The sequence below is a fragment of the Onychomys torridus genome, chromosome 19 (genome assembly GCF_903995425.1).
Source record: "Onychomys torridus chromosome 19, mOncTor1.1, whole genome shotgun sequence".
NCBI classification, from domain to species: Eukaryota; Metazoa; Chordata; class Mammalia; order Rodentia; family Cricetidae; genus Onychomys; species Onychomys torridus.
Window position 1 is genome coordinate 21,830,886 of NC_050461.1, and position 133,504 is coordinate 21,964,389.

The 133,504-nt window shown below is 39.7% G+C and overlaps 1 protein-coding gene across 4 annotated transcripts; it reads left to right on the forward strand.

Annotated features, from left to right (window-relative positions):
• The first annotated feature begins 7,607 nt into the window (after positions 1 to 7,607).
• Pkib (cAMP-dependent protein kinase inhibitor beta) lies at positions 7,608 to 103,871 on the forward strand. Of its 4 annotated transcripts, XM_036168960.1 has the most exons (6): positions 7,608 to 8,117; positions 27,715 to 27,811; positions 60,046 to 60,113; positions 78,901 to 79,012; positions 93,283 to 93,459; positions 103,167 to 103,871. In XM_036168960.1, exons 4-6 carry the CDS (start codon positions 78,928 to 78,930, stop codon positions 103,232 to 103,234), a joined length of 330 nt encoding a protein of 109 aa, XP_036024853.1. In that variant the 5' UTR covers positions 7,608 to 8,117; positions 27,715 to 27,811; positions 60,046 to 60,113; positions 78,901 to 78,927; the 3' UTR covers positions 103,235 to 103,871. The 4 variants fall into 4 exon arrangements, 2 of the variants coding, with proteins under 2 accessions (XP_036024853.1, XP_036024854.1); XR_004943193.1 differs by lacking the exons at positions 78,901 to 79,012; positions 103,167 to 103,871 and adding an exon at positions 63,123 to 63,305 and having other exon boundaries at positions 93,283 to 93,339; XM_036168961.1 differs by lacking the exon at positions 7,608 to 8,117 and having other exon boundaries at positions 27,734 to 27,807.
• The last annotated feature ends 29,633 nt before the right edge of the window (positions 103,872 to 133,504 follow it).

Consider the following 133,504-nt stretch of genomic DNA (forward strand, 5'->3'; position numbering starts at 1 on the left):
TTCCCGAGACACTTCAATTTTACTGCTTCGGGGAGTGCTTAGGGAACCACACTGCACACCACTCTAACACGTAGGGACAGTTATACTCTTAATTTGAAATCATGTGTGCCTGGAAACCATTTTCTCTATGGATCTTTTGTAGACTAGAGCATTGTTGGCAAAAGTGTGTGCGCTAAGCCGATGTGTATATGTGCAATTTGCTCACCATGTATGTTAAGATCTTTTCATTATTGAGAATTTCTGTACCATAAATTTTGCCATGTTCACTCTGCTTCCCCTAACCCTTTCTAGATTCACCCCCACCTTCCCTTCCCTCCCAATTTTGTGTGCCCACCCCTACTCCAATCAAGGCCAATTTGTGCTGCTCAAGTATTCTTGGAGGTGTGTTCTTCCACTGGAGCGTGGTTGACTTGTCCGAGGCTGCACTTCAGAGAAAAATGGCCCTTTCCCAGCAGCTAACAATTGCCAATAATTCCTCAGCCAGGTGTGCAACTTCATGCTTAGCAACCCTCTCTGTGCTGGAAATGTGTCTGGCTTGGGCTTGACAAGGCTTGTTTATGCTGTCCCAACTGACAGGAGTTCATATGTGCAGCTACCCTTCTGTGTCTGGATGATAGCATCTCATTGTAGCCACTCACCTGCCTCTGGCTCTTGCAGATTTTCTGCTCCTTCTTCTGCAATGATCCCTGAGCCTTTAAGGGAAAAGGATGTGATATATATATATATTCCAACTAAGGATGTCTGAAGACTCTTATTCTCTGTATGTGGGCTAGTTGGGGGTCTCTATGTTGATCATCATTTAGTGTAAATGAACAGATGTCTTAATCTATGAGTATCGTGATGTCATTAGGAGTTTGTTTAATGTCTATTTAGTAGATTAATAGTAGTAGATTCTCACTGAGGGCCTATGACCTGTCTAGCTATTTGTTCTTGACTAATGATAGTTCTAGGCATGGGTTTTGTCTATTGAATTGAGCATTAAATCCAATCAGAAAGTAGTTGGTTACTCACATGATGTTCATATTACTGTTGTACCAATGCCATGTATTGTTAGGCCATTCATTACTATGATTCTTAGAGCTCACAGATGAGTATGGATGGTGTTTTTTTTCTCTCTTCCAATGGCATGCATAGCACCTTCCAGCACTAGTAAAGCTGAGCAGTAAGAATGAAGTTTTCAGGTCAGTACCAGCTTGATTTGTCTATGTTCTATGACTCAAGTATGTAGTCAGCTATACAGTCTTACTATCGAGTTCTGGAAGATTACCAAGAGGGGGTGTTGGCAATAGCTTCTAATGATTGGGGGTCATTGGAAACTCACTGGCTAACACCTTCAGAAGATGTAACCCATTCCCAGGAGTGGGCTTTTTAATGGTTAGTCTGTGGTATCTACTAGGGACACTGTTGCCTCTTTGTAGGATAACTGCGCTTTCTATTTCTTATGTCTGTGAAAAGATGTACTTTAGAAATACTCTACAGTAGTAGATTTCCATATGAGTTTTTGGGAAAATACTTAGTGTTATGTATCCCTCTCAGTTTTTCTTTTCTACACTGCCCTCCCCTTCCTGACCCTGGTTTATCCTTTCCTGTTTCATAATTCCCTTTGAGGCTTTTATCAAAGTGCATTCTGTCTTCCTCTGCCCAGATAACTGTATATAAACCAAGGGAAGAGTGAAGAAAGAATTGGCTGCAGTAGGTTCATAGACTTTCATTTTTAAACAACATCAATATGTATAGTTTGGACGAGTAAATATTATAAAAATACTTCGTGAGATTGGGGGTATTCATTAATAAAGGTCTGCTGATCATCAGTTTAACGAAGAAGCTGAGAAGATTACCAACTCTGAACTGAGAAATCTTTTGTATTCCTTCCTTTCCTTAACTTCAATGTAGCTCTTCATAGTGACTCTACCAGCTGTGGTGCAGATTACAGCTAGAAATTAGCCCTGTACTGATAATGAGTAATTTATAAATAGATACTACTACTACTACTATTACTACTACTACTACTAATATCCGTAAGTGCTAAGTATTTTAAAGAAAATATACTTAGAATTTAAAAGTAATCCTAGTTGAAACTTCATTTGTTCATATTTAGTATGAAAGTGTTACATAATTTTAATAGAATGTCAATATCAATTGCCATTTTATATAAAAATCTAGACATAAAAAGCTAAGGCCACAAAAGTTGCCACAAAGTTAAGAATAGAACTGGTTATCTCAGAATTATATCATCCACAAAATTCTCCAGATTAATTTCCTCTGCAAAAATGCAACTAAATTCTTTTTCTGCTTTAAGATTTATTTCACTGAGTCTAAATTATTTCTTGAGTGCACTGTATGTGATGAGTTGTTACTAAATGTTTTGTTGCAAAATATTTTATATAAAAACCCAAAAACTATAAAAAACAAACATCTAAAAAGACTATGGGACATTTGCTCTGCTGAAATGTAGTAACCTGCACCACATTTACCCTTTGGACTGGGAAAGTTACCAAAGTGGGTAATTGGTATGTTTCTTAGATGTTGCATGCCAGGCAGCTCCGGATAGTTAACTGTGAGAAAGAAGGAACAAGGGAGACCCACACTGGGGTCTCAGAGCACTATCTAAAGAGAACGTCCAAGCCACAGTGCAGAAAGGAGAACTCAAGCCAAGTTCAGTTACCTTCCAGAGTTGACTATATGGAGTTGGTCCTTTGCACAGTGCAGAGTTCTCTAGCGATGGGATCTGAATTGAAAAGAACTGGAAATCTTTAGATCTTCACAAATCTTCAGTTCAGTACAATCTTTGCTTTCCTGTGAGAAAACTACTTAAGACTGGGAATTAGTCACTTGATTAGTCATACCCAAGGAGTGAGCAGCCAGAGTGGAAATAGTTCACTTTCCTTCCAGCAAAAATGGAAAACATCTTATTTTAAGAGACAGGTATGCTTATAACGCCAGTGCTGGGAGGCTGAGGGGGGGGGGATGAAGGTGAGTCTGAGGCCTCCCTGAGCCACAGAGTGAATAGATTGATCCTGTACCAAAAGAAGGGGGTGGAGGAGAACAAGAAGGAATGGGAAGGGGCAGACAGGTAGAAATTTATTACCTCAGAATGGGAGAAAAGTAAGCCCTAGATTAATATGACTTCTTTCTAACCTCACACAACTCAATACAAAGCTTCAAAACACCAAACTCTTGCCAGATATTATAACAAAATATGAATGGTCAAGAATACTAATACTTGAAAATAAATATACTCTTAATCTACCCAGTGAGAGAAAGTCACAAAATCTGGCTTTCCATAAAAATTGTCAGGCTTGTCAGAAGGCTAGAAAATCTGATCAAGATTCTGAAGAGAAGCTGGGAGTGGTGGTGCACACCTTTAATATCAGCATTTGGGAGGCAGAGGCAAGTGGGTCTTTGTGAGTTTGAGGCCAGCCTGGTCTACAAAGCCAGTTCCAGGACAGTCAGGGCTACACAGAGAAACCTTGCCTTCAAAAAACGAGAGAGAGAGAGAGAGAGAGAGAGAGAGAGAGAGAGAGAGAGAGAGAGAGAGAGATGAGAAAAGCCAACAGCAGCAGATCTGGCTTGACACAGACATCAGAGCAGTTATTGTAGCCACATCCTCTATGGTAGTGAAAAAGGAGGGGAAAGCAAGGATATTAAGTAGACATAATTGAGATATGAAAGAAAAAAAGGCCACAGATGATGCTTCTAGAGCTGGAAAGTGCAGGATCTGAGATTAGAAATGCAATGTACAGAATTAGCAGTGGGTTAAGTGCTGCACAGTAAAAATACCAGTGAGTTTAAAAGCATGGCCATAGAAGTATGGAAAATAAAACACACAGAGAAAAAGAAACAAACAAATGAATGTGACCTCTGGGATCTGCTTCAGCTGTCCAAGTCCAGTGTCACAAGCATGGCCGTATTCTGCAATTACAAAGTTGGAATCATTCAAGAAGGGAAGGAAAACTATACCAAGACATGACTGAAAGGTTGCCAGTCCAAGAAGGTCAATGAGTATTATGGTTTAGCACTTGTATGTCCCTAAAGGCATGAGTACTAAAGGTTTGCTCACCAGCCTGTGGTGCTATCTGGAAAGGCTGCAGCCATTAGGGAATGGAAACTAGGTCACTGGGACATGTCATTGAAGAGTTTACTGAGACAGAGGTGCTCTCTCTGTCTCTCATTGTTCCCCAGCTGGTTGAGGTGAGCAGACCACCATGCTTTCCTGCCATGAGGTACCTATGCCACTGTAGGCCCAAAGCACAGAGCCAAGAAATGTTCGCTAAGACTTGGGAAACCATGAGTTGAAACTAACCATTCCTCCTTCCAAACCTTTTATCTTAACTGTTTGGATAGTTGCAGGAAATTGACTTGTAGCACAAATCCTAATTGGTATTAATAATTAAAAACCTGGAGCTAGATATCAGGGTAAATGCTGAGAGATCAGAGAGACAAAGGAACAAGCCACAGCCACACTCTTACTTAGCCAACTCCTCAGCTGAAAAAGCTGAGCTCCTGTCTCCACCCTGCCTTACCACTTCCTCTCTCCTCCCAGCCATAACACTTCCTGTTTCCTCCTCTCAAGTGCTGGGCTCAGAGGCATGTGTCTCTCAAATCCTGGGATCCAAGGCATGAGATACCAAGTGCTGGGATTAAAGGTGTGTGCCACCATTGCCTGGCCTCTAGTGGCTAGCTCCACACTCTGGTCTCCAGGCAAGCTTTATTCGTTAGAGCACAAACAAAATATCACCACACTGACTCAGGCAAGGGTCGGTCCTCAAACGCACAAAGCATGAAAATACCTATGCCAAAGACTTAACACCACCAGTAAAGAGAAAGTCTTAAAATCTGTTAACAACAACAACAACAACAATACACTTTGGAAATTGAATAAAGTATAGAAACTTCTTTGAAGTATTGAGAAAATGATGTATTTTCTAACACGTCCATGAACACTTCTCTTACAATCAAATTTTAAAATGAAGGGGTCACTATCAAGAACTCTTGGTGCAGTCAGAAAGGCCTGGAACTTGCCTGACGCATCTTCAAGTGGTTGATTATAGTCACCCTCCTCTCCTCCTGTTCCAAATGTTTCCTTCCTTTCTTCACTTCTACATGATTGAGAGAAAAGGTTATCTTATGCATGCCTATTAATTGGTGATTCCAAGGTCCAATTTGTAGACATAGAGCTTAAACTCATTGTTGGAAAGAAAATTCCTCCTCAGACATCATCTCCCTAAAGTTCTATTCTGTAATATAAATTACTCTTCTTCACTTCCCTATAACTGACCCCAAAGAATTCATGTGGTTAAAAAACCACTTGTGACTCACGGGGGTGGGAGATATTTTGGATTGCCGGTAGAAGACAACAAAGATTGAATAAGAGGATCTGCTTTGACAGATTTAGAGTTAAGGATAAGATACTCCTTGGTCTAGTAAGATGGCTCAGTGAGTAAAGGCCTTGTTGCCAAGCCTGGCACCTCAAGTGTGATCCGGAGCCTGAGTTACCCCCCAGAGTGCTGACGGGGGTGAGGGACTTCGATTTCATGCTTCAGTTCCCAAGCTATGAGAGAACAAATACAAACACGCTGGTTTAAATCACCTAGGTTGTGACAATTGTTTTGTGTTTTGTTTTTTGTTTTTTCGAGACAGGGTTTCTCTATGTAGCTTTGCGCCTTTCCTGGAACTCGCTTTGGAGACCAGGCTGGCCTCGAACTCACAAAGATCCGCCTGCCTCTGCCTCCTGAGCGCTGGGATTAAAGGCGTGCAACCACCAATGCCCGGCTGGTTGTGACAATTGTCACATACTAACATACTCTCCAATAGAACCACAGAGTAGGTTGTTAGTGACTGTTCCCAACTCCCACTCAAAGCTCGGCCAGAACTGCCCTGAACAGAACAGAACTCGGATTGCCTTTGAGACCTTGCATGGCCCTTCTCCCTGAAAATCTTGGTGGTCTGTTAAAATGCAATCTCCTGTATGAAGGAGAGAACCGAATTCCTCTGGCCTCTACACATGTGCTGTGGCACTGTGTCATTTACAATAAATAAACAAATAATGCAGTACAGAATTTAAAAAACAAAACAAAACAACCCTTCTCTTTAAGCATCTGTTTTGTGTGGATGCTTTAGGTATTGAGGACACAGTCTCGTGAGTTCAGACAGTTTGAAGTATGCAGTACTTTAAAAGCACATCATTGAGGACTAGTTTTTAAAATCATATTTGTCCCCAAATGTAGTTTTTTTTAAATAAAACAAATTGTAAGTGTAAGGACTCCATTTGAACAATCATTAACCTTTGGTCACTGACATATAATAACTTATTTAGTTTACCCTCAGACCCCATCGTAGATCCCTAACAGGAACTAGCTTCAGAATAACTGGGCTTAGATAACACATACTGTATTACATTATAGACTAGTATTAGGATGTAGAAATGCACCGACATTTAGAGGACTCACATCACATTACCAGGATGTAATTTAAACACGCCATTAATTCTGATGGAGGAAAGACACGAGTTTTAAAATCAGCTTAGATCTTTTAAAATAAGATTTATTTATTTTTATGTTTGTGTTTGGTCTGCAAGTATGTTTATACATCACGTGCATGCAATGCCTATGGCGGCCAGAAGAGGGCGACAAAACCTTCGGGACTGGAGCTGCAGTCAGTTGCCATACACAACAAAGGTGCTGGGAATGCAATGCTGGTCCTGCAAAAGCAGCAAGAACTCTTTACCATGGAGCCATCTCCCCAGCTCTCTCTTACATTTTAAAATCAAATTTATATATGTGTATTGGTGAGGCACATGTGTAAGCCAGAGCACAATGTATGGGAGTCGGTTTTCTCCTTCTACCATTCGGGTCCTGGAAATCAACAAGTCACGGGGTTCGGCAGTCAGCACCTTTACCCTCTGGGCCATCTCACAGTTTGGATTTCCCAGTTTCATCTTTTGCAAATGATCTAACTATGCTGAGTTCCAGTTTATTGCTCGGAAGTAGAGAATTATTAGCACACCACGGGGTTACAGATATTGAATAACTTAAACAGTCTAACCATCATACACTTCATAGACACTTTAAATGAGGATTCTTACCTGATTGTATTTTCATGTGTCACAGTCTTTTCATGAGAAGGCCATTTGGAAATCGTCAGTGGGGAAGGTGTCAGAGACCTGGGATTCCTGGAAGCCAGATGCAGGATAACTGAGCAGCCCAGTGCTGTGAAGACTTGATATTCTGGTTACTATCATGACATCAGAGGTCACCTCCTCCAGAAGCAAAGAGGAGTCCTCATAATTTTGTTAGCAGCATCATCTTCAATTTGCTACATTTCTTTAAAAAGGGCATTAACAACAGCTTAATAGCAAGAACTTAATTTTCCTTAGTGAGAGTCTGAAAGTGAAGCTTGATACGCATTGATTTCTGCTGTTTATTGCACACGCACACACACACACACACACACACACACACACACACGAACGCACGCAAAGTGTTCTGCATGGCGCGAGACTCCAATGTGCTAAAAAGAATCCTTGTAAATAAATTCGAACACCCGGATTCCAGGTGCAGAGAGATCTGCCTTCTCCAAACATCCCTTGTTAGAGAGCAATGTCTAGACGCCGCCAGGAGCCCTGGGAACAGGGAACGCACCCGGACCTCAGGGAAGCATAACAGCGCCCGACAGGCAGCGGAGGAGGTGCGAACTTCCCGCAGTTGTCTTCAGCAAATTCCTAACCGAACCCCGGGGAACTGACTCAGGTTCTCTGTGAACGTGCGGAGAAGAGAGCTTTGCCCTTAGGACGCGGCCGGGAAGGAAGAGTCACTGCTGCACTTGCCCCCTGGGGCTCGGCGGTGGCGGGCTCCGCTTCTTGCAGGGCAGGTCTTGCCGAGCCGAGCTCAGCTCCCGGGGGGCGGGACCGAGCCGCTCCCTCCGCCCCACAAATTGCTGCCACTGCCTCCGCCGGCCGCTCAGACGCCGCCGCCGCCGCCGCCGCCGCCGCCGCCGCATCCCACGGCAGAGGCGGCAGCGAGCTCCAGCCGCGTCGCAGCTCCGTGCCGCAGAGAGGCCGGCAGGCGGCACCGCGAGGGACCCGGCCCGGCGCCGCTCGCATCCCTGGCGCGCAGCTGGTACGTACCGGGCGGACTGCGAGCGGGTGTCCTTCGAGCGGGGATGCAGGGAAAGGACTCGGGGAGTTGGGAGAGACTGAGCGTGCAAACGTGTAAGCGCAACTTTGCTATTTTTCCGTCCGGTTGGCGCACGCCGAGCCGGGGGGAGGGATATTTAGAGCAGATCCCATCCTTCCACCTGAAGCTGGAGGACTGTGGGAGCGAAAGCAGGTGCGCCCCGGAGGTCTGCTCATCGGCTTGTACCCGCTGGGCACTGAAAGTGGACTCTGGGGACCGCTGGTTGTAAGTTGCTGAGCCCTTTTTCTCCTGTCGCGCCATCAACGCCACGTCGTTTTCCTCCTGCTTCGTTTCCCTGGTGCCCGGCGGCGGTGAGCGTCCAGCAGCGCGGGAGAGGTCTGAGTTCCAAGCCGCTCTAAGCGTCCAGGAGCGGTGGTGTTAGCCAAGTCAACCTCACCTTACCGGTTTTCCCCCATTCCTCCATAAACTATGCCTGGGAGGAAACCGGTGACCTCAGGGGTGTCCCGCGTATCAGACTCTCCCCGCTGCGAAGACCCTAGCCGGTAAAGCAGGAGGCACTCCAGTGGCAGGTGGTCGCAGAGGCTGAGAGGCAGAGAGGCAGAGGGCGCCCCAGCCCAGGCTGGTCCTGGCTGCTGTGACTGCAGCCTTGGGGAGTTTTCTGAAGGCACCTTCTGGGAAGGGTGACCCCGTCTTATGGACCTCCCGGATTCCATAAGTCCATTTCCTTCTTTAGTGAGGCTGAGATGATAAAGTCAGCTCTGATGGTATCAGAGCGCATTCCTGATTTAGAAAAGCATCGCGAACAGCAGGTGCTGGGCCAGGAGAGAAGCCCTGAAGGCAAGCAGTGGGGTTAGCAGCTGGACTCCGCTGGATCAGCAGGTGGATATTGGGCGCTGATGATCGCTTTAGACATAGGTGCAGTCAGGAAAGACAAACCCAAGCGAAGCGCTCTAATCAGAGGTTTGATACTGGAGCAATATTGGATTAGCCTTACTCTTGACAGATGCGTTTCTCTTTGTAAACAGTAACCTTTAAAATCCATTATCCACTTCACGGGTTTTTTTCTTCTTGACATGTTAAAAAAAAAAAAAAACTTCCTTGAATTTAATATTTATAAAGCTCAGAGTCTGGCTTATTAAAATGAAAACTGGTGACCATAACTCTAATGCCAAAGGTCACATCTTTGAAACCCTTGTGTCCTGCCTGTGACTGAGAGACACTAGTCGGTTCCCCTCAACTGACACTGTCTCCAGAAAGCTTATTTTTTTTAAAAAAAGTGTTTATCAAGTTCAATTGATTCAATTTTAAACAAAATCTAGTAAAAAAAAAAAAAAAGCTCAGGGAAAAGTGTTAGTAATCAACTAAATTTTTTTGTCTATGATTTTCTTTACAAAATAACACAGACTGGGGGATTACTCAACCTAGAATATTTTAAGAAGTGTCAAATTTCATTCCTGTTAAAGATTTTTTTCCTTCTTCTTTAGTCAATTTAAGCATATGTTTGAGTTCATGATTGGATCAATTTGTTTTTCTAATAGTAATGCAATTATTTAAATTCCTATGCAGTTTGCTTTTACAGATTTAAACAATAAATGTATTGAGATATAGATTGTACATTTACACATCATAACATTTACCCTCTTGAGAGGCAAGCAATTTTTAGAAATTCACCCCCTGTTAATGATTTTTAGAACTTTCACCAAGATGCATAATAATTATTATGGTCTAGTTTTAATCTTCACTTCCTAAGATCCATCCTTCCTATTTGTAGTCTTCTAGTCCCGTCCCAACTCCAGGAAATTCTGCATCCCCTTTTCAGTTCCTATAAGCTTATTTTCTCTAAACATTTCAGACAAATAATATACTATATGTTTTTTGGTTTCTGGCTTCATTTGCAGCATGATTTATGGAATATCTTAATTTGGTAGGCATCAATATTTTATTCCTTTTTAACTGCTGAGTAATTTCTCATTGTGTGGTCGTATCATATTTTGTCCATTTTTCAGTTGATGTGCATCTGGACATTTTGTTTTTAAATATTTATCTGTATATGTGAGATTTTCATGAGTGCATATACTGTGGTTTGATTGAGTCCAGCCCCTTATTCCTTCACCTCCAATTTCTTTCCTTCTTCCCACAATTCCCTCTTAATTTCAGGTGTCCTTTCTTCAAACCCATGAGTCAACAGTGCTACCTGCATGTGCCTGGCTGTGAGACCATGTGTTGGAACATGGGTAGCCTCCTCCGGGGGCTCACATCTCTTAAGAAAACTGACTCTCCTTCACCCATCATCAGTTGCCAATAGCTTCATCATTAGGGGTAGGGCTTTATGACCATCTCCCCATTCACGTGGGGTTTTGCCAGGTTTAATCTTGGAGAGGTCTTGCGCATTCAGTCAGAGCTACTATGAGTTTATGTGCAACTACCCTGTTGTACCCAGAAGGCATGGCTTCAATATAGTCATCTCTGCCTCTGGCTCTTACAATCTTTTTAATCCCTCTTTAGTGATTATCTCTGAGCCTTGACAGGAGAATATGTGACACATATGTCCCATTAAGTACTCGGGACTCCATGTCTCTTTTTCTCTCTGTGTGGATGAGTTGTGGGGGGCTGGTTGCCTTCTACTGCACAAAGAAACTTCTCTGAGGAGGGATGAGAAACAGACACACTTAGCTATGGGAATACATCTTTAGATGTTGCTTTAGTACTTGGTTCTTTTAGCAGAATAATAGTAGTGGGTTCTCTCCTAGGGCCTATGACCTACCCAGCTTCAGGTTCTTGGCTCCATTTATGGTGGTAGGCATGCTTTTAACGATATATTTAGTGTGTGTGTGTGTGTGTGTGTGTGTGTGTGTGTGTGTGTGTGTGTGTCCCCATCCAAGCATGCACTTGAAGGTTAGAGGACAACTTGGGGAAGTAAGTTCATGTCTTCTACCATTGGGTCCTAGGACCAAACTCTGATCTGCAGGCTTGGTGAGAAATGTTTTTATCCCCTGAGCCATCTTTTGGGCTCTGTGTTGTTGTCAATTGGGCTACTATGAACCCCAGTGCTAAGGACATTCACATGTAAGTCTTTGTAAGCTCATGTTTTCATTTCTTTTGGGTAGATAGTAAACTAAGAAATTACTTGCTTATGTATTGAAATTATGACCCTCTTTTAAAGAACATAGTAGAATGAGTTTTAGGAAAAGTTTTATATGTATAAAATGTAGAAAGTTCTAGTGGAGTAAGGTAGGTGTGTGTGTATGTGTGTGCATGTGTACGTGTGTGTGTGTGTGTGTGTGTGTGTGTGTGTGTGTGTGTGTGTGTGTCTGCCTGTCTGCCTGTCTGTGTCTTAGTTAGGGTTTCTATTGCTGCAGCATGCACCATGATCAAAAAGCAAGTTGGGGAGGAAATGGGTTATTTGGCTTATACTTCCACATTGCTGTTCATCATTGAAGGAAGCCAGGACAGGAACTCAAGCAGGGCAGAAGCCTGGAGGCAGGAGCTGAAGCAGAGGCCATGGAGGGGAGCTGCTCACTGGCTTGCTTCCCATGGCTTACTCAGCCCACATTCTTCTAGAACCCAGGACCACCAGCCTAGGTATGGCACCACCCACCATGGGCTGGGCCCTTCCCCCATGGATGACTAAATGAGAAAATGCCTAACAGCTGGATCTCATGGAGACATTTCCTCAACTGAGGCTGCTTCTTCCTCTGATGACTCCAGCTTGTGTCACATTGACACACAAAACCACCTAGTACAGTGTGTGTGTGATAGATGACTGACAGACACAGACAGACAGACAGACTTAAAGTTCAAGTACAGCAAACGACTCCTAAAAAACGCTACAACGTTTTTCGCTAATATTCCTTGCTTAATGGTTTATTTTATGCAAATGGAAGCAAACCAGGCTTAATCAAGACTGAATCTGAATTTAAAATAAGAAAGAAATCCATTTGAAATGTGTATTTCCAGATGTTTTCTACCACTCAGCTTTGTGTGGCCTGACTGTAATTTGGTTGTTTCCTATTCCTTTAGTGTGTAAGTTTAACCTAAAGGGAAGAAGAAAAAAGGATTCCTTTCTGAATGTCAAATACAATTGATAAAGTCTATGATGAAAGAAGCCTCCTTAGCTAAAATGCCATGCAAATAATACTTAAGCATCTCCTAATGCAGGTGGAAATCTAAGGCCCTAGATTTAGTAATTACATCTCTAAAAGTCACATATTATAGGTAAAATCAAGACTGAAGCCTTCCTTTCAAAACTCCTCCCATTGGTACACACTTTTCTAAAGGCTGTTGTTCTCACATATTATCATATACTTTGTATATAGCTCTTCTGTGCCATTGTGAGTGGATGATATTTCACAGGAAAAGTTCTAGGTCACACTCCTGTGCATACCTGCAAAACTAAAAGTGGTTATTATTTTTCTTCTTACTAGAAGTAGAAGGGAGAAGTGAGTTTGAGAAATGAAACAGAAGTTCTACTTTTTACTCAAATTAGAGAAGCCTTTTTTCCCCCCACCTCTCAATGGCAAATGGCTGTTCTGTGCATTTACCCAGGTAGGGTTCCTGCTGTGGACTTTACATAAAACGATGATTTGTGTCCCTCAGTCACTCAGAGTCTTAATGCAACAGTGACCAGGAGCTGTTTGTTTTTGGTGATGTATTGTGCTGGTTTGGTCAGAAGGGGGTTCAGAGATGCTGAGATGAGAATGAAGTGGATTCAGGTTTGTGTTTGTTCTGAATAGGAGACAGCCACCTCACCTAGAAGCTTGGATTAATTAGAAACAGGATTTCTCAGGCAGGAAGGAGGGACAGAGATGCTTTAGAACAAGCAGTGTGGAGCCGAGACATCATTGACAATGACACGCTGGAGCAGCAGCTGAAGTATCTGAGCACAGGACAGACAGACAGACAGACAGACAGGAAGTCCTTCTAGGATCCTCCCCACACACTCCCCACTTCCTTATAAGACCTAACATTTGCTCTGCTGATGAAAGGACACATCATATCTCTGTCTGTCTGTCTGTCTGTCTGTCTCTCTCTCTCTCTCTCTCTCTCGTGTGTGTGTGTGTGTGTGTGTGTGTGTGTGTGTGTGTGTGTGTTTGTGTTCAGCATAGGCTAGTGAAGGTGTTCATTTGGGGAATGAAATAAAAGGAGAAACCAAGGCCCAGTTTGACAGCATCAGAAATAAAACCACAGAAGAAAAGAAAGGGTCCTACCATACATTCTTCCTGCACATGTCTGTATTCTAAGCATCACAAAATTGCTTATTTCTAGATTAATTTTTATGCACTGAACTAAAATGTTTCAGGGAGAAAATAAAGCAATCCTCCCTCTCTCCCTCCCTCCGGCCCCTCTCTCTTTCTGTCTCTCTCGTTTCTCTGTCTCTCTGTTTCTATGCACACACATCTGTAAATAGGATGGCTTATAGCTGAAGCAATTGCATTACCTTATTATGTTATTTATTTATTTATTTATTTATTTATTTATTTTTAATGAAAATAAGCGGAGCCTCTGGAGCAGGGTGTAATAGTAAACTCAAAAAGTAAGACCTGTTTGCCTTCCTTTCCCAAAGAGGTCTTTCAAATATAATAAAACAGTCGTATTACAGCCATGATGTATTTTTGTTGCACTCTAAAGGTTTGTAAAATGTCTATCAAACCCAAAGAAGAAGTTACAGAAGGCGGCACTTCCTCAGAAACCGCTGTGCCTCTCGGTTCCTCTGTCCTTGAAGAAGTTGTCTGTCACCGTTCTGTGTATGGAGGGACAGAAGCAGAACTCTGAACAGGAGGAAAAAGTTAGACAGAAAATAAAAACCAACTCACTACGTCCTTCACACATTCTAGGAAGCAGGAAGTTATAGACATTTTCCACTCTTACAAGTTGAGGTGGGTAGATAGACTACTGTGGTGGTCCAAGCCAATATTTCTAACTATTAATTAAGTCACCCAAAAGAGGAAGGACAGATAATATTCTGATTCCAGAAATATTAGAGCCTGGTGATAGCTGAGTTATATAAGTACAGAATGCTGAACGTGTCTCTGGTTCTTGGTGTGAGGTTGCAAGGTGGCACTGTGGATGAATGTGGCAATTTGAGAATGGAAGCAGATTGGGTGGGTGTTCTGGATTACATGTCCTCATTTTGTTTTTGTCTTTTTGTTTTTTGTTGTTTTTGTCCTTAGAACCTTAGGATGTGTCCTTATATGAAAACAAGAGCCGACTTTACGTGTAAAAGATAGCTCAGAGGTGAGGTGAGACGTAAGAGGCCACTGTATAGAGCTCAGGAGATAAGCCTTTAGCCGGTGTTGGTATGCAGGACAGAGTGTGATGAGACCTCCCATAGTAAGAATGCAGTAACAGAAGAGTGTGGGGAATGCCTCAGGGGGGGACAGGAAAAGTGGAAAAGAGAATTGCTATAGCAATGAGTGTGGGTAGAATTCCAGGACATACACGTAATCACAGGTCATCCGTGTAAGAGTGACAGCAGTTCAAAGAGCTTTTGATTTGACGAGAAGAAAGTTAAAATGAACGGCCTGGTGACTGTGAGGAAGAACCCAAGAGGAGGCAGGGAAGCATGTCGCTGTGGAACACTCATCTGAGGGTGACAAGGGAAAGGCAGTGGGGAAAGGGGGTGTCTTGGGACACAGATTCATTTTTATTTAATGTTGAAGGAACTCATTTGTGGGAGAGGCCGCGAGTCTAGAAAAGATAAGTCATGGGACTGTTTCCCGAAGGAGGGGGTGTAGATTAAGGGCAGTCGAGGGAGTCACGAACTTATGGTTTGCCCTTTGACCTGTGATGGGAGCTTAAGGGAGAGTAGTTAATATACACTCCATGGCTATGTTAAGGGAAGGAAAACTCTCCTTTGCTGAGTGATATGCCAGGCCGCAGACTAGATGTGTTCAGGTATCTCATGTTTTTCAACCTATGGAATTGGTATTATGGCTGTATTTTCTAGATGAGTAAGTAAGGAGAGTATTTGTTTAGCCATTTATTTTATTTACACATGTGGTGTATGTGTGTGTACACGTATGTGTGGGTATATGTGTGTGTGTGTGCATGTAAGCATGGGTATGTACACTTATCCACTCATGTGCATCATCAGAGGTTGATGTCGGTGACTGCCTTTATTGCTTTCTACTTTGTCTTTGAGGCAGGGTCCTTGGAGATTGCCATTTCAGCTGGGCTAGCTCGCCTGGGGCCACTGGGTTAACCTGTGTCTGCCCTACCTTCTGCTGGGGTTAGAGACTGGCACACCTCCCAGATTTTATGTGAGTGCTGAGGATTTTAACGTCGGTCCTTTCTCAGCAAACAATTTTCCACTAAGGCATCTCCCTAGCCCTCCTGTCCAGTCACTTGATAAAAATGTATCAGAGCCCATTTTGATTGGGGCATAAATCCAAATCCTTGGTCCACTGGAAGTTGAGCTGAATTGAAAAGGACAGCTCATCTCTCATACTGGGCATTTTAAAAAGTCGAAGTATGGTTCACACTCAGCTCTCATTCTTAGCATCAATTATAAACATGGATGCCAAAAGATGGTATGATAATGTGGGCAGTCCATCTACTGCAGCTGACCTGGTTACTGTCCTAGAGCATTGCCGTAAACCAATCAATCCCAGAGTGGACTCAACGGTAGGGAAATTAGATATGTCCTTGCCAGTTGGAGGGTGAGCCTTGGTTTTTATTCATCTGCATTGGGAAGGATGAGAGAAGGTTTCAGGAAAAGTGAAGAACAGTTTCCCCTCAGAGTAGATCCTGGGCAGCTCTCTGAGACAGGGTAGATGGCAGCTGAAGAATGTTAAGCATCTCATAAAGCTCAGCAGAGCTTTTTTCACCTTTAGCAGCCCATGCTTGGGGTTCCAGATTGACTTAGGGACCCTCTGCTTTTGAAAGTGGAAATTTATTTTTTAACCCACTTGTCTTCATTTTTCCTTTAAAGCTGAGCACAGTCACTTGACCATAAAAAGTATATGACATTTCTGTTTCACCTCTTTGCAGATAACCCTTCACATCTGCTGTGAATAGAGATGCTTCGATAATTAAGCATATTTTAAGGATTATAACAACAATTTTCCACAATAGAAAATCAATGTCAGGCTAACATAAATGGACAAGAGGTGTTTGTGAGGTTTATGAAACTTAAACACTCAGCTTTTAGTCACAGCTTGATGCAGAATGCAAATTATTTTGAAGGGAACCAGCTCCTAAACCCCGCTTGATTTAACTTCATTATCAGGGTTTACTCAGAGAGGAAAGAAAGCTGCCAGTATTTCCATAACTAATTTGGAAAGCATAAACTCAAAGGAACTAATGTGTCTGTACCTAGGGTTTTAGTACCCGGGTCATGTTCAATCGGCTCCTAGCATAAGCCCATGTTGGAAACAACTGCTGTGCTTGGGAGAACTGTATCACGCTTCCTGGGCAGGCATGAGTCAAACCACATCTGAACAAACTGCTGAGATCAGGGGCTTGTGAGCCTTGGATTTGTCAGACTTGGGTCTCAGCGTCATTGCTGGAAACAGGTGAATCCGGCAGTGTGTAGAGAAGGGAAGGGAGACTAAAAACAGAGATGTTGAGCAGGGATAACACTTAATGCCATCCTCCAACCTGAGGACAAATGGGTTAAAATGAAACCTGAGGTGTCACACAGGGTCTGGTTCCAAAGACTGTTTTATGTGTGAAAACTGTGAATGTTATTAGCATGTAGGTTTTGGGTGACATTTGTTTGGACAGAATAGCAGTATGTTTTTTTTTAATAGCTTGACTTTTGTTGTATTATTTGTGTTTTAGGTTGCAAAGGAAGTAAGCTCTGCAGAAATAAACCTTGTGCAGTTTAATTCTCTTTAAATCACCATCAATGGATTTCATTATATATATTCTGTATTCAAACAATAATCTGAAAAGAAATGATGAATATGAAAGAGAATATTTCTCCTTTAAATGACTATATATCTGTAGCTAACACCTGAGAGAACATGGACAAAGATTTTGAAGATAAGAACTCAAAAATCATTATGCTAGAAATTAAAAGCCTTGTTATATAGCCACCTTGGCTTTTAGTTCATATGACCATAGACAAATCTCTCTCTCTCTCTCTCTCTCTCTCTCTCTCTCTCTCTCTCTCTCTCTATTTCAGTCTTTTTCTCAACACAATTATATCAATATTAAGAAGTTGAGTTCAATTGTTCATCATAAAATCAGTACATAAAACTATTTATATTATTGTAAAAAGAACCCGTAATTCCATGTTTTAATGTTGCCTATATATATCCATTTTCATGCTCATGTATGAGAGTGATCATAAATGCATATTTAGGGCTGGAAAGATGGCTCAGTTGTTAAGAACATTTGCTGCTCTTCCAGAGGACCTGAGTTTGAATCTCAGTGCCTACATGGCAGCTTACAATCATCTATAATGCCAGTTTCAGGGGATCCAATGTCATCTTCTAACTCCCGTGGGCACTAGGCATGCATATGGTACATAGACATATACGTAAGGCGAAATATCCAGACAAATAAAATACAAATAAAGAACATTTAAAAGTGCTTATTTAAAATTTTAATGAACTTTGAACTCAGTACACCTGTCTTTTGAGGTAAAAAGCTAACTAAACTTGAACAAATGCCCATGTAAAAGCATCCTCTTGTATACAATCATTTCTGTTTATTTATTAATGATATATGAGAGTAGGAATGAGTGAGACTCCATCTTCTCTATAGGATGCTTAGGATTCTCACTGCTCATAGCAGGTATTGGAAGATAATAAACCCACCTATCTATCTAAGTGGAACACATAGCTTCTGAGGAACAGAAAGTGTTGGGTTGCTTCAGAGGCTTCAAAGAAGAGAAAGATAAAATTTAGGTGGAATCAGAAGGACTGAATAGAAGATGTCATAACTGGGGTGGTCCTTTAGGCACAGAAGGAAATTCCATGACTGAGGGAAAGACATCCATGAATTAGAAGGTAGCAGGGACAAAAGGACAAATGTAGAAAAGAATAAGGGAGTGCTGTGATGAATATTCAGGACCCAGAGAAGGTAAGATGAAAGCAGAAACTAGGGATGTTGTGGGGGGCTTTAACTATCAGATGGAAAACTTTGTATTTCTGTTTGTGGTCAGTGCTAATGAATACTGAATTTTGTGAACCTGAATCCATTTTAACTGGTTGTTTATATGTGAACAAATCTGAAAGCAAAATATCATATAAGCATGTGTGTGTGTATATATGTATACACATATATATACACATATGGTAGAAGGGATATTATATATATATATATATATATATAATATTTATATTCAGATATGACAGAAGGTAAATAGCCATCAGTAGAATCTGTAAAATAATAGAGGTTTCCGGTTTATTGCTGATCAGGTAAAGATTAACAATATCAAGTGGCTGTTCAACAAAGGTCATGTCTAGAGAGTAAGCTTTAGTTAGATCTGAACTCAAAGCTTAGCTCTGCCACTTACTTGTTCTTTTATTTTCTGGAAATTTCTAACCTTTGCTCCTTCCATGTATATGCATCATAGAAATAACAGTAGTTGTTTATCATCAGTATCTTCAGCATCAAATACATCGGCACTGTTTGTGGCTGTTACTTGAATGGGAAGGGCTGCTCTATGCACATGAGGGTATAGACTGTGTCTATGAGTACATGCGTATTTAGGACTAATAGCGGGGAAAGAAAAGTATTTACCTCAGAAATTTAAAAAGATATTCTCAAGGTTAACCTGAAATTCCAAATGTAAGGGAATATCTAAGGTAGAGTGCTTTTTGTATTTAAACATGGTGACTGTAGGTTTATACCAAGGAGGAGTAGGAAGGGTGTGTGTGTGTGTGTGTGTGTGTGTGTGTGTGTGTGTGTGTGTGTGTGTGTGTGTGTGTGTATAAGTGAATAAAGTCCTATCTTAACATAATCTAGGAGTGAGTTCCAAAGACAAAGTCTTCTTATTTTTCTCCACTAAAGACCCAGAAATCTAGAGGCATACCTAAATCTAGAGTCAAGGACGGTTTTTTTTCCCTTAGAAATTTTATATACACCTTAAAATCTATGTACATTTTGTATTCTAATGTATAACACTATCTATTTTGTTTTAATGTGTAACATTTTAAGCCATATACTATCAAGCAATATTGTGTAGATACTCAGCATTAATTATGTGCTTGTGATTTCACACAAGAGTGATCTGGCAAGTGTTCCTAACAGTACTTGTTTCCCAATTGAAGATGCACAGCTTTAGCAGGATATGGAACCGGTCAGCTCAGTAGATTAAGAATCCTCTCTATGTATGTCAACACAAACAGGCCAAGAATTTAGATTTTCCTTCTTCAGAACTAGTGTTCCAGTCAGAAGATCACACTGCTCCCAGTGTAAAAGTGCTTGACAGTTGCAGAAACACAGATATGGAATGAAGATGCTCAGCAACAAACAACCCAATGGGAATGAGGTTTATGCTTATGTCTAGCTCCAGAGGTGAAGAAGAATGACTGTATGATATTGTGGTTGGTGGCTGGAATCATAGGCTTTTGTGCATTATTTTCTCAGTTCCTATTTAATTTTTCAACTAGTACTTCAAAAGAGGCAGCTATTGAGTAAATGCAACTCAGGACTTTGAAGGAGGTTTTACAGTTAGAACAACTTGGTTTCAATCTGGAACATCATCACAGAAACCAGACGTGGTGATGCAAGCCAGTATTCTGAAATTCAAGATTATCTTTGGCCATGTAACAAGTTTGAAGCCAGCCTGGGCTACATAAAATACCATCTCAAAACAAAAACAAGCAAAATCCAGTTGCTGATTCATATGAAAAATTATCTTTCTGAGATAAGGTCCAGACCAGTATCAGTGATTGGCTCCTGCCTAGGTAGTTTCTTTGAGTGTTTTGTTATTATGATTATTGTAAGAGAGAGACAGGGTGGAGATGCAGCTTGGTTGGAGAATGCTTGCTTAATTTGCCAAAGAACTGGGTAAGTACTACAGGGAAGAAATGAAAAGAAGAATAGAGGTAACCAGGTTATAAGGATTTTGTCACTCAAGGGATATCTGATGACTTAGTATAAAAGCATTCATTATAGTTCAAGAGGAGGAGTCTGGAGATGAAGTTTTTGTTTTAGTTTTTGACATTGTTGGGAAACTTACATTGTTTCCCATCCCTGATGTATGTTGTTGGCTACTTGGGAGATAGAAAAAGTAAAAGACACCAAAAGGTGCCCACTCTTTTTGTATTTTACAATTTTGCCTAAAATTACTCTTCTCTAATAAACAATACATTATACCACAGTCACTTCCTTAATTCTAAGGACTAGGCCGGATCCCAAGGAGATCAAGTTGGACATGATCTGTGCTCTTGAAGAAGACAGATTAATAGGAAAGTAAACAACTTCAAAACAATGTGGCTAAAGTTGCCATAGGAACTTGGGTCAAGTATGGACATGATCAGTTGTCTTTATTGGTAATCTTGAAATCAGGGCCAGTTACTCTGGGGAGATTGACATTATGGCCAGATCTTTAAAGATAACCTGTCATTTCTCAGGGAAAGAGGAACATGTTCTGGGAAATATGAAGAGATATGCAGTGCAAGGTATGTTTGAGGAACTATGATTCATTCAACACAATAGAAGTGTGCTGCATGGGACAGCAGCAGATGTGCCTTGAAGTTGGACAGGAAATAGATTTGGAAGTATCTTGTGTATCATGCTGTCTATGCTTGGCCTTTATTGAAGGCTTTCAATCAGAGGGGTAGCAGAATTTCGTTTGTGCTTTTGTGAAGTGGCTAAGGGTCCATGCCACTCTGCATGTACCCTTCCTATGCCGATGAGTTTGGGGGCATCAAGGGGTATGAGGACAGGTTAGAGCTCATGACTGGATGGGGATAGTCATCAGACTTATTCACTAGTTGTTGCCTTCAAGGTCTGAGTGAGATATGGAAAAATAGGATTAATTTAGGTCTGTTGAGTTTCAGCATGTAGAACTATAGAGACTTTGGGACAGAACATCCAAATATGGGTTAAACTATATATAAAAACGAAAGCTTTGCCTAGAAGTTGCTGTGCTTAACTGGAACTGTACCCTCAAATGTTTTGTAAAGTTATGATTTCTCTCTGTTTTCTCTCTTGATCCTTCCTTCCTGACAGAGTCTTGTTATGTAGGTGCAGCTAGTCTCATACACTGTCTTCTTCATTTTCGCAAGTACTGGAATTACATCAGTGTCTCCTCATGCCCAGCTTCAAATACGTTAGGCATAGTTTTCCATGAGCATTGTGATTTAATTCTTTTATGTCCCCACTTTCCTATGGACAAAAAGTAGGGACATGGTTAAGTTCTTTGAAACGGAGAGCTTTGGAAGTCATCCTCTAAATGTGACTTAATAAAGGTTGGCTCATTTATTATTTATCCGAGTAACTTTTGTTACAGATTTTGCTTCAGTTCCTTTAGTTTTTCTGACAGATTCTGTATCTCTCCAAGGACAGAGTTTAAATCAAGGGTACATTCAAAGTACCTTTCAGGCTAGAAAACTAACTCTGCCCTGATTTTTTATTTAGCAACAGTGGAGAAATTCCTGAGAAGGATGTGTATATGTTATGTAACTAGTCACACAACCAGGTGCCCCTAGCCTCTTGTGAACCTGGCCCTCTTGAGAGCCACTGAGCTGGGAGCGCTCTTGGGAACAGCTGGGGTAAACGCAGCACTGTTGCCTAGCAGTCCCTTTGGAGTGGTCATAAGGGATTGTTGCTGAGCAACCTGGGGGCTCTTGGTGCCACATCATCCTTTATGGAGTTTTAAGGTGGTGGGGGGGTCCACTGCCCTTAGGAGGACCAGTACATCTTGGCAGGGTCTGAACTTCCATCAGAAACATGGGGCTGTTATCAGTAAGTGTCTGACCTTTTCATCAGAGATGGTAACTTATATACTTATGAACATACATGGCATTTATAGAATTGTAAATTAAGGGCATAAAGCAGTGACAGCAGGAATTCTGATGCAAATGCTTCTGTGTTTTTTCTGTCCTTCAGGCTTCATTGTAAGGTAAGTTTTCTGGGCCAATGAGATGTCATTTTTCATTGTGCTACATGAAATATTTAATTAATATTTCTATTAATATTATTTAACTAAGCAAATACTTACATTTGAGAAAAACTATCGAGCTAATTCTAATCTGGTCAAGAGGTCCTGGAGAGTCAAGTGTTTGATTTAATAGCAATATTATTTGCTCCTAGTATTTGAGATGCTCTGTTGAGTTTTCTTTCTATATAGAAAGGTCAGGAAATTGTCTTATTTTATTTTAATATTTATATAGCACATAAATTACTCTTTAAGAGTTGTTAAAAATGTTGAAATTCATCAGCTTTCTGAAGAGGGCTCAATTCTAACTTTCAAAGTTAATGTTTCTCTATTGAGCAAATACTTCACCTGAAGATCCAGGCAAATGTCCTACAGACCAGGAGGCCGTGCTGTGGCTAATGTGGGATAATCCCAGCATCTGTCAGAAATAGAGTCTGCGCCCTCTGTTTGAACTCTTTTATTTTTGTAAATACGTAAAACTTAAATGTTCTTCCAAAGCCCTTCATACAGACATTGGTTTAACACACATTCACTCACAGTAATGTGTGTAAGACCATTTAGTTAGTGCATTGCTGAGGTACTTTATGGAAGCAGTCACATGCAAGTGAACATCTTCATAAGATGCTTGACACAGTTTCTATCCTATACACATTTACAATTGGCAGGAACCATGATTTGTAGTACATGAATGTTGATAATCTGAAACATATGGAATACATTATCGCTAGAAAATGTTCTATGTGAGTTAAAATGATGGACTAGACTTTAAAAAGGCATTTACTTGTATTCAAATTATTTTTAAGGTAATATACAAAGCAATGGGTTTTTATAGGATTTTCATACACATATGTGTATATATGTTATGAAGCATGTATGTGATATATAATTACATAAATAAATAAATATACATATATAATTACACTTTGTTCTAATTCATTTCCTTCCCCTACTGTTCCCAGCCTCCTACTCCCTCTTATAGGTTCACTTCCTCTTCTTAAGTACCCCTCCTCTGCTGCCATGTCACATGAATTCTGTTACCCTCTCTTTCATCCCTTTCCAATGCTCTTAAGATGTCTTTTTTTCTCTCTTATGGTCTCCTTTTAACTTTCATAACACACAAATACACACACACACCACACACACACACACACACACACACACACACACACACACACACGGCTAGTAGAGAAAATGTGATATTTGGATTTCTGAGTGTAGTTTATTTTTAATTCCATTCATTTTCTTGCAAATGTCAGGATTTCAGTTTTCTTTATGGCTAAACCAATACTCCATTGTGCATAAGTACCACATTTTCTTTATACATTCATCTCTTGATACTCTTGACACACAACTATATTGTTATGGATATAGGCTGATTCTAAATACTTGACTCTTAAGGCTATTTTATACAAGGTGACTTAGGCTGACTCAGAAAACTTAGTAACTTGGCCAAAGACAGTACTTATTTAAGATAAAAAAAAATCAGTCTTCAAAACCCATGCTCTTAATCATTATAATATGCCATAGGTACTACATTATTTTATGAGGGCAGCCAAATCTGTATTTGCAATGAATTTGTTTTTTAAAATGTACAATGAAGCAAAAGCCACAAGACCACCTGGGTAACTAAGTTGCTTCATTTATAGTTTGACTCTCTTCTCCTCACTAAAAGTCCCTTTTCATCAAGTTTCTTTGTATCCATCAAAGCTCTCTGTATAGGACAATAAGTTCAGCAGGCAACTAGCACCCTTGTTTCTGTTTGTTTTTTTTTTTTTAAATAGGGGAGTGTATTTTCTTTGATGTAAGATGTGAGTGAAGGATAAGCAGTTAGAAAATAATTAGGGGATATAAATACGATTTTAAATAGTTTTAGAGTCAATCATTGAAAACGTTTTAGAGCTTTGGAAAGTGTAAAGGCAATGATCATTTATTTCCAAAAGAACAATCATATATGTGAAAAAGGTATATAACAGCAGAATCAAAAGTTCAAGAATATTATGAGGTCTCATGGTGTCCAATATTAGAGTTGGACAGAGCTAAGCTTTAATCCTGGCTCTGGGATTTATTAACTGTGTGTGACCTTGGGGATGAATGTGTCATACCAAGCTTTGGAAATCACTCATTGTGGTATATTGTGATGCTTAAATGGAATAATGCATAAAGTGTTCAGCATGGTTCATGAGACAAAATGCAGAAGCAACTCATGTTCACTAATGTATATACAAAACAGAATGTGTAGCTTGTGATATCATCCAGCCTTTAAAAAGGAATTTTGACATGTGCTACCACACAGGTAAACCTGGAAAACTCCTTGCTAAGAAAACTATCCAGTCACAAAATAACAGGTTTGTAATAAATATGGAGTCCAAAGCAGAAAAGTGAATGGTGATTACTAGGGAGGAGTGGAGATGATTGCTTAATGGGCATAGGCTTTGTTTTGAATGGTAACATTTGCACAACTCTATGAACAGACGTAATACTGAACTATTTTATTAAGATGATTGGGACAGTAATTTTATGTGTGTTATTCTATATCAAAGAACACAGTTGGTGCTAAAGTGATAATTGTTATCCATCTGTCTGACAAAGATCAATTATCCCATGGATATATTTATCGTTCCTCATTTGGTTTGTGATTCTCGGGTCTTGTGTGAGGATTTGTTATTTAAAGCTCTAGAGATGTCAAGGCAAGAAGACATTTAAGAGCATTTGTTTCATCCAGTGTCCTCTAGACACCGGAGAAAATTTACCTGGAACCCAGCAGGATGGATTGTTCATGCAAGGTCATATATTAGAGGGCAGGGGAAAGTAGATTAGTGACATTTCCTGTGAGTTTTAGTCCAAACCAAAAATTTCTTTGAGCCGAGGCCATTCTACTGAACATAGAACCATGTGAGTTGATACCTTTTATTGGAAGCTTAACAAATATCCTGCTATACACACTTCCGCAGTTAACCTTGAACTCAGTGATTGAGATGAAGACTGTATTTTTTTATAAAAAGAGTTATTTATTTATTTATTTATTTGTGTGTGTGTGTGTGTGTGTGTGTGTGTGTGTGTGTGTGTGTGTATGCAGATATGCAGTGTTGATAGAGGCCAGAAAATGGTGCTCAGTCCTCTGGACCTGGGGTTGCAGTTGTGATGGGAGTGCTGAGGGTGATGGGTACTGAATTCCAGTCCTTTGTGAAAACAGCAAGGTCTCTTAGTGACTGAGCCATCTTTTTAGCTATTTCTTTATTAAAAGTATTTATTGATTTCTTGTGTTATTATCAATGTATTAAAGAAAATGGTCGATCCTTGTCTCCTAAATGATTCTTCTACTTTCCTTAAATGCTGAGTTTAGTGAATCAAGACTTATTGCTCTTTTGAGTCCTGTTTCTTTTTATTTTGTTTTTGACTGATGCACACTCAAATGCACACATTCATAGCATGCAATGTGATGTAATGCTATAAACTCAGGTAATTAGCATGTACATTATCTTAAATTCACCATTTCTCTGTGGTAAGAACAATAATAATCTTACCTTTCTAAAAGTATGGGACACATATTGTTAACTGTGGTCACCCTATTGTGCAGTAGAACATCAGGATCTGTTCTGTGACTTTGTACCGGTTCTACAACATTTACTCATCTCCCCTCCCTTGTTCCCTCGTCCTCTTGTGACTCCTGGTCTCCTATCTCTGTGCGACCTGCATTTTTAGGCTCCAGACATTAGTGAGAACTTGCAGTATTTGTCCTCTCCCTTCTCACTTCAGGGTCTTTTTAAAATCCAAGCATGGGGATTTTAAATCTGCTTTGGAAGCAGAAACCAGCTCTGTAGCATGTCCCATCCCTAAAAGGAAGCAGGAAGATGTAGGAGTGTGAACAGATTCCATCCCAGTGGCCTGGGCAAGATCTAATACTAGAAGAAGCACATTTTTGCTTTGCTTGTTTCTTGTTCTTGTGGGAGATTAACAGCTGCACATTTGCTTCTTCATTGCATGGGGCCATCCTTGAATCTCAGAGAAATCTAGAGAGACAAATGGGATCGTCAAGGCTCTGTCATCTAACTAAAGCAGAGGAGATGAGGACCCAAATCAATACCTGCCAAATGGATGATTTACAGTGAGGACTTAGCTTAGTCCTCCTGCCTCTACATGCCCACTTGAAAACTCTAAAAAAAAATGGGGAAGCAATGGTTTAAATTACTTAAAACCAACTTCAGAGAGCAGCCAATACAGTTCTTACATTGTGAGAAAAAAGATATCTTGTCTGAGAATAACAGTAAAATATGACTATATGTACTTCACACATAACAAATGAAAAGTCTGATTGCTTTATTAACATGAAGGGTTTGTGGAGGACAGGCTAGGGGAGGAAAGTCTTAGAGCAGGGAGATTGGTGAGGGTGTGTCATAACCTCTTCCAGGAATGATGAGGTGGAGATGAGATCATGGGTGGGGGGTGGGGGAAAGACCAGGCTGTTGGATGAATACAGAATGAACAGAGTTGGAGGAGTGACCTGCAGAACATGAGGCTGGAACAACTGGATTTGAGAAGGGAGCAGACAGCACTCATCTCTAATTCATTGCACAGAACTGGGCTCTTCTTGCTATGACAACCCTATTGAAGTTGTACAGCATGGACAAGCAGAGGAGCATTGACAATATCAGCCCTAGGTTTAGGAGGACGGTGATCAGATGCTCTCTATAAAATGTCAACAAAACAAAGCATTGCTTTTTCATCTGGGATGGGAAGCATTTATCCCATGTCTGCTCACAAGTGTAAGACTGCTCAAGTGAAGGGACCTGATTTACCCAGAGGTCAGCTGCAGCTATGACTATCAAACACATGTGGACATGAAAATAACTGGGTTGTTTCATGTATTATTAGCTTTAAAATGGGGGACATTTTATGTAGAAAACCAAAAAGACTACAAACAAAAATTGTGCAGGTAGGTCGGCTGCAGGTTCACAGAAAAGCTCCAGGGTTAACTGTGGACACTGGGGCATTATGTGTAGGCTGGATTTTATTGGATGTTTCCCCCCCAAGAATTCCAATATTGTGTGATGTGATTGAGGAAAACAATGGCCTTGCTCCTTGCCATTGGGATTCAAAGAAAACTCTGCGGGGATGTATTGCCTTTTCAATCAAACGGTTGAGAAAGGCTGCCACTTACCTAGAGAATCGATTCGGAATGGAAATTTTAAAATGTGGAGAAAAACATGCGTTTTTCATTGTAACTGTTCAGTAAACTCTTCCTACACAATTTGAAAGCAAACACAAGAAAGGTTTCTCAGAAGATAATTGGTATATATGATATATTCATATCACTCTTATTATTTACATATATATGAAGGCAGGCAGCTTCTTGCTCAAGAAATTTGTCCTCCTCGTCTCAGAGAAACAGAAAAATTATGAGACATTGGTCATTTTAAGTGCTATGTTGCTTCTCAAGAAACCACTTGTTCATTCCTATAATGGACAAGGAACTAGAGACATTTATCTTTATAATTTTCTCTCTTGTTTTGTTCCCTTCAGGGGTCATGAGATACTGAAAACCACGCAAGATAGACCTGGGGAGTCAGGAAACTATAAAGTCACCAAGACCACATCCGGGCAGGAAGAATAAAGGAAGGTAAACTCTCTGTCCTGTTGATCCTTGTATGGAGGGTATCACAGAACATATCTTTATTGTTATAAAAGCCGGAGGACAGTGAAGAAAGGGCAGGGTGGGATGGCTCCAGTTTAGGAAGTTACTCAATGTTGTTCAGTCAATTATTTCTAGTGATACATTAATAGCTAACAATACACACTGCATACTTGAGCTACATTCCATCTGCTGACTCCTGGGGGCCTGAGAGTAATAGAGAAAGGGCATGTTTTGATATTTCTATTCTTCTTAGCCATGCTTCTTTAATTTGCTCTCAGTAAAGGCCAGTGGCCCATTAAAATCTTTTAAAATTCTAGTCTTTAACCGTGGAGAGAAATTCATGATATTAATGATTACTCTTCTTGGAAGTATGTTTCAGAGATAACACAACAAGCAATGAATGCCAATTGTGTTTTGTTTTTATTAGACAGGGTCTTGCTGTGTAGCCTGGCTGGTCGTGAACATTTAGCCCAGGCCTCAGCCTCCCAAATGTTAGGATTATATAACTGTTTTCAAGGAAATACTCTTCATGGTGCTGACTGGTGGACATACAACTCAAATTAATGCATTTTGGGGGAATAGAAAAACAGCATCTTTAATGTAACATGAATTTCAAATGGTCTTATTAATAAAAACAAACCTGGAGCCAGAAAGATCAGAGAAACGGAACAAGCCATAGTTAACCTCACCTTGCCAATTCCTCAGCTGAACCTGTTTCATCAAACTGGAAGTCTCTGAGTCCTCATCAGAATGAATCTCAGCTGAACTGCTGCTAAAAGCCTCGAAGCTTAAAAAGGTCTCTAGTTCCTGGTCTTTACACCTTATATACCTTTCTGCTTCCTACCAGCACTTCCTGGGATTAAAGGCATGTGTCACTATGCCTGGCTGTTTCCAGTGTGCCTTTGAACTCACAGAGATCCAGATGGCTCTCTGCCTCTGGAATGCTAGGATTAAAGGCATATGTGCCACCATTTTCTGGCCTCTATGTCTATCTAGTGGCTATTCTGTTCTCTGTCCCCAGATAAGTTTATAAAGGTGCACAATATATTGAGGGACATAATATCACCACTTTAAAGTATATATATAAATATATATATATATATGTTTAAGACATGTATTTGACATGTTTGTTGAAAATTGAGGCCACCTTCATGTTGTGGTCTTATATTTTTGGTTGTGAGCCTAGCCTGAGCCATTCTCCAGCCCTATGTTGTGATTTTAATGGTATTTTACAATGGTAGAATTTGCCTTGTGGCCTCTCTAACCTTTAATTCTGGGTTTGTCCTCTGGAGTGAGAAATTTGCCCCTCTATCACAGCTTAGATAACAGATGAGGAGAACATGGAATGAGCAAGGCCTCTAGTGTTCTCCCACTCTCAGATCCCCAAATGAACAAAAGAGTAAGGGAGCATGAACAAGCAGAAGATACTATGTGGGACCTAGGCTCTTTGCCTGGGTTTCTGGAGATGAGTGTACACTTTCTTTTCACCCACTAAGATTTAGACACTGGTAATGGGTTCTATGTATTTTTGGAACTTTTTAAATTTTTTTGGTTTTTCAAGACTGGGTTTCTCTGTGTAGTTTTGGTGCCTGTCCTGGATCTTGCTCTGTAGAGTAGGCTGGCCTTGAACTCATAGAGATCCGCCTGGCCCTGCCTCCCGAGTGCTAGGATTAAAGGAGTGTACCACCACCGCCCAGCAGAACATTTTTATTTTAATGCCAACTTTTAAACTTGTAAAGAATAGCACCTTCATTTAAATTTACCTTTTGGAAGGAAATGATTTCAGTAAAATAATTTTGGGAGAAAAAAAAGATTTCTACAGGAGCCATTCTAATCTTTATACTGGGGGAAAACAGTGAGCAAAGTTATAAATACTTGCATTGCACTTGAGGACAATTAAAACTGATATACAAGATAATTACCGGGTCAGTATGGTGGGCTGAATGCTCAGGACTTATAAACAGAATCTGCTTGATTCTCATGACAGCTCTGGGAAGAGGTGAAGAGGTTGTTCTCTTCTGTGATGAAAGCTGGCTGAGTGGCCAACTGCACAGATTTAGCCGGTGGGTGGTGAAGTTGGATAGCAATCTAATTCTGTCTGCTGTTAAACCCATGTCCTTGACCAGCATGGAAAGCAGAAGCTGGAATACTGACTTTAAAGGAGGGCAACATCTCACTTTCATCAGACATTCATCCTGCGTCGTTGAAATGCACACTCTTGAGGAGTGCATCATCTCTCTACTCAGTGGACTCTGTGACAGATGTGGCACATTTTACAGATTCCTTTGATGACAAAACACTAAACTCCACAACCCTCTCCAAGAATAATTAGAAGAAGAGCTAAAAAAAGCAAACTTCTAACTATTAGCTAAAGAAATTAGAAATCAACAAGGAAGCAATACAGTGAGTGAATGTGATGGTAGTCAAAGTTGGAAACTTTATTTCAATAACTTTATAGTCATAGACCAAAGAATAATACCCACACTTTGGATCTTTTAACAGACTCCAAATGTTTATTTTAAGAAAACACATGTGAGTACCACTTGGTAAGTTAGGATGGCAAAAGTTAATTAAAATATAAGAAAAACCTTCCCAAGCAATCAGAAAAGCTCTAAGGGTTAACTGTACGACAGGTTTGATTGTCTGAACTTCTCTTCACTTCACTTGAGAAATTCTAACAAATAAAATAAAAAGAGAAATAATTGTTAGCTGTGTTTGGAACTATTTTAAATTCCTTACAATAATTTAATTTTTTTAAACTTCTCGGAGATATTAGTAACTATCCTTAATATTTTACAAACTTGGAAACTGAGGACCAGAGAAGCTGAATAACTTGGCCCAATTCACACAGACAATAAGTAGCAAAAGTGAATTAGTGCTCAGGTGGTTTAACATATGAGTCTTTAGTCCAAAATACTGTACATTGTTGTCTCTTAATAGCTGTAATTTTGAAAAGTTATGATTATTATGGAAAAGATGACAAAATAGAGTATTGGAATAAAAGGTTATAGTTACTTAGGTATAAAAACGTAACGGTATAAAACAGTTTATTTTCCCACAACAAGTAGACAATATGATAAAATAATATCATTTATAACAGTCATGAATACCGATGGATAGCTGTGTAGGAAATACATAAGAATTAAATGAATAACAATAGAATGAGAAACACAAAAGTAGGTGGGCAGTGAACAATGTTTATATTGCATTCTTGGATAAGAATAATAAATGTATAAGTGTTATTTTCTCCATATGAACTTGTGAACTTAATGTAACTTAATTTGTAAACCCCAAAAAATTGGAGGAAAGCTTGCTACTAAAATGGAAGAATTGAATGGCCTGGGAAAAGCGAAATTTTGGGAAAAGAAAGGATAATTTAAGGACTTGCCATTTCTGAGGACTAAAATATGTTGAAGAGTGATACTCAAGACAGTGAGCAGGTGTTTTTGCATTAAGATACAAACTTAAAGGCCCAGTGGCGGTTTGAATGAGAAGTTTCCTCCATAGGCTCCACATGGGCGCTCTTGCTCTCCAGATGGTAGGACTCTTTGTGGGAGGCTATGGAATCTTCAGGAGGTGCACCTTTGCTGGAGGAAGTATATCATTGGGGTGCAGGATTTGAGGACTTATAACTACACCCCACTTCCAGTTTGTTCTTTACTTCCTGTGTGCAGTTGAGATATGACCAGTCATATCCTGCCCCTGCTGCCTGCCATACCTGCCTGTTGCCATGCTCTTCCTGCTTCTGTGGACTCTATCCTTCTGGAACTGTAAGCCCAAATAATTCTTTTCTCCTAAATTTGCTCAGGTCATGGTGCTTTATCACAGCAACATAAAAGTAATTAATCTAGGAGAGACTGAATTTGAAAATTCTACAAGGAGCACAGCATTTACATGTAACATGTAATAGGGGCATTTCGTGTGATAAAGTCTTGGCTAGTCAATGGTAAAAACAATCACTGGTTAAAGTTTGGAAGAATGTAAATTTTAATATACAAGTATTGACTAAATATTGATTGATAAAAGAAGAAAGATGATGCGATATAATGGGAGGAAAATACATTTGTGAATGCCTTTGCCATGTTGTATATTATGTTATTAAAACAAGAATGCGTGGCTGAAGAGTGATAGACTTAATCCTGTTAAAACTTCTTTAACTGTAAATGAACAAGACACACAAACAGCAGAGCCCTAACAATGAATTTGTTTTAATTTTTTGAGAGTATAATTAATGAATCAGTTCAATTCTAGCTAACATTCCAAAAATATGGCTGTTTAAAGATTTAGTAAAGCAGAGGCCTTATGGGTAAGTTGATTTCCTACCCTCTGCAGCATAGATAACCATGGACACTGTCAACGGAAGGATGTTATGTCATAACATGGTATGATATACTATCACATATATGTGCATATATATAATGTATATACAACATATAAATAATGACAGCATTATAGAAAAGACCCAGCAACAACTTGGAAGTGAAGCAGTTTTCCATCAAAAAGAACAACTAAATTTGAGCTACAGTACTCACAAGAGTGAGAGGGATTTTAAGTGGACATTTTTATAACTCTTGCACGTCAGTGCATATTTCAGAAGTCATTTGCAACATCTTTGAATAATTCAAGTTTTGTACATGTGAAAATGTATCATCAGTAGTAAAAATGAAATCCCCCAGTTATTCAAATGCAATAGATGATAGCAATGGATCTGCACAGGGATAACATTTGAAGAGAAGTGTTCCTTGTCTGATTATTGTGAAGTACGGTGTAACAAAGAGGCTTATTTCACCTCCATCTAGAGTAGCTCTCCTTTCTCACATGCTGCAGTCAAAAAAGCAAATGTGAAAGGGATATTTATCATCATCAACACACACTGAAGGTTTTTTTAAAAGTCTTTGGGCTTAGAGGGCAAAAGCCTTTGCCTCCCAAGCCCGAGAAGTTGAGTCCATTTTCTGGAAACAGCAGTGGAAAGAAAGAAATGACTCCTGGAAGGAGTCTTCTGACCTCTCTGCACATGTCATGGCACATGTGTACATGTGTAAAAGGACAAATGGATAAAGGCTTTAATTCATGTGAAATAGATCAAGGAATAGTGGCCTGTACTATGACAACCAATTGGCACAGAGATTTACAAAGGCATACGTTGTTGCCTGAGGGCCTGTTGGCATCATTGCTGAGTTCTGGAAAGAATAGCTGATCAACTGTGATCTTTCTCATCTTTCTGGTTGGATTCACGTCTCTGAGCAAAGCAAAGCAATGGTTCTTGGCCACTGTTGTTCTCCCTGAAGACATGCATGCTGACCCAGGACTGTCTGCCAGCATTCTCATCTGAACGCACTCCTCATTTCCATCATTCATATTGTTCTTTTGTTTGCAGGCTTCAATTATGCCATATTATGTATATCCAGCCATCTCTCCTCACCCTTCTAATTGTCACTGTCCCTCAGTTGAATTTGATATTTCAGTTCTTTTAATCTAGCAACACTAGAGTGTTTCCTTTGGTCTGACACAGCTTGTTATCAAGAAAGTTTTGATCTTAGGGATTGGCCAACAACCATCCTTCCTACAAGGTCTTTTAGGTACTCTGAAAATTATACCCCTGGAAGACATTTCCTGATGGCCCAGAAAACATGTTGGGGAATATCTGAATCTACAAGAAAGGAATACATTGTGACTGTCTCTACAAGACTCTTTCTGAACACACATAGGTATTTTTGTTTATTTAAAGATTGTGTGTGTGTGTGTTTGTTATAGTGTATGCCAAGTGAATGAATATGCCCATGTAGGCCAGAAGAGAGTATTGTTGGAGTTGGAGTTAATGGTGGATATGAGCCATCTGGGATGGGTGCTGGGAACTGAACTTGGGTCCTCTGGAAAAGCAGCACTGATTCATTGCTCTACCCTCTGACAGAGGAGTTTTGAAATCTCTCTCTCTCTCTCCTCTCTCTCTCTCTCTCTCTCTCTCTCTCTCTCTCTCTCTCACACACACACACACACACACACACACTCTCTCTCTCTCTCTCTCTCTCTTTCTCTCTCTCTCACACACACACACACTCTCTCTCTCTCTCTCTCTCTCTCTCTCACACACACACACACACACACACACTCACTCTCTCTCTCTCACACACACACACACACACACACACACACACACACACACACACACACTCACTCTCAGTATTTTTATTACAGCAGAAAACAGCCTCAAAATAAACTATAGAAACTTTTCTCTCTACTGAGTAAGTAAAATAAAAGAGAGACTATCATTTTATTTTAAATGACAAACAAAATCAAACAAACACAAGTCTAAAGATAACAAAATCTTGTTAATCTTCCTGCTTTCCAGACTGTCACCTTTTGAAGACTGTAAAAAACAAAATAAGTCACCACCACCACTACCACCACCACCACCACAACAACAAACCAAATACTGTCAGCAGGAATTTGTAGAAGGGGAAAATGGAGAACAAAAGAAGCTATACAACAAACAGGTGTATAACAAGCTATACAAAAAGGTGATATCACTCACCACTGTAGTAGAATAAAGTAGAAAGGGTCAAGTTTATTAGGGAATGTTAGACATCAAAATAAGTGCTAATTACTATGTATAGTATATGAAAGAATTTTTTCTCATTCCTTCATCTAACCAGGAGTTTCTGAGACTCTATCCTTATTTGTCTTGTGTTTGGTGCTGTTGTGAGTGCCAGTGACACACAGCTGAGGACTTCATTGTTTCCTGTGACTGACATGCCTAGACAGAAATGCTGGGTCTAAGTAAAACTAATTAAGGGCTTTAAGGAGACCTCAGGCAGCGTCAGATCAGGAGTGCTGGGCAGTTTCCTTTGAAGAGGTTCTAGGAACCCATGCTGACTTCAGTGGGCTCAAGAATATGAGGTGGAAACAGAAATCAGTTTGGTGTAAAAAACAAACAAACAAAAATAAAAACAAAGCTAGTCTGAGTGGATGCAATCAGAGGAAAACATTTTTGCTTTTATTCAGGGAACAACTTCTGGTACTAGAGAAAGTTCTGGAAGCTTGAACCACTAAGAAAGGATGTAACACAGGGCTTCATATGTGAGATGGGAGTAGCAAAGCGGGCAGCTGAGTGGTTAACAAATGCCACAGAAACCAGTTCAAGTGTTGTTTGGATCATGGGAATGAGAAGGGTTCCCATGAAGAATTGACCACCAAGCTACTTTTGAGTTAAGAACCAACCAGCCTTGTCACCTACCTCTTAGCCTTTAGCTAAATTATGCATCTCTGAGTCTTTGTTTCTATATTAGAGAACCAGTGGTAGCAAAGGAGAGTAAAACAGTATGTCTCAAGAGGGTGGTGAGACCTGAATAAAGTGAGCGTTAGTAAAGCAATTCAAGATGGTTCGATAAGGTGGGCACTTGATGAATGGTACTATTAGAATAGAGAAATAAGATCTCACCTTGGAAAGCACTTTTAGAAAGTGAGGATGACACTCATTGATGTTAAAAGTCCTCTTTGGGATACCTGAAAACAAAACCTCTATAATTGTGCTGAAAAAAAATATCATAGATATACATCGTTAGAAACTGTTCTATTTTGTTAGCATTCCCTTGTATGTCCTTAGCTTGTGGACAATTTTATTTTTAGCTCAACCTATAGTTTTTTGATTATGTCAAGGGATCTAGATTTTTCAGCTCTAGTTTGTTACATCAAAAGAGATCTCGGATTGGACAAGGAATGTGTTACAGCCTGTTCAAAGGCAGCATGCTTGTGCGTGTTGGGTGAGTTTGAATTTGCTAGGGTTAAAATGCTGTGCTGCATATCAGTTCCTATTATCAGTCATGCTGTGTTATCAAACACTGAACAATTTACATTAGTCATTGAGAAGTCCAAAAGGACTCAGGTGGTTGAACTCCTCCCTGGTCATTCTAACAGAAGGCAAATAAAGCCCTTGGAGGTTGTCTGTTACCATAGCAACTCAATGAGCTGTGTTTGGTGTTAGGCATGCTTACCAGTTACAGCAAATGAGCCATTCAACACTCAGTTCTCCCCTCCCTAGTTTGTCTTTAATGAGCTCAGTTTGCTTTTGCTTGTAGCAATCTACATTGTTTCTATGTAGGAAGTGTTTAACTTAAGATGGTTTGATTTCCAATTTTTCCATTTTGTGATGTGAAAGCGAGACCCATTCATTAGCAGCTGTAGTCTGAATTTGGAATGTTAGTGCTTTCTGGAAGGGCAGTATGTCTTATAACACTCTGGTTGTGTTTAAGCAGCAACAATGAGCTGCAACTTCCAATCAACCAGGCAACTGTGAAAGGAACAATGACTACTCTACAGTGACATTTCTAAGCATTAGTGTTTCATAGGTTAAGTGTGCTGCTCAATTTTTGACTTACAATATTTTCAACTTAATTTTATTGTAACATTAACCCATTACCAGTCAAGGAACTTTTTGGTAGATTCAGTTGAGGCAGGTCCAGTCCCCTCTTCCCTGCAACAAGGCTGAGCTAAGGGTCTCAGCATAGGCACTAGGTTCCAAAAAGCTAGCTCATTCACCAAGGACAGGTCCCAGGTCCCACTGCCTGGGGGCCTCCTAAACAGTTCAAGCTCATCAACTGTCTCATTTAACCAGAGGACCTGGTCCAGTTCCATGGGGGCTCCTCAGCTATTGGTTCACAGTTCTTGTGTTTGCACTAGTTTGGCTATTTGTCCCTGTGCTTTTTCCATCATGGTCTCCATATCACTTGCTCATATAATCCCTCCTCTCTCTCCCCAGTTGGACTCCTGGAGCTCCATCTGGGGTTTGGCTGTGGAACTCTGCATTTGCTTCCACCAGTCACTGGATGAGAGTTCTATCATGACAGTTAGGGTGTTCAGCCATCCTATCACCAGAGTAGGTCAGTTCAGGCACTCTCTTGACCATTGCCAGCAGTCTATTGTGGAGGTATCTTTGTGGATTTCTGGGGACCTCTCTAGCACTCTGCTTCTTCCTGTTCCCATGGGGTCTTCATTTATCACAGTGTCTCTTTCCTTGTTCTCCCACTCTGTTCCTGATCCAGCTAGGATCTCCCGCTCCCCTAAGCTTGCTTTCCCCCGACCCTTGCCCTCCATTACCCACCTCACTCCCAGTTTGCTTATGTAGATCTCATCCATTTCTCTGTCATTGGGCAATCCCTGTGCCTTTCTTAGGGTTCTGTTTTCTAGGTAGCCTCCCTGGAGTTGTGAGTAGCAGTCTAGTCATCTTTGTTTTACATCTAGTATCCTCCTATGAGTGAGTACATACCATGTTTGTCTTTCTGAGTCTGGGGTTACCTCACTCAGGATGATGTTTTCTAGTCCCATCCATTTGCCTGCAAACCTTATGATGTCATTGTTTTTCTCTGCTGAGTAGTACTCCATTGTGTATATGTAGCACACATCAGCAGAGATCTACTTCTTTTTAACATCATTTTTTTAAGATCATCGAGGTTCTGTCTTCCTAGCTCTGTGTTCTCTTTTTGGAATTTTGTGTCACATGGTAAAGCAAGCATTTGTTTGCTGTTTATGTCCCCTCACCTGCTTGCTTCTTAAGAGAGTTCATGATGACAGGGTGTTATTTCTGGAAGAGTTAGAAGAAAGCATCCTTATTAGTTTTCCTGTTGTTGTGAACAATACCTCATAAGAAACAAAAAAGGGGAGAAGGGTTTGTTTTGCCTCATAGTTTGGGAATAGAGTGGCCATTGGAGTGATGAAGGCATGGTAGTGGGAGCAGGAGGTGGCTCATCAGAGTCAGGAAACAGAGAGGGATGATTGCTGCTGCTGATCTCCCTTTTGCTTTTCACTCAGTCTAGAACTCTGGCCCAAGCAATGGGGCTGCCCGCTTTTAGGGTGGATTTTTCCACCTGAGTTAAATACTTAGAAACTACTTCACAGAAATCAAAAGGGGTATTTCTACAGTGATTTTAAAACTAGTTAACTTGGCAGTGATGATTAACCTTCACAACATCCTAAATGTATGAGTCTCTATAGTGTGAACACTGAAGCTATTTAAAACGGATAAAAGTTAAAATGGATGGGAAATTGGAAAAAGTAAATAAATTAAGACCAGGCCAGACAAGTCATCTTGAGAATCAGATTGCCTGTTAAGGCAGTGAGACCACAACAGGTGGATTGACTTTCTCAAAATAAGCAGAGTTCTTGTGCCTGGGGCTTATCTGTACCTACAACCTTTACACAAGAAACCAACAAGCTTGATGTGTAGCTGATTGCTTTTGAATCAAATGCCAACTGATCACAGGCCTCCGCCTACTCAATTGATTTGTCAGGTAAGCAGAAACACTCCATCAAACCATTCCCAAATGAATCAAACTCGCTGTTGCCAGTCAGCTCACTTCTTTACTTTCACATTCAGGCTATTGGGGCAAAGTTCTCTGCTACTCTCCTCGTTTCAGGTGCTACCTGACTCTTGGATCATCCAAGACAACACTAAGTCTCATTTGAGGGGCAGCAAACAATTTCTGTTACATAAAAGCTAGTTAATGTGAAATACTTGCAAGTCCAAGATGATCCCTAAAAGGATGTATTTACCAATGGCTCTGGTATTTATCCAGTGAACCATATCTGTAGCAATGTTTGCTTTTTAAAATTTTATCTAGAGCAGTGGTTCTCAAGTTTCCTAGTGCTTCAATCCTTTAATACAGCTCCTCATGTTGTGGTGATCCCCAACCATAAAATTATTTTGTTGCTACTTCATAACTGTAATGAATCATAATGTAAATATCTATGTAAATATTTTCCAAAGGTCTTAGGTGACCCTTGTGAAAGGATCATTCATCCCCAAGGGGGTTGTGACCTACAGATTGAGAATCGCCCATCTAGAGCTTTCCTTTAGGTTATGAAGCAAGGTTAATGGTGGTCTTCTAACTCAAAGCCCAAATCTCATAATCAAACAGTTGCAAGGGATAAAACACAGAAAGCTTTTGTCCCTTTCTTTACTCATTGTGTTGCTTACGTGTGAAAGAATAGAGAGAATATAATGAATCCTTAGAGACCCTTCATCAACATAACAAAACTGTTGTTCTGACTTCAGAACGGCTGGTAACAACATAGCTTCAGCTCATCGCTTTGCCCATTTGCTTGCCGCCTCTATATTATGAACCTAACCTAGCTACCTCTTCCCTCTGGGTGAAGCATTCTGTCCCATTTGTTCTAATATGGAGGAGAATGTGATTTAGCAAGTTGGAAATCACTGGTCATGAGAGTTCATCACCTTCCTGGGGACTTCTCAGCAAAGCTCTGCTCCATGGTTGTTTTGCTTTCTGGGTAATTAACAGACATGACAGACATGCCCATTTCTAGAAAGATTTGGGTATGGCAACATTATTATGGAGCCAGAACCAACTATGCCAGCTTGAAAAACGGGAGTTTGTAGCTCCAGCCAGGCCTGCAGTTTCCTATAGCTGAAGGCAGCCTTGGTAGTTCTGGATAGTAAGTGAACAGTCAGATTGTATCGTTAGCGTCACATGGAACTATGACAATGAAGTCTTCATTCCATTTTGATTTTAGACTTTGACACTGGCATAACTCCTAAGAGTGAAAGGAATGTAACTAATTTTTAAATCAAACTCACTTCATATTTGTTCATATTTCAAGATGTTTTGCATATTTCTAAAATAAATAAAATTCATGTTCTTGATTGGCATTTTAATTACAGAATTTTAAAACACCAAGTGTATTCAGCAGATGTTAAATAGCATGTTAGAAGTAATCATTGATCATAGGTTAAATATCAGGTTTAATTTATATTCTTTTCAAATAAATTTATTAAAACTCTAACTTATAGATGTTCAAGAACACAAAATATCTTGATAAATTGCAAACAGCATACTTATTATTACAGTAATAATTTAAAAACTCCCCTGATAGAAAACTGTACATGTAAATGTTCAACCATCGAAGGTCAAGGCAGTAACTAAAAAGATGACATCATTGTCCCAGTGTGACATCATTGTTCTAGAGTGACATCATTGTCCCAGAGTGGCATCATTGTTCTGTAGTGACATCATTGTTCTGGAGCTGCCCATGAGCTGGTGGTTGTCATTTGTCTCAGATGATGTATTTTCTGACCTTTGGAAGGCATTGTGGATAGTTTAGCTGCTAATTATTACCAAACATTTCAGCATATAACAATTCTGTGCATGACTATGATTGCTGAAGTATGGTTGGAAAGGACAGGCCTTACAAGGTCACATTCACATTGCACATATGTGAAGGCTCTCCCTTACCGAATTTGGTATGTGGTTACATTACTGTTGGTATGTAATAGAGAACATGGCCTAACTCTGTGAGCTGGTTCCAAAGAGCTCTCCAACATGAACTTTTCAAGAGATCTGTGGAGCCTGTTGTTATAATTTAAATACACACACACACACACACACACACACACACATATCTTAAGCTTATCAAATGAAATTGTGATTACAACAGCAATTTATACCGCTCTTTTTCATTTACTTTTGCTTATATCAATTAGTAGTCCCACTGCATGAGATTTCATAATCTTGTTGATATAGGTGGACGTTTAAACTCCATGAAGATTTTTTTTTTAAGCTGGAGCCTGTAAATTGAAAATTAAATCTCTTTCCTACCATGCTTTAGCACTATCTGGCTATAGTAGTCTTAAAATCATTCAGAGGTAAAGTACAGTGCAGTAAGCTAAGCCATGGGTTGCTAATCTTGAGTTTCCCTTGTTCGCTTTTTGAGCTACATGGACTCAGGCATATTATTTAATCCTTATGCCTTGGTGTGGTGATATATTGTGTACTCCAATAAAGCTTGCCTGGGGATCACAGGACAAAGCCAGCCACTATAATAAACATAGAGGTCAGGCAGTGGTAGCACATGCCTTTAATCCTAGCATTCAGGAGGAAGAGATCCATCCAGATCTCTGTGAGTTCAAGGCCACACTGGGAACAGAGCCAGGTATTGTGGCACACACCTTTAATCCCAGCACTAGGAAGGAAGTAAGATGGTGGAGCACAGAAAGGTATATAAGGCGTGAGTAAACAGGAAGTCTCTCTTTTGAGGCTGAGGATTTTATAGAGGTGGCTGGCTTGTTCTATTTCTCTGATCTTTCAGCTTTCACCCCAATATCTGGCTTGGGTTTTTTTTTTAATTAATAAGACCTTGTAAGATTCGTGTTACTATTATCTATAAAATAAAACTGATATAGTACTTCTTTCCTAAGGTTATTAAAATGAAATCTATTGTCATTTGTATTGTATTTAGAATGTTTCCTTATATGGCTACTTAGCAAAGAATTATTTGATGTTACTTGATGTGATATTTATGAAGTTTTCCAGTTAGGAGATCAAATCACTTTAAGCCCCCCCCCCCCCCGCCAGTGGATCTTTAACTTAGTAAGCTTATGTTGATAAATACATTGTAGGCAAAATTTTAATAGCAATAGAGTCTAACATTGATGATTATATTTCTTTGTCTTTTTTTAAACCTAAGATTATTTGTAGAACTAAAGAACTGTTGTAAAAGCATGATAAAATATTTACCCATTTCATAGCCTTATATATGATAACAAAAATTTGCAACTGCTTTGAAAATAATTTCTTATTTGTGCAGACATTTTGTCCCCTTCATGAGGGGTTAAAGTCATGTCTTTGCATATGTGCTTTGGCTAGCAGGCTGTTTGTAATGTTGATTTGATGATTGATTTATACCCCTGTTTGTCTGTGAGAACTTTCCACTGTTTTAGGCTCAAGTTAGTACATGACTTATCACTTACCAGTAACTAGAAAACAAACTATCTGTTTCAATTATACTTGAAATCTGTTCAATTAGAATATTTTCTGATTTAGACATAGGACAGAGAATAGTAGAATATTATTAGAAGAGCTTGGTAGAGGAATGTATCAGTTTGTATTCTTTAAAGACCCCCTACTCATCATTGTCATCAGCATGCAAGAAGCCACTGGAATTGGAATTTACTTCAACTGATGGGAGATTATACAAGTAAATCAGCAGGCTCCTTATCAGGGAAGAAGATGATGGCAACTGAGGTGGATCTGACAGCCAAGAGGTCAGAGTCTATGAGGACCAGCAAGGCACAGCAGATGGTATCCCAGCATGTGGGTCAGCCATAGTGACACAGAGTCTGGAGGCAGGTGATATCTGTGAAGACAACCAGAGTCTGGTATAGATGCTGGGCCCCCAGGGATGAGATTGGGTGGAAGTGATAGTGAGCCATCCAGGATGCCTTCTGTGAGATCACTGTATAATAAAAGCTGTGATATTTCTGGTTTGGGAGTGATGGAGATTGAGGGTTGTTGGTGAAGGGAGCCAGGCAGGTCTTCACAGACACTGACTTTGAAATTCTTCAGTCAAGGGTCATGTGACTCTTTCCTACGAAATAAGTGTCCTTTATTACTAATGAGGATAATTAGAAGGCAACTTGGTCTTGGTTTGGCCAGTTTCATCTTGGAAAGATTCAGTAGCTTGCAGAACAGCCGGAATTCCTGACAGTTGGAGCTGCTCACATGCAGCCAAGGTTAAGTGACACGTGGAACACAGGTATGTTATTCCTGTGCTTTTTGGATTTTTCCCCTGGAAGGAGGTCACCTATCAGAGAAAATAACAGAGGCAGGTGGTTGCTCCCTGCTGAAGCCTGCTTGCCGAGGAAGAGAGACGGTGAAAGCCGCTGAGTTAATTTCCTGGTAATGACATGAATGTGAGCTGGCCTTTTTCCCGGCAGTGGCAGTCATGCCATATTCTCTTACTTGGGGATATTCTATATCAAAGTAAGGAGGAGGAGGAGGATGCTGGACGCTGACTTGCCTGCATTCAGATTTAAACAACCTTCTATTGTTGAGCTCAGACCTTACATATACTGATGTATCCGTGATCAATGGAAAAACCCTCAAAACAAGCATTCTCCTGCTTTACATTTTGAAGCAGATTTATTTGTTCTTTATATTACATGTAAATATTGTGTGCCTTCATGTGTGTATATGTATCATGTGTATGCCTGATACCTGTGGAGGCGAGAAAGGGGAAACAGATCCTCGGGAACTGGAGTTACAAATGGTCATGAGCTTCCTGCCACGGATGCTGGAAACTGACCTCAGGGCCTTCAGAAGAGCAGCAAGTGTAACTCCTGAGGCATCACTTCAGTGCTGTTTCTCTAGGAGAGAGAAAATTATTTTAGTGGGTTACTATGCAGTTTTGAAACTTTTATCAGTTTTCTCAGTGACTTTAATGAGGGGAAAATCCATGTTTCGTTATTCCAATAGGCATTCTTTGCAATGGTAACTGCATTCACTTAACAAATGGCAATTAATTAAAGTGATTATTCCATTTACTTCATTCTAATGGAATGTAATGGTTTGAATTCTGAACTTTTGTACAGCTTTGGGGCATGTTATTCACCATGTGGGCCTTTACTTTCTCAATTTCTCTATTCTTCATATAATACTGTAATTTGGGTACTCCCCAGGGATTCACAATGAGAGACAGCTTTCCCTTGTTATTAGAAATCTTAGACCTAAAATCATTCAAATATACTCTGTTCTTACTTATCCTCATAGTATTAACATAATTGTATCTGTCCAGATCCACAGGAGAAACAGATCCAGTAGGGGAAAAAAGTTACCAAGTATTGAGTGAAGTGAATTCGGGAGCTGGCAGAAGGGCTGATCAGAAACTCTGGAGCCATAGTTGACATGTGTTTCCATAAATGGATTGAATTTCATCTTAGCAAACCCTCATTCTGCTCTCAAGCCTTTTGAGGGATTAGATCTGGTCCACCCTGATTGATAAGGATAAACTTCTTAGAGTCAGTTGACTGCAGATGCTATGATGTCTACAAAACATCTCACAGCAACTCGTACATCAGTATGTGATAGATCACTGATGGCAATGGCCTCAGCAAACTGATTCTCATGGAGTTTCTACTCAAACAGTCTTACCATAATAATACATGCAGAAAAGCAATGAAGAAATTATACCAGTTGCTGTAAATATACATGGTCTAATAATATATACTGGAATGGGGAAAATAGCTAGGAACTGGGTTTGGAACACACAAGCCTGTTCACCTGAGCTAGAACTTCACCACCCACCCAATCTCTCTGAGTTTGTACAGGTGGTAGACCAGGTGATGTTTACAGAAAAGATATCATTTCTAGAGAGAGTAACCTTAATATGGATCATGTTTATGAGTATAATTTGTTTAAAATTAAATAAATCTTATAAAGTACTTCATAGGCAAATATTAACTATAGGCTTTATTCTTTTACCTATAAAATACTGACAAAGAAACAATTATTTGTGTTTTGTGGACATACAGAATTGTAAAACCTAAAAACTTAATAAAATGTGTGGAATTAGAAATTTTGACCTCAAAGAAAAGAGTATTATTTTGGGGTTTTCTCTCACTTGATAGTAATCTTATGTTTCATGGTATTGTGAGTTTTCTTTTCCTTTATATATACTATTTTAAGAAATTTTCTTCTTTATTATTGGGGTTACATCCAAATAATGTATTTTTAAAAATTTGGTTATGTGGCTAATATATGTACGTGTAGAATCTGGTCAACATGACTTTTGCCTCTATGAAATAACAGATCTGGTCAATCTGTAAAAGAATATGTGTTATGTAGATGTCATTTAATATTTAAGTGTTTCTTTAAAACAGCCATTACATAAATATCACTTTGATTTAACAAAACTGCACTAAGAAATTAAGGCACATTGTACCTCAGTTGACAAAAAAAATCATAGGAATTCAGTAAATTTTGCTTATGCATTCAATTTTAATGCAATATTTGAAGCTGAGGGAAATAGTTTACATTTGTCCTCACTTGTCCACTCGCCCAGTTGATTCACACTGCCCCTGGCTCCTCAATGAAGAGGACCATCACCCACAGCTCTAGACATGCAGCCAGTCAGCCAGGACCCAGCTGAGAGGAATGAGGGGACCAGAGGACTGTGGGGGAATTGAAAATCCTAAGGGGTGGACCAGAAGAGTAACAAAGACATCCTCAAGTTGGAGGCATAGCACCAAGATGTAAAAACAGGTGTGAAGTCAGATAAATCGAGTCATTCTATTGAAGGTGAGATCACCTGTGTCTGTGTCTACACACACAGTAGATTTGCCAGGCCTCCTTTCCTCATTGACCTCCTTAGAGGCTTCTGTGGCCTCCTGGTTTGATCTAAGTCCATCTTGACTTAGGTTTTAACAGCATGGTTTCCCCCTTCCTATTTCTTGTGAAGCTGTCTGTGTTCTGTCTTGTGAAGCTGTCTTGTGTTCTGTCTCCTCGTTCGCTCTTAGGGGCTGATCCCAGCTAGCTTCTAGTTAAATGAGTGAAACAGCTCTCCCAGCTTTCAGCTAGTTAGTTACTTGATTATAATAGTTAATTTTCTTCTCATGGTGACAAAACACCTCCTAAAAGCAACTGAAGGGAGGGCAAGCTTAGTTCTGCTTTCCTGTGTCTTAGGCCACTGTGGCCAGGAAGGCGCAGATGAGGGAGTGGTGGTGGGAGTCTGAGGTTGTAGATGTTCACACGAGCACAAAAAGAGGCAGAGAGAGTGATGCCTCCAGGGGCAGGTATACTCTTTTAAGTCCAATTTCCAGTGATTCACTTCAGCCATCCAGGCCCCATTTCCTAAAGCATTCAGATTTTGAAATAGCATCACTGAGCATTGAAAAGATGAGCCTGTCTGTGGATGCCATTTCAGATTTAAACCCCAACAGTTAGCCTTGGTTGTTGGCATTTACCCAATAAAACTTGCCTCTGAAATGGTTGCTCTTGGCTGTCTATTCATTGGGAGTACTCATGGGTGTCACCAAAATGTTGATAAACGTGTTGTTATTTTTATTCAGTCAGCTTCAATCTACATGGGAATGGCTTACCTCCAAACTATAGCTGTTCAGAGCAAACTAGAGTTGAAATTTGTTGTAGTGTCTTTAATTGCAAATGACTGATGATAGGATAATATCTCTCCTACCTGTCATGGCTATAATTTTGAGTGTAACCTGTGGCATTTTGTAGACGGTCTAACATGCGAATGAATAGAGATGTGCTTGGATTCTCTCATGTTGAGGTGGTCCGAGATGCCTGCTTCTGGATTCACCATAACTTAGAATTTCTTGGAATTTTGTTTCCAAGGATTCCCCTCCCCCCAAACTGTATTTGTATTTACCAAGCTATTTTTTTTCAGTTGTGTATTCCTAATTTTTAAAAGATTAGGGAGTAGATGGACTTAAACACTCAATTTCAGCCACACCTCGATGGACTCATTGAGCTAAAACATTTCTCTCAAATCAGTTTTGCAGATGCAAGGATTGTGTGATTCATGCTGGAGTCACTGAAGGACATAACTAAAGATATGGACTTTGACTAGAGACAATAGCTATGCTGCACATGATCTCACTCAGACATTCTAGTTCTACTATTATATTCTGCACACAGTGCCAAATACCACAGTGATGTCTTTCCCATACATATGTTTTAATCCCAGGTGATGCCTGAAGCCACGGATATTTCCAAATCCTACATGGACTATGGGTTTTGTTATTGTTGTTTGTTGTAGACAGCACCAGCATGAGTGATTGATGTATTTGTATTCAATTCATGATCTGAGTTTAAATCTTGACACTGTCAATCTGAGTTTGTGTATTTGGAAGCCCCACCCCCACCCCCAACCAGGCTGTTTCTCATTGATGAAATGGGGATGAACATACCTATCTTGAAAGTGTTATAATAATGCCTATTTGGTAACATCTTTTGGTTGTTCAAAGAAACAACATACAAATTACCTCTATTATATTTTATGCTTTAGCCAAGTTTTCATCCAAACTAGAACTTTAGTTTTTTGTTGTTGCTTTTGTTTTGTTCTCTTTTGTTGATAAGGCCCTAAGTTTACCTTTCTTTAAGGGGACAATAAGGAAAAGTTCCTAAAAATTGAGACTAGCAAGAAGAGGGCAGGAGAAGATACTTGGTGTTCTTGGTACAGTTTGCATATGAAGTTCCCCACAGTCTCACATTCTGAATATTTGGTCCCTTGGAAGCAGCATCTTGGAAACTTTAGAAGGTGAGGCCAGTGAGGAGAAAGTAGGTCAGTGGGACAAGGATTTGGGGGTGTCTTATTCTTGGCCCTTTCCTGGCCACCATGCAAGTAACCAGCTCTCTTCTGTCCCCCACTCCTGCTGCTGTAATGCTCCTGCCTATGCAGTGGGGTCAAGAAAGCACGACTGAGAAAAGACTCCACAAACTAAAAACAGAAATACTTCCCCTTAAGTTGATTCAGCTAGGCATTTCACGACTTACACAAAAGAACTAACAGCACTCATGGAAATTAGAGCTAATACTGTGTGATTCATAAAATTGTTCAGAAGATTAGTCAAGTTAACATTTGTATACATACTTAAAACTTTGTGTTGCACGTAGCAATTGATCCATGATGTTATTATCATTGACACTAATTTTAGTACTATTATTGCTATCTTAGAGTAGGGGATTATTTTTGTCGCCCCTAAACTTTGTAAAAGAGAAAGTTTGGGTGTTTTATTTAATGTGTTAGAGCTTGGTGCTTGTGTGTAAAATAGAAATATCAGTGATTGCTGCCCATTAGTGCTAGTTAGTGCTGAAAACCAACACAATTCAGAAAGATTTTTCTCATAGTTCCTGTACATTCAAAGCACCTGGTGATATTATCTTAGCAATGCCGTTTATTTGCTTAACCCCAATTTAACAAATGTATTGAGCATTGCAGACCACCTCAAAATGTTAATTTAACATTGAGTGCCAATGTTAATGGAACTAACATTTTATGAGAGTATTAAAGAATGGGATGGGGTTATTTAAAATTTTAATTAGGATGGTTTTCATGAGAAATAAAAACTAGACTTTATCAAATAGGGTCATGTGGACTTTTTGAACAAGGTATTTCTTAACCCAGTTAAGCTGAAAAGCAAAATCAGCTGTTACAAAGAGTTAGTGCAAATGTTAGTATTCTTTGGAAGGATGTTTTCAAAGGAACTTGCACTGGGGATGGTCATCCCTAACCATGCTGGGTTTCTCTCAGAGGAGATTTAAAATAAGTTATGCCTTAGAGGACATCATGAATAACCAAGATACTGATGAATAAAATGTGAGATCATTTTGCAAGACCTCTTAGTTACTTATGTTATCTAAAATTACTTGTACAGCCCCCATTTACATAAGCATTAACTAACTTTAACTTAGAAAAAGAAAATATAATTCTCTACTGTCTTTCAGTTTAAGACAAAGAGTTTCCATGTTTGTAAAGAGACATATTAGTTCTTAAAACCCAAGCTTAGTAAGTTCTTAGTGTCAAACTTTTCTTAATATGAAGTTGTTTGTGTATATGACTTGCATTGAACCAATAGCTTATCAAGAAGCAGGAGGTCTGGAAATGGATAGGTAATAGAGATTTAAGGATCTGTCATAAAACAGAGCTGGGCATGGTGGTATATACCTTTAATCTCAGCATTCAGGAGGCAGGGCTAGGTGGATCTCTGTTAGTTCAAGGCCATTATGATCTATATAGTGAGTTCTAGGAAAGCCAGGACTATATAGAGAGACTTGGTCTCAAAAAGAAACAAAACAAACAATATAAATAAATAAATGAATAAAAAAGAAAAGGAACAAAAAGACAAGTGAAGTAAAACCTGACATAACACGGGACAGATAGCTACAAAGAAAAAGAAGAAATGGAAACTTTTTTTTTCTTTCTTGAGACAAGGTTTCTCTGTGTAGCTTTGCACCTTTCCTGGAACTCACTGTGTAGCCCAGGCTGGCCTCAAACTTGCAGAGATCCACCTGTCTCTGCCTCCCGAGTACTGGGATGAAAGACATGTGCCACCACTTTGAGGCTAAAAATGTTTTCCAAGGTCACAGAAATGATCAGCCATGTTAATTTTCCTGTAAAAATTAATTAGATGTCAAACAAATTTTGGGATGAATTAAATGTAATCCTTTGCCATTATTTCTGAACACTCTCAAAGTCTGGCAAACTTAAAAAAAAAAAACTTTTAAAAGAAGAGCCTCCTTAAAACATGGTGGATTTTCACCACCTGGGCCACACTGATCTGGGTGGTCTGTGCTGCCACCTGGGTGATGGTGGTGTCTGGGCTGGAGCGGCTGCTGAGGGCCATGCCTAGGTCTGTGGTCCTGCTGCAGCTGGAGTCTGTGCTGACATCCATGGCCTGGGTTGCCAGGGGAGTGGGGAAATTATGAGCTGTGAGTTGGCCCACCTCATCTGTGAACTGTTAGAACATGAGAAGGGAGGAGCTTATAGATACAAATCTGCAGGATCTCCATGACATAGGACAACCTAGGAAATCCTGGGGGGAGCCCTGGTGAGAGCCTATTGTGGATGATATGATAGATGACAGAGGCCTTGAGCCAGACTGATGATTCATGGCAATGAACACTTACAAATGAAGAAGAAAGGACTAAAGGACTAAAGGGTGAAATGTGTGTGTGACTCACTCACTGGGCCACACTACAGTTTTTACAGCAAGATTCTTTTTTTTTTTTCTTTCTTCTTTCTTGTTCTGCTTAGTTTTGCTTTGGTTTGGTTTAAATTTTGTTTTGCTTTGGGGGGGCAGGTTTTAAGGGCAGAGGGCAGATGTGGGGTGGGGGGCATGGGAAGAAGGGGGAATGGAAAGAAGGGCAGGATCAGGATGCATGATGTAAAAACCACAAAGAACTAATAAAAGTTAATAAAAAACGATGGGTTTGTGATACACTTTCATTAATGTGGACAAGAACAAAGAAATTGGTGTTGTGCTATGCCTTGAAAGACAAAATGATGTAGTGAGAACAGTGCTCCAGATCACAGATTAGGCCTGGTCTAATTCTGCCTTTTTACTCCAGCAACTCGCTTGTTGGAGTTCAGGTGCAGGATTGGACAAAGTGAGATAAAAGAGGTTAAGTCTATTTCAGTTCTAATATTCCATGGTCCTGGACCCCTGCTCCCTTATAAGCCAAAACCTAGACATAGTCACATTCTCCTTGCCTAGGGCTCAGGGCTGAGAGCTGTCAGGACATATGGTGCTTAAGTAATGTGTCAGGTAGAAATCTATTCTGTGGCACATGCCTTCACTAATTATCAATCAGTGAAGGGGAAAGGTATATAGCTTTGTAGGTTCTAATCCATATTCTGTTGACTCCATTGCTTTTAGGCCCCCAAAGCATCCTTGTCATAATGAGGACCACAAGGCAGAGGGAAGCTCATTCCTTTATCTATGGGACGGCCCAAAACATGAAGAGTAGAGTCCCACTGTCTCCTTTGAAGGTCTGTCTCCAATGACCTTGGACCCGTACTGCATCCTCATAAGGTTTTCACCTCCCCTTCATAATGCCTCTATGAAGATTAAGGACTGCTAGGGTACATTTAGGGTCCAAACCACAGAAAAGATATTAGACTCAATTAGGAAGATACAGTCATCATGGCTTTGAACAGACTAAAGGCTGATTGTGTCTATATTAAGCAGTTAAAGAGAATGTGTTTTCATCTGGAAATGTGTAGTTTATTCAGAAAAATAGATTTGGAGCCGAGTCTTAAATGGAAAAGACAAATCCCAGAAATTGACATGTTCTTGCAATCAATATTACCATTTATCTAAAACCCACTCATTTCATAATCCTCTTTATATACAAGGTACTTATATTTGAGGATTGGGTATTTCAGTGTTTCTTATGCCTCAGGCTACTCAATAAGATAAAGCAAATTTTTAAAAAGATAATGTTATGAGATAAGCATGCTTTTACCATAAGAAATTAGTTACTTGTATATTAAAAATAATATAATGTATCATCTAATGATATTTAATGTTCATAAAAGCTACAGGCAACCCAATGATAAATAATATTACCCTATCCAATATCTTCTAAATAGATCCTGAAACTACATATGAATATGTAAACAAACAAGAAGGAGGAGTTAATACGTTTTACAATGTTCCTACCAACAAAATTTGAGAATAATTTCTAATTGGATATAGTGTGGTTATAGAAGTAATTCTTACAGCATGTGAGTATGTTTTAGAGTTGACTCATCTTTCTATTGGCCTTATTTCTTTCTGAGTAAAAGAGAAAAAGCAGAGTCCTTGGGAGGGTGGCTATTTCTTTCCTGAATAAAATCCCAGTTTGGACCAACATTGAGATAAGGAGTAACATTGCTCCTTGTTACTGAGTTCATGCTGTGTGGATTTGGTGAAAGTGTTAGTATTGTTCTACTCATGAGTAAACTGAAGGTTACAGAGGGTGTTTAACTTCTTCAGTGGCACAGAGGTCATCACACTATTCAAAGACATCTTCTCTCGAGAGACGCCGGCGCAGGAGTTCAGGGTCTCAGCTCTTGCCCTTTTGGTATCACTTTCTTTTCAATTGATTTGCTTGAGAAATTTTCATGGAAATAATATTCTAATATTATGAACATACCCTTTGTTCTTCTGGGTGTCAGTCACCATAGTGATTAGAAAAAAAAAAACAATTAATAACTGCAGGTCTTGAGATGAAACACTGTTTCCTCTCTTGATATAAGAATAGCAGTCATGTTTGCTTAATGGCTCATCTAATTCTTCTTTCTTAATCCGGTCACCTTGCAATAACTACTTCCAAGTCCAATTACATTCACAAGTGCTCGGGTTTATGATTTTAACATAGCATTTTGAGGGATACTACTCCACTCATGACCCTAATTTGCTATTTCTGTTACAGTTGGAATATGACTGGCTGAGAACAATCCCCTAGGGCATTGGGAGTGGGTGATATGATTCAACTGAAAAATCACATAATCCTTCAGCATCCGTAACAATGGGTTATTTATTATCATCTCTTTCACAAAATGGGTGCGTTTTCATGCTTGTGTGGTTGTTCTGGTGTCTAAAGTTTCACGAGATGGTATTTTCAACCAGTTCTGTGTAATGTGCTGCAATGTAAGGAGAAGAGCAGCTGACACAGTCTATCAGTATATCAGGCTGATGACTCTCTGACAGGTCCTACAACAGTGAGAGGAGGGCTGACATTAGAGGCACAGCATTTAGTAGGTGCAAAAGCTTTGAGAACTACATTTGGTGATTCATCACTGTAGCTGCTGTTTTTCTCAGAGTGAGAAAAGCCCTAACATAGAAAAGGTACAGCTACAGGAAGTGCACATTCAGACAGGATGTATTAGACATGTTGATATTTTCTGGCTTTTTTTTTATTAAGAAAAATTTTTCATTCATTTTACACATCAATCAAAGATCCCCCTCTTTCCTCCTCCCACTGCCCTTAGGTTCCCCATCCCAACCTACCCCCCACTCCCTACCATAAGAAGGCAAGGCCTCTATGGGGAGGCACATACAGTAGAGGCAAGTTCAAGCCCTTCCCCCTGCCTCAAGGCTTCACAAGGTGTCCCCATCATAGGTAGTGGGTGCCAGAAAGCCCCCTCATGCACCAGGGATTGATTCTAATCCTACCTCCAGGGGGCCCCCCAAGCAGATCAAACTATACAACTGTCTTGCCATGCAGAGGGCCTAGTCCAGTCCCATGCAGGCTCCACAACCATTTATCCAACTTTCATGAGTTCTCACCAGTTTGGTTTGGTCAGCTCTGGGGGTTTCCCTACCATGATCCTGATGTGCTTGCTCATAGAATCCCTCTTCTCTCTTTTTGACTGAACTCCTGAAGCTCTGTGGGGTGTTTGGCTGTGGATCTTTGCATCTGCCTCCATCAGACATTGGAGAGAAGCTCTGTGATGATAGAGTATTCACTGATCTGATCACTGGGGCAAGCCAGTTCAGTTCAGGCACCCTCTCCACTATTTTTATTAGTCCAAGCTGGGGTCATCCTTGGGGATTCCTGGCAACTTCTCTGGCACCGTGGTTTTCTCTATCCCCATGATATCTTCCTCTATCACGGTATCTCTTTCATTGTTTTCCTCCTCCATCCCTGTTCCAGCTCAACCATCCCATTCCCTTATATTCTCACTCCCCATACCCTCCCCTCCATTGCCCACACCTCATCCCCAGGTTACTCATGGAGATCTCATCTATTTCCCCCTTCCCAAGGTGACCCATGTATGCCACTTTGGATCTTTCTTGTTAGCTAGCTTCTTTGGAGTTGTGGGTTGTTGTCTGATTATCCTTTGCTTTACATGTAGTATCCACTTATGAATGGGTATGTACCATGTTTGTCCTTCTGAGTCTGGGTTTCCTCAGTCAGGATAATATTTTCTAGTTATATCCATTTGCCTGCAAATTTCATGATGTCATTGTTTTTCTCTGCTGAGTAGTACTCCATTGTGTATATATACCACATTTTCTTAATCCATTCTTCAGTAGAGGGGCATCTAGGTTGTTTCCAGGTTCTGGCTATTATGAATAATGCTGCTATGAACATAGTTGAGCATGTGTCCTTGTGGTATGATTGAGCATTCCTTGGGTATATGCCCAAGAGTAGTATAGCTGTGTCTCCAGGTAGATTGACTCCCAATTTTCTGAGAAATCATCATACTGATTTCCAAAGTGGCTGTACCAGTTTGCACTCCCACCAATAGTGGAAGAGTGTTCCCCTTGCTCCATATCCTCTCCAACATAAGCAGTCTGCAGTGCTTTTGATCTTAGTGATTCTGACAGGTATAAAATGGTATCTCAGAGTCATTTTGATTTGTATCTCCCTGATGACTAAGGATGTTGAGCAATTCCTTAAATGTCTTTCAGCCATTTGAAATTCTTCCTTTGAGAATTCTGTTTAGATCTATAGCCCAATTTTTAATTGGATTGTTCATTATTTTGATGTTTAGTTTCTTGAGTTATTTCTATATTTTGTAGATCAGCACTCTGTCAGATGTGGAGCTGGTGAAAATCTTTTCCCATTTTGTAAGCTGTCATTTTTGTCTTATTTACTGTGTCCTTTACTCTACAAAAGCTTCTCAATTTCAGGAGATCCCATTTATTAATTTTTGCTCTCAGTGTCTGTGCTACTGGTGTTATATTTAGGAAGTGGTCTCCTGTGCCAATGCATTCAAGACTATTTCTTACTTTCTCCTCTATAGGGTTCAGGGTAACTGGTTTTATATTAAGGTCCTTGATCCACTTGGACTTGAATTTTGTGCATGGCTATAAATATGGATCTATTTGCACTCTTCTGCATGTTGACATCCAGTTATGCCAGCACCATTTGTTGAAGATGCTTTCTTTTTTCCATCGTACAGTTTTGGCTTCTTTGTCAAAAATCAGGTGTTCATAGGTATGTCGGTTTATATCAGGGTCTTCAATTTGATTCCATTGGCCCACATGTCAGTTTTTATGCCAGTACCAAGCTGTTTTTATTACTATAGCTCTATAGTAGAGCTTGAGGTCAGGGATGTGTCTTCCAAAGGAAAGGGTGCTCAGGTACTTGTTCTGTCTGTGGATCTGTGCATCTGCTTCCATCAGTCATTGGAGAAAAGCTCTGTGATAATAGTTAGGGTATTCACCAGTCTGATTACTTGGGTAAGCCCGTTCAGGCACCCTCTCCACTTTCTATTAGTCCACTCCTATGTAAGAAATGCCTTTACTTTTCTTGTGCTGATTTTGGACACCTCTTTCTGATTTGTGGGCAAATAGACCTTTACTCAATTTTGGACAGTACATGATATCTTATTCTGATATTCTATTCTCATTTGTAAACTATATATACACTATAAGAACTTGCTGATCTTCCATTTTTGATTTCCTGTGCTGTCTGTATCCCAGGGTCCTGGTTCCAGTTATTTGCTGAGCGTCTCCCTTGTCTCTTCCACTATAATCTGCTATCCTTCACTTCCCCACCTTCTCTTCTCCTGCCATTGTTTTGTTCATTCTACTGTTGCCCTAGTGCCCCAGACATTGAAACTAAGACATTTTCCCTATTTAAGCTCACTCCCACCCTCATCCAGTATCTCCTAGAATTACTTTCCATGAATTTTCTCATTTTAAAGTGTTTTTTTTTTCTTACCTTACATATTAGTTAGGACACAGGTTTGATACTAATAGTAAAGCCTCGAAATAGTGTTTTGAAAATGGTGTATACTTTGCTTTTTCTTCCAGATAGTTTTACTAGCTGATCAGGGATATACAATGACCTGATGATGTCATACAAAAGGTTCCTCCCTTCTTGTCCCATAATCTGCATGTAGAATCTCTGTCCACCTTGTAGTTAATGACTCACTTCCACAGATTTAGTCCCATTTGCAAAGAGGAAAAGACCACTTTCTTCTCTCTCAGAGTATAATCTAGAAGTAACTTAGAACTCCTGCTCACAACTCATGCTTAATGAAATAGTCTCTTGGGATGACCACACCTAACAACACAGGATGCAGAGTAAGAATCTTTGTGTTAAGTGTTCTAGTGTTCTGGAGGAATGGGGGAATCACTTCACAGGGAACTCATGTGTCATCTCTTCATTATTCTAATTTTTCTACCTTCAACCTTTGGTGGGTGTTTGTTGCCCATCTAGACACTTTTTACCCATGTGTATGTTTGCTCACAGTTAATCTACACATTTCATCTTTTAAGAAAAAACTGATTTAACATGAAAATTTGTTAAACTTTGCCAGTAGCCTAAAGCATAAAATATCTAAATATTCTTTAAGTACTATCTCAATCTCTCTATTCTCAGCCCCTTTTAAATATTTCTTCTTTCATTAATGTGTCTCCTCAATACTAAGCATGTGTTGCATGCCTCCTGTGCATCATGTACAGCATCACTCATTTTCCTCAGCTAATTCTTTGGGTTGTGGGTGGAAAGCATAGCCATGGATGCACATACTTTTTATCATCATAATTATCATAATCCACTTCTAATGGTTGTTTCTACTGCTGTCATCCTTGAGAAGTTAAATGCATCTTAAGAGCAGCCCTTTAAAGCCTGCCAATATGGTCGGGGTTGTTAATTTGCCTTTCAGTACTCAACGGTGTTTATCTGATGCATTTCATCTTTCATATTTTTATATATTACATGATTATTTGCTATAAGAAACAAACAAAAATGGAAAAAGTACTTAATGAAGGAGCTATAATTAGACAGCGCCTCATGGAAATTGTAAAACAGTGAAATACAAGCTTAGATAAAACTTATCTCTTGTCTAGTTGATTATTTGTTCCAAAACAACTTATTTCAATCCCCAGTCCTACAACTTGAGTATCTTTATGGCAGGACACACCTTTGACTGATATAATCTTTTGAAATTTCCATCTATGATTCTAGATATTGTGAGATAGAAACTTATATAACCAAGTTGTCATAATTTTAGTAGTAAAGAGTAAATACATGGTCATTATTTTGCTAACCCTAGAGGCAATAATTACCATAAATCTTGTCTACTCATGATTTACATATTTATTAAATGAGATTCAGATCTTTACTGGAAAAAAAGTTTATTCAGGAAGCCAGTCCTGTGAAAGAAGAGCATCAGAGGGGAAGATAAACATTTAAAACTTAAGACAAATGCTTTCAGCAATTTTATTGCTTTCAGATGTGAAGTAGTTGTTCTTGTTCCATTTTCAGTCTAGTGGATCAGACTCCATAACAGCAAATAGCCATGTAGTTCTCTAACTATAACCTTGGTTAGAAATAGGAATAGTGGAAGGAAGGGAAAGTCAGAGCCTCATACCTGGCAGTAGCCAAAATTTTACATCCTGATCTACAACTTGGAGGCAGAGACAGAGTGATATGGTTTGACTTGGGTTTTTTAAAGCCCATCCAACAGTGACACACCTCCTCAATCAAGGTCATGCTTCCTAATCTTTCCAAAAACATTTTGACAACTAGGAACCAATCATTTATATACATGAGCCTATGGGATCATTCTCTTTCAAACAACCACAAACACATACTTATATTTATTTCGTCTTACATTTATCTTTAAGTGTTTAACATATATACAATTATAATTTAGCACGTATTAGTCCGGTCATTTTTATAATTTATACAAATAACGTATGTAAGATATTGTTCTAGTTTTCTTTCTGTTGCTATGACAAATGCCATGACCTGAATCAACTTAAGGATAAAAATGTTTTAGTTTACATATTCTACTTCATTATAAAGGAAGTCATCACAGGAATTCTAATAGGAATTTGAAGCAGCAATCATGGATGAACATTGTTTATTGGCTTTCTTTCAAGCTTATGTTTAGATAGCTTTCTTATAGAGTCTAGGACCACTTGCCTAGGTATAGTGCTGCCCACAATGAGCTGGGCCCTTCCACATTAATGAGCAATCAAGGTAGTCTCTCATAGACAAATCCACAGGCCAATCTGTTCTGGACAACCCCTCAATTGAGAGTCCCCTCTTGGAAGACTTTGGGTCATGTAAATATATATTTTGTAATATGTTAATACTACAAAAATAGTAGGCATATCCCACTTTTCTTGAAACTTTTTCAGGAATCTTTGTGATTTTGTACAAAAATGTTTAATTAAAAAGGACGTCTAGAGATTCAAATTTCACTGTATTTATATTTATCATATTATCTGTAAATCTGAGTTTTGATATATGATGAGTCAAATTAATGGATTTAAAACTACATTTAAGGACCATTGAAGAAGTATTTTGTATTTAACCTTAGTCAAAAAGAAGTCAGGAAGGAAAATGATTGTTCTATTCCAATTCCACGTTTTTATTTTGTTGTGGACAAATGTAGAAAAAAATATAACATTAAAACTAAATTTAATTTTAGCCAGGTAGTGGTGGTGCACACCTTTAATCCCAGCACTTGGAAAGCAGTGGCAAACGGATCTCTGAGTTCTAGGCCAGCCTTGTCTACAGAGTAAGTTTCAGGACAGCCAGGGCTACACAAAGAAACCCTGGCTCAAGAAACAAAATAAAATAAAACAAAAAAAATCCCTAAATTTAATTCTAGAAAGGGCATAAAAGTATAGTGATTTTAATCCTCATTTTAAAAATAGCAATGCATGGTTTTATTAGCTGACTTTATAGTGAATTCCTGTTTGCAAGTTTTGTTGGACTTTTGCCAAGGAGCATATGCAAATGGTTAAAAAAGGAAAGTGGGTTATGATTTTCTTCATTGTGGATTTTTAATGATGTATATAGGTATTATAGTCTACCAATGTTTAAGTTTACAAATTTTTGTCTTCTTGTTACTTCCTACATGACTATGTTGTCATTTATGTTTCTCTTCTTCTTCTCACTTCCTTATATTTGGCCTACAAAAGTAAGACTGAAGAGAAACTGTCCCTGAGTGGGTGGAAGAATAAGAAACCATATGAGAAGTTAGGTATAGGAACAAGGCTAAACATGTCCTCGTTTGACTTTTAAGAGTCTCACAAGGTAATAAAATATGCCATCAAGCAACTCTAAGTCTCAAATGAACCTCACACACCTTGATGTTCAAAAAATTATTGATTGCATTACTTCCACAATCTGCTAAATATTGTGCTTATAGATAAGACAGATGAGTCACTGTTGATGCCTTTGAAAGGTTAAAAAAAAACTAGCATGAGAATGAAGGTGGTCACTAAGAAAAATTTATAATGCACAGGATAAATATAAATTAGATGCAATTGATGTTCTACCTAGTCTGAAAGAGATGTGAAAGCATTCTGGGAAGGGGTGCCCAAGTTGACCTAGATGAATGGATGCTAGCAAGGGGTAAGAGAAAATTGAGGGTAAAGAGCTTCAGCCACAAAGGCAAATACAATCCCATTGCCTGTGTATAACATTAAAGTTTTAGCCTTGGTGTATATTGGGCTTGAGTGAAAAGCAAAGAGAAAGTTAGAATAGAGTTAATTCCTGCAGGACATCTTATACCAAATGAATATTGGGCTTGATTATGTAGTGATAGGAAGCTTGGAAAGGATCAATCATAGGGTGTTTGATCATGAGCAGATTTACTTTGAAATTACTCCACCCAAAATGCAGGTAAAGAATGAACCTTCAGTAAGCAAGCATGTGCATAAGAATATAGTCTAGGAGATTGTTGAAACAATTTAGAAAGGGTGAATTTCACACTGAACTGGGACAAATAGAGTATGCAAAACACCATACCTGTGAGTGGCTAAGGTGAACACTGGCAAGTCATAGCCCTACTACTTTCCACTCTGTATCAGATGCTTAAACCAAGAGCCTGGGGCCATTCTGTGGAGAGGAATTGAGTGCATATAATTTGTTTTTATAACTGGGATGAAGATGGCTCAATTTCTTCTCTGTGGTTCCCATATCTGTGCGGGGCATCATGCCTCAGTTTCTGGTTGCTGTGAATGAATACGTGATAGAAATAATTTAAGAGGCTGGGCGGTGGTGGTGTACGCCTGTAATCCCAGCACTCGGGAGGCAGAGGCAGGTGGATCTCTGTGAGTTCGAGGCCAGCCTGGTCTACAAAGCGAGTTCCAGGACAGCTTCCAAAGCTACAGAGAAACCCTGTCTCGAAAAACAAAACAAAACAAAACAAAACAAAACAAAACAAAACAAAACAAAAAAGAAATAATTTAAGAGAAGCAAGACTTATTTAGGGTCACCAGTCAGAGGGATACATTATCATTGCAAGAAACACAGGGCAGCGGGGTCATCATAGGAAGTGGGAGCTGATGGTAGAGTTTCTTACATGTTGTTGATAAAGAAGAATTATCTAGGTGGACCCGGGCCAGACTAATCCCAAATCCTCCTCCCAGTAACCTACTCCCTCCAGCTAGGTTTCACTTCCCACAGTTTCCACAGCCAGCACGACTACCAGCCAGGGGCCAAAGGTTCAGAGGCATGAGCCTGTAGGAGACATTTCATACCCACTCCAAAATGAGCTACACCAGGTCGTGTTCTGAATGTGTGATGTATATCTACAACTTCTCAAAAATATAACAATGCCACGTGTTTTCTTACATGATCTTTCTGTGGACAAGTATAAAATTGCTTGCTGTAATGTGTTATGTCTATGAGATGAATTTTTCCCCCCTCAACTTGCCTTTGATCTGTGCTGGTGTAGTGATCACTCCCTAGATTTTGTAGCTGATAATCTCAGGCACATCTGGTGTTGGGAATGAAACCCCTTTGAATTTTCAACACACAGTGTCATCATTGACTCAGAGGTTCTACTTTTCCTAAGGAAGCCAGGAAAATCATAGTGTTCATTAGTTTAACCCTGTTTTAAAAACCATAGCCAAAATATTCAAATTTCATTTTTAACTTAATTATCCTCTTTTTTGGTTATTCAATGTGTTTTTTTTCTCTCCCCCTTCCCTTCTTTTCCATTTTCAGGAAAGAAAGATTTTCAGCTTCACCCTTCACCTGTCTTAGAAATAACAACATATCATAATCAGAGATTTGTAAGTATCCTTTTGTTTTCTTCTACTTAAGAAATTAGATATTGATTTGGGGAAAGAAATAGCTCCTTTGTTTGACCAAATATAGCTACACAATGTGAATGGGCATGAAAATTTGAAAAATCTACCACTCTTCAAAAACAGCAGCAAAATCTTATAAAAGAAACCAAACATCAATAAAAAATCCTTCACCATGGGTGCATACAGCTAGTTATTATTGCAATTATTCTTTGGCAAATTCCTCTTTCTTGATGTCATTTTCATTGTGCTTTTCTCTTATGTGTGTCTGTGTCCACACATTTTATAAGACTGACATGTTATGTGTTGCCCTCATGTCCACATGGTTTAGAAAGTTTATGATATAAGAAGGAAGAGAAGAAGAAAGGGCATGAATACAGGGAATAGAAGCATGTTTATTCATTTAAAAGTCATGTGATTTGTATTTTTCATGCTTAAAAGTTTTAGTAAACTTTTTAAAAGCTCATGTTGCATCTCACATAGCTAAGGTCTGTTCAGTTTCAATACATTCCTGAAATGCCTATTACTGTGTCATAATAATTGTGTTGAATGGGCCAGTCCAGGATCTGACAATATGACAGACCCACCCTATTCTACTTAGTCAAGAGTTTAAGGTAAGCAAACATACTGATAGATGTGTAATTAGGGAAATTTAGAGGAACCAGTAAAAGAAAAACAAATAGAAATATGTCCTATAAATGTTACCCATAATAATAGCATTTTATACCTTATTACTTTAAGGAAAACTGCGAGTTTTATAAGGCTTGTTTTACTTACCACTAGAGCCAATGATGAGTGGATATATCCTAAGTTCAAGAGTGCAGTTCCAGGGACGATAGTATAAAGAGAGATCAGGAAAGCAAGTCCACTAGGTAGGGTCCTTAGTAGCTAGGAAACCTGGACAGCACATGTCTGGATTTCACAGCTGCAAATATCTGTATTTGAGGGTTGTTGACCTGAAATGAACACTGCTTATGATCTTTTTATAATCCAGGGAAATCCTTAAATCACTGTTACTTAGTAGTTAATATTCATTTTATCTCGGCTATTCTAAGGTTGCTATAATAACCTTACCATTTGTGAGGTAGCTAATAAAATCAGTCAATGGGAACTTGATATATTTTTTAACTTGTCATTGTCAGATAAAATCTAGCATATTGTTTAATTAAAAGGGTGTGTTCAACTCTTAAACATTCTGTAGTGGTGTGATCTGTTTCCTAGCTTCGTGACATTACTTTTTGGTTCAAATCCATCCACTTATTAATTTTCTAATCTTGGGCAAATTACTTGAACTCTCTGATGATGTTTCATTTTTGACAGTACAATGCATACTATGGTGTTTCTTTCACAGTTTGTAATAGGAACTAAATGAAATGATGAAACAGTACTACACAGAAATGAAATATGTCTACATTACTCTCATATTTCCTCATCTTTCCTATGTCATTTTGTAAAATTTGAGCTTTTATCCAAAGATGACTTTCTTAGTAAACATCTATAAACTGTTTTGTGAGTTAAATTGGTCTCTGTGGAATAATTGAGAAAACTGTTTCAGGATGGATTCTTAGCTACACTTCCTGTTGCTTTCAGAAATCATCTTAGATCCTTGAACTGCAAAGTGGTCTGTGGGCCAGACTTTGAGAAAGATGCCTTTCACTTTAATGGTGATTCTCAAACTACCAGGTCATTAATATTAAAGAAAATGTTTTGGTTTGGGTTTAAAGGAATGGGTATTCCTAGATCTCTTCCTCCTAAAATATCCTGATTTAGCAGATTGAGTACCAGTTTAGATTTTCAGAAAAATTTCTCTGATTTCTATATTTTGAATTACAGCCTCTTTCTGTTCCTAAGTGTTGAGACAGGAAGCTGTACATATGCCTGGCCTGTGTGGGTGACGGGATATACTTACATTTGGCAAGTCTAGATTAAGTGGAAGGAGTGAAAAACTTGTGTTGAGATATCTAATAAAAGCCAGGTGTAAAACTCATTAGATGGCAGTTTCTCCAGCCAGAAAGGACTGTGGGATACCACCTAGTTTAAGTCTTTTACTCACAGAGGGGAGGAAAATAACTTAGTGCTTTGCCCAATGTCACGGGAGAAGAGGGATTGAAAATTATAATTCTGCTCCCAACTCCACTCTGTCCCTACAATATTAGGCTGCTTCTAACATTTCAGGAATTGCTAACTCCCATGAAACCAGTTTCTCTAGTGCTGAATTGGGCTTCTAAGCAGTCTTGTAGTGGCCAAGTAGAAAGTGCTCTTTGAGTCAGCTTCCCTGTTCATGTCCATCTGCAAGAGGGTCTTCCTTAGGACTCTCACTTAGCGGGGAGGCCTCTGAGGCCCAAAAGGGGCATGCTGTTTGTTCCGTGTCCACCTCTACTGTTACCCTCCTGCCTCTTACATTGTGTCTTCTCTCAAACTGCATGGCTGTGCTCTTTACTAAGAGAGAAAAATCCAACAGGAAGACCACTAAAGAGAGATGAACATCTCTCAGATGAGAGGAAGTCTCCAGGTAACCTGTCCTGGGTTTCCTCAACATTAATGGGTTGTCCACATTGACCCCACATGCATTGCCACATTTAATCTTCCCAACTTTAAGAGGTTTTGTTTTGTGAACCCCAAAGAAGTGGAAGCAGAGGCTTAGACAATTTATGTGCTTACCTGTGAATGAAGCAGAAGCTCCAAGATCAGATGACAAACCATTGCAAAGCCTATGTACCTCATGTTTTGTCACTGATTCTTTTTAGCTCTGCCACATATAATTCTGTGAAATCAGGTCAAGTTTTGAATGCAAATAATGTGAGATTTCATGAATTGTTAAGTAGGACACAGAAGCTACCTTGTAAATTATTCTCACTTCTCACTTAGACTATTGCAATGTTCTCTAAACTCTTAACATTTTCCATATGTGTGCAGGCATGAATGTGTGTCGAGGGCAGAGGACAACCTTGAGTGTTGTTCCTTGGTAACTGTCAACATTTTATTTTGAGACAGGGTCTCTCACTGTCTTGGAACTCACCAGCAAGCCTCAGGGATCACCTGTCTCTAACACACCACCTCTGGGATTACTAGTGTGTGCCACTATTCCTGTCATTTTTTTAACATGGATCTTGGATATTCAACTCAGATTCTGATACTGAGAGAGAGTGCTGAGACAGGATAACAAATAGTTTACTGGTGAGTTATCTCTTCATATCCTGTAAACTCATTTCTTTATAGGCATGTGTGTGTGTGTGTATGTGTGTGTTGTGTATGTGTGTTCATTTGATTGTGTTCGTGTGGCTAAGAGACATGTATGTTCACTTGCCTGTGGAGACCAAAGATCGGTGCCTATTTCTATTGCTCTCCACCTTGAGACAGAGTCTCTCTTTTAATCTTTTAAAAGATCAAATACTTCTAACATATAAACAGGATATATAATGTTACCATTTCAAAACATAGGGAAGGGAGCATAAGTGTGGAAATACTAGACCAAAGCAAGACTGAAAATCAATCAGCTGGGCAAACTCCAAAGTGTGTGTCTCCATGTCTGATGTCAAAATGCTCTTCAGATCTCCAATTCCTTTCAGCTTTGTTGACTGCAACATATGTACTTCTTTCTCTGTGGCTGGTTCCACTCCCTGTTAGCAGCTCTCTTTGGCAGGTATCCCATGGCTATGGTATGTCCAACATCTTGGGGTCTCCAAAGCAGTCCAGGCTCCACCTTCACAGCTTCATACAGTGGCCTCTCTAGGCCTCCATTCCAAGACACTTCCTGACATAGGCCTGGCCTCAGCAGCATTCCTTAGGCGCAGATGACGATTCCATAACCCCTTTCTTCTATCCTTGACTCTAAAGCCAGAACCACATAGCTGAAGCTGCCAAGTTCTGCTGCTTGCCTGGGCTGGAACACGGCCCCCTCATTCAATAACATCTTCACAACCTTTCTGTTTTCCATGGTTTCCTTCACTGCCTAAGCTTGGCTGTCCTGAAACTGGATCTGTATAACAGGGTGGCCTCAAACAGAGATCTGCCTGCTTCTGTTTCTGGAGTGCTGGTATTAAAGGTATGCACCACCACACCCAGCTCTAAGTTTTCTTTAATTCCTTTTGACAAGGTGGAAACTTATCTGGGTGGGATCTTTTCCTGAGGTCACCACTCCCTTTATTCCATTTCTTAATCTGTTATATCTCCTTGAACATAGTACTTCACTCTATCCCACTTCCTGGTGCTCCTTTTCTCTTCAAATTATGCATTTTTATTTTTCCTTTCTCAGCGTGTTCCTTTTCATTATAGATCTATATAAGAGTGACCACTAATAACCACATAACAGAATCAATACTAAGCTGTTTTGAGATTTCCTTTGCCAGTAGAATTAATCCAAGTCTCTTCTTGTTAGCCTCAGGCAGACTCTTCAGATAAGTGCAAAAAGTAGCCACATTCTTCACCAAAATATCACAAGAATGATCTCTAGTTCGCACACTAATATTATTCTCCACTGAAACCTCTTGAGCCAGGTCCCCACAGTTGAAATTGCCTTCAGCACTACTGTCTTCCATGCTGCTAGGATGGCTCATTAAGCTCCCACTTAAAGTGTTCGACTGCTTTTCTAATCCATAATCCCAAAGTCCATATTTCTTCAAACAAAAAACATGGTCTGGCCTATCAAAGCAATACCCCATTCCTTGGTACCAACTTCTATCTTAATTATTTCTATTGTTGTAAAGAGATACCATGACCACAGCAACTCTTATAAAAGAAAACATTTAATTGGGGTGGCTTACAGTTTCAGAGTTTTAGTTCATTATCATCTTGGTGGGATATGGCAGTGTGCAGGCAAACATGGTGCTGGAGAAAGAGCTGAGCATTCTACATCTTGATCCATGGGCAGCAGGAGTCCATCCCATAGTAGGCATAGCTTGAGCATATGAAAACTCCAAGCCTGCCCCCACAGTAACACACTTTCTCCATCAAGGCCACACCTACTACAACAAGGCCACACCTCTTAATGGTGGCACTCCCTATAAGCTTATGGGGACCAATTATATTCAAATTGTGCAATACTCAGAAACTTAAAGTCATGAAAATCCAGGAGGTGCTGGTTAAAGTCCTAAAGTCTAAAGGCCGTGAACACAAGAGATGTGACACCCAAGTGAGGGAGAGAAAGAATATGTCCCAGTTCCAGAGGATGGAATTTGCCTTTTCTCAGATTATTGTTTTCTTTGAGTCCCTGGTGTATTGGATGGTATTCATCTATACTGTGGGTGTATATTCCCCATCCGGTCTATGCATGCACTTCAGGAAACAGTTTCATAGATATGCCTAAAAATAATCCTTTACCAGGTGTATTAGGTAAAGTTGCCTGGAGGAACAGAACTAAAAAGAGATGAATTAGTTGGGTTATGCTATAGGGCCAGCACATTTTTCCTGCATGCTGGAAAAGCAGAGAAGATAGTAGCTTCTCAGGTCAAGAATCTGGATGCCTCAGCAATCCCAAACCAAGTCAGTGATGACAGCTGGAAGGGTTCTCAGAGAGTCACTGGTATTGAGTAGACAATGGAAGGTCAATGAAGCAGGGTTCTGATGTCAGCAAAAGATGGCAGTGTCAGTGTTTGGCACATTCACTTGGGAAGAAGAAACAAATACAGGCACACTTTCTTCCAACATCTTCATATCTGGGATGCCATTTTCTTCTTTGGATGGTGCTTTCTGCACTGAGAGATGGATTTTCTCTAAGTTCTTTTCTGGAATCATCCTCATGGACACCTACTCATTGATCTCCTAGGTGATTCTAAATCCAGTCAATCTGACAATTAAAATGATTCACCACATCCAATGTCTAGGTATTTTTAAATCTAGTCAGTTTATACTGTAAATTATACATCACATATGGTATTTTTATTTTAGAAATTGTCTTCAAACATGCAACTGTAGGCAGTGTCAAATAAAATATGACTTGGCTAGGGCCTTGAGAAGGATGTCCCAGGAGGAAGTTGACTCTCTGTGCTCAAAATTGGCACCTGTATAAACAACTGGTTGGACTGTAGAATGAACTGCCATGTAATAGCTCTGCACTATGTTCTCCAGATGTGTTGCTGAGATCTCAGAAACCTTGGAATGTGGTGCATTGACAAACATTGTTGTTTAGGATATCACTATCCAAGAGCCAGGTGGGCATGGTAGTACACTCCTCCAATCCCAGAACCTGGGAGAGAAGAGGCCAGCCTGAGGTTCATAATGAAACCCTGCCACTGGAAGGAGGGATAAGGACAAGAAAGAATCTTGTACAAAAAAAAAAATCTTTATCTTAAATATTCTGTAATTCCAAATGGGAGAAGAGACAATGAAAAGTCAGTGGTGGAAGATAAGGGGATTAAAGTTATTAGCTGTCACAAAAGATAAGTTTCTGGACACTAGGTTACAAAGCCACATTCATGTTTCTAAATATATACTATCTCTTGTTTTATATGTGACCATTTTCCAAATATATTCAAGTTTTTGTTATAAAGATAAGGATATCTTTAAATATTTATAAGTGATTTTTCATCTGTTATATATTTTCTCATTTAAATTTTCTAAAAGCAAAGTATATTTTTAAGACTTGAGAGATCATCTTGCCATTGAGCCTCAATACCTATGCCGTAGTCACTGCACAAAGAGGCATTATATCTATTTGTGCTGTCCTTGCTCAGTATTTCTGCAAATCCAAAGGCTCTAATGAATCTGTTCTCAGACTCTTCTTGTCCCACTTCTTGATCTGCTGCCCTGGTGCCTCTCTGCTTATTTACTTGCTGTCTTTAAGGCTTCTTGGTGTTACTGTGGCCCTCTCTGGTCCATATCAAGTTAGGATCATTTTGGGGTTCTGCCTCTGTCACCCTGAGTAGAGATATGACTGGGATGGTTAAACTTGGAGTATAGCAAAATTGACTTTGCAGGTAGCAGGAGGGAGCTGTAGAGCAGAGGTGGGAAACCTAGAATTGAATGTGATGTAATTACTACAAGCGCTTTGTGTTTGTGCCCACTGGCAAGGGTTTCTCCCACTGGCTGCATCTGTTACCTGTTTTGGTTGTTCTTCTACCCTCCCCAGAAGGGTATTTCATCTTATCTCGCCCCACTGGAATCCCACCATCTCCTCAAGTAATCTGATGTTTGAAAAAGGTTTTTATTCTTAAATGAAAACAAACAAACAAACAAACAAACAAACTAGGAATGATTGCTGTTTTATCTATGGACCTACTTTGGTTCTCATGTCTGGTGATTTTAAAACTGAATGTTGAAATTAACCAGATGTTCACTTGAACTAGCAATCCCATGTTCTTCATCTTTTTGGAGCCAGGGCTGCTTATTTTGGTCTTATTAACTAGCTGATGACTAAAAATCTAAGTCCAAAATTCTGGGAAAATGACAAACTACTCATGGATTATCTCACTTTATTCTCACTGGCTACCTTTAATCATATCAATCAGTTCACGTCAATTCCATTAAATTGTACAAAAGAAAGTGGATTATGTATGTGATCATCCAGATGAGATGGACATGTAAATTTCTTATGTAAAACATGGATCTCAGTCTTAAAATAAGTCTACTAGGACATTTCTAAACGTTCAAAATTCTACAACACACTTGTTAATTTTTCTATCACCTGGTCACCTTCTCAGGTCACTAAAAGTGTATTATGCAAAAGTAGTTACTTGTTCTCAAAGACTGTGGTGGAGCTGGGAACTGGATCACATGGTCGCATTACAATCCAGTGTACTAAGGTGGAAATTATGCAAATATGTAGGCAATAGAAAAGTTATTGTTTTAAAAAAACAAATTCCATGTATAGTGATAATTATTATGTGTATGTAAGAAATAGAGAGATGAATGACCTAACCATGTTTTGTAAATACATCTGGAGGTAAATTTTAGAAAAGGTTAAATAAAAGAGAGGAATCTTAGACTCAAAAGCAAATGTCTATCTTAGTAGGCCTCAACTGAACAAATGCTATGAATACAAAGAAATACTTATTTCCTACTGTAACCAGTTAATGTTGGGTTTAAAATACATCTAAGATACATGTGGTGTCAAGTTGCATAAAGCTTTCTAGAATTTCCTGTGGAACCGACTTAGAATTTTAGTCACGATAATCAACAGTGCTTTAGACTTTAGAGGCTACGTGAGGAGACAGAAGGCACATCAGCTTTCTCTCTGAGACCCATAAAAATTTGCTGAAGAAAGTAACACATGCACACATATAAAAACAAACAAACAAACAAAAATTTGAGCTTTTATACTGTTTTTCATTTTTTCCACATACTGGACTAGGGCTTCTGAAATTGCCAAAAACATCCCTCTTTGGATGTATGCATAGAGTCAGAGTCCCACAGACCCCAGAATGGGAGGATTTTGGGTTTTCTGAAGTCTCTGTTTTCTAGGGCACAGTGTTTACTGGGGATTTCAAACTGAACTCTGCTTGAACTAGAAGCTTCAGGGACAGTGGACTGACCGGTGACAGGGGACTTGTACCAGAACATTTTTCATTCAAGCCAAATAAAAGCCATCGCTTACGTAACAATTAGATTAAGTTCATACTTTTGATGCAAATAAAATACAGCTTTAGTAGATTTTACCCATATAGCCTAATTCCAAATTCTAAACTGGTAGGGTTATTACAAGTCCCATAGGTCTTAAAGTGAAAACAAATTGATTTTCAAGTGCTAAGAAATAAATTAGACCGTGTTCAGCCATTATATCCTTCCTCAGCATCCTCCTATTTGCAATGAGTGGCTAGAAAGTTTAGGTTTGACTCAGCAGGTCTGTGGAACATGAGTGTCTTAGGGTTCCTATTGCTGCAATGAGCACCTTGACCGAAAAGCAAGTTGGGGGAGGAAAAGGTTTCTTCAGCTTATACTTCCACATTGCTGTTCATCACCAGACGAAGTCAGGACAGAGACTCAAGCAGGGAAATAACCTGGAGCAGGAGCTGAAACAGAGGCCATGGAGGGGTGCAACTTACTGACTTGCTCCCTGTGGCTTGTTCAGCATGATTTCTTACAGAACTCAGGTCTACCAGTCAAGGTATGGCACCACCCACAATGAGCTGGGCCCTTCCCCATCAACCACTAATTAAGAAAAGTCCTTAAGGTTATATCTCATGGAGGCATTTTCTCAATCAAGGTTCCTTCCATTCAGATAACTCTAGTTTGTGTGTTAAATTGACATAAGACCAGCCAGTACAAAGAATCAGTGAGATCACAGATACTTATTTACTATAATGTAAACTCAAGACATGTAGGTATTCCTGCCCTCAATGCAAACATTGAGGGGGCATTACACAAAGAGGACCAGGAAAACTGAAGCTTAAGGTGGTTAAGGAATTCCCTCACATTGTGGAGGTGGTTGTACTAGGAGCACAAGTCTAATATCCTTTCCAGACTTGAAGACAAAGTTTTGTTATTTCGTGGAAATTTTATCCCACCTTAAAAAAAAAAAAGACTCTTTTCCATCAGTTAATTGGTGCCACCGCTAATGATTTGGCTTTTAGAATTTAGAGTTTAGTTTGTGGTGAACCCCAAACAGAGCATAACCCTGTAAACAAATGTATGAGTGAATGAATATTTTCCCAAGACATGGTTTGATGAGATGAAATAAAGAGGGTTTTTGAGGATCTGGGGGCCTCTAGAGCAGAAAGATGCATATCAATGAACGAAGTTAAGGAAGAGAGGGTACAGTATGCAGTTGGTCTGGTAAAATCTGATCAAGAACTCTTAAAAATTGTGATAAAGATGCTGAAGTGTCGCTCTGCACAGTGGAAGGCTTCTGGTGGGGGCATCGGGGAGGACTCAGTTTTCTTTAAGGGGCTGGCCACTGGGAATTTGACCATGCTCCAGTGACTATATGGGCAGCACAAATTAGGCTTTGTTTTTTTGTTGGCAGGGGTCACAAGGGTTGCGCGGGGGGAGGGGGGCAGACCTGGGAGGACTGGAGAATTAGTATGGGGTATATTATGTGAAATTCCAAGATAATCAATAAAAATATTACATTGGAGGAACAATAGAACAAGGATCAATCAAATACTGAACTTCATGTTTTAATGTATAAAGTGATCACATCATGTCTCTCTTCACTTCTTTCACGCATTTATTCTCAAACTTATTCTTTTATAAGTTAATATTGACTACATTTCCAAATATTTCTTCTGATTTGTTTGACTCAGGTAAGCAAACCTCTCCAGTAATGAATAGTTGTTATCAAATTTTAGTTAAATACATGAGATCTTTTCCATATTGCCTTTTTCTCACTCCATCTTTTACATCTCTGAGAGACCCAAAGAGATTTCAGTCAATAGATTCAGGATGACCAAGCTCCCTTCAGGTCAAATGAACTTGTCTCCATGAGCAGCTCTTTCTCAACTCTTACTGAAGACACTTGCAGAATCAGGTGGTTATTTTTTAGTTTCTTTTTTTCTTTGTTTTGTCATTGCTTTGGTATTTTCTTCAATTATTTTAATTAAGATGGGTTTGGGAGAATTTTATTATTCCAAAGTTCTTCATTATCCTTGATCAAATGCCAAAGGATATCAGTGAAGAATTTGAATGTAAACAGAGTGGTAGGATAACTCAGAGTGTCTTTCTTGGTTCATGCGAGCTGCCTAGAACACAAATGTAGAATGCTTAAAGTGTCAACAAACATTTTATTCTTGTATCAAATTCACTGAAAGCTTCCTGTCTATAGACAGGTTCTCAAACAGGAGCAACACAAGGTCAGTGGTTAGGAAGTTCAGCTGGAGTGTTCCACTGAACCCCTGCTGTCCACGGTCGATGCATAGACAATATTTGTTCTTGCCTCCCAGGAAGCTTTATCTCTCTAGGGGGAAAAGTACCCTACATCATATTTAGTGACAATGATATTAAAGTGTTTCATCAGTGAACTTCATTATCTGTTATGAAAATGAAAGGTAGCAGAGCCCAGAGGAAGATACCAGCATATATTCTGATCTAACAAGGGTAATAAGAATTTATTTTTCAATTTAGTTCAATTTTACTCAGGTCTACAATTGAACTAGTAGGTCTCCAAGGCTGAGTATATGCATTGTTACTCTTTGTTAAAACCACCAATTATATATAACCTGCTGTGTGAGTGACACATCCTTTTAGATATGGAAACAAATTAATCAGTGCATTCTTGGAAAAGGTGTAGAAGAAAGTGATAAGATGCAGTGAGAAAGATGTAGTGAGTTAAGCTTTATTCTAATTCAGTTCTCAAACCTGTTAACCTTAATTACCTACAGAGTTAAGAATACATGTGATACCAGATAGTCTAAATCAAAAGCTCTAGGGAGTAGCTGGAACTCTATATTAATAAGAGCTGTCATCATTGATGGTTATACATAAACAAATTAGGCAAACACTGTCCTCATTCTTCTGGCATAAGATTAATTCTCAGCAAATAGTGTTTGTTTTGTTTTGTTTGTTTTGTTTTTTTCCTACATGGGCTCATTCCCTCCTACTGTATTTCCCCTGGCTCTTACATGAAGATTTTTAAAAGACCTCAGGGAGCACTAATTTGCTGTAAATTCTGTTTGTTGGGTTCCAGGCTGGCATAGGAGGGATGTAATTTTCTGAGACCTCATTTTATTTGTCTTCTCCTTTCCACAATTTAATCAAGTGCAAAGGTGAGAATCTAGTTTGTGGCGGAAAAGCACACACAAAAGAAGAGGCGTTAGTTTACACTGCCTGACATCAGGAGGGAAAGTGATTCTGGTAGCCAAGCTATAAAAAAAGTATCTAAAGCCTGTAAAATTTGATGAGGTCAATGTTAGGACAGATGGATGGAGCAGAGTGGCTGACCATCAGCAGCTAAAAATAAAGGCTATCTAGGCTGAGGTATGTGTAGCTAGGAGAAAGCCTTCAAATCTTAGTTATACGTTTCAAAAGGAAAGCCCAGGACTTTACAGAGCATCTCATGTGGATTTGCCTTACTGTATAGAAATGACTCAAAGAACAGACTAGTGACAAGCAGTCCCCAGGTGTCCGCTATTGTGAGAGCATCAAACAGTGGTTTCCTTTAGTGCATTATTGTGCCTTCTCTCCTTTTCAAGAAAAAAAAAAATGTCTTTTTATAAGATGTGAATTATTTTAGCATTCTAATAAAAAAGTCATAAGGATGAAGTACATCAAGAAAACTCTAAAATAATATTTGAAAAACTCTTAAGTTTGTATAAAAACAAAAAGTTCACACTGGCCTCATACTGTTTTTAATGAGCAAGTTCTGTTACCACTTGTGAATGGAAAATAAGATGGGAGGCAAAATTAACTCACTCAGACATAACACAGTGATTAAATTATATAGAAGTTTATCCCATAAATTATAAGTTTCCTTTCTATTTATTCTATGAAAGAATTTTAATGAATATGGAAGTATGTATTCCCATATATTAACTGTATAATAGTCAATGAGAAGCATAAAGAACACACATTGTTTTCAAAATCATGCTTATTTCTCAGTTCAATGATTTACATTTTTAAGAATCAATCAGATTTTAAGAGTAAATTCAAATAAAAGTTTTTGAATTATATGAGTTCCTTGAACAGTGTTTTGAGGATGAAGTACTATAGAAATGGGGCTGCAGAGATGGTTCAGTGGTTAAGAGACTTTCTGTTCTTGCAAAGGACCTGAACTCAGTGCCCAGCATCACATTGGGCAGTTTACAATTACCTATAATTCTAGGGATATAATACTCTTTTGGGTTCCATGACCACTGGCACACAAACACAGACGTATACATATCCAGTTACACACACACACACACACACACACACACACACACACACACACACAAATAAATAAAATATAATAAATATAATACCATGGAGAGTATTTGGGTCATAGAAGGACAATATTTTGTTTGAGGAGATTCATACATGTGACAAATGGCTGTACTAGGTAACTTTTAGGAGGCTTATTTCTAAGTTAAGATACTTCTATCTTATCCTAATATCATCCAATTTTATAAACATCAATGGAAACTGGATTGACTTTATGAAATGACTAAAAATCCATATTCTGGAGTAACATATAAGAAATTTAAATCTGAACATAGAGCAAGATTGGTAACATCTGGAAAATTCAATTTTAGTCATCTCACAATTGAGTTTTTTCATTCTTTCATGCACACACACACTGATACTTGTAATGATTAAATGAAATAATGCAATAAAGCAATACACAATATGTATATAAAGCAACTGCCTAGCTAAAGGCCCAGTTGAGAAGAGCTGCTAAATTTGTGTGACTGATAACAATTTAATTATTAACTGAGATTCTTTACTCATTAAACCTCCTTTAGTGTTTTGTGTGGACACTGTTAGCTGAAAATGAGACATACAATTTAGAACAAAAGATCACCCAAGTTTCTAATGTCTGGTAAGTGGAGACAAAGAGCCATAGTCCTGAGAGCTAACATTACTTCCGACAGCAGACTGACTTCAACCTTCTGAGATGAGACTGGAGCACTGAGAACAAATCCTAAAGGAGGAAAAAGCAAACAATGGCTTGAGAGTTAGGTTTTATGTTTCTGGGAAAGGAAATGAATCATTTACTAGCTGGTGGGAGAACTCGTGATATGAGGAGAACTTGGCTCCAGAGTGTTTGCTGAGGTCCTCAGGCCTCCAGCCCTCTTGGTTGAGCAGTGAAGAAGCAGCAATAGAAATTTTAATGAGATTAGCAAATCCAAGAGGGAGAATTACAGCTTAATTCCCAGGGAAGATGCTAGCACAGTAGAGAAGTTCCATGGGTGCTATGGCCCTAGAAAGGTAGAGAAGTCATCAGGAACAGAAACTCCTAGGTGGATGAACTTAAAGGCTATCTCAGAGTTTTCAGGCTCTCAGAGGAGTGTGGTAGAGACACCAAAAAATGATTCAATAGGATTCAAGCATCAATAAGAGTGGTTTAAATAAACATTAGGCTTCAAATAACCTAGACTGGGCCAGAAGATGAAGCTACATATACCTCAACTCAGTGTTGGGGTTACACTTCAAGCAACTGTAGATTGTACAGAATAGAGTAAGTTGCACCCCACTAAGGGTTGGTGTAGGCACAAGACATATGTAAACCCAATGCATTTTCCCCTTTCTATCCTTCAGGTTCTTTTTCAAGGGAGAAGGAAAAGTGGTATTGGTAATGTGGGGTGTCCCCATCTATTCACCCCATTGATAGGAAAAGCCAAATACCACCTGATGCTGAAATCATAAAGCTGAGGGTAATTCATCAGTCACATATAGTGACAGCATGGGGATGGGAGTGGGGATGGGGAGAACATTGTACATTTACAGGGCCATGGGCATGCAAGTTTTCATGTATAAAGATATGCAGGTGCCACTGGCTGCTGAGGAAAGGATGTAATTGGTTTGCTGGAACAATTATGCAGGCAGGCAGAGAATACAAAGCTGCCAATGCAGGGTTTTCAGAAACTGTGCCTGGTTGCTTTGATAAGGACATACGTCTGGCTCAGAAATTTTATCTATAGGAAGGGTAGTGAGGGAAATTATGGCTGGGCCAGTTGCAAAGTATTATATCAGATGTTCAGCCTTAAACTTTGGTCATAAGCCATAATTCATGCCCAACATCAATTTAAAATGGTTTGTTTTGTTTTTTTTTGTTGTTGTTGTTGTTTGCTTGATTGGTTGGTTGTTTTGTTTCATTATGTATTGAGATGGGGTCCCACCATGTTACCCTGAATGGCCTGGAACTTACTATATGGACCAGGCAAGATTCAAACTTATGGCAATTCTCCTGAACCCCTACCTCCTGAGTTTGGGATTATAGACACATGCTACTATACCTAGTGGACCACAGTTTATAACTAGATGATAACCAAGGCTTTTAGGAATGAGCAAAAGCATTTCTACTTGGATGCAAAGCACCCACCTAACAAAGAAAGGACAAAATATTTTGAGATGGCAATAGGAAAAATATGAACTTCACTACACAGCTTTTTGTCCAGCCAGTAATGGCAGCCTGTGTGACAATGATGTAGAGCTCATTATCTCCAGGCACTGATCTGAATGACACTTAACAGAGACTGGAGTATCACTTTATAATTTGTGTTTTAATTAAGAATTCTTTGGAAAGATCACTAGACTTCTTTCTTACCCTGGCTGTCTCCTAAGTTTAATCATCACTATTGTCTTTGTGGGGGGTTGAATTCCCACTACATGTCTTCTTCAAGCTCTCAGCCTGAGTATTCTAAGTCGCATGATTTCCCCAACTGCTATTGTTATCTAGAATTCCTACTCAGATATGGAGTACCCTGTTGGAGTTAGGTTGTAGGGTAAGCCTATCAGAAGAAATGTGTTAATCCAATCCATGCTTTGAGTATCTGTAAAGTAAGAAATTCCCAGTGTTCGTTACCTAAAGCAGAAACTCTTGAGAATGGTCTACAAGTTTGTAAAAATGTTCAGGTAGGGCCCATGGCCAGGGCTTCCAGTGCTAAGATGAATGCCTGAAATGTACCCATTGAACCTCTCCTTGGCTCTATCATTTATTAGAAATGTTTTGGCTAGAAGATAAAAAGAAACAACTCTCCACAAAGATCCATTATTTGTAACAGAAATATTACTATTGTGTTCACTTACTTTATCACAAGAAATTTGTCATGTTGCTAAGAACATTGAGAAGTGGATGATTTCATGAGTGTCATGGTGTCTGGCAAATGAGAGAGTAAAGAAGAGGGGGGAGAATTTGACAAAATGCCCAGATGTGACTCCATTCTGTATCTAAGATCACAGTAGACATGGAAAGCTAATAGGGAACTATTTTAATGACCCAAGGTAAATGGATTGCTGGATGCTTTTCAGTACAGGTTCAAGTTCCATGAGGTTCTATTCCAAGACTCTATTCTAATTTCACTGTCTTCCACTCTACTAGAATATAGTATGAGGCCAAGAAAAGGCATTTTTAAAAAACTAGAATCCCAGGGGGCAATTTATAATCATCACAGGCAACCCAGAGACTGGAGGTGTGAGATGAAGCAACCAAAGTATCTGTAGGTACTAGCAGAATTGTTTATCACTTACAATTTGTACAGATTATCTAGTTTTGAACTTGGAAGGATTCCTCTTCAACATGGACCGAAATTTTAGTAATATTAAGATTTCCAACCAAGTACGTTGCCTCACAAACCTAAAGGGGAAAAAATAGATGTTGATTTAGTTACTTTTCTATTGCTTTGATAAAGCACCATGATCAATGCAACTTAGAAAAGAAAGTACTTAATTGATCATATGGTTCCAGACGTTTAGAGTTCATGACAGTAAGGCAAAGACACAGTGGCAAGAACTGCTGAGAGCTCACACCTTGATCGCAAAGCACGAAGCAGAAAGTGTACATTGAGAATGAATATTTTGAGTCTCAAAGCCCAACTCCAGTGGCAAACCTCCTCCAACAAGGCCATACCTCCGAATCCTTCCCAAACAGACCTACCAACTGGGGACTAGGTATTCAAGCATATGAACCTATGGGGGTCATTATCATTCAAACCATCACAGATGCTGAACTTGTATTCACTTTATGGGTGCTGAGAATGTCAACGTCTATTCCTTGACAGTGTCAGGAATGGAATGGCACATGGGTTAACAGGTGAATTTCAAGTATTTAATAGATAGAGGTGAAAGGGCCTTCTACTATGTCTGAGGTAGTGACCCATCTGCTTTTGTAAGCTATTTTCTGACTTTTTAAAAAGAATAATAGCGTGTTTTTTCTTTTTTAAAGCAATTTTCTGTAGGGAATGTGTGCAGCAGCATTGCTCCCCATGCTTGCCATAAGTAGCCCAGTTAAGGTGTGTCATGTCAGTGAAAGCAGCTGTGATCAAGAGGCTGTTGAAGTGTGTGGTAAATTCATCGTATTAGTCAGAATAATAGTAGTAAAATCTTTGAAAGTTATTGATTGGATGAAATCAACACTTTTAATCTGGAGGTTGTTAGATATATGGGCCTTTATGGAATGGAACCATATGTCAAGATTATAGAAACTCATTGCAGAACATCGTACTTTGTCTCCATCCCCAAAATTTAAGAATGGGACAAATTAAGTCCAATTGAGCTAAAATGGAGAATCAGTCAGGATAATCTTTTCTTCACCCACCAGTTTTTAGATAATGAGTTTGAATCCCTGAAGACTATTTTAAATTAAATGAGGCATGTTAATTATATTAACATGGAATGGGGGTGGGAGAATCAGGGTTTCTCATTCTGTCAAACAAATTTGTGTCAAAGACTTAATTTAATTTTCATTAGGTCAGAATGTCTATGCCTATCATGTGATACTTTAAGGCAGTGTATTCTGATGACTAAGGCAATAATGAGTTGTTCTGGTTTTATGCTTACTTATTCTTCTAATACTATAGGAAACAACATGTTCAAATTTAGTAAGCACTTCATCTCTACCTGCTAGTGGGACTTCATTTTTGTTTTGTTTTGTTTCCAGACAGGGTTTTTCTGTGTAGCCCTGGCTGTCTTGGAACTCACTTTGTAGACCAGACTGCCTCACATCAGAAATCCACCTCCCTCTGCCTCCCAAGTGCAGAGATTAAAGGCTTGTACCACCACCATATGAATAAAATGATTTTTTTGTTTTATGTGCATTAGTGTTTGCCTGTATATATATCTGTCTGAGGGTGTTGAGTCCTCTGGAACTGAAGTTACTGAAGCTCTGAGCTGCCTCGTGGGTTCTGGGAACTGAACGCATGTCTTCAGAAAGAGCAGCCAGTGCTCTTAACCACTGAGCCATCTTTCCATCCCTCTTAGACTTACTTCAAGCCGTGATAATTTACCAGTTGGTACATTTCAGCAGACATCACTGTAAATTGTGAAGTAAATTATAGAGACACAAAAATAGATCAGAGCCTTTTCCCTTTGATCTATAAATTCTTTCAGGTAAGTTTTAAATTTCCAATTAGGCTAGCTTGTGCAGCTTTGCTCAGGTATTTATTTATTTATTTTTGCTGTTTTCCTTTCTCTGTATTTATGTTTTTGATCTTTATGTTTCTCATTAAAGATTTTTTATGGTGGCTGTGCATTGGATATATTTAGTAGACGTGATGGGGGAGGGCCCTCTTCCCCTTTGTGATATTTATAGGTTTCTTCCTGAAATCAATATCTTCAAGTTTTCAGGTCTACCTAATAATATTGACATATATGTTTAAAGACATTGGGTTTGGATTCGCCCTTGCGCAGGTGTCCTGTAGGACGCTATGGATGTTTCCCTCCAACTTTATGGATTAGGATGTTTGTTGCAAGAGAAGCACTGCTAGTGATGTGGTGCAGGGAAAGAACCATAGATAGCACCTGTCATACCTGATTAAAACCACCTTCCACCACAGCCCCACATTTCCTATTACATGAGTAAACCCTCTCCCTTTCTCTTTTTCATTGCCTTTTTAAAATGAAAAACAAAAAAACAAAAACCTCTCTGACAATATTTTGGGTTTCTAACCAGTGAATGTTTTATACTGTAACTTTCGTAACTACAAAATCATCGGTTGCACAGACTTCTGGTGTGGCTATAGGGAAATGTTCAGGAACTTGGAGTAAGTGGCTGCCCCTTACTCCAGGGATTCCTAGTTCATCTCTGGTAGAGTTCCACATCCAGAAAAGTCCAAGTCTATGGGCTTGTGGTTGTAAATTAGCTCTTTGGTGTGCTTTTAGGCGACAGTGTGGAGCCCAGGGCATACTGGCAATGGGTTTTGCATCCCGAGATTGATTGAGTGCCAAATGCTCCTTCCTCTCCCTACCCCCTTTTTGTTTTCATCAGCACCTGGGCCACAGGCCACGGGCCACCATGGATGTGCACCCTGATGCCCTTGGGGGTCAAAAGGAAACAAGCGACAGCAGCAAGGGAAGCGACAGCCCAGGAGCCCAGCAAGGTCACTACCCCTGCATGAACAACAACAGGAAGGCCATGCTTAATTCTCTGCAGGATGGTGGTCTCCTTCCTTTCCACAGACCTTACCAAGGGTGTCCTTTGGCTTGTCCCTTGTACTCATAATTACAAACAATATCTGTATTATAACCTCGAGTAACCCATGGCAGTCCCCAGGATAGACACAGTGACCAGAGAGCTCTAGATTGGACCATGGAAAGCAGGGCTGAACTTCTACTTGGTCAAGACACTGCCCTTTGCACTGCTGTAAGAAATGGAAGCCTCAGTGACCACCTGTCAAACAAATCCAACCTGATACCTGATACATCATCTTGGAGACAAGAGAATCGTAGTATGGAAAGAGACAATAATGATTGACAGAAACAGCGTGCTGCCGCACAGTCCACAGCTCAGAGTGCCCAGCAATTAGAGGTTTCTGTTTCAGCTTTTGCCATATCTCAGAACCAGTTACCCCACAGCAGTTTCTTTGTGGTGATTAGATATTCTTTTGATATCAATGTCTGGAAGGCTCTGTAGTCCCCAACACCAGTAATTTGCATCCCTTCCTATTCACCCCATTGGTGAGGTAGAGATTCTCTCTCTGGAGTTCTGGCAGTGGCTGAACACATTTAACAGTTGACAGATGAGATCCACAAATGTTTGGGATCACATATGCTCACAGGACAAGGCCAAGGACACTGCAGACTGTGCAAAGACTTGGAGAGGATAGAGTGGTTGACCAGGAGCTGTGAAAAGTAATGAGAGTATTCCGTCCACGAGTTCCCAAAGACGATAGGATTTTCGCTGTGCTAACTAGGAGCTAAAGCCTGCTACCTAGGGATAAGCAGAAATTGTGTCTTCTCCCTGCACTAAGGGTGACTTAACTAGGGTTCCTCCACAGCAGAAGAGTGAAAAGAGAAACATGCTATTAAGTAAATGAAGGCCCTCACCAATTTATTAGAGGTCAGGGCAGCACAAAAAAATCACACCTTAATTTTAATACCATAGGCCACATGAAGGCATGAGTCCTGTAGATGGTCATGAATTATTTGAAAATATACAAAGAGAGAATAAATTTTTTTTTTTTTTGAGCTGAGGATAAAAACCAGGGCCTTGTGCTTGCTAGGCAAGCGCTCCACCACTGAGCTAAATCCCCAACCCAAGAATAAATTTTAATGGTGTTATTTTGAGTTAAAAGACTGTCAAGACTATGAAGGAAAAATGAAGACGCATGATTTAAAGTAAAAACTATTAAAGAACAATGCATTTACATATTTGAACATCTACATATGTGCAAATGTATGACCAGATGAGAGGGAAGCTTTGATAATACTTGAATGCACAAGAATTGGAATTTACAGCCAGAACTAAGTTTTCTAGAATTATTGACAACTTAATGACCAAATAAGCAAACCCAAACATAGGACAACCATGAAAATCAAGTATATGATATGTTTAATGTCAGGATTAAATATTTCTAAAACCCTGTTGGTTTCTAAAAATGCTGGTAAATAAGAAAGATAATTTTTCATGAGCCCAGAAGAATAAAAGCTTACAAAGATCAAGGTGAGTGCTGAATGATGCCTCTTTGCTTCTCTCTCTGTCTGTCTTTCTCTCTCTCTGACCCCCCCCCCCCCCAACTCTTGAATAAACTTCTGTTTATTCTGTTGCTTCAGTCCAGGTCTGAGTTCAGTGGTAGAGGAAAACTGATGTTTGAAGTCAAAAACAGGCAGAGAGATCGAGCTCTTCCTCACTCCATGTTTAGTGGGATGGATGAAGGCAGTGCATACTGGGAAGGATTGTGTGCTTTACATGTGTCCACCATACTAGACTTCTAGCCTGGATGCAACAATCAGAGCACCCTGTGGCCTCGACATGTAAAATGAACCCTTCCAATTGTCAAGTTTTAACTGCCAATGTGGAGTGAAGTGAGATAATACTGAGATGTGCTCAGTCAGGTTCAACACAGTTGTTCTGGCAGAATGAGGGCAAAATATAGGTATTTTTAATGTACAGAGAGCAGCAGATTCCATGAATGTTTAAAGTTTATGCTGTAAGGGAAACAAGAGGAACTATTTCTGAGGATACGCTACATAATAAAGAATTTTGTAAAACAAACAAACAAAAAAACATGATTTTATGGATATAGGTGATCAAGTAGATACACATTATGTATTTAGAGTATAGTGTCATTATAAATGGCCTGATTTTAGGTAGTTAAACAAAAAGTATATCTGTGTGGTTAGAAATATTAAATACTACTGGGCGGTGGTGGTGCACACCTTTAATCCCAGCACTTGGGAGGCAGAGCCAGGCAGATATCTATGAGTTCAAGGCCAGCCTGGTCTACAGAGTGAGTTCCAGGACAGGCACCAAAACTACACAGAGAAACCCTGTCTTAAAAAAAAAGCCAAACAAAACAAAAAAGGAAATATTGAATACTGCAAGCTTTGAACTGATGAATAATCTGTATCTTAATGAAAATATTTATAAATATGATGTCCACTAGTCAAAAATTTGATGCTTTCTGTAACATACTCATTGAATTTAATATAAAGTATTATTGACAGCATTTACTGTTAACAAACTATTTATAATAAGTCATCAGATCTGATAGTTTAAGGTCTTTAATTTTGCTCTAATTTTAATATGAAGCTATTCTTGGTCATTTGCATTTGAAAACAGGTTTGTTTGTTTTTTTGGTAGATTTGCTGATAAAACTTTTCTTCTTAATGGCCTTTAACAGCTGTCCTTGACATTGGTCTCTATTTCCGGGTAATGCTTCTCATACTCACCTTTTCTATGTGATATGGAGATTTTCCTGGATCCTCAGTGCTCAAATGAAAAGATGCGCTCTTGCCTTTTAATGATATTTGCTTTTTTGTAATATGGATTCCAGTTATGTGTATGTCCCAGTGCAGTAACAGTCTATATCAGCTAGGCATTCCCTTCTTTAGTGGGGACTTACATTTACATGTGGTATCACTGTTGTGTATATTACAGTTTTTAGGCTCTTTGTCACTAATTCCCCAGAATCTGGCACTGAGCAAAACATTCTGTAGATGCTCTGTAAGACATGGGTGACAGGAGACAAGCTGTCCTCAGTAATTGTCCCAGGAGGTGTAGATGAAGGCGTTAGTGAGGATGGATGGACTCTGGTCTTTCCTTGTTAGCTAGACAAATTCATTTTGAGAATCCTTGGCTTCCTTTTCTTTAAAATAGACTTAGTAAGGACCACCCTACAATACAAGGTCACACAAGAAAGTTTTCATCAAAGGGCTTAAAAACAGTACGTGTTCAAAATCATTTTGTCAGTTTTCCTATTATAAAAATCCTCTATGTATATAACCAACAACCCTAAAAAAGAGACCATGAATTTGAGAGAGAGCAAGGGAGAGGTGTGTGTAAGGGGTTGGAGGTAGGAAAGGGAAGGAGGGAAATTATGTAACTATGATTTTGAAAACTAAAGAAAAAGCATTATTGTTAAAAATTACCACTGCAGGAAGTTTGGAAAACAATGAATCAAGGGAAAAGCAGAAATCACAGCTAGTAACTCCACACACAAAGGGCTGCTGCTGCAATACATTTCTCTTAAAGTGTTGTTGCCTCCTGCATTTGATAAGCGTTATAGATGCATACGGCTTACAAAATTGCCTTTTCACTTGCTTTTTAAAACACATTTTGAATATCATTTTCATGAACTCATAGTACTTAACATAACAAAATGTAGTGACGTTTTTTATTTTACAAAATATTTTGTATGGGCTAAATGAATCCATTTAAATACATTTTCATCTGTTTAAACTGATTACAGGATAATATAAGCATTATAACTTGAGGAACAAAAAAAATTGAAGAGATGATTTTTCTTGTTATTTGCTATTGGGTAGGTTTTTTGTTTTTGTTTTTGTTTTTAATCCATGCTAAAAAATCCTCTAAATGCTTAAAATTTTGCTACTGTGATTTTGATTATTTTTTTGCTTGATGAAATACTAAACTGTTTTCTTCTCCTATAATGAAAAATAAAGTGGTGGGGGAAAATCAGAGATTAAGCAGGTACAATTATTTTTCCTCTTTTCTCCACAGCAAGAGAAAAAAGATGAAAATTATATTCATCACAAGTAGAGTAAGAGAAATTACAAAATTTTTTTCATTAAATGGATAAAATAAGATACATTGATAGAAAATTAAAAATTATATATATAAACAATATATATATATATATAAACAATATATATATATATATATATAATACATTGGAGTATCATACCTATATGCCAACTTATTTATCCAGGCCACTTTTAGGAACAATCTCAATCTTCAGCCATGTCTCTTATTTTTACCATTGTGCTTTGTTTGGGGTTACATCTACTTAAATTTCAATAGATATTAGAAGTTAACAAGTGTTGAGTAAAGTAAGGCGATCAGGAACTGTGCCCGTGACCTTCCTCGCTGTAATTATAACAGTACTCGTACTAAAGATTGTCTTTCGAGTATCATAAAACAGTTGAGGATTTGGACCCAGTTTGAGTTCTGAAGACAACATTGAAACAGTTTGTTGTAGAAAGAATGTAAAATTTTCTCCTTTAGGGAGAGACTCATGGTGGGATTGAGGAAGTGTGGTTTTCTGTGACAAAAGGCTTTTCTGGTCAGATGCTGTAAAATAGTAGCCAAGATGGAATTGGTGTGTGTGTGTGTGTGTGTGTGTGTGTGTGTGTGTGTGTGTGTTGGGCATACTGACTATAAGTGTATTTTTTATTAAACATTGACTCAGTAAGAATGTCTAAGAGTTAACCTTTTTACCTTTATAACCCATTCCATAGGCTGTCTCTAAAAACTTATCCACAGAATGTCTTAAGAGGACCATTGATATTCATAACAACATTCTATCATAGCATTGATAAATCAATGTAATTGATAGCTAAACACTTTTTATTTATGTAGTTGCTAATGAGCAACAATTAGAGCCATTATTAGCTTGGGTCCAATACAGTAAAATAAGTTATATTAACCCTACTTTGATGTCAATAGTAGGAAGTTAGCAGAGAACTTCCGAGTTTTGCTTTAAGTCAAAAGACTATAACAAAGGAATGCAGGATCCAGTTTCAGGAATGTTCACTTCTAGATAATCAGACTTGCAATTTCTGTAGATGGGCTACTAAACAAATGAAAGGACCACATTGGAAGCAAATACTTCTTAATGTAGTTCAGTATGGTGTACTGGAGTAGTTAGGTACACATGCCAGAGCTGGAAAGCATGTGTTGAAGTCCTCATTTGAAATGGTTTTCTGTCAAAGAGGCATAAATCAGAATTCCTTAAGGGGGTTGGGAATAGAAGCTGAAGACACTTTTAGTACAAAGAGATGGGTGATAAAATGGGAGATATGATTTTTAAATAAAAAAGTTTTTTATAAGATATACTGATATATTGTAAATATAACATGAAATCATGTGATATATAGGTATAAAATGGGTTGTATTGATGAATTTTAAATAATAGCCCAAGAAGTTCAACAAATGTGTAGCTTTGGAGCCTTTCCTGGAACTCACTCTGTAGACCAGGCTGGCCTTGAACTCACAGAGATCTGCCTGCCTCTGTCTCCTGAGTGCTGGAATTAAAGGCGTGCACCACCACCACCTGGCTTTAGATTGTTAAATTTATTATTTTGATGTATATGGTGCATAGTACATTTTTTAATTTGTGTCAGACTTCAATTTCATTTTTGAAAGATGAATGCATGTGTGTGTGTGTGTGTGTGTGTGTGTGTGTGTGTGTGTGTGTATGTATTCTGAAATGAGAGTATGTGACTTAAAGTGTTCGCTCTTAAATTATTGCTCTAAATTATCTTTATGGTGGGACAGCAGTTGCTCTACAGCATTTACTGATGCTGTGTCCCTCAGAGTTATCCTAGGTTTAGGAAAGTGACCCAGAGGAAAAAGGCTTAATCTCCTCCCTGTTGAGAAAAAAAATCATAATAAAGAGGACTCTACTAAAAGTCTGAGACTGGCCCCAAGTGTCAGGGGTGATATATCTACAGGAGACAGTTGACAATTGTAAGCGACTGGCTTTCGGTCAGTGAGTTTATCCAGGTTCATGTTAATGAATCCCTTCCAGAGAAGACTTGTGTTAGATGACAAAGCTATCGAATACCTGCCTGAGGATAAAAGTTGATGCTGTAAGAGTTTGCATTAATTATGACTATGAATTATAACTAATGCTTATTACCCACCCAACACACACACACACACACACACACACACACACACACACACACACACACAGAAGGTCCTGAATTTTCCTGACTTAAGGCCCTCATGCAGAGCTATTTGAATGTTAGCACAAGGAAATCCCACTGAGCAGTTGATAAAGTTGATAACTGACTTTACAGTCTTATGCTTTTATCTTATTCTTTAGTTTCTTCGAATCTTTTTTTTTTTTAAAGATTTATTTATTTATTATGTATACGGCATGTATGCCTGCAGGCCAGAAGAGGACACCAGATCTCATTACAGATGGTTGTGAGCCACCATGTGGTTGCTGGGAATTGAACTCAGGACCTCTGGAAGAGTAGTCAGTGCTCTTAACCTCTGAACCATCTCTCCAGCCTGCTTCTAATCTTTATTATGCCTGGTGGAAACATACTTTACCACTTGCTGGCTCACACTTGGCGTAGGTATCAGGTTCTAATTCACATTTGCTTTGTGAATTTATTAAGCAGTGGTTTTCTAGTTTTCACACAAATCAGAGGAATGCAAAACCTTTTCAGTGCAACCCTGATGGTCATATTAACTTCTCCTTCTCTCTCTTTTTTTTGGCTTACATCATCAAATGTCATTTGACATTTTAAAGCTATCTCATTAGCAGAGAAACTGATCCATCTGTGGAGAGTGGAAGTAGGTCATAAGAATCCTAAAATTATATTATTTTAGAATTATAAAATTATATTACAAGTGTAAATTGAGTTCTTGGACTTTTGTGAGCTTTTGATGTCTTTGCCCCTATGTTGAAGTATAGGGAGGTGTTGTGTCCGGAAGCAATTAGAAAAGGAAAAGGGTGAGTGAGGGAAGATGAGCAGGACAGGCTCTCACCCAGTAGCTTGCTCCTCCACTGAGCTTCCAATAGACTGTTCTGATGCCTGGGGAGCCAACCCCATTTCCGGTGAAGGGAAGAACCTGTTCCTCCTCTGCTGACTTAGTGGAGCTGCTCAGCATGTGGTTCTCATGTGCTACCAGCCATGGTTGGGAATTCCTGACTCAGTGTCCCCAACTGAACAGTAACTGGTGTAGTGCTCTTTCAGTTTTGAAGTCTTTTTAAAATTGTTCCTTCCTTCCTTCCTTCCTTCCTTTCTTCCTTCCTTCCTCCCTCCCTCCCTCCCTCCCTCCCTCCCTCCCTCCCTTCCTCCTTCCTTCCTTCCTTCCTTTCCTCCCTCCCTCCCTTTCCTCCCTCCCTCCCTTCCTTCCCTCTCTCCCTTTCCTTCCTTCCTTCCTTCCTTCCTTCCTTCCTTCCTTCCTTTTGTTTATGAGAATGATTCCTTCTAGTTCTTGCTAAGTCCTCTCAATTTGTGTAAGATAAGATAAGAAAATAAGAAATAGACTGTCAAAATGATGGAAATTGAAACACACAAGGATGCTATGCTGTAGCTTATAGCTACAATGAAGGGCACTCATCCAAGAGAGAATTGGAAGTGCCATTCTGTGTTCTGGATGTCACCCAGCACATACAACACACAGAGACACACAAATACAATGCACACATTCCTACACACATACACACACCCCCACACACATACACCTCAAATCAAGTGTATCATGTATAGCTCTCATTTCAATCTTTCCAGAACTGGGGGTCAGGGAAGATCATGTATTCAAAGGGAAGAATGCTTATTTTTTTAGGAAAACGTTCTGGTGCATAGAGACTTTATTGTATCCTCCTGGGTAGCTGCTTTCTTCTGTTATAGAAAGGAAGATCAATGGTAATGAAAGAGAGAATGCTCTCTGGACTTGGGAAAGAGTCTTGCAAGTAGGCTTTATGTTGACTTAAATTTGGATTAGACTATTGCCTTGAGAAGTTGCAGTGGATTTGAGAGAGCCTTGTAACAGATTGACCTCTACGAGTGTGCATATATTGGGTAAGTCTTTCTAGCAGGAAATTGAAAACATAGCATGGTCCATTAAGGGGATCCCCTATCTCAGCACCACCATGCACATAGCTAAGCATCCTGTACCATGTACTGTACTATTTACTATACCCCACTTCAGTTCATTCTATTATCATAAGTAGTCCTGTTTTGAAAGAGTAAGTACTATAGTGCTGGAAAGGTATTCAGATTTATGTACCACTTCATCTGGAAGTTTAAAGGAGAGTAAAATTAAGTTTGGATTTGAATGCTACATGCTCAATTGCTTAAAAAATTTCTATGCTAGAACAACTTCAATATGCATGTGAATATATGTTGAGAATTTGTGTTATTGCAAGCAAGAACCTAAGCATGAAAAGTGTGTTCCACAAATGTAAATACATTTTCATTTGTTTTTGTCTTATTCTGGAGACATAGATATGCCACAAATGGAGGAATTTTAAAGAGATATCTATAAGTAAAAAAGTAATTTCTTACATATACAAATATTCTCTCTAAGGTCTGTTTAGCCTAAAATGATGTCACTTGGTTGGACAGACGTGTTACAGGATTCATATCTTTTACCTAATTTCCTAAGATGAGGACTCGAGGTTAAGAAAGGTGGTCGGAGGGACCAGACTGTCTCATCTCAGCACAGTCTTGTTCCTCTTTGTGGCTTGTGGGCTGGTATAAGGCTTGCATGCGATTAGATGGATAAATATCTGATTTGTTGGTGCCCGAAGAAGTGGCTATTTTGCATGTTTGGAGGTGGTTTGTGTATAAAAGACAGAAAATCACAAAATAAGTATTTCTGCCAACATAAAGAACTGAAAAACATTAGCATAAAGTATGGGGATATTGAGAGCTGGAGAGAGATAAAGCCAAGCCTTCCTCCCCTCCCCTCTCCCTCCTCTCTTCTCCTCTCCCCTTCCCTCTTCTCTCTTCTCTCCTCTCCTCCCTTCCTCTCTCCAACTCTCCCCTCCTCTCCTGTCCTCTTTTCCTTTTGAAAAGTGTTTATTGATGAAGAGCCTTGCACATACTAACCCTTAACTCTATCCTTAGCCCCTAGGTGTCAGCTGAGACCCTTATCTTTCTTTTTCTTTTTGCTTCTCAAAACATAATTTTTAGAATCCCTTTTTATGTTGTTGTTATTCTAAGTGTTTGGTTTGCTGTTGTTGTTGTGGGGGGTTGTTTTGTTTTTCTCAGACAGTCTGGCTCATACCACCCCTCTAAGAACTAAGTTAGCAGATCAGAAGTTTATTTGAAGTGTTATGCACAGAATAGGTAGTGGTTTCACTGTGGGAACTGGGGTGACAGACAGGGATCAAGAGCTGAGAAAAGAAGGAAAGTATCAGCCTGCTTACCTCCTCAGCTTAAAGTAAAGACGTCTGAGGAAAGGCTAGTGTGAGCAGAGGATGTAGAGAGAGATGTTGTAACACTGTCTGTAGCTATACTTTCAACAAAGAAACACTCTATTTTCTAGAATTCTTTTAAGTCCATTGAGAGTTTAGTGGTTATACATGTGTGCATACACACATTATAATGTGCACTTATGTGTATGGTGTACATATGTGTATAAATCTAGTACTCTCTTTAGCTTGAATATCTTACTGTTTTCATTTGTGCTTATGTTTTAATCTCCATATTTTGGAGATTGCAAAGAGGCTGGAGTGCATGTATACATGACTGTATTATGGTCTTTTATTAAGGTGTCCTAAAATCTATATTTTTAACTGAGATCAAGTATGTCCAGGGTAATACAAATGGCATTACTCACTGGAAATACAGGGCTTCGATGAAATCTCCAAATATTCAAATGGTTCCAGCTCTTGTAAGCTGCACAGCTTACAAAGCAGAACTCATCTAGAGTCCTCTGTTAATTCTGCAAATGAGAAAGAGGAAGCTTTGCTAATGAGTCAGCCACCTTGGTTAGCAAACATTCATATTATTAGGCTTGAAAAATTTAAAATGCTTAGAATCTTATCTTTATTTCCCTTCATTGTATTACCTCGTCTTCCTATGAATTATGTTTTTTGAATGTCACAGAGCATTAAAAGAGAGCAGTCGTCTTCTTTCCACATATGCCATCCCTTACAAAATCTAAAAAGCACTACTGTTTAGTAAAACAAAGAGAAATAAAATGAACATTTAGGGAAGGGAGGAGCACTCACTTAATGATTTGCTGTTTATTTACATGCTCAAAATATTATTGCTAGAGCCTTTCTGTACTGGAATTGTCTGATGACTCATAACTTGTCTTTCTTCAATCTTTCTGCACTATAAAAATAATATATGTTCAGTATTATACTTTAAAATGTGTCAAAGGAACTAAAAACTGGTTAATATGGTCCTTGTTCTATGTGTAGTTCCCAAGTATGTCTTTTTTCCTTTGTACAAAATTGAGATGACTTTATATTCATTATTTTCCTCTTTTTGTTCCCACAACACATATTACTTAACATTTCAAAATGTTCTGTAGACATGCTTCTGTCAGTAGATCTGACACTTTCTACAAAACCTGGTAGTATCAGATTCATAGCATGATGTACATGGTTAATTCACATTATTTTCCTGATAGACTTTCCAGTTTTGTTCAATCTACAGGGAGCCTATTGCCAGAGAATCCAAAGAGCCCAATACTGAATAAAGAGGCCAGAATCAAGAGGCCCTGAAAATTCTCTGCGAACCAAATACATTGGGTCAGAAAATAGAGAGCTTTTCATGGTAGAATGCCCATCTTCTCTAAGCTCTGTGTGCTGAGATGATGAGCTGTCTGGTCTGCCAATGGTGGATATCTTGGTTAGCCTCAGCACCAGGCTCTGAGAGGGGCTTGATGCAAATGTAAACTGAGAAACAGCAGAGCAGAGCCCCAAAAGAAGGCAGCCTGGCTTCTGGTTCTCTCTGGTTGATCAGTTCTGACCTCTTCTTAAGATTCTTATTACTGAATGTAGATGACACACTTTCAGATAGTTTTGTGATGTTTCTGTTTAGAAAATTTCTGCATGGTATAATAATGTGAAGGCAAAAGGAACAACTTCCCAAATAGCAAAGAAGTTAACTCAGGGCCCAGAATTCTGCTCCTACAGGATGTAATCACCTTTTAGAAACTTTTTAAATAGTAACATTGAGATTTATATATAATGTACAAATGTAAACAGAATTAGAATTTTTTTTTTTTTGAGACAGGGTTTTGCTCTGTAGCTTTGAATCTCTCCTGGAACTCACTTTGTAGACCAGGCTGGCCTCGAACTCACAGAGATCCGTCTGCCTCTGCCTCCCGAGTGCTGGAATTAACGACGTGCGCCACCACCACCCGGCTAGAAATTCTCTTTTAATAGAAGATAAAAAAAAACATCTTTTGACTTTTCTCTCCTTGTTAAGAAATATACCATTTCATTTAACATATATAGCATTTAAATACTTAAAATATTGTATCTTAATATTTTTATTTCTGTTGTTATCTTCAGCTTTAAGGCTATAAACCACCAAGAAAGAAATCATGGATCTGGTCCATGAAGCCAGGCTTAGTGTGTTTGCAGTTACATGGAGAGATGATTTTTGTAGATAAGCGTTTGATCACGGCCATCATGTCTGAGGCAATGATAACTGACTGGGGATAGAGTCAGGGCCCAAGAACCAATTCTGTTTCAAGATGGTATCACTGAATTCGTCACAAGGTTTAGAGAAGACACCTTAACTGAAATAAATTTATCCTGGGTAGGGGTTCTCACAAGCTATCAAATATTTAAGATAAAGAATTCCTGTGTATGTCACTCACTATTTCTCTTACACACACACACACACACACACACACACACACACACACACACACACACACACACAATGGGGGGGAGGTGCAGAGGGAAAATTTTGAACAGGCAGAATTCCCCCATTCAACATTAATGAAGGACAGAATCTAAAAGAGATCTATGTACAGTTAGCTGCATATATCACTGGGACTTTAGAATTTCTCTTTTTTGTTTGCTTGTTTGTTTGGGGCAGGGTTTCTTTGTGTAGTTTTGGTTCTTGTCCTGGATTTCTAGGCTGGCCTCAAACTCACAGAGATCCGCCTGGCTCTGGCTCCTGAGTGCTGGGATTAAAGGCGTGCGCCACCACCACTGCCTAGCTAGAATTTCTCTTAATAATCCATGTGATTTCAATCTCAGGGTTAACAAGACTAAGCTTCTCTCCAATAAGTGGTCATGCAACTTTAAGCCACTCACTGAAGCTCTCAGCCCCAATGGCTACATCCATAAAATGTGGATCATGCCCCCATTACCTTATAGAATTATAGGGAGGTTTAAGTGAGGTGGTAGACACAAACTAGCTATTATTAATTATTGAAGAAATACTGGTCTCTCTTTCAGAAAATTCAAGAAATCCCTAGCAGGATCTTCTTGCTAGGATTCAAGAGAGTATACAGGAGGGCGGTGAAATAAGATGCCGTGAGAGATGAACAATGATGCCAGTAGTCACTCATCAGTGGTTTTACAGAAAACAGAGAGACGTTTCCCCTTATCTCACTGCTTTTCTGCAAGGAGAGTCCTGCGAATCAGACAAGCTAATTGTTATGCCTGATACATAGAAGGGAAACTGTGACTTATCAATTTAAATGAATTGCCAACCACCACCTTGCCAGTCTGTAATCAAGCGGATTCTTTTTTTTTTTTTTTTTTTTTTTTTTTGAGCTGAGGATCAAACCCAGGGCCTTGCACTAGGCAAGCGCTCTACCACTGAGCTAAATCCCCAACCCCACCCACTAAGAGTCCAGTGTTCACGACACTTCTCCCCGCTGCCAGTGCCAGACACTTGGTGAATATCAAATGTTGAAAGTCTAATTCCCAGATTGTGTCTGCAAGCCTCATCAGATGCTTGCAAAAGAAGATTAGCTCGCACAGCTATTGGGGGCCTCTTTTAGGGGTGCTTTCAGACTGCCACCACACTCCTGAGGAACACACGGCACCACGTGCATTCTTATATGTGATGGACAACAAGAGCTGTGTTCCTAATACCAGACACATTGTGTCTGCATACACTTACTTGCTTGTTAGCATTTTCTGAGTGAAAGATGATTGTCCAAGAAGAGCGACCCTTCAGCTACCATGAGAAGGTAGACTTGCTTTCCTCAGGCCAGAGTTTACTGTCATAAATACCAAAAAAGGATTAATTCCATCGTTTGGGGGACACTGGGCACATTTTGTTCTTAGGAAATCTTTCAGAAACCTTATACCTTCTGTTGTCCCCCTGAGTACAACAACCTGCAGATGGGTACATATTTATACAATACCTCAGCGTTCTCAAGGCCTTGCTGGAACCTGACACATAATACCTACTCAGCAAATGCTTTCTTCTGCCACCACAGCTTCCGAATTACAGTGCCACATCGATTCCTAGGAAAACTTTACAAGAAAAAAAATGTGTGAGACCGTCAGTTTAGATTTTTTTATAATATGTAATAACGCTACATCCTGCACAATGAATGTTTTTTTTTATAAGATGTAATAACTGCTCCCTCCCGTACAATGAATGATTTCTTAGGAATCGTGAGAGAAAGGCCATTACTAGGAGGAGAGAGGGTGATGGGGACGGTGCTAGCCATGACCATACCTCCTCAAAGGCAAGGAAAATGGTGCCTAGCATACGCATGAGTCTATTGAAAACTTCATCTGAATCAGAACAAATGAAGTTACAGCCGTTGGAGGCAGAGGGAGCCTTTGATATAAAGTGGAATTTGTTTCTAAAGAGTAAGGAAACTATGCTTTGTTTCTTCCTCACAATTACAGTGATTTGGTTTCAGCCCAAACAAGCACCACAAACAAATACTCTGGGAGTGGTCATACCAACCCGTTTTCATTGGCTTCCAAGCCCTGGCTTGGCTGATTCAAAAGCAGAACAAAAGTCCAGGCCTACTACACCCTCAAGCGTTCAAGTGGTGCTTTGGGCTCCAGGGTTATTTATAGCAATCTGGCTCACAGAAGTACTTCCTGCTCTATTCAGCAAATGTTCATGTGGGCACCCTAGAGCCAAGGCACACTGTATGTGTGCCACCCGAGACAGGTCTTCAAGCCTGTAGTGATTTTGATCTAGGCCTCGGGCTCTGGGGTGACCCTTTACCTCTGAACAGGCTCCTTTTTTTATGTGCACATTCTCTCTATAGATGCTGTGACGAGGACAGATTCATCGGAGATGACTGATGTGGAATCTGTGACCAGCAGCTTTGCAGCTTCAGCAAGGGCAGGTCGCCGCAATGCCTTACCTGACATCCAGAGTCCAGCAGCCACAGGTGGATCCTCTGATCTTCCACTGAAGCTGGAGGCATTGTCCATGAAGGAAGGTAACACTCCTAATCCTCTGAAAGAAAACCCATGGCATGTTTCTCCTTTGAATCTTTTCCTTTGGAGCAGCCTTTAAACTAGTTCTAAGTGCTCTCTTTTCTTCTTGCTTAAAAGCTCTCGGGTTTTAAGGCTAAGCAGATTTCTATGCTCTTCTGAAACTAGGTAATTTCACCTTGATGTCCTAGGGATGAACATAGAAACTGCTGTTGTGTCTATTGGATGTGTGGGGTCATGTGCTAGGATTCTAGTTTCAATCTCCACTACAAAGTTAATTAAAAGAAGTCATAAATATTAACCATTGCACTGGAGTTGAGTATTGCGGCTCATGACTAGTTCATTATCTGTCTTAATCTACCACTTATTATTTGAGAATCCTAATAAAGACAACGAGCCTTCTCACATATCAAGAAGAGGTGATGGAAGATGATGTTTCAATCACAAAATGTCTTGTCTTGCTTCTATTATTGCTATTTCATCTACCATTCAACTTTATGCTTGATGAATACTAGGGAACCCAGTGGTAAGTAGGGCAGATGTGACCTCCCGCTGCCTCAAATATTCCAGTCCAACAGGAGTATAGGATTTTAAAGGAATAAATATATAGGCTAACAATGATAGGCTTTATCAGAAAACCAAGATAGAGTGCCTCATAGAGAGTTCTTGAATAGAGTAGAAATCAGAGAAGTCATCACGGAAATCAGAATCTCATGAGGCTGAGGCAAGAGGACTGTTATGAGATTGATGCTGTCCTAGGATACACAGAGGGTTCCAGGACAGCCTGGGCTGTCGTGGAAGACTCTGTTTCAAAGAAAACTAGCATAAGGATGATACCAGTTGATACACCAATGCATACCGGGGAACTTCCACACGGTCCCACACTAAATGAAGAGCTTCAGGAGGTCAGTGCCTACTACGAGAGACAAACCTATTCCTACATGAGTTGTCCAATCCCTAGTGGTCAGCATACGAGAAGAGGTAAATAGACTCAGTAAGTTATATAGAGAAGTGTGCATATGTATGTATATGCATGCAACAATAAGTGAAAAAAGCAGTTATGAATTTGCATGAGGAAGGAAGGAGTTGGAGAAAGGAGTGATATAGATGCAGTGCTCATGACTGAGGTTCTCAAAGAAACCCACAGTTTGTAGAATCCTTAAAAATCAATGAAAACTCAGCAACTCTTCTCTACATACAATAGTGATGCAGCCATAAGATGGGGTGGAGGGGAATTCATCGTTAAGAATGACATATAAACATCCTTGGGGTAAAGCAGACTGATGTAGTCTAGAAATAAAGGCTGGCCACTGTGGGTTGAAGGTGAGAGAAGAGTAAAAATGACATAAGAAGAGAACTTTGGACCCATAAGCAGGGGCCAGATCTTGCGCAACCTGAGACTGTGACTGCGAAGGCCCTAAGTTTTCTTGCAGCTCTCATCTACTTCTCTGACTCTGTTTCCTAGAAAATACCATGATAATGCGTTGCTTTTTTGACTACTAATTTTCTTTCTCCCCCTTTTCCTCTAGCCCTAGTAAGACTTCATCCCATCTCACCATTCTACGGTGTTGTCGTGGCTATAGTTGTTGGCCCATTCTCAGCCCTTTTCTAGCATGACCTTGTAAAATGTTACCATGATTGATTACTACATCTTCCCTCAAATAGTTTTCTTCCTTTGATTCACAGGACACTTTGCTCTCATGGTTTTCTTTTTTCCTCATTGACTTTTTCACTTTGGCTTTCTCCTTGTTCATATCCTCAATCCCTTGATGGGATAGAAAGTATGAAGTCTTTTGACAACTTGGTCAATGTTTCTTTGCTTCTAATGCTATCTGACTTCATTGTTTAGTTTCTACCCTTCTGAAGCAGATTTAGACTTTATATTAGTTACTTTTCTTGTTGCAATGACCAACTAACTGAAAAAACCATATTAAGGAAGAATTTTTTTCTTTTATTGAAAATAGGTTTTTGTTTTTCCTCACATGATGTATCTTGATTACAGTTTTCCCTCCCTCTATGTTTCCTGGTTCCTCACCACATCCCCTCCCATTCAGATCCACCTCATTTCTATCATTAGAAAACAAACAGACTTCTAATGGATAGTAACAAAATAAGATATAATAAAGCAAAAGCATGTTTGAATGGGACAAAACAAAAAGAAGGAAAAGGCACAAGAAACCAATAAAGAAGCATAGACCCACTCATTCACACACTCAGGGATTTCCTAAAAACACTAAACTGGAAACCATAATACATATGCAAAAGATCTGTAGGATAAAAAAAGAGGAGGAAAAATGTGTGTGTGTGAGTGTGTGTGTGTGCACGTGCACGCGCGCGCGTGTAAGTAAAAAGGAAAAAAAATAAAAATAAGAAAAGTTCTGACATGACATTATGGGACAAGGAGCCTCCAAAGATAACTTTGAGTTAATTTTCTGTTAGCCATCTGCTGCTGGGCATACAGCCTACCATTGAATAGTTTATTTCCCCAGTGAGACTCCCTTGGAGTAAACTAAATTTTCATTTGCAAGTGGTTACCATTTGGAAATTGCTTCTGCTTTAAAGATAGGGGCATAGGTCCACTTGTCTTATCAGCGCAAGGATGCCAACCAGTGCAGATCCATGTAGGTTCTGCACATGTTACCTCAGTCTCTGTGAATTCAAATGTGCTGCATTCATCCTGTTGTGTTTGGAGAGCTTGTTTTTGTATGTCCTACATCCTCTGTGGTTCTTACACTCTTCCTGTCTCCCAGATTTTTTGCAGGATTCCCAGATCCCTGAGGGGAGGGATTTGATGAATGCATTTATTTAGGACTGATTGTTCCAAGATTTCTTACTCTCTGAATGTCTGGCTGTGGGTCTCTGTATTTGTTCTCCTCTGCTACAGAGGAAGCTTCTCTGATGGTGGCTGAGCAAGGTCCTGATCTATGAGTCTAGCAGAACGTCATTAGGAATCATCTTATTGCTACATTTTTTTAAAGAGCAGTAGTATTTAGTTTTATCCTAGGTCCCTGGGTTATCTAGTTTCAGGTTCTGTGTCACCAAAGCATTGTCAGGTATGGGTTCCATCTCATGGAGTGTCCCTTCAACCAAAGCAGACATTGTTTGGTTACTCCAGAGTCTTTGTGCCACCATTGCACTAGCGTATCTGACAGGCAAGACACTATTATAGATCAGAGAGTGTGTGGCTAGGTTGGTGTTTATGTTTGCCTTTTGGTAGTGTACAAAGTAACTTCCTGTACAAAGATGCTGGGATGAAGGGGTAAAGGCTCTATGTAGGCACCAGCTTGACATCTCTATGTAGGCACCAGCTTGACATCTCCATGTTCAATGTGTTGTGCGGATGTTGTCTTAAGCAATGGGTCACTGCCATCAGTTTGTGGAGAGTAACCTATAGCCTTGGTAACAGCCTAGGGTGTTTGGGTGGTGGTGGTTTCCATGGGATCTCTCTGGCCAATAGCTCAATCAGATGTAACTCAGTTCCAGGATTAGAAGCTTCATTTGTTGATAAGAGATAGCTAGTTGGCTCTCCCCCATTATTTGGCTGTTTAATTTAGATTGCCTTCATATATATGTTTTAGTACTTCTACGCTATTAGGTTTCATATAACTCCTCAAACAGTCATTAATTTTAGCTGTCCTTACCCATATTTCCTCCCTCACTCCCTTTTCCCTCCCCTGCCCCATTTGTTCCTCTTGTTCTGGTCTCAGTTATCCATCCATAGTTACCTAATCAATTTCTCCTTCCTAAGGTGACCTAATCCTCCCTGCTAGTCCCTTATTCTATACCTAACCTCTGTTGGTTATAAGGGTACTAGCTTGTTTATTGTTGACTTAACAGCTACATGTAAGTGAATACATACCAAATTTGTCATTTTTGGGGTCTGGATTACCTCAATCAGGATGATTTCTTCTAGTTCCACCCACTTACCTGCAAATTTATGATTTCATTTTTTAAATGGCTGAGTAATATTCCATTGTATAAATATATCACATTTTCTTTATCCATTTATTTGTAGAGGAACACCTATGTTATTTCCAGTTTCTAGTGATTATGAATAGAGCAGCAATGAACATGGTTGAGCAAGTGTCTCTGTAGTAGGATAAAGAATCCATTGAGTACATGCCCAAGAGTGGTATACCTTGATCTTGAGGTAGATTGATTCCCATCTTCCTGAGGAATCATCACACTGCTTTCCATAGTGGTGGTATGAATTTATAATATCACCAGCAATGGATGAGTGTTCACTTTACTCCAAATCCTCACCAGCATGAGCTGTCACTTTTTTTATTGATTTTAGTCATTTTGATAGGTATAAGATGAAACCTCAAAGTAGTTTTGATTTGCACTTCTTTGATGATTAAGGATGTTGAATTTTTAAAAAGTGTTTCTCAACCATTTCAGTTTGCTCTTTTGAATATTCTCTGTTTAGATCTGTGCTTCATTTTTAACTGTGTAGTTGTTAGTACTCTTTTCCATTCTGTATGTTGTTGCTCTGTCCAAACGATGGTGTCCTTTGCTGTACAGAAGCTTCTCAGTTTATGAGGTCATCCCATTTATTAATTGATGATCTTAGTGTCTAAGGATTTTGATCCATTTGGAAGTGAGTTTCATGTAAGGTGTTAGGTATAGATCTATTTTAATTCTTCTACACACAGCTTGCAGTTTGACCAGCATCATTTTTTGAAGATGTTTTCTTTTCTATAGTATGTATTTCTGTCTTATCAAAAATCAGGTGTCCATAGTTATTTGGATTTACATTTAGTTCTTCATTTTTATTGCATTGATCAGTGTGGCTGTTTTATGCCAATACCTTTTTTAAAAAAATCACTTTACCTCTGTAATATAAGGGTTTGAGGTTGAGACTTATGGTACCTCCAGCAGTTCTTTTGTTTGACAGAACTGTTTTAGCTATCCTGGGTTCTTTGTGTTTCCATATGGAGCTGAAAATTTTCCATTTAAGATTTGTGAAGTATTGTGTTGAGATTTTGATTCAATGTGCAGATTGCTTTTGGTAGGATGACCATTTTTACTGTGCTAATCCTAATGATCCATATGTATGGGAGATTTTTCCATCTTATGTTATCTTTTTCAGTTTCTTTCTTCAGTGTCTTAAAGGTTTTATCATTCAAGTCTTTCACTTAGTTGGTTAGAATTACCCCCAAGATATTTTATATTATTTGAAGCTATTATGAAATGTATTGTTTCCCTGATTTCTTTCTCAGTCCATTTGTCATTTGTATATAGGAAGGCTACTGATTTTGTGATTTGAGTATTTAGCTACTTTGCTAAAAGTGTTTATCAGTTATAGAAGTTTCCTCGTAGAATTTTTAGGATCATTTATGTACACTATCATGGAAGGGTTTAATTTCACTCACAGTTTAGGATGGTAATTCTTATTTTTAAGATTTATTTATTTATTGTGTATACAGCATGTATGACTACAGGCCAGAAGAGGGCACCAGATCTCATTACAGATGGTTGTGAGTCACCATGTGGTTGCTGGGAATTGAACTCAGGACCTCTGGAAGAGTAGTCAGTGCTCCTAACCTCTGAGCCATCTCTCTGGAGGGATAGCTCAACCATAAAAGTCTAGGCTCACAACCAAAAATATAAGGATGGTAAGGTAATTCTTTTTTCTTTCTTTTTTTTTTTTTTTTTTTTGGTTTTTTGAGACAGGGTTTCTCTGTAGCTTTGGAGGCTGTCCTGGAACTTGCTTTGAAGACCAGGCTGGCCTCGAACTCACAGAGATCCACCTACTTCTGCCTCCTGAGTGCTGGGATTACAGGCGTGCACCACCACCGCCCGGCTAAGGATAGTAATTCCTATCATGGGGGTGAAGTGTCATGATAGGAGTATGAGGTAGCTGGTCAAATTGTATCTATTGTAAAGAAGTGGAGAGATGAATGCCAGTTCTCAGCCCTCTTTCTCTTTTCCCCCTTTACATTTAGCAGGCCTCTAGCTGATTGCATGGTGCTGCCTACATTCAGATTGGGTCTTCCCTTCTCACTTAAAATTGTCTCAAAATGTCCTCACAGGTACACCCAAAAGGATACCTCCTGGGTGATTTTAAATCTATCTGAGTTGATAATGAATATTAACCATTATAAGTCTACCCTTTATCAACTTGACACCCAAACATGTAAGTTTTAAATTGTAACTATAGCCCTAATCTACAACATGAGGAATTGTATTATAGGGTTGCAACATTAGGAAGGTTGAGAACCACTGTTATAGAGGAACTGTATAATTCTCGAGCAACTGTATAAGGTCTTTGTGGAACTAGGTAGCTGACCCTGGTGAAACTATTCCTTTGATGAATAATTCTTAGCAAAGAACCTCTTTATAGGCTTCACATTGAGTGCCACCCTACTCAAAAGAATTTGCATTTTTACAAACCTGAAGCTTCAACAACTAAGGCATCACCCTCTGGCATCTTTCCTCCTACCCAGTACAAAATATGAGGTTTCTCATCCATCCCCCAATCTCTTTAACAGTTACAGCTGCTTTCTCCACACTTGGCTGATCTGCAGCTTTAAATGTTTCCCCTTCTTTGTCAGGCTGTAAATGTTTGCTTCTTTCTGCTCCAGTGGCAGCTCGCTCTCCCTGTAAGCACACATAAGAACAAGAAGCAGTAGCCACAACATAGCCCCAACGCTTGCTACCTTGACATTTCCTCCTCCAAACATGGTAGTCAATTACTTTGCAATTCAGTCTCTCTCAAGCTCTCAGGACATCGGCAGAGACTCCACTAGAGCATTAAATGATGACTTCGAGTCTAATTCTTGATAGCATCCTTGTTTCCTCTCTGACACCTCATAAGCCATGCCTCCTGTATTCACTTGTCTTGCTATTCTGGTCTTCCACATTCCCACTAGAATATCTGGTTAAGCACTTCTTTTTAACATGTTAAGACTTTTCCCTAAATGACTTTTTCCTAGCCTGGAGCTCAAAAGTCTTCCTCCCAAAAGCTGGTTGTAAAGGCCTGTGAAGAACACAATCAGGTTTAGCAATGCAGTTCCATATTCTGAAGTCTCTTATTGCTATGGCCAAATGTCTGAGAAAAATCAAATTAAAAAGGAAGGGTTCACTGTGGCTTGGTGTTGAAAGGATGTACAGTTTTTTCATAGCAGGAAGACAGGAATGACTGTGAGGAGGCTGTTCCCATTGTCTTTGCAGTTAGGAATCAGAAAGGAATGAATGCTGATGCTCAGCTAGCTTTTCTGGTTCACTTTTTTTTATTCGGTTTGGGATCCTATGAAATGGCACTGCCCATATTTGGGGTCTTACTCACTGAGTCTAGCCTCTTTGGACCTGCCATCACACATGTGTTCAGAGGTGGGTCTCCCAGGTCATCCTAAATCCACTCAAGTTGACATGACAATTAGCTGTTATGAATCTCAGTCTGGAGATCCTTCAAGTTTGCTCTCATAGAAGGACCTATTGGCTGACATCATCACTAGGGTATCCACCCAATAGTAATATTAAATTTATGAGCATAAGAGGAAACTTGGGATTTTCCTTCTGAAACCTGATCTCCCTGTGTCTTTCCAATCTTGATGGTTAGCTATTTCACAGCTCCAGTTGCTGAAACCAAAAATGTTAGCCTCATTCTCATCTCCCTTCTATTTTGCACATTTTACATCTCATCCTTTAGAGAATACTGTTAGCTACACTTTCAACGTTGGCCCAGAAATTTGCCATTTTTTTCCCACCCACTACAGATAGTCTTGGTGCTTCTTGGATTCCATGTCATGCTTTTTCTTTTCTTTCCATTATCTCTCTTTTGTCTTGCTGCTTTTGACTTTACTATTGTCTCATTTAGGATTCTTTTCTCCATGTGATACGAACAGCATGCTACCTCACCTTTGCAGGTCTTTACTAAAATGCCTCCTTTGCAGGTGCTTATTTCCAGCCAATCTGGTACCAGTTTGTAAACTCTAGGCCTGGAGACATCTTAACAATTCCTATTGTCTACTCCTGCTTTAATAACCTCATGAATATTTTTCACTTCTCACATACCTATTGGTGAAATATTAAGGCCGCTCCACGTAGTTAAAAGGGAGGTTTATTTTGTGGGGTACTTACAAATGAGGGGGTAGGTTACAGGGTCTGGCAAGGGTATAGTGCAGTCCGGCCGTGTTCTCTGGAGAACTCTGCTCGGTCTACCTCCAGCATCCAGAGTCTGGGAACCAAGAGAGTGACCTCTTCCAGATCCTTGGTCTTCTGCTTCCTCCTCCGCCCTGCCTTGTGGGCGTGACCATTACCGAAGCCTCAATGGGGGTTGGAACTTCCAGGCCAATGCTGGGATGGCTATCCACTACACATACCATACACTTTATATGTTTTGTTCATTGCCCACTTCATATCACTAACTGGGTGGTACTTGAGAATTACCTCATGTGCTTAGCTTAGTAAATACCTTTACTTTTTAATGGAGGCCTCACACTGTAGCCCAGACTGGCCTGAAACTCATTATATAGCTAAGGTTGGTTAACAGGTATTTTACAAATTAAAAGTCCTAAATATGCCCTATCAGACTTACCTCCAAAGATTTTGTGGTTTTGGTAGGAGAATTTTTGAGGGAATGATTGAAACTTAAATAATTTTACTTAAATGAAGACAGCAAAATATAGAATGTTTCAAGAGATGAAAGAAAGAATGGTATAACAACTGAGCGGCATGTCTTTAATCACTTGGAATGCAAGGGTAGATAAATCTCTGTGAGTTTGAGGCTAGCCTGGTCTACATGGGGAGATCCTCTTTCAGGGAGGAAGACAAAGAGGAGTGGGGGAGGAGAAGGAGAGTTTAAGGATGGTAGTGATTTGAAATGAAGAAGCAGGAAAAGGGGGAAGCTTGACAAAATAAAGAGCAGAGAATTGCCACTGAGGTTAGTTTCTTGATGAGTCAGAAACTGTCAGGACTTGGAACCACGAGGGCATTAGACTTTGGCATCAGGAGCATCATCAGGGCCAACAGCAATGGTGTACATACAGGGCAATGAATGGGGCCCTACACTCACAGAAGGATGTACTTGCCAAACGCTCTCCTCTTCCTATCTCAAAGTCTTTATTAGTGGTTGCTGCGTTTTCATTTCCCAGTGAGTGATAACAAATTGTGAGCCATTCCTGAGAAGCACATCTTCCATTATTATGGGAACAGGGGCGTGAAGAATAATGCCAACTGACAGGAGAGTTTTGACTTTTAGTTGCAGAAAAAGGAAGGAAATGGCATTGATTTCACTTTTTCCGAAGGGCAGAATATAAGATTATCTCTAAGAAGCCAAAGAAAATAGAAAATAAAAGGATACATAGAAAGTGTGTCCCAGGACAGGGAAATGATTGAGGGTCCATGTTGCCACTTGCTCTAGCTTCAAGTTGTGCCTTTCACTAGCTCTGTGACTTTCCACAAGTCATTTAATCTGCTTCTACTGTAGTTTGCTACCCTGTAGATAGAGAATATAATGACATCTTCAGAGTGTGCCTGGTATGTAGTAACTATAGACCAGGAAGAAAGTTGACTAGGAGAAAAATCTAGAAACTGCTCAAATATGTCCTCTTTGTGCAGATTCATATCTGTGTGGAGGGCAAAATATGACCTAGTCAGGATGGAAACTACTCGGGCAGACAGTGCAGAAAAACAACTCCTTCACTCTAAATAGAAAACCTATTTCAATGTATTTTGCATATGAATGGGAAACTATTTTCTTTTGCAGATATTAAAAAGGAGAATGAAGAGAAAGCACAAGACCAACTGAAAAAGCCCCTAAATGAAGAAAAATGAACACTTAGAATTTCTCCAGGGCATTGATTTTGTTCACACTGGGAGACGTAGGGGGTATGCATTCCTGAAGTGTTTGATCTGGTAGTAGTAATGTGTGTGTTTTAGGTCATTTTGTTGTGATACTCTGTCTTTAAACCACAACCATGATAGCCAAATAGGTAATTAAAAGGTATTACTTTCAAATTGCACCCAAGGAAGAACACACTGTTTATATAACCAACAAAATCCACTGTCTGTCTTGGGATTTACTTAGTCAGATATATGTTTATGTTCTTACTGAGATAGAAAATTTTCTTGATATGCATAAACAGAAACCTAGTAATTTAATACTTTGTAGAATTTGTAGGAAATTATATTTTTTGGTGAGATGGAATTAATAGTACATATCACACATATAAAATGTGGTGTTTTTCTTTTTGTCAAAATTATACCATGTTTTCCCCCCAAAAGTTAAGAGTGTTCTGGAAATAGTGTAAGAGTTGTAACAACATAAACATTTCTAGGATGCTTTCATCTGATGTATTTTGCATCTAGTCTGTGTATACTGTGATTTTTCATATGGACCCACAGAATGTAAAATTTGTGGCAAATTGCTTATATGAAACATGTAATAAATAAATTCCACTATATTCCTTAACTTGGTGTATGTGTGTATCTTGTTTTATGTGGACTGTATAAGATATTGTTTCTTATTCTGTTTCTTATTCTCTGGACTTTTGTGTGTGCGTGCAAATTGTTGCTAAAGTAATTTCATCAGGAATTCTGACCTCAATTTTTATATTTTTCCTAAAGTAGCTAACATAACAGTAATCACTTAAATATTTGCATAATACTGTAAGTAAAAATAGAAAAATACATGCTTTTAATATATGTTTAAATATAGATTTAAAAAGAAAAGAACAAAAGTAACAAAACCAAGGTGCTAGAAAAATTTTAACTTGTTAGATAGTTTATAAAAATAATATAATTCTGGATCTTAAATTTTTTGAATAATTTTATTTATAAATATTTATATCTATATATATATTCAGGTAATTACATTTTAATTGTTTGTTGACTTAGACTACATCTGTTTACATTAACTAAATAAAATTTTACAGTAGAAATTTGTTACTGATACAGTTTTCCTTTATTTCATCTTCTGAAGTACGCTGGGTAAAAAGTGGTGATGTTGTTGAAACAGTAACAGTGACAGTATTGGTACTTTAAATCACCTCCTGCTTGTGACTGTATCAACCCAGTTTAACTTCATGATTACATATACTAAAGGCAGATTTCCAAGAGCTTCATTGTTTCCAGCTAAAATAATCAAAATTAGTGTATAGGTGCACATTAAACTAATGTTCAATAAAATATATTATAGCCATCTAAGTATTTAGGAAAGTTGTCTAATGAGGTGAGACTGAATGGTCAGCATGAAAAACAGAGAAAATAGTGTAGTGGGTAGCCATTCCATGGTTGGCCTGGAAGTTCCAACCCCCACTGAAGCTTCGGTAATGATCACACATACACGGCGGGGCTGAGAGAGGGCGCTGAAGACCCAGGATCCAAATGAGAAGGATCTCTTGGCACCCAACATGGGGCTTGAACCCTGGATGCTGGAGGTAGACAGAGCAGAGTCCTCCAGAGAACACCGCCGGACTTCGCCATACCTTTGCCAGACCCTACAATCTACCTATCCCTTCATTTGTAAGTTATGCCACAAAATAAACTCCCCTTTTAACGAAAAAGAGAGAGAAAGGGAGAAAGGGAGAAAGGGAGAGAGAGAGAGAGAGAGAGAGAGAGAGAGATCCTTCTCATTTGGATCCTGGGTTTTCACCATCCTTTCTCGGCCCTGCCTTGTAGGCGTGACCATTACCAAAGCCTCAGTGGGGGTTGGAACTTCCAGGCCAATGCTGGAATGGCTACCCACTACAGAATAGTTGTTTCCTAATGGGCTGGGGTTAGAATTCAGCCTCCTAGAGGACTTTGTCGTAGTCTAGAGACCACTGGGGAAAGGAGGTGGGCACAGAAGCTGCTGCTGGAGTGAAGTGGGCAGAGCTGGGTTGCTGCTAACAACAGGTAAACACTCTTCATTCTCCACAAAGGCCTCCAGAGTGGAACTGTCTAACCTTACTGTCAGTGTTACTGAAGTTGCAAGACTGGAGAATGAACTCCCTGGGTTTGAACTTCAATTCTAGCTATGTGACCTTGACCAATGAAGACCCTGTCTGTTCGTTTCTACTTTATCCTCTGCAGGATGGCATCAATAATAGTCTACATTTTATAGAATGAGTGTGATGGTCAGTTTCGATCGTCAACTTGACAAACCTAGGGTCATTGCGGAGAGGGGTCTCTATGAGGAATTTCCTAGGTTAGCTTAGCCTATGGGCATGTCTTGATTACATTAACTGATAATGGGATGACCCAGTCTGCTGTGGGTGATACCATTCCCTAGTTTGGGGACCTAGACTCTAGAAGAGATGAGAAGATGAGCAGAGTATCTGTAGGGTATGCCTGCATTCATGTCTTCTCTGCTCTGGACTGTGGACATGACATGACAGGCCATCTTGAGCTCCTGGTGCTATGCCTTCCTCTCAATGATGGACTGTAACCTGGAATTGTTATAGCTAACTGCCCCCCCCCCCCCCCGCTTTGTTTTCCTAAATTGCTTTTGTTGGGATATTTTACCATAACAGTGGGAATAAACTAGGACAGTGGTGAAAGCAGTGATAAGATTGTATATGTAAAGCACTTGAATGATGCCTGGAAGAAGTGTTTGGATGGATATTAGCTGCTGTCATCACAGTGCCTTCCTCCTTGCTCTTGGTCTTGTTCTTTGGTGAAGAGATAGATGGATAACTAAACTGGTGAGTTGACTCTGGTTTCATAAATGTCCCTAATTCATGGTGTTTGGAGAATAGATTATATTAGAAATGTACAGTTTGAGATAATTACCACATCAATGCAAATTCAGTCATGTTAATGAGTGGCTGGCACTTGGTGACCATTGCTGTTTAAGGATGAGTCTCTGCCACTAGGATTTTATGATATTTGCCTCTAAAAATAATTGTGAGTCAGTATTATATGAATATCTAATTTTTATGAAAATAAAGAAGGAAAATAAATAACATAGCTCTTGGGTCATGCCATTTAATGACATTTTCTTTCATTTACACCCAAACTGTCTTTTCTCATTATTTCTAGTAGTAACAAGTATTCTGGATTGTGTATCTCTGAGAGTATAATTTATCATAGTGTATACACACACACACACACACACACACACACACACACACACGATGTCAGACTTGTTGACAAAGAATATTTTAGAGAAAGAGAATGTGTTTATTATTTTGCCAAGGAGCCAAGACAAAGGAGAATCAGAGGTCAGAAGTTTAGAGACAAAATTGAATTTTCTCACCAGCTTTTTTTTTTTTTTAATGTAAAGAATATTATGTTTCAGGAAGTAGACATTTTCAAAAGGAATCACTTGGCTGTGTGGCTGTAGCGTATTAAGGTCCCCAGCCCATTTTTACATTGTCTTTGTATAAGCTGCTTGCTTGAGTCAATAATTAGAAAATCTTAATTAATGCTGTCAGAGAACCAGGCTAAAATAGAACAATAAAGCTATCAAGCAGCTGCCTAGAAACTTAGCTCTCAGCAAAGAAAGAAAAAGGAGAACAAAAGTAATCCATTCTGTGTCCTGTGCTCCGAGAGTGTTTTGTGAGCTTTGGTTCTTATCTGAATATGAGCAAGAATATGAGCATCCTACGGCAAAAGGAAATAATGCAGTATCTTCGGCTTGGCTCTCCTAAGTGGTCTGCACATGTTGGACGGATGATGGGAGAAGGGAGAGAAAGGAAGAGCATAGGAAAGGGTGAGAGGAGAGGATGACTGGAGAGGAATGGAGAGGAGGAGGAGAGAGAGATCAGAAGAGAGAATAAGGAGGAAAGGGAAGAAGAGGGAGAAAGTGAAGACACAGAAAAAGAGATAGAGGGAGAAGAGAAGAAGAGAAGAAGAGAAGAGAAGAGGAGAGGAGAGGAGGAGGGGAGGGGAGGGGAGGAGAGGAGAGAGAATAGAAGAGAGGAGAGAGAAGAAAAAGGAAAAGGAAGACAAAAAGTGTGAGGGAGGAAGGGAAGGAGAGGGAGGGAGGGGAAAAATGAGAAGAGAGAAAGGATGAGAGAGGAGAGAAAGAAAAAGGAACCAAGAGGGAAAGAAGGGGGTAAAAAGACAAGAGCCCTAGAGAGAGAAGGAAGAGAGGAGAGAGGACAAGGGGTTAGGAGAGAGTTGTTATGAAGAGAAAGAAGGTGCCGAGGGGCAGGAGCAGGGCAAGGGAGGGGTGGGAATCTAACTAACTGCCCCTTACCAGGCGGTCTCCTGTCAGTGCATCTTCCAAGCACAGCTCTGTCGTTTGTTCTCATGACTCCGGCTAATTATTTCATGCTGTCTGCTTCAGTTTCTTCGATGTGTAAACCAGTGAATTATTATAAAGGTGAAAGGATCCAATATTGGCAAAATTCTGAGCATGGTACCAGACACACAGCAAAAAACACTGCTAGTTGCTAACGCATAGACGCTTGCCGAAGTTTGAGGGCCGATCTGTAGATGTGTTTCCATGTTATGTGTCAAGATTTCCCTTTCTCCAGAGTCTTTTCCCTCTTTCACAGCATTTTCTTATCTAAAACTGGACTTGCTTCATTAGTGAATTCCTTCTTTCTACCCACTTATTGATGACTGTTCTCAGATCATCAAACACCTGCAGCTATTCAAAGATAGGAACACCAGCTCAAACAGAAGGTTGAAGCCAGAGTGGGAGTTTTTCTCACCTGTTTGAATCCTGAAGCTAGCTTCTCATTGAGTATAAAGCAGTAGGAGTAGTTAGCGTGGCCATGCTCCCGGAGTGCTGGTGATTGCTAAGCACATATTGGAGGCTTCTGAAGCTTCCAGAAAATGATAGTACAAAATAGTTGCTCCTGATTCTCACTTCCGAGGGAATAAAATTAATTTGGAGGGTATCCTTGAGAAATCACACAAAGGCAACTCTTAGAGCCTGGATGTACACTGCCTCCCTTAAACCAAAAGGCCACTTGTCCACCTTAGTTCAGTCAAGAGACTTATTAAATTTGCCTGTATCCGAGTGTTGTGAGACAGTATCCGTGGGTGAGGGAGACACGCCAGGCAGCCATGCAGACAAGGCGGCCACTGTGGCGTGGCGGGGTGGAAAGTTAATCACACCATGCAGACAAAGCATCTGCGTGCAGAGTTTATTGGGGAGAAGGAGGAAAGGAAGGAGGGAAGAAGAAAGGGGAGGGATGGAGGGGAAAGAGAGGGGAGAGAGAGAGAAGATGCACACACCTTGTGGAAATAGAAAGGGGGGGGGAAGGAGTTTTCTCTTAAAGTGAGCTTTAGTAAGATGATGTCAGTATGCTGAGCAGGTGGGCCAGGGTATTACCTGCTTATTGGCCAGGATTCCAAGAAGTGGGTCTGAATGCTAACACCTAGGAAAACCGAAAAGCTGTTTACAGGAAGAATCACACAGGAGCTGTTTGTCTGTCTTTCTTTCTTTCTTTCCTTCTTTCTTTCTTTCTTTCTTTCTTTCCTTCCTTCCTTCCTTCCTTCCTTCCTTCCTTCCTCCTTCCTTCCTTCCTTCCTTCCTTCCTTCCTTCCTTCCTTCCTTCCTTTCTTTCTTTCTTTCTTTCTTTCTTTCTTTCTTTCTTTCTCTCTCTTTCCTCCCTCCTTCCCTCCCTCCCTCCCTCCCTCCTTCCCTCCCTCCCTCCCTTCCCTTCTGTAGGCAGAGTTCTCTGTGTCCCAGCAGCCACTTCACAATAACCACACTGAGCCTTAATATTAATTGTAAGTGCTCTGTCAATAGCTTAGGCTTATTACTAACTAGCTCTTACATTTTAAATTAACCTATATCCTTCCTTCCTTCCTTTCTTTCTTCCTTTTTTTGCTTCCTTTCCTTCCAAAGAAGATTTTATATGACAAACACAATAATCATTTAACTTATCATTAATTTTCAGGATGTGAACAGAATGGAAAATCGTAGTTATTGGGTGGATGATAATACTTGCAAGAGGTAAGGTGAGAGCATCTAGAAGAGAAGGAAGAGGGACGCGACAGCCAGGCTTCACCCTCTTTATGTGTTCTAGGGACTCTCACAATGGTGAAGAAAGCACAGTGACATTCCAAAAGTGTGTTAGGCAACTTTGGACAACTATGGCAAAATGCCTGTGATAACTGAAAACATGAAAAGGTTTAGTTTGGGCTCACAGTTTCAGAGGTTTGAGTGCAAGGTCATGATGGAAGCATGTGATCAGGTGGCCTCTTCTTCTCATGGCCCATGCTCACAAACCCACTTCAAAGGTCTAACCTTCCATCATAGGTCCCATTTCCTATTTCTGTGAGTAGTACCAAGGCTACAATGAATGAATGCTTCAGGGGACATTCGAGCTGCAAACTGTAGTGGGGGAATCATAAAAGCAATCTGGTAACCACTGAGGATGAGTATTTTAAAAGCTCATCCTGAATGCATGAGCTATCCCTATCTGCACTATGACAGTGTATGTGCCATGGAGGTGTGTAGCAGGAATCTTAAAAGTTCTTATTGATAAAATCAAACCCGAGGCCAGCTATTGGGGTGAATGCTGGAAGATCAGAGAGACAGAACAAGCCACAGCTACCTCACCTCGCCAGTTCCTCAGCTGGTCTTGTTTCCTCAGACTGCAAGTTTCTCAGTCCTCATCCAGAATGAATTTCAGCTAAACTGTGTTGCTCCAAAGCCTAAAAGCTTAACCAGCCAAATGATGAACCAGCCAAATGCTTCTAGTTTCTGGTCTCCACACCTTAATATAATCTTTCTCTTTCTGCCGTCACTCCCTGGGATTAAAGGCATGTGTCACAGTGCCTAGCTGTTTCCAATATGGCCTTGAACTCACAGAGATCTGCCTGGTTCTGCCTCCCAAGTGCTGGGATTAAAGGCGTGTGCTACCACTGCCTATCCTCATGTTTAATATTGTGGCCGTCCTGTTCTCTGACCCCAGATAAGTTTATTTTGGGGAACACACAATATTTCAGGGAACACAATACCATCACAGAGGGGCACATCTTTGTATCAGTTAGGGTGCAGAGCCTTTGAGGCAACAGCTAGCCCAGCCACTAAAACCTTAAGGATCAGTTCTTCAGAGAGTAAGAAATTAACAAAGGACTTGCTGCTCTGTAGACTCCATAGACTTGACTTCTGCAGTTCTGGAAAAGCTCTCAGAAAACTGAACAAGTGTTCCAATATTCCTGTTCTATTTTTCAAAAAGAAATTACCTAAATTGGATTTGCAAAAGTGTTAGAGATGTAAGCCCCCCATCCCCACCATTTTGTGATGTCCTAAAATTGTGGCTACTAAGAGGGACAGAGCATGGCAGTCAGTAAATATGGATTTGGATTGATTCCTACCTAAATTTGCGTAAGTTATTTTTGCTTGTTGGGTAAATTATCTTGCTTTTTTTGTTCATAAAAATTTGTTTCTAAAACTGACACAAGGTGGCGATCTCACTCCATTGTTTATCCACCAAAGTAGAATTTTAACCAGGAGGTTAAAAGTAGGTTTCCAATTTGTTACTATTTCTGCTGTGTGTGTTGATTGGGACTATTTTGGGATGGAGGCCCCCAAATGACAGTATTTCAAACACATTTTCCCCAAAGATGTTTTATGGAACTATAATAAAATACTCTAACCTGGCTACTGATTTCTTTTTAATTTTAGGAAACACAACGTCTTTAGGTGCCAGAAGAGGGAGCTATAATGCATCTTTAAAATATAATCAGACATGCATAAAGGTTACAGCTTTTCTATTATGCAACCGTTTCCTTTGTATACAACAAAGTTAGCAGGACTTTTTTATTATTAATTTAATATGGTTGTGCACAAATGCTTTTTTCATTAAAGTCAAATTACAAACAATTCAAAATTGTCTAAAACTTTAACATTCAAATAGGCCTTTGATGCCTTTCAAGTTGGAAGCACTATTTTCAATTGAGACTTCTTTGGAGTTCTCAACACAGTTGGAGCCCAAGTGAATGATCTATGAATGGGTTGCTTTGTTCTTAATTCAGAATATCATCTGTCACTACACAGCCCTCCACTGAGAAGATAGGACTCACAAGAAAGGACATGGGGTTAACTAAGCGGTTTGCCTCATCTTCCCAGGGTGGGGAAATTGTGGGGGGATAGCTTTCTCTCACTGTGTGCTCTGTGTGGGAAAGTTGAGCGCACAAAGAGATGCTGGCCAAGAAATCTTGGCAAGGAACTGTTGGGGGTTAGGGACCCTGATCATGAGTGTTGGGACTTCTGGAGTTCTTGCCCTGGACAGGACACATACAAGTGGGTAGCATGGGAGAAGGCAGAGAGTAATGTCTAACACTAAACATTCACTGTTATCCTGAGTGCTTTACGTATAATCATTTAATTCTGATAACAGAGCTATGTATGAGAGCACATGGCCCAGAAGTGCTTGCCTCAGATCATTTCAGTAAGGGGCAAAGCCAAGTTTTGAAGCAAGGCTGGCTGGTCTCAGAATGTGTGCTTTGAAACTGTGAATTTCTGCCATCTCCCCAAATAGCAACAAATGTTTCTATAATAGTTCTCCCATGCACAAATCCTGTTCGGAGAGTTTCAGCTACAGGGGTCCATTTAATTCTTGAAACAATCCTGTGGTATGGTACTAATGTTGTCCCTGTTTTGCATCAGGAGGAACCAAGGCACAAAAGAGTCAAAAGTTTGAGGTGATAATTGAAGTCGGGGATGTAGTTAAAGACAACGCTTTTTATTAGAACAAAGTCCCTTTGAAGGTACAGAGCAGCTGCAGAGTTCAGCTTGCATTCTTTCCCCTTGCGTTTACATTTCTTCCACTGATGCCTCTCTCTCTAGCTTTTCATAAGCTGCACTGTCCCTCTTCTAACATACTGCTGTACTCATTTTTAGCTGGGATTTAAACGTGCGCGCGCGTGCACAGACACACACACACACACACACACACACACACACACACACACACACTGTCACTAAACATGCAGGGGAAGCAAGACATGCCTTGCTTCACTTCCTCTGTCCTGAGGGTCACACCCTGTGATGAATCTGCTTTTACTCCTTTCACACAAGGTTGCAGGGCCAAGGCAAAGATATTTGCTTGCTTTCTGCTGCCAGCCTGTCTTTGGTGCCACCTTCCTCGAGTCCCCTGCCATCTAACACAGTCGGCTGGCTGTGGGAGGCGTTTGTCTCCTGGCAGTCAGTAATAAGTGAACAGTCTCGCTCCTCACACCAGGACATCTGTGTCCTAAGAAAGCAGAAGTTCAGAAGATGGACAGGAGGTGGTGAGGGGATCATTACTCCATGGTGATCAGAAACTCAAGGACAAACTGATCAGTTACTTTGCCTACTAGCAAAAATGAGGTGCAGAGGTTGGGTAATTCTGTCACCAAGAGTGACAAAATCCAAAAGAGGAAGAAAGGGTGGTTCTCATCTATGCACACCCTCTTTACTACACATTCTTAGAGTTTCAGTTTTCTCAGACATAGAAGTAATTGGAAATTCAATTAACAACTTAGTTTTGGTAGTCTGAGTTTTTCTTTTTTATTCATTTTGGAAGATAATTTGAAAGAATAAAACATTATTGACAATAGCAGTAAGTGTACTCTTGCAAACACTTTTATAATTTATTTTTCCCCTGCATTATGTATTTCAGTTTTTCTAGTTTGAGAGGGGACAGAGAGGGCAATGTGTGTGCAAATCTCCACACATGTACACCCAAACTGAGTGGCCTTGTTTCTCAGAATTAACTGAAGGTGTTATCAGCAAGCTATTCAATCCTGTGTGACAGTTTAATTCTATGTGTCTGCTGAGCCCTCCTCCTACCTCACTGCTTCTTCAAGATATGGGAACATTCAGTTCCACTCTGAGACCTGTCTGACAGTCCCAGGTTGCAAGCATATTCCACTATGTTGCCTTGGTGATGAGCTCTCCTATCTTAGTGGATGGAACTCTTAAGACTTCCTCATGGAAACAGCTTACTAACTCCCCCCACCCCCATCTCATCTAGAGTTCTAGATGGCTCTGTCTTATGTTTACAGTGGCCAAGAAGAGAGTGAAGAGGACCCAAACCAGCGGCTGCCTTTCTGGGTGCTTTTTCCAAGCTGCTATTATCTCTTCAGTCTGGGATCAGCCAGATAGTGGGCAGCATTGCCAACATGGGTCCCATGACAGAAAGTATACCATGATAAATGGAGGACACTTCCAGATGAGGCAATCAAATGGCATTACAGAGGAAAGATAAGTGGCAAATATTTCATGAGAGATGTTGAATGAAGGAGAAGCGTATTTGTAGAGAAGAGATTCTTGTGTTTCACATTGTGGTAAACACAGAGAAAAGAGGTGGCAAATATAGGCTTCAAAGTTGGAAGTGAGGCTCAGAAAAGATTCCAAAGACCTAGGAGTTCATGCCAAGGCATCTGTTTTTGTTTTTGTTTTTCTGTTGGAAGCCAATACAAAAATAAAATAAGTAATTCCTACCTTACTCTTAGGCATTAAATGAGAAATAGATGACAACTAGCAAAAACTAACTATTCTAGATTCCTTCTTGTTAATATGACAAAAATACTCAGAACAAAAGTGATGTAGGGGAGGAAACAATTTATTTGGCTTAAACTTGTAGGTTACAGTCCATCACTGAGGGAAGTAGAAGAAATCTCCCCCTACTCTGAGGTTCATTCACAGGTTCAAGATGTGCTAGCTTTCGTACATAGCTCATGATCACTTGCCTAGGGATGGTGCACCCCACAGTGGGCTCTTTAATCAAGTATCAAAAGACAATTCCACCTACAGACGTATCTATGGACAAATCTGATCTAGAAAATTTCTCAGCTGAGGCTCTCCTGTAGCATGAATCTTAACAGGTCTTATTAATAAGAACAAACCTGAGGCCAGTTATTGGGGGGAATGCTGGAATATCAGAGACACAGAACAAGCCACAGCTTCCTTACCTCGCCAGTTCCTCAGATGGTCTTGTTTCCTCAGACTGCAAGCTTCTGAGTCCTCATCTGAATGGGTCTCAGCTGAACTGCTGCTAGAAGCCTAAAAGCTTAACCAGCCAAATGCTTCTAGTTTCTGGTCTTCTCACTTTATATAATCTTTCTCTTTCTGCTCCCACACCCTGGGATTAAAGGCTTGCTTTCTGGGATTAAAGGTGTGAGTCACCATGCCTGGCTGTTTCCAATGTGGCCTTGAACTCACAGAGATCCCCCTGGCTCTGCTTCCCCAGTGTTGGGATTAAAGCCGTGCGCCACCGCCGCCTATCCTCATGTTTAATATTGTGGCCGTCCTGTTCTCTGACCCCAGATAAGTTTATTTCGGGGAACACAAAATATTTCAGGGAACACAATACCACCACACTCTCCTGCCAGATAATTGTTGGCTATGTCAAGCTGACACAGCTAACTAGTAGGATACTAACTATAAAAAGGATATTCATGCCAAGAAATGAAGAACTGGAAGATGTTAGAAAACTTACTCGAACAATAAGATACAAATCCACAATCCTTTGATCCATAGACATCTGTGCTAAATATACACATCCCCTCTTCCAGGATACTTTATGCACTTCTTGCATATCTATCTTCCTTCCCATAGCCGATGGTCTGTTAACAAAAGCAGTCTCTCCTCAGATCAAAATTTCTTTCTGTTTGTTTTTGGAATTGTTTGAAAAATAGCATTTGAATTGCCCTCAGCCATCAGAGATTCAAGTAGATGAACAAACTGGATTCCGAACTGCTATTGGTTATACCACTAATACTTCTTCATTTTAATAAACTGGGACACAACCAGAATCTGGTAGTAATAAGTGAGTAGAATTTCTATGTCCAAGGAGGGTCTTCTCTGGATTGTCTGGATGGGAGCAAAGCAATAACTGTTAATCTCTCAGTCATGAGGAGAAAGACCACCAACCCAAATGATGGCCAAATTAAAGCAAGCTTTATTTGTGTAAACATCAGAGCTGAATTCGTGCATGTCTCCCGCTAAGGCAGGGTTTATGAGACCAGCCTGAACCAATTTTTTCAACTTCTTTTTATAGGGCAAAACACACAGGGTGAGGGGATTTCCAAATAAACATGGTTATAGAAATAGACTGTAAGCATAACAAGGTGGTCTTAACAACCTCCTGAAACAAGGGCATGGTTGCTCTTTCCTGGGATGGGTAATGTAGAACCATTTGTAGTTAAGGTTACAGGTGGTGCACAGCCCCAGTCCTTGAGAAACAGGGATTGACTTTGACTATAAACAGGAATAAACCTAGTTTGGCTTTGCTATACGATGGCTTTTAAGCCCAAGATAGAGGCAGACTGGTTTATCCTAACCAGATGGTAGTTCACAAGCTAACTTTAAAGGCAAGTACTTGTTTCAGTTGCTTTTCTACAGGAAAATCATTAGGTCGTTAGTGACAGAGGAGGATTGGGAGGAAAGGGAAAGCTGAATACTAAGAGAACATCGAAAGAGAAATGTGTATAGGAATGAGTATTAAAAACAAAGAGGAAAATGAACCAGTCCTAGAAACATAGAAAACTACATAAATTTCCAAAAATGGTTGCCTAGGGAACTTAACTGGGAGAGGTTCTCTCTCTCCTGAATAATTGCTAAGGGACACACTGATTCAGTCTTTTGTATCGACCAGTATCAACTGGAAAACAAACACATTTCCAGCATTGGCATTCTGAAAGCTGAATTTCCTGTGGCATACATCTAAGCAGAAGTGGTTGTTTCATTCAAAAAGGAACTATAAGGTGGAAACCTTGGAATGTAGGAAAAATGAGACTTTAAAAATTCTACCCCTCTGAGAAGGCACAGTTCCATGTGAAGAGGCCAACAAACCTTGAAAGAGGAAATCAGGAAAGCAGCTCAATGTCCACTTAGCAATGAAGAACACAGTGGCATAATTGTTACATTTTTCTTAGTGTTCTGCTGAAAATCATTTTTTTCCCTATGTGAAGAGCTTTCTTTGTATATTTACATGTAGTGTGCAGGCAAGTTTCACATTGTAATGCAGCTCTTGGTCTTCCCAGAGCATGTAGCCCTGAGGAGACTATTATCTAGGCTTTCACTGCAGTGGAAGGTCACAAAGGCCAAGCACACATTAAAATACATCTACTTCCACTTCAAATCCTCTTTCCTATAGTTAATTCTATTTTGCAAAAATTGTATTCTTTATATTGCTCCAAATAAACTTATCATGACAAAATTGTCACTCATATTTCTGGAATTCTCTAGGTGTGCATGGTAAGATGTGGAGGATGAGACATAAAAAAGGTAGACCTATTGGTTTCCTTAGTGTCTTAGGGTTTCTATTGCTGTGAAGAGGCACCAAGACCATGGCAACTCAAAAGAGAAAACATTTAATTGCAGCTGGGTTACAGTTCAGAGATTTAGTCTATTATCATGGCGGGAAACATGGCAGCATGCAGTCAGACATGGTGCTAGAGAGGTAACTGGGAGTACTACATTTCAATCCAAAAGCAATAGGAACTGAAGTGTCTGCCACACTGGAAAAAGTTTGAGCATATGAGACCTCCAAGCTGGTCCCCACACTGACATACTTCCTCCAACAAGGCCACAGCTAATAATACCACTCCCTAAGGAGAAAGCATTCAAACACATGGGGGCCATACCTATTCAAACCACCACACTTAGTGACACAAACTATCTTATTTTGCAAAACAAAAATGAGAAGGAAGAGTATATTTTTTCCTGTTGGTTTGAATCATGCTTTGGTTAAACTGTCTATTTTCTTCTTTGTACCAGCATAGATTTTCAATGAAGGAAACTTTCAGAGTCATTCTTACTTACCTTAATCTCTAGGATAGAGTTAATCCTGTGTTGTAAATATTAATAGTTTTAGACAGATTCAAAAGACATAACATAAAACCTGTCTTTGATTTTTGGCTAAGATCTGACTTTCCTCTTGGAATTTGCACTGTTAAGCATTTGTTTATCCTTATAATTATATTGCCTTTGACTTTCAATTATCACAGAGAGCAAGTAAAACCCTAGAAATTCATACCAGTAGCAAAAGAAATGTGACACTCAACCCCCAATAATCTATCTGGATTAAAGTAAAAGTTGATTACAAAATAAGAAGAAGACATAAACAATCACGATAAATTTTCATATATCTTCCTAGATCTAGGTAAAGCTAGGAAAAATAAGTATCTGTACCATGGCTCCATGTATTTATTTTGTTTGCATCACTGATATATAGGTAGGTATATATTATATATATAGGTATAGATTCATATGTGCATATTTATGTGTATACACTTATCTAGGTTTTACGCTTCGGTGGACAAGAAAGCTATATATTTTAAACCAAAGTAAATTTCATAAATCAGCAGTTCTCAACCTGTGGGTCATGATCCTTTGGGGATCAAATAAACCCTTTCACAGGGGTCACATATTATATATCATGTATATCACATATTTGCATTAGGATTCACAAGAGTAACAAAAATCACAGTTATGAAATAGCAACAAAAATAGTTTTATGGTTGGGGTCACCACAACATGAGGAATTGCATTAAAGGGTCCCAGCATTAGGAAGGTTGAGAACCACTGCCATAAATGATCAAAATCCTTACTTGAGACCTTCAGGGGCCTTGATTTCTTGAGGACTCTGCAGCACTGGCAGGATCAAATCTCACTCCTTCACCCTTCTCTCTGTGTCATTCAATGTCAACCTGGGAACCCACTGGCCACACTGGCCTGGAATCAGATATGTAGTGGTCTTCACTCCCCTTCCTTTCCACCATCGCAAAGTTCATCCCTAAGTTCAGCCACAGACTACCTGCAGAGGTCTGCCTCCTCTCTCTGACTCTAACTCCTGGGGAATCCTCAGATCTTCGTGGCACACCAGGCTGGTGGTCCCAATGCTATCTCCACAAACTGATGATAAGGCCCTACTGCTGCAAATAACAGATAACTCACTGCTGGTATCTAGTGGCACAGGAAAGCACTCTGCACACTGCCAGAGGAAAAAGGTAAAGACCAACCCAGCTACAAACTCCACTGTCTACAATGGTGACATACCTCCCAGAGGAACGGAAGTTGTGGGAGTAACTAACCACTGTCTGATGAGATTTACAGCCCATGAGAGCAAACCCATCCCCAACATTGCCCAAGTTACCAAGAACCCGAGACTAGCTAGATCCCGTGGACCTAGGGAAAAACCAAATACTACTGTTGTGGTAACTGAATGTAACAATAAAATGACTCCTAACGACTGCTATACTCATAGATCAGTGCCATGGTCAACCATCATCAGAGAAGCTTCCTCCTGTAGTAGATGTGGACTAATTCAGAGAGCCATACCTGGACAGTGTGCAGAGAGTGGGAAACCTTGAAACACTCAGTAAAAAATGAGATGTCTCTACCAAATTCTTCTCTCAAGACTCAGGGGCCTAGGCAAAAGAAGAAGCAGGAAGATTTTAAGAGCAAGTGGAAATGTAAGACACCAAGGAAACAAGACCTTCTAGTCACAGTAGGACGGATGCACATATAAACTCAGAGACTGTGGCAGCATGCACAGGGCCTGCACAGGTCTAAGCCAGATGGGGCCCCAGTGCTGAGAGGGAGAGTGGACATAAGATGCCATCCTTAACGCAGAAGCTATGTCCTGTTGATAACCACTGACGGAGGAAAAATTAGTTTTCTCCTATGGGTCTCAGAAGACATTCAAATGACACTGAAGGCAGGTCCTATGCCCAGCAGTCGATGGCTAATGCAATAGGAACTCAGTGTCAATGACCTTTTTGGATGCTTTTCATTTTACAGCGCTTTGTTCGGGCATTTTTTTTAACCTTACAGATCTTTTGCTTATATATACTGGTTTTCAACTTATTTTTATGGCTTTTCTCTGTGTGTGATGTGTGTCTTTCTGTACCTATGTGTATTTCTTGTGCTTTTTCTTTAGCTATTTGTTTTTTTCCTGTTTATTTGTTTTGTCCTATTCTGGAGTATTTGTTTTTATTTATCTTATTTAATTAAATAAATTAATTTATTTATTATTTAAATGTCTGCATTCTAAATGAGAAAGAGAAAGGGTATGGATTTTCAAGGGAGGAAACTGTAACTAAAATACACTGCATGAAAGAAATTTTATTTTCAATAAAAATATTGAATTGAACAATAGTAAATATAATACTGAAAATAATTTCAGAAATCCTAATAATTTAGGAGGTGAACTCTACTGTGTGTTTGATCTGATGCCTCCTCCCTCAGTCTGTGCTCACAGGCAAGAATTTAGAGGAGTGTACAGCTTTGCTTCTTTTCAACTATTACCTGAGGGAACTGGTCCAGATAATCTATGAAAATTTTATTCTGGCAAAGGTCTTTCCCTATTTAAGAATCCCTTACCTAAAAAACAAAGAGAAGATTTTTTTTTTTTAAGATGGAGAAAATATTTCCAATTACATATGCAACATGAAAATAGAATAATAAGAACAAAAGTGTAAGAACATCCAAATCACAAAAATAAATGACTAACAAGCACATACAAATGTTTGAAAAATAATAAAAATAAAAAGAGCTGACAAGCCACCTGGCAGTGGCACTTGCCTTTAATCCCAGCACCCAGGAGGCAGTAGCAGGCAGATCTCTATGCGTTCAAGGCCAGCCTAGCCTACAGAGTGAGTTCCAGGCCAGGCTCCAAAGCTACAGAGAAAGTCTGTGTCAAAAAATAAACAAACAAACAAACAAACACCCCAAAACAAAAACAAACAAAGAAGGAAAGAAACAAACAAAAAACAAAGAGCTGTCAAGGGGCTCAGAGGCTAAAAGCATCCAGGAGGTCACCCTTGTGAAAAGACAGTACACAGCTGTGATCCCAGTGTTCCTATGGAAAGATGAGCAGCAGAGATGGGAGTAGCTGCTGGAACCCAGTAGGCCAACAAGGCTGGACTATGTAGTGCAGAACCAAGAGAGTCTGACTCAGGAACAAGGTGGTGAGATATAACTGAGTCATGACTTACACAAGATATCATGGCACATGTAGGCACAAATACACACATATACTTACATCATACACACGCTCACATGCATAACATTTTTAAAAAATAAAAACCTAGGGTGGTGATGCTGCTGGCAGTTCTTTTCTTGTACAGGATTGTCTTAGCTATCCTGTTTTGTTTTGTTTTTTTGTTTTTTGTTTTTTTCCCATATGAAGTTGAGCATTATTCTTTCCAGGTCTATAAAGTATTGTGTTAGAGTTTTGATGGGGATTGCATTGAATCTGAAGATTGCTTTTTGTAAGATAAGATGGCCATTTTTATTATGTTAATCCTACCAATCCACGAGTATGGGAGATCTTTTCATCTTCTGATATCTTCTCCAAATTCTTTCTTCAAAGACATGGAAGTCCTCATCATGTATGTCTTCCACTTGTTTGGTTAGAGTTGCCCCAAAATATTTTATATTGTTTGTGGCTATTGTGAAGGGTGTTGCTTCCCTGATTTCTTTTTCAGCCCATTTATCATTTGTATGTAAGATAGCTACTGATTTTTTTTTTTAGTTACTCTTGTATCCAGCCACTTGATTAAAGGTGTTTATCAGCTGTAGGAGTTCCCTAGTAGAATTTTTAGGGTCACTTATATATTACTATCATATTCTCTGATCACTTATGTATTACTATCATATTCTCTGCAAATAGCAAGACTTTGACTTCTTTTTTAATTTGTATCCTCTTGATTTTTTTGTTGTCTTATTGCTCTAGCTAGAACTTCAAGTACCATATTGAATAGATATGGAGAGAGTAGTCAGAGTTGTCCTGTTCCTGATTTTAGTGGAATCACTTTGAGTTTCTCTCCATTTAATTTGATATTGGCTGTTGGCTTGCTGTACATTGTTTCTATTATATTTATGTATATTCCTTGTAACCCTGATCTCTCCAAGATGTTTATCATGAAGGGGTGTTGCATTTTGTCAAAGGCTTTTTCAGCATCTAATGAGATTATCAGGCATTTTTTTCTTTCAGTTTGTTTTTATGGTGGATTACATTGACAGATTTTTGTGTGTTGAACTATCCCTGCATCTCTGGGATAAAGCCTATTTGATCATGGTGGGTGTGTTGATGGATTCAGTTTAGAAACAACATGGTATTGGCTTATAAACAGACACATTGATCAATGGGATTGAATTGAAGACCCAGACATAAATCCATACAATTATGGACACTTGATTTTTGACAAAGAAGTCAAAATCATACAATGGAAAAATGAAAGAATCTTCAACAAATGATGCTGGCATAACTGGATGCCAGCATGTAGAAGAATGCAAATCAATCCACATCTATCACCCTGAAAAAAACAAACAAACAAACAAACAAACAAACAAAACCTCAACTCCAAATGCATCAAAAACCTCGACATAAATCCAGTTACACCAAACCTGATAGAAGGAAACATGGGGAATAGCCTTGAATGCAATGGCACAGGAAATCACTTCCTCAACAAAACATCAGTAGTGCAGACACTAAGATCAACGATTAATAAGTGGACCTCATGAAATTGAAAAGCTTCTGTAAGTCAAAGGACACTGTCAATAGGACAAAATGACAACCTACAGAATGGGAGAAGATATTGACCATCCCCAAATCTGCCAGAGGGCTGGTATCATATATATATACTCAAGAAATTAGATATCAAAAACCCAAATAATTCAGTTGAAAAATGAGGTACAGATCTAAAAAGAGATTTCTCAACAGAAGAATCTCAAATGGCTGAAAACCACTTAAGGAGATGATGTTCAACATCTTTAGCCATCAGAGAAATGCAAATCAAAATGACTGAGATTCTACCTTACACATGTCACCATGGCTAAAATCAAAAACACAAATGATAGGTCATGCTGGAGAAGATATGGAGCAAAGGTAACATGCCTCCATTGCTGGTGGGAGTGCAAACTTGTACAGCCACTTTGGAAATCAATATGGAATTTTCTTGGAAAATTAGGAATCAATTTACCTCAAGACCCAGCTATACCACTCTTGAGCATGTACCCAAAGGATGCTCAATCATACTACAAGGATACTTGCCCATTTATGTTCATGGTAGCTTTATTTGTAATAGTCAGAACCTGCAAACAACCTAGATGTTCCTCAACTGATGAATGGATAAAGAAAATACATTTATACAATGGTACAAACTGTATTTGTAAATACAATTTACAAAATGGTACATATTGGTGAAGTTATTAAGGCCACTCCACATAGTTTAAAGGGAGGTTTATTTTGTGGGGTAACTTACAAGTGAAGGGATAGTTTACAGGGTTTGGGAAAGGTGTAGCACAGTCCAGCAGTGTTCTCTGGAGAACTCTGCTTGATCTACCTCCAGCGTCCAGGGTCCAGGCACCAAGAGAGCCAGTGCATCTGGATCTCGGGTCTTCAGGGTCCTCTCTTCACCCCATCTTGTAGGCTTGACAGTTACTGAAGCCTCAATGGGGGTTGGAACTTCCAGATCAAAGCTGGAATGGCTATCCACTACAGGTACATTTACACAATGGAGTATTACTCAGCTGTTAAAAAAAAATGTCATTATGAAATTTGAAGGCAAGTGGATGAAACTAGAAAAAATATCATCCTAAGTAAGGTCACCCAAAACCAGAAAGACAAACATGGTATTTATTGACTCATAAGTGTATATTAACTATAAAGGATAACTATGCCACAATCCACTGATCCAGAGAGGCTAGGTATCCAAGGGGGGATGCATGATTCTCCATGGGAAGACAAAATTGAAGAATCTCCTAGGTGGACTGGGGGTGGGTGGGGATGGGAACTAGAGGGGTAAGTTTGCAAAAGTGGGTGCAGGAGGAGATGACTGGAAAGGAGGGTGCTTTTCGGGGTCAGGTAGAAACATGGTGCAAGGAAAACTCACACAGATCTACAAGGGATGACCCTAGCTAAGACTCCTAGCAATAGTGGATATGTAACCTGAACTGTCTGCCATCTCTGATCAGATTGGTGACTACCCCAACTGTCATCAGAAAGCCTTAATCCAGTAACTGATGTAAACAGATGCAAAGACCCATAGCCACACATTAGACTGAGCTCAGGGAATCCTGCTGAAGAGAGGAAGAAAGGATTGTAGGAACCAGAGGGGTCAAGTACATCATAAGAAAACCCCTAGAAACAACTACTCTGTGATCATAGGAACTCAGAGTCTGAACCAACAACCTGGGAGACTGCATGGTACTGACCTAAGCCCTCTACATATGTGACAGTTGTGTAGCTTGGTTTAGTTGTGGGACTCCTAAAAATGGGAGCAGGGGTTGTCCCTAATGCTGTGGGGAATCTATTCCTCATATTAGATTGTCTTTGCCAGACTTAAAGCATGGGTGGGTGCTTAGTTTTACATCAGCATGATATACAATGCTTTATCGATATCTATGGGAAACATGCCCTTTTCTCAACAGGAACAGAGGAGAAATTGTAATATGATTCTTAAAAGGTCTTATAATAAAAAAAAATAAACGTTAGATGTTGGGGTGAAAACTGAAAGATCAGAGAAGCACAACAGCCAGCCAACAGCTTACCTCTATGAAATCCTCAGCCCCAAGAGAGTGAGTTCCTGTTTCCTGATGCCTTATGTACCTTCCTGTGTCCTGTCATATTACTTCCTGGGATTAGAGGCATGTGTCATCACTGCCTGTTTCTGTTTCTGTCATGTAGCCCAGGAGGCAGGCCTTGAACGCATAGAAGTCCAAATGGATCTCTGCCTCCAGAATGATAGGATTAAAGGTGTGTGGCACCACTGCCTGACTTCTATGTCTAATCTAATAGCTGGCTCTGTCTTCTGATCCTCAGCCAAGGTTTATTAGGGTACACAATAGAGGAGTGAATTGAGATGGGGAGCAGAGGAAAGGTAGGGAGAGGGAATGGGAGGAGAGGAGAGAGGGATAACTTTGGTCATGATGTGAAATAAATTAAAATGAAAAAAAAATCTGAACAGAATACAATTTCTTTTCTTTTCCCCTCTCTATTTTCTGTTTACCAAGATGAAGGGCATGGTATAGTGGTTCAATTCATGAGCCCAAGAGGAAGACAAATCTGATAAGAATGGTCATATAACACATTAACATTATGAAGAAAATTTATATTCCTTTTGCAAACCAGAAATCAAAATAGCTCCCTCCTCACAGAGTGGTTGATGGTAACTTGACTGAAAGATTAATGTCCTTAGCACAGTGACTAGTAAATATTTAATTAAAATAAATCTTTGTCATTTATGCAAACAGAAATGTAAATCAGTACAGATATTTTAATTAAAAAAACAGGAAACATTGATGTCATATTTAATAGTCTTTGATGCTAAGCCTGTAGACCAAAGTTGATGCCCCAACGTGCAGAGGAACCTTGGGTTACTGTCCAGGCAGCTGGCTGTTTCTGTCAACTCACTTTTTTTTGGAAGAAACTTGTTTGCACTTCCTGTTTTACTAGGTAATATTATTTCCTCCTTGGGTCTCTGAGGGAGTTGAAGATTAGATAGTTATAGTTATAGTTAGTTGAAGATTAGATAGTTATAGTTTTCTTGTTAAGAATTTCTGAAAAGAAACTCACTAAAGAGGGTTAAAGTGTATTAATTTGAAAGACATTATAAGTTAGGTTGCGTTGGTAATACAAGTTAGGATAGAAAGTGAATCAGGCACACTTTGGACTTACCAAAATAGAATAGATAATGGAATATTTTCTCTGAGTTTGTCAAATGCAAATGGACTAGACATTGTTGAGATATTTATTGCTTGTATATGTTGTATGTAGTTATTGTACTTATTGTATATAGTTTTTCTTACATTAGTTATAACTTTTTAAATTCTTTTTTTACTTTATTAGAAAAAAGGGGAAATATGGTGATATTTTATTTGTACTGAAATGTAATTTTTATTTGTATGTTAATAAAGTTTGCCTGGAGATCAGAGGTCATAGTCAGCCATAAACAGAAGTCAGGTGGTGGTAGCACACGACCTTAATCTGATCATATGGTAGGCAGTGTCTCTGTGTGTTCAAGGACACAGCCAAGCATGGTGACACATGCTTTTAATCCCAATATCAACCATAGAGACCTTGAGGTCTGTATAGACAGGCAATGATGAGGGAATGATGTGGCTGGGCTTAGAGCCATTGAGAAGACCGAACAGGAAGGAAATAAAGGTGCAGGTTAGACAGGAAGAGGCTCTCTTGGGAACCTACAGTGAAGTGGTGAGCTCAGGTAAGTTGGTGGCTATTGCTCTAATGTCTACAGCTTGCACCTCTGTATTTGGCTCTGTTTTTCTTATTTAATAAGTTAGAAATTCGTCTACAGAGCCCTATTTAGCTGACTCCCCAGACTGTGCTTTCCAGCTGTCCCTGACCATTCTGGCTCCTATAGTTCCACTCCACTTTCCCCCTTCCACAGTACTCCCAGAGATCTGAGGGTAGTGACCCAATGGAAACCTCCCACCTGGGCTCTCTATCCACCTGAAAGATGAAAACAAGAGTTAAGCAGTGAATGAGAAAAAAAAGAAATATTAGACTAGATGCAGCTCTCCTGTTCTTCTGAACTGTTGTGTTGTTCTCATTCTTCCTCAACTGCTTTGCTAAACATATTGCTAATGTGATTATTACCCATGGATATCCATGGCACCCAACTGAATGTTCACAATAAGCAACTTCCCCTGCCTCTGGCGCCCATAACATTTTTATTGATTCTTTGGTAGTTTCATATCACACACCTGATCACAATCCCTTTGTGGTACTTCCATGTCTGCCTCCCCCCCCCCCTTCCCCCCACAAAAGAAGTAAAACAGAAAGAAAGAAAGAAAGAAAGAAAGAAAGAAAGAAAGAAAGAAAGAAAGAAAGGAAAAGAAAGAAGGAAGGAAGGAGGGAAAGAAGGAAGGAAGGATGGAAGGAAGAAAGAAATGAAAAAAGCAAGCCAACTTTGTATTATCTACATACTTGCTTGAACATAGTCAAATTTTTAGTGGCCGGCTCCTTAAATAGAACTGAGTCCTTCCCCTCACATACCTCCACCAGAAGCCATCAATTGTGGAGGAGAGTGCTACTCTTCCACATCTCCATCACACTTTTTAAGAATTCTCTTCTGTGGCTTCTTGTCTAGGTTGTTACCTTGGGAGATGGGGTGTAGGGGTTGTCACAGAAGACTTTCATGTTCCTCACTCTCAACTGTGCATCTATAGTCATCAATAACATGGCAAAGGTGGTCTTCTTACTCTTCACAGTCAGCTGGACCATGGATCATGGGCCTCCAGTTGGTTTCTGGAGACAGCACAGGCCACTAACACAGCCGTCTGTGGCAGTAGGATCATGAACCAGACAAGGCCCTCATAGGCTGCCCAGACCACAACATAACATGGCCTCAGGTGGTAGCTCAGGCCATTCACATCAATACAGCCCCTGGCGGGATATTGACATGGTTTCAGACTGGAGCACAGACCACCGACTTCTGCATGGCCCTGGATGATAACATGGGCCACACATATCATACAGTTCCCAGCAGGGTGTGGTGACCTATTAGTATGTGGGTAGTCATGGACCTGGCTAGCTCACCCCAGCTGCTGGCTCTTTTGAGGGCACAACCACGCCAGGCCCAGCTCCATAAGCAACTCAATGAGCTTAAGTTTCTGTGTGAAAATTGAGATATAATAAATTCATATGTATTTTGAATTCTAAATTTTAGCTCTTTAGAAGAAATCATCAAACTGGCAAAGTCAATTCCTCTTAATCTAGATGAAGTCAGCATTTCCAGTTGTACCATTTCTGCTTTTTCCTCATCTGTGAAGTGATTTACATGGTGGTCTATATAAAGTGTGTGAATTAAATATATGAATATATGTAAACCAAATAGTGCCTGGACCAAAGAAAGGCATTTGTAAATGTTGATCCTTCCACTCCTGTGTTGCTGTTGTCCCTTATTTTATCTGATGGTGGCAGTCGCGCAGAAGCAGGGTGCTGTGACATGTGTCTGGCCCCTGGTTTGCAAGGTCTGTGTATGCAGGCCTTCAGGTTGAGAGGCCACCTTACTTTAAAGTTTGCCGAGCAGTTAAGACCACATCCTGCCCACAGAGCTTCCTGGTTTCACTTTACCCTGAACCATTTCTACACTGCCACATTTCCATATGAGAGGCACTTAGCTTTAATTTGCATTTCCCTGATAGCTAAGCGTTGTGAACACTTTTAGCCATTTTTATTTCTTCTTTTGAGAATTCTGTTCAAATTTACAGCCTATTTCTTTCTTTTCTTTTTCCTTTTTGCTTAGGTTGTTTTTCCTTCTCTCTCTTTCTTTTTTCCCCCCACTGTTTCTTGAGTTTATAGATTATGTATATTAATCCTCCATTGGAAGAATATGCAAAAATTCTTTCCAACTCTGTGGGCTTCCTCTTAACTCAACTGATTGCTTCCTTTGCTGTACAGAAGCTTACTCCCACCCCTATTGAAAACCCTAGTGACAGGCAAGAGAAATCTTCCTTTGAGTTGTTGCAGGTGCCCAAAAAGTTTCCAAACAGTTTAGGCTATTGCAGTTGCTCTTGGTTGATTCCCACAAATTGAAGGTTGCTGAAATCACCAAACACTCTAGACACAGGATTTGGAGGAATTGAGCTAGAAATGACATGGAAGAATCATCCCTGAGAATAGCTCTTATAATATGAGAAGGCACAAGATACAAGCTGCCAAAGAAGAAAAGTAATCAGTAGTCCTACTCAACTGTAAAGCTCCTGGACCACAATGATAGGCCCATTAAGACATCTCAATGGTGCAATTAGTTGCAATTGTATACTGGGGGCAAACAAAGCTGTCTAATTTGACCTAAGGCCCACTGAACAGAAGAGATTATTAGATGTAGGGGTTATATTATAGATGTAGCCAGGGCTGGGAACTCCATGGTCACTTATCCTTGCATTTTGACAAAGTGTGGGTCTCTGTAGGAGCCGCCATCTGTTGCAAAGCACAGCTTTGTTGATGAGATATGCTACATTTATCTGTGCATATAAGGAAAGACATATAGAATACCATTAAGAGCTATATTGACTTAGGAAAATGACAGTAGTCGCTTCTCCTCTAGAGTCTACGACTACACTTTAACAGCTTTATCCAAGGAATTTTTGGAGACTGTGGTTTGGATCATATTGTGCCTATGCTACTTGAACAGCCCACTTTGAGTGTCCATAACCCATGGCACACACAAGGTCTCCCTACCGATGTGGCGATGTGTTGGATCCTACCTCCGTCGATATGGCTGCAGTGTTCTCCCCTCTCTATACCTGGACTGGTGGCAGAGATATAGAAGGAGATGTGGAAAATGGCATGTGTCGTCAACAAGTTGCTAGCATTACCGCCACCATAATGCCAGTGATAGATTGGGAACAAGTAAAATAAGAGGGGCAGTCCTCTAAAATCAAGCCAGTTATTTACTGCTGAAAAGACCACAGTAATTGTAAACGATATCCAGATGTGGGCTGCTCTAATATTTCAGACTTCCAACATAACATACAAGATCAGTGAGGCCTGGGAGGAATGTTCTTGTCTCTTTTCACATGACAAAAGACAGTAAGGCATAACACCAGGGGGTTTTCCCTTGCTGTACTTGTATTTGCTTAAGCTAACTGTAAACATCACCTCATGTTTTGCTTGCTTTAATAATAAAACCAAGACATGCTTTGTTTGTACTACTCTTGAGCCCAAATGCCTGGAGTCCACAGGTACCTGACTCGGGTCTTTGGGATATCCTCCCATGCTAGAGACTTAGTCTTGGTGGCCACAGGCATGCTGAAAAAAAGGGAGAAACTGAAAGTGTTTCTCTCTCTCTCTCTCTCTCTCTCTCTCTCTCTCTTGTTTTTTCTCACATAGCTATTTTTCTCATTACATCTTTTCTACTTCAGTGCTCTTGGTGTGCTGGGTTAATATCTAGTACTATATTAACTCTGTGGAGATGTTTGTCAGGAGTGTGCTATGGCTTCTTCCAACCTGTTTGATGATGAGTATCTATTCACTTTTCAATCCCAATTCCATCCCAATCTTACCAGATGCTAATGTACTAGAATAGTTCATCAACTACAAAGTGTTGTTGGTGGAAAACAAACAATTAAATGGATTCAAGGGAGAGAGAGAGAGAGCAAGAGGGGGGGGAGAGGAGAGAGTAACAAATATGTTTAGAAGAACAAGTCTTGAGCTCAAGAGGAAGGGAGGGGCAGTACAGAAGTTGGAGGGGGAGACAAAATAGTGGAAATGATAGAAATATGGTGCTCATATATAAAATTCTCAAAAAAAGTAAAAAGTTTACATTAAGAAATAAAAGAGAGAGAGAAGGGAAGGAAGGAAGGAAGGAAGGGAGGGAGGGAGGGAGGGAGGGAGGGAGGGAAGGGAGGGAGGGAGGGAGGGAGGGAGGGAGGGAGGGAGGGAGGGAGGGAGGGAGGGAGGGAGGGAGGGAGGGAGGAAGGAAGGAAGGAAGAAAGGAAAGAAAGAAATGATTGCCAGGCATTTGTGGTGTGCCGCTTTCATCCCAGGACTCAGGAGGCAAAGACAGGTGGATCTTTGTAAGTTAGAGGTCAGCTTAATCTACAGAGCAAGTTCCAAGGGCAGCCAAGTACATAGAGAAACCCTGTCTTGAAAAACAAAACAAAATAAAGAAAAAAAAAAAAAAAGACAAAGAGACACTTAGCTCCAGAAATTGTACCTCAGACACAGTTTCATAGAAGATGGAAATGGCCACCTCTATTCCAAAGCTGTAACAGCTGCTGCCTCAGAAGGAAGCTGCGGAGAGCTTACTGCCCCCTCTCATTCCCCGTAGTGTCTGAAGTTTCAGAAATCATTAGTTCCCAAGCTCTCTGTAGTCTGTGCCCATCTCCCTTTGTTCTCTCCCCAACTCTGTGACAGTCTGGTAACTTCAATTTCCCAAGGACATGGGAAATATCAATGGAAGGATGGTCCCTCTATCATCACTGTTTATGTCCCTAGCTTCTTCAAAGCAAGCTATTGGAGTACATACAGATTGAAGGTACAGTCTTATGGTTCTCTGGATTTCCTCGGAGTCTATTGTTATGCCCCCCTTTCTTCTGTAGTTTTGATTATTACATGATAAGGGAAAATTCTTTTCTGGCACAGTCTACTTGGTGGTCTGTATGCCTCTTGAACCTCTTTCTTTAAGCTTGGGAAATTTTCTTCTATAATTTTGTTGAAAAATATCATTTGTTCCATGGACATGGGTTTTGTCTATATCCTCCAGTTCTATTATTTATAGATTTTGGCTTTTGAGAATATCCCAGATTTCTTTAATTTTTTTTTTTAGAGGTAACATATTCTTTGACAGTGGTATTTATTTCTTCTATCATGCCTTTAATGCCTGAGATTCTCTCTTCCATCTCTTGTGTTCTGTTGACGAGGCTTGCCTCTGAGGTTCCCATTGGAGTTCCTATGTTTCCATAATTCTCTCAGTGTGGGTTTTATTTATTGATTCGATTTCCCCTTTCAGGCCTTAAACTGTTTTTATTCCTTCCCTTCCACTGCTTGATTATATTTTCATAGGTTTCTTTAAGGGATGTTTTCATTTCTTAAGACCATCTATCATATCTATAAAGGGCATTTTAAGATCCTTATCTTTCTTGTGCTTTGTGCATTTTTCAGGGCCTGCTATAATAAGGTTCCTGGGCTCTAGTAGAGACATATTGTCAAGGCTGTTGTTTTGTGTTTCTATGTTGTCATCTAGGTATCTGAGTAGTTTCTACTGTGTCTCCATTAATGTTTGTATTTGATGAAAGTGTCATATTTTATCTGAAAATCAGACACGTCTCCATCTTTCTCCCACATATGTGGCAGCTTTGGTGCCCACACACTCGGATTTCCTTCTCTACTTCAAGCAAACCACACTGTCACTCTCACATCTGTCCACTTCCTGTGGGGCTTCTTTCCCAAATTTACTTCCCTGCCCCGCTTTCTTCATTTGCCCTAATATCTCTGAAGTCTAGATTTTCATGGTTCAAAAATAGACCCTGAGAAAATATTGGTGGCTGATTTCAACACCTTATTTTCAATTCTAAATAGGCCATCTAAATTAAAAATCAACACACAAAACTCAGTTAAATTTCATCACAGATTAAAAAGATATAACAACTATTTACAGAACACTTTATCTATATTTGTCTGGTTTCTATTGTGATAAAACACTGACCAAAACAATGTCGGAAGAAAAGGAATTATTTCACCTTGGAGGTGATAGTCCATCATCAAGAGAGCTCAGGAACTAAAGGCAGGAACTGAAGTAGAGTTGTGGGGATGCTCCCACTGACTTGCTGCTCTTCATGGCATTCTCACACTGCTTTCCTTTCTTTATCTTTTTTTTTCTTTTTAATATATTTATTTATTAAATTTTTTTATTTTACATATCAACCCCAGTTCCCCCTCCCTCCCCTTCTCCTGCCTCCTCATCTCCTTCCCACTCTGCCCCCATCCACTCCTCAGAGTGGGTAAGGTCTCCCATGGTAGTCAACAAAGTTTGGAATACCAAGTTGAAGGAGAGACCAGCCCCTCCTCATTGTATCAAGGCTGACAAGGTATCCCACCACAGGGAATGGGCTCCAAAAAGTCAGTTCATGCACCTGGGATAAGTCCTGGTCCTGCTGCCAGGGACCCCACTAACAGATCAAGCCACACAACTGTCACCCACATTCAGTAGGCCTAGTTCAGTCCCATGCAGGTTCCCGGGCTGTCAGTCCAGAGTCAGTGAGCTCCAACTAGTACTGGTCAGCTGGCTTTGTTGGTTTCCCCATCATGATCTTGACCCCCACTTCTTCTTCTTCTTCTTCTTCTTCTTCTTCTTCTTCTTCTTCTTCTTCTTCTTCTTCTCCTCCTCCTCCTCCTCCTCCTCCTCCTCCTCCTCCTCCTCCTCCTCCTCCTTCTCCTTTATCTCCTTCTTTTTTTGAATGCTGAATGCTGTTTATTGAAGGAGGGAGGAGGTCTTAAATACAGGCTTACAGCTCAATGGGAGAACCCTGGAGGGCAGAGGTTCGCTTCTGATTTTTTTTTCTTTTTTTTTTTTTTTTAGCTGAGGATTGAACCCTGGGCCTTGAGCTTGCTAGGCAAGCACTGCTCTACCATTAAGCTATATCCCCATCCTGGGTCCTGGTGTTTTACAATCTTGCATCTAAGCTGTTAACGCCCAATATGCTGGATACACAGACAAGGAGCTTCCCTTAAGCATTCAGGAGGGTGGAATCTCACAGGGAATTAGCATAGGGAGGATATCAAGGTCAAGGTCGGCAAGTAATGCAACAGCTACCCAAAACGGGGGCCAGGGACCTATAGGTCCCCCCCCCTTTTATTAAAAAAAATGAGCTTCTGACTTAGGTTGCATGGGACATCAGCAGGTCACCTTACCCATCATGAAGTCACCTGTCCAGGCCACATAGGCATTCTGTCTTAGGTTGGTGAGTCCCGTGTCGTGCCCCCCCCCCTCTGAATACTCATTATCATACAGGCTCAATTGTGTGAGAGCTGCAGAGTTAACTGTTGCCAAAGATCTCTAAGTGGCACTGGGCTTGCAATCTGTGTGTTCGACACAGAAAAGACCAACAAAAGGACTTCATTTTTTAAAACTTTTTCTTTATCTTCCTTCATACCTGATGGCAGCCTTCCCTCCTCCGAGTCCTCCCACCCCCAAACCTTCTCTCTGCCCCAGTTCCACTGCTCCTTCATTTTCCTTCAGAAAAGAGAAGGCCTCTCAGGGATATCAACAGAACCCAGCAAAACAAGATGCAATAAGACTAAGCACAAGCTCTCCTATCAAGGCTGGTGAGGCACCCCAGTAGGAAGAAAAGGGTTCTAAGACCAGGCAAAAGAGTTAGAGACACACCACTTCCAATGTTAGAGTCCCATAAGAACACCAGGCTAAACAACTGCAGTATGTGTGCAGAGGCCTAGTGCAGGCTCATGCAGGCTGCTACTTCAGTCTCTGTGAGCCCCATGAACCCTGTTTAGCTGATTCTGTGGGCCGTGTTGTCCTTGTGAAGACTCCATTTCTTAATACTAGGTTTCAATTAAATCTGAGGCACAAATTTGAATCAAATATTGGCCTGTAGAAATTTACAGGCCATCATGAGCAAAGTTCTTACACACTCAGTCATCTTATCTGTACGTTTGCTTAGCTTGTAATTAAATTCTCGTTTTCCTTTAACAATGGTCTCCATTTAATTCACACACTTTATGAACCTCTGAT

Bases quoted from the DNA above. Each gene is read 5' to 3' on its own strand.
- Pkib (XM_036168960.1), top strand. From the start codon at position 78,928: ATGGATGTGCACCCTGATGCCCTTGGGGGTCAAAAGGAAACAAGCGAC. The intron at 79,013-93,282 runs GTCACTACCCCT...TTCTCTCTATAG, and splicing joins CAGCCCAGGAGCCCAGCAAG to ATGCTGTGACGAGGACAGAT. The intron at 93,460-103,166 runs GTAACACTCCTA...TTTCTTTTGCAG, and splicing joins GGCATTGTCCATGAAGGAAG to ATATTAAAAAGGAGAATGAA.